Source organism: Diuraphis noxia, unplaced genomic scaffold (assembly GCF_037042655.1).
Source record: "Diuraphis noxia isolate RWA-SAM2 unplaced genomic scaffold, SU_Dnox_SAM2 contig0003, whole genome shotgun sequence".
Taxonomy (NCBI): Eukaryota; Metazoa; Arthropoda; class Insecta; order Hemiptera; family Aphididae; genus Diuraphis; species Diuraphis noxia.
In genome coordinates, this window is record NW_028301713.1 from 58,898,550 (window position 1) to 59,020,461 (window position 121,912).

The 121,912-nt window shown below is 28.6% G+C and overlaps 10 protein-coding genes, 1 long non-coding RNA gene and 1 pseudogene across 21 annotated transcripts; 6 read left to right on the forward strand and 6 right to left on the reverse strand.

Annotated features, from left to right (window-relative positions):
* Positions 1–4,645: 4,645 nt before the first annotated feature.
* On the reverse strand, positions 4,646–9,441 carry LOC149057598 (uncharacterized). Its single transcript, XR_016191070.1, has 2 exons — positions 8,551–9,441; positions 4,646–5,032 (listed from the first exon to the last, which is right to left on the reverse strand). It is a non-coding gene; the product is annotated as an uncharacterized LOC149057598 (long non-coding RNA).
* A 907-nt stretch (positions 9,442–10,348) lies between these two features.
* On the forward strand, positions 10,349–13,192 carry Non2 (upstream activation factor subunit spp27 homolog Non2). Its single transcript, XM_015517280.2, has 6 exons — positions 10,349–10,658; positions 11,738–11,828; positions 11,900–12,128; positions 12,205–12,360; positions 12,421–12,561; positions 12,629–13,192. Exons 1-6 carry the CDS (start codon positions 10,616–10,618, stop codon positions 12,743–12,745), a joined length of 777 nt encoding a protein of 258 aa, XP_015372766.2. The 5' UTR covers positions 10,349–10,615; the 3' UTR covers positions 12,746–13,192.
* LOC107162631 (cilia- and flagella-associated protein 206) lies at positions 12,774–19,737 on the reverse strand. Its single transcript, XM_015509655.2, has 11 exons — positions 19,612–19,737; positions 18,859–19,030; positions 18,595–18,783; positions 15,774–15,932; positions 14,819–15,059; positions 14,627–14,762; positions 14,405–14,512; positions 14,190–14,348; positions 13,984–14,132; positions 13,662–13,766; positions 12,774–13,602 (listed from the first exon to the last, which is right to left on the reverse strand). The coding sequence occupies exons 1-11, from the start codon at positions 19,699–19,701 to the stop codon at positions 13,203–13,205; spliced, it is 1,908 nt and encodes a 635-aa protein (XP_015365141.2). The 5' UTR covers positions 19,702–19,737; the 3' UTR covers positions 12,774–13,202.
* LOC107163003 (ADP-ribosylation factor-like protein 3) lies at positions 19,702–24,546 on the forward strand. Of its 2 annotated transcripts, none has more exons than XM_089225046.1 (4): positions 19,702–20,038; positions 21,868–22,190; positions 23,381–23,617; positions 24,087–24,546. In XM_089225046.1, exons 2-4 carry the CDS (start codon positions 21,921–21,923, stop codon positions 24,126–24,128), a joined length of 549 nt encoding a protein of 182 aa, XP_089081172.1. In that variant the 5' UTR covers positions 19,702–20,038; positions 21,868–21,920; the 3' UTR covers positions 24,129–24,546. The 2 variants fall into 2 exon arrangements, with proteins under 2 accessions (XP_089081172.1, XP_015365815.1); XM_015510329.2 differs by having other exon boundaries at positions 21,930–22,190.
* Positions 24,205–36,418, reverse strand: LOC107167029 (uncharacterized). Its single transcript, XM_015515945.2, has 6 exons — positions 35,819–36,418; positions 30,597–31,023; positions 27,431–27,620; positions 27,085–27,332; positions 25,761–25,848; positions 24,205–25,673 (listed from the first exon to the last, which is right to left on the reverse strand). The coding sequence occupies exons 1-6, from the start codon at positions 36,213–36,215 to the stop codon at positions 25,593–25,595; spliced, it is 1,431 nt and encodes a 476-aa protein (XP_015371431.2). The 5' UTR covers positions 36,216–36,418; the 3' UTR covers positions 24,205–25,592.
* Positions 36,419–50,396: 13,978 nt separating this feature from the next.
* Positions 50,397–53,830, forward strand: LOC107168574 (luciferin sulfotransferase-like). Its single transcript, XM_089224136.1, has 4 exons — positions 50,397–50,635; positions 52,156–52,265; positions 52,337–52,512; positions 53,501–53,830. Exons 1-3 carry the CDS (start codon positions 50,434–50,436, stop codon positions 52,400–52,402), a joined length of 378 nt encoding a protein of 125 aa, XP_089080262.1. The 5' UTR covers positions 50,397–50,433; the 3' UTR covers positions 52,403–52,512; positions 53,501–53,830.
* Positions 53,831–57,860: 4,030 nt separating this feature from the next.
* LOC107173744 (luciferin sulfotransferase-like) lies at positions 57,861–60,795 on the reverse strand. The gene is made up of 4 exons (XM_015524440.2): positions 60,313–60,795; positions 60,073–60,172; positions 58,924–59,293; positions 57,861–58,322 (listed from the first exon to the last, which is right to left on the reverse strand). Exons 1-4 carry the CDS (start codon positions 60,506–60,508, stop codon positions 58,014–58,016), a joined length of 975 nt encoding a protein of 324 aa, XP_015379926.1. The 5' UTR covers positions 60,509–60,795; the 3' UTR covers positions 57,861–58,013.
* Positions 60,796–60,852: 57 nt separating this feature from the next.
* Positions 60,853–71,078, reverse strand: FipoQ (F-box/LRR-repeat protein FipoQ). 7 transcript variants are annotated; one of them, XM_089224134.1, is made up of 11 exons: positions 70,930–71,077; positions 70,217–70,393; positions 66,215–66,593; positions 65,690–65,739; positions 65,519–65,605; positions 62,984–63,183; positions 62,383–62,657; positions 62,042–62,308; positions 61,590–61,959; positions 61,146–61,349; positions 60,853–61,041 (listed from the first exon to the last, which is right to left on the reverse strand). In XM_089224134.1, exons 4-11 carry the CDS (start codon positions 65,705–65,707, stop codon positions 60,906–60,908), a joined length of 1,557 nt encoding a protein of 518 aa, XP_089080260.1. In that variant the 5' UTR covers positions 65,708–65,739; positions 66,215–66,593; positions 70,217–70,393; positions 70,930–71,077; the 3' UTR covers positions 60,853–60,905. The 7 variants fall into 7 exon arrangements, with proteins under 7 accessions (XP_089080260.1, XP_089080261.1, XP_015363489.1 ...); XM_089224135.1 differs by lacking the exons at positions 65,519–65,605; positions 65,690–65,739 and having other exon boundaries at positions 66,215–66,371; positions 66,488–66,593; positions 70,930–71,078; XM_015508003.2 differs by lacking the exons at positions 65,519–65,605; positions 65,690–65,739 and having other exon boundaries at positions 66,215–66,414; positions 66,488–66,593.
* Positions 71,079–71,578: 500 nt separating this feature from the next.
* Positions 71,579–88,273, forward strand: Zip99C (Zinc transporter Zip99C). Of its 4 annotated transcripts, none has more exons than XM_015513398.2 (8): positions 71,582–71,733; positions 78,201–78,246; positions 82,344–82,769; positions 86,552–86,653; positions 86,722–86,948; positions 87,022–87,142; positions 87,227–87,382; positions 87,899–88,273. In XM_015513398.2, the coding sequence occupies exons 3-8, from the start codon at positions 82,526–82,528 to the stop codon at positions 88,072–88,074; spliced, it is 1,026 nt and encodes a 341-aa protein (XP_015368884.2). In that variant the 5' UTR covers positions 71,582–71,733; positions 78,201–78,246; positions 82,344–82,525; the 3' UTR covers positions 88,075–88,273. The 4 variants fall into 4 exon arrangements, with proteins under 4 accessions (XP_015368964.2, XP_015368884.2, XP_015368801.2 ...); XM_015513315.2 differs by lacking the exons at positions 71,582–71,733; positions 78,201–78,246 and adding exons at positions 81,346–81,921; positions 81,989–82,066; XM_015513478.2 differs by lacking the exon at positions 78,201–78,246 and having other exon boundaries at positions 71,579–71,733.
* Positions 88,274–88,575: 302 nt separating this feature from the next.
* eIF2Bepsilon (eukaryotic translation initiation factor 2B subunit epsilon) lies at positions 88,576–90,797 on the reverse strand. The gene has a single exon (XM_015513118.2). It carries the CDS (start codon positions 90,604–90,606, stop codon positions 88,672–88,674), a length of 1,935 nt encoding a protein of 644 aa, XP_015368604.2. The 5' UTR covers positions 90,607–90,797; the 3' UTR covers positions 88,576–88,671.
* Positions 90,798–94,184: 3,387 nt separating this feature from the next.
* alphaSnap (Alpha-soluble NSF attachment protein) lies at positions 94,185–99,304 on the forward strand. Its single transcript, XM_089224011.1, has 5 exons — positions 94,185–94,597; positions 96,257–96,453; positions 96,857–97,122; positions 97,209–97,382; positions 97,911–99,304. Exons 1-5 carry the CDS (start codon positions 94,506–94,508, stop codon positions 98,058–98,060), a joined length of 879 nt encoding a protein of 292 aa, XP_089080137.1. The 5' UTR covers positions 94,185–94,505; the 3' UTR covers positions 98,061–99,304.
* Positions 99,305–103,435: 4,131 nt separating this feature from the next.
* LOC149057599 (uncharacterized) lies at positions 103,436–105,130 on the forward strand (annotated as a pseudogene).
* Positions 105,131–121,912: the final 16,782 nt, after the last annotated feature.

The following is a 121,912-nucleotide window of genomic DNA, read 5'->3' on the forward strand; positions in this document are numbered from 1 at the left end:
CATTGAGTATATAACTTTTTTATTTTCATTTTACACATTTCATCTATAAGTATTTCATGGTCCGGACAGAGAAAAACAAATATTGCGCTGATATATTCTAAATTAAGGTTTTGTATTTTTTCATTTTAGAATGTAGAAGGTTACTACTGGAGGTGGTGTTACGAGTGGTGTAATGGTGCAGAATGATACACTTGACGTATAATCTCTGCATTCTTTACACCTAGGCCATCCAGTGGACGCGGCGCCGCCTGTCACGACCGCGGCCACAACCACGGCACTCATAACTGTAACGTCTACCTCGTGTTTCAGGATGTTATCGTTGCCATAAAGAAGGGCATATAGTCATTAATTGATTTAACTGATGGCGAGTGGGACTTGTTTAATTTTTAACATGTATGTATATAACACTGAAATTAAATAGGTAATATATCTATAAAGGTACAATAGGTACATATACCGAGGATTCGGGTCAGGATTTAAATTTTTTACTAAATAACATCTACAGCGTGTCGTACAAATGTGTACATTTCTACATGGGTAGGTACTATAGGTAACTGTTATTATAATACGGTGGAAAATTTTTCATAATAAACAAGTGTATGCAAATCAGAACCAAATGTTGTACCTATTATTTATTACTATTAGCAAGTATATAGATTGTAGAAACTAACCTACGATTATCGATTTCACTTAGATTACTATTTCGAATACGTATAAAAAAATATAATAAATAACTCAAACTCACAACCCACATACGTTTCGAATAATCAAACTTCTAAACAAACGACAAATGATACATCAAAACCCGTCCAAAAACAAATAGAAACCCTCTCTTCCAGCACATACATGACATACAATACAATTTGTACATTCATATGCTGTGTTTTGATAACTAGTACAACGTTTACACATGTACTGCAACATTTTAAGTAGGTATATGCACATAATATTATTAGGTATTCATTTTCGTATATTATATTTCTCAAAGCATTTTTATGTTTAAAAGTAAATATAAATAAATACAATTTAGTTCTGGATATTACATTTTGATCCCTAAAATCCTTCGCCAAGAAAATATAGGAATAATAAAAAAAATTAGTATAATATTAACTTGTAAAAAAAAATGGCCTCTTTAAATTGTATAGCATAATTATTTTTGTATACATTCTCATGTTACTACTTACTGAGTATACGTATTCATTTTCAAAAGGAATATGTCGAGTTCTAGTCAATTTTGCTTTATCGTAAAATATAATATAAAATCTTTTCAATAATAATAATATTTCATTCGACAGAAACTGCATTTTCTTAAAATGAAATACCTACCTAAAGTTTAAAATATTCTTTAATAACCATTTAAATTGGGTAGGTATGGAATAAATAAATTATATATATAGTAGTGCAATTATTATTATCATATTATGATATATTTCTTTTATCATTATTATTATATTTTATTCAGAAACTTTAATGTCATGTCTAGTGTTACATACACAAACGCATTATATCAAGTAGATCAAGTAAAATATAAATATTTAATATCAAATAATTTCACCATTATTATGTAAAAAGGATTTGAAAAAATACTCCTACCAGCTATTTTAATGATATATTGTTGTTCAATGGCTGGACGAAATTACCGATCACAATTGTGAGAAACTACAAGGGTCTCAACTGTCTAAGGAGGCTCAGCCACATTGAAATATTTTCTTTTAAGCATTGTATTTTTATTTTTTTTATGTACTTATACTTGTAAAATGTAAATAATTGAAACGTTGGACTATTGTGATTTGATTGACTTGTGATACCTAAGTTTTTTCCAATGTAAAAATGTTTTTACAAAATAATATGTTAGCCATGAATCATGATACTGGTAGGGAGTTTTATAGTACCATGGTAGGTACCATAGTACAATAATAACAACTACGCAAATTTTTTTTTATATTTCTTTATAGGTATGTATTAGGTTCATGCTACGTAGGGCTGAGATTGCATTTTATTATTGACATTTCAAAAACTACACACGATTTGTTTATAAAAAGCTATTAGCTGTAGCTATACATTGCATGGAAATGGATCAATAATTGAAAATATTTTTAAAATATTATAATCACTTGAATAGATCGTTTAATATATAGATAGTCTTAAGAAATGCTGCATTCAAAAACTTCTAGGAAAATATAATTTTATAAAAATGAATATTAGTTTTTACTGCGATAGTACTATTTATACCGAAAACACTTCATACACATAATATAATATATTATATGAAACATAAAGATTTTACAGATTTACAAGTTAATCGAGTGTACCTTCCTATTCCTAAACAGATTAAAATTCCACAGTAAATAAGCAATAAAAGTAAACATAATTTACGTTAATGTGCGCGTATATAATTACATTTTATTTTTTTTTTTATACACCAAAAAGGTTTAAAACCGTTTTAACGACCAATTGCCAAATTATATTTTCTAAAAAGTCGAAACAATGATGTATTCAAACGCATTTATCACAAAATTCATTACAGTTAATATTATATACCTATATAGGTATAATCGTATATAAAATCGTCTCACGTGTGATATTTTTGGACTTATGGTCTATTTGTCTTATTTAGGTAGCTATGGTGAATATAATTTCTATGGATGAAAATTCGCAATATCTATTATCGGAGAGCCCTGTGTTATAACTACTTATATCCTATAATATTTTTTGTTTAAGTATCAAATTTACATAGTTATTAGTTACCTAATAACGCAATAATTTCTTTAACAAATATTTCTAAGCTTCGAGAAGGCAGTAACTGTAATCTATAATAGAAAACGATAATATTCGTTTTTGTGGTTAATTGATCATTATATCAGCATGACATACTTCTTGGGTCTCATACTCCCATAATCCTATACTCTCGTCTAGTCGTCTCCCTTTTTTCTATGGGCAAGTGACATTTCCAAAGAAGGTATAATACAGAATATAACATAAACAAAATTACAGTCAGAGGTGAGAGGCGCCATTTTGAGAACCACAAAGTAGTATTCATTGGTCCTATTTTACTTTTAGCATTTCGACAATTGCAGATTGCAGTTATCATTTAAAAGAGGAATGCTTATATATAGGTATCTATTATTATTGTACGATAGGTACACTTTTGATAGGTGGAAAAATTGGCCCACCTAAAAATCGGCCAATCTTCTTTTAAATCTGAGATGATGGGCTCTGATTAATAAAAACAGTATTATATTTAATTGCATCCAGGTGGCAGGTAAACATTGAGTGAAATGTGAAAACCTACAATATCACTTACTTGAATATGCTAATAATAGAATCTAAAAGTAAGCATCTGTTAGCGTGCTTAATTGATCGAGAATGTACTTGAAATGGATTATTCTATAGAGTCTAGAACAGGAGTCGGCAAGTAATTTCTATTGGAGTCCTAAATATTAAAATAATAAATCAATGAGGTCCAGTGAAAAAAATCTTTTTCAAATCTTTATATATTAAAAATAGCAGTATAAAAATAAAAATAATTATTCAGTTATTACAATTAATTTCTATTAAAAATTACAATATTAAAAGTATGAAAAAAATAAAAATATATATTTATTACAGTAAATTATTTAACCGATTATTACCTGCCCGATAAAATATTTTTCAATGAATTATGATATAACTATAATCTGAGTTTGATAAATTAAATTAAATAAATGTCTGTATTAATAATATACTATTACAGAAAATAACATAATGAAGTACAATGTGTTGATAGGGTCCATAGTTTTGCCTTCCGCCAGTTGCCGATCCCTGGTCTAGAACGATGCAATCAAGAACACCGAAAAATAATCACTCCTGCATCTCACTCCACACTTTTTCATTAATTTTTAATGTGTTTCATTTCAAAATTGTAGAAAACAATTATATTTACTTGCGGTTAAAACTTAATTTGGGGGTCTTGGCAAAATAATTTTTGGTCTCTATAACCTCACCCCCCCCCCCATCAGTCCTATCTTGACTCTATTTACTCTAATGCAGCTAAAAGTAGCCTCAGGGTAGATAATATAAAAATATTATTATCATTATCTACCGAAAATATTATTATTAACCGTGTGACTACCTACTGAATGCGTACCGTCAGCGACATCTAGACGTTTGTCCGTGACCAGTAAGTTGTCGTGCATCAAGCCATCTAGAGTGAAAATTATATGCTCGACGTGCAAACCATAGAAAAGATAATATTGAAAGTGGCGGCGCAGACACACACAGTTATAGTGGTGACACGATATATATAATAAAATATAATCTATTCAGATTTTTATTTAGTGATTTTGTAAAGATTAAAACACCGTTTTAAACAGTCGTAAACTCGTTATTATCGAGTTCTAGCGCGTTTATACGACTCAAACGTGATTAATTCAGAGCGTACCTATATATAAGACATAATATTATTTTATCTTTTATTATATTTTTTAGTATTATATTCTCAACATTGCTGTTCTATTAAGCGTCAAATATTATTTTTTTTTTTTTTACGGAGAAAGAACTCCATTTCCAAAAATTGTATGTTATGCACAAAACAGCTGTACCTAAGTGCAACAATATAAATTAATATACACGAAAAGATTGTACTATGTAAGAATACATTGGTATATAAAATAAATGAGTAGGTTTATATTGAATACAAGAAAGTAATACAAATGACAGTAATAATATAGTTATACAAAATTTGATAACATTAATAAAATATTAATACCAAACTAATAATTTCAGTAGCGTTCATATTTTTTAACGCTCCTGTAAAACATACATACCTATAGGCTATAATAGATACAGGGCGTTTCTGAAGAATTGGACGATTCGTTGTTCGTTTGAATATTGCTTAATTTTTCGAACACGTCCTGTATAGCTGGCATACTGATTTTTGTGCGCCCCAAAACCACCTTACATCACTGTACATCTCAGAACATTAATTACGACGCGGCAGATCGTGGAAGTTCGACATGGGGTGAAAACAATACGAAAACGCATTCCCATTATACTGTAGAAAAAAGTAGAAAAAAAATATTTGTGTTTATATTGTTTATAATATTTAATTTACTCATATTTTTCTAAACATGATTGTATTTAATGGTTTAGATGAGTAAAGAACATACATCTATATACAACTACATAATATTATTATTACGATAATTGTTAAGGAACCCAATTCAAACATAATTTTATATGCCCGATCCAATCAAGACAAAATATTTTATTCACCCAATTTGTACACAATTTAGAGTTGTAATTATTTTCTTACCTAACTCCTATGCAAACGTTACACAACATTTATTAAATGTATAAAAATCTAAATATTTGAAAATAATATGATCCTTAAGTATACAAACTTAACCTAACTTGAAAATTCTAAAATCAGAATTTGAATAATTCATTATTAAAGACAAAATGGTGAAATGGTGAAATGAGTATATATCATGCTCGATGAATCACTCTGTATATGAACACATAATGATGTAATGATGTTATAAATAATATACTATAATATAACATATAATTCGATATATATATAATCTAAAATTTAGTTTATAGTTTTATACATTATATTGTACCTAATCTATGATCATAAACTAATACCGCTATTATAATATAATTTTACTTATTATATCAACTACCTATAAGTAAAGGCCTAAAGCCATAAAGGTAGGTACAACAGTTAATTTATCATCACACCACATCATTACGCACATTCATCACCTAATTACCTATCAGAATATAATATATTCTTAATTACTTGTAAGAGGTAAGTATTTAATAAATAATAACTTTTATCGTAAATAACTAACCTATTTTTATTTTTTTTCTAAATATGTTTAAATTCCAAAAGATATTGCAGTACGTTAATTAAACAGGCATGAGTACCTATGACTACGTATACTTGTTTATTTCAGTGTTATTACTAATTAATTAATCAGATAGAATGATTTTTTTTTTTTTGGTTTTAGACTGTGAAAGTTATAAATAAATCTATAATATTATTATAATTTATAATACACCTAAAATAATACATGTTTTTATTTCGCCATTTCGATAATATTGAACATGGATCTATGAATTAATAGTTTAGTTAATAGGTCCGTTATGGTATGAAATGGATTAACGATTTCTATTTTTCACTAAAATTCTAACACCTGTTGATCGATATCGATTCCTACAATGTGAGTATATTATGTCACATTGACGAATGACGAGCTATTCGTACAGTGACAGCAGACAGTAGTAGTGTAGTACATATTGTATATTATTATGCTCTTTTTTTTTTTAGCTCTTAGTATAAAACTATAACAGCTTGCAGTTATATGGTAATAATTATGCTCTTTATGCGGGTATTAAATTAGTTTTTTAGTATTTTTTTTGAAGTACACCTACCGCACGTCGCACGTGACGTGTATTATGATGCAGTTGATTTGTTGATTAGTTTCATTACGGCAGTGTTATCAGTATAAAGAAATGATATATAATATATATTATATTATAATGGTATAGGTAATAGATGCTACAACATTGTACATTTAAATATTTTGTATTCATTCACAATGTATTACTGTAGTAGGTACCTACTATAATAATCAAATACTTCATAATGCTCAAACGTTTTTTCATATTACGTTTAGTGTTAAGACAATAAATGTATAGATAATAAGTAGGTAAGTAAAATAAAACCATTAATACAGGGTGTTAATCACTACGATTTCCCGTTTTCCTATGTTAATGTTAAACGATAGAACATATTATTAGGTATTCCGTAGACTACTGCTGTAAGTATTATGAATAAATTGTTCTTAAATACGGAGCAGTGGCGCCGAATGAAATTGAAACTGGCAGTTCAAATAGTTAGATTGACCCACCCATTAGGCATTCCTTCAAACGACTGAGCAACAGACTCAACTAATAATATAAACATATAATTTAATGACATTCCTGGATTTAATAAAATTATAGTAGTAAGATTAGGAAGTATACTCTATTATTTTACCCACCCACTCAATTTTAAAGGTAGTACAATCGAACTACCTGAAATACGTGTTCGGCGACACTGATACGGAGTTCAGTAAAAAACTATCATGGTTGGTATTATGCTCCCTATATGGCTATATATTAATATTATTATATAATATATTTATGGAACACGATTTATGCATATATTTTTTTATAATATGAATCATTCATTATGAATGTATATTATTAGTATGTATTTTTGGAGTTTACCGATTGCGCTTAAAATGACCTTTTTATTTACCAATTGCGCTCAAAACATTTTAGGATCGATATACCAATTGCGCTCTAAAAATTTAAGGGCCGACATACCAATTGCGCTTAAAAAATTTTAAGGTCGATAGACCAATTGCGCTCTATACATTTTACATTACCTAAAAAAAACTTATTAGTTAGTTACTAACCGATTTTTTTGCGAGTATTAATGCATAATACTACATTGTGAGATTTCTAGTATTTTACTACCTTTGCACTAGTTACCACTCATGAATCAAGGAGCACTTACTCATGACCTATAACTTATAAGCCGCGTGTTAACCCTAAGCCTAAGTCGGTGGAACTTATAGCCATTATACAGTTTAATTAATGAAAACTAAAATAAAATAATATTAATAATAATAAGAGAATATAGGTGGTTAAATCATAAAGTAAAAAGATTTTGAGTTTAAGGTAATCCTGATGTTTATATTTTGCATGTCTTAAGAATAATAATAATTTTTTAAATATTAATTTGAGCATGGCATTATAATTTAAAATAATATAATTTGGTTAGTTTACAGAATAATATATTTGTTTACCACGGTCCACGAGGAAAAGAGAATATAATCATAAGTATAACCATGGCAATTACAATAAAATAATTAATTTAGTTACCACAAGGTATAATAACACGCTGATTCAAAAAAAAAATAAATTAATAGGTACACTAACCGGTCACAAGTTTGATCGTCAATTATTTAAAATTAAATCGTAATTATAAAAATAATAAAAATATATATAAACGCATAGATGATTTTTTGGGAGTATTAATAGGTAGGTACATAATAATATTATAATTCATATTTAAACATTTTTACAGTAATGATAACACACGATCTTTAAAAATTCTTTTCTGCTAATTTCCCCAGATTTGTATTTCTCGATATAAGAATTAATTGTTAATTTTTTGTTAAATGTGCTCTATTTGAAATATATTAAGTAAAACATAAAGAGCACAGGTACACTAACCGTAAAATATAAGAGGCCCTTTTGGTACAAATGGTACAATGACCCTAAAATATGTGCAGCGCAATTGGTCCATGTCCTGTATTTTGTGTGTCATGCGTGCAATAATTCCACATAATGTGCAAGGCGCGTAATCATCATTAATCGGTCTAATATATAATATATAAATATTATATTATACTATATAATAAGTCATACTACTCGTACCTATATATTTATATAGTTAACAAAACTTTTTGTTTAGAAATAAATAAATTAAACATGATAGCTGCAACTCACGTGTTATTACAAATTGTGAAAATGATGATGCGGGAAAATATCAAAATATGCAACGTTTGTTACTTTATATTTTGTTCTAAATACATCTCATATAGAATAATGGGACAATCGTATTTTATTTTCACGAAAAAATTAATCCACGTCCTAATGATTGTGATATTGACACGGACCAAGGGTCTTTCAAAATATCTTTATGACTTTGTTCCACCACAGATTATATAAAATATATAATCCGTGGTACCACGGTCTCGAAATTGTAATCGCACTGCGTTATTACTATCTACATTTTATTATTATCTATCACAGTCATCAAGGCTCAACTATATAGGTAATGGGATTTATAGGATATACAGCGATACGATTAACCATAAAGATAATAAAGCCATATCGGTAGATCGTAGATGGGTTGTAGTTTGTAGATTACCTATAATAGGTTGATATTGTTGATAACTATTTATTCTTATTGATCGGTGTCCACTCATAACTTCTTATAATTATAATGAATATCAATATTTTTAATATTTTTTATTTAATTCAAATGCAATATATTCTAGGTCGGACGGGATTTACATAAAAAAGTTTCGCGAAATATCTCATCGCGTTCGGTAATCGGTTATTCGGTGTTTAGATCGGCAAACCATATACTTAAAATGTATTCGGTGGGAACAGATAAGTATATAAAAATGTAAAATTGTAAACCGATCATCGAAAACATAAAACGTTCGACGGTTGCGCTGGATATTATGGATGAAGTCGAGAGGGGTAAGCGAGACCACGACGGTAAAAATTTTTTTTGAATGTACTAATAGGGAACCATAAAAAAAATAATATAACCAACGAGAGGGTTTAATGTTTAAACGACCGTTACCGTTACGCTTTTTCACCGGTGTAGAGTTACTGCGTTAGCGACGTTAGAGTGTGCCGGCCGGCGATTGCGCGCCTTGCCCGGTATATGGCGGCAAAACGAGATAGTACAGTGTGACCACTATGGCGAGCGTACACCAGGGTAACGTCACACTGGTGGTAACCGGCAAATTGCTGCCGCCGAAACGACCAATATTCAAAATCGTAGTTAAATCTAGAGTTGGGGCCTAACGAGATCCCCATCAACAATTGTTATATTTTACTGTGTTTTATATATTTAGTATTCATTATGTAAATATTCACGTAGAATTATTTTTAAAAAGTTACCTGATGAGAAATGTAAACAAACTATGGCTTTATAAAAATACACCATTGAAGTTCCCGCCATTTTCAAAAAATACTTGAAATATATACCGGAGACCATGGACTATTAGACTCGCGAATTTTTCTCTAATGTTTGTACGCGTAATACACATTTTTACCATACAAATAATTGCAGACAGCTAGGAGCAGACAATTTGTACGTATATATTTATTTTAATATGGCAAAATTCGATGATAGGTACTGTTTGTCGAAAATTAACAAAAAAAAAATATGTCTGTAATTGTTGTCCCACCGAAACGGACAGAGAGTTAAGCCGATATATACCCTTAAAGGTATTATTCAGGTTTAGCCCCCCAACGATCGGTGTGTGAATAAAAATTAAGAATCCAAAACGAAACGGTTGCCGCATTGACGGACTGTGCCGACTGTGGGCGTCCGCGGTGGAGCGCCGCATCCCGACGGCCGGTCGCACATGGCAACGTCGCGATTACCGTTTTGCCGTTCTGCACCCCGACAACCAGCGAGACAGCGCGCGCACGGTGGCGGCGGCGTCGTCGTTCGCCCGCCACCACCTCATCCACCGACCACCACAAACTCATCGCGCACACACACACACGTCACATACACACACAGACGAACGCTACTCACCGCCGCCGTCGTTCATTTCGTACATTATCCCGCTCGTTGGTACTTGGTTTTTCGTTCGCCGAAATTTTCGCGGTCGTTATTACTGAATCAATCAATTGACGAACAACTGCCGGTCAGACGTCCGACGCAATCGATTTTTTTTTACCAAAAAGCTTTTTACATTTTTTACACAGTCCCGCACGGGGCAACTGAAAACCAATAGCCGACGACGACGCCGATACAATCATCATGTCCGACGTGTCCAAAGAAACGCTGAAGAAAGAGATCGCCGGTAATTATTGTGCACCATTCTATTATTGTGTGTTATGTCCTGAGACGATTTTTCGCAATTATTGTTTGTTTAGTTTTTCGTTTTCTCGTCTCAGTTTGATGAAAACGCGCGATCGTGTGGGGGTGCCGCCGTGCGTTTAAATCGTCGATCTCTCGATAAATCTGTTTTTGTTTTTCTTCGGATGCTTTTTTTTACCGGCCGTCGATTACGTGCTTTGTTCGTTCGTTTGCGACGATTTTATAACGTCAATCTCGAACTCTGTGCGCCGGCGGCTCGCGTTTCGACAGCGTGCCAATGGCGTCGCCGGTGTTTTAGATTTTTAGACTTTCGGCCCGACTGCTAAGCCGTTTAAACGGCAGTTTCGTGAAAATACAATTTTTACAGCCGATAAAGTCTTGTCATTTTCCGCGCGGGGGAATAAATTATTGTTATAATAAATTGATGTCTGCCGTCTTGCACCGCCAATGTCCGCTAGATGGCGTCCCATCTGGTCGTGGTGTAAACAAAAGCAGCGTCCCAAAAATTAAACTGTCGGCAGCGACGCTACCGTTCCTATTCCACGGATGAATATCGTAATAATATTCACTTCCACGACTAAGCTGCCGCCGCCGCCGCCGTTTTTGTCTTTCGGTTATTCTTGTTAAAATGATTTTTATCCCCAAATTTCGTAAACGAAAAAAAATTGCCAATGTCACCCATTATTAATTATGTTTTATTCATATTAATTTTATAGTTTGTTGAAAAGCATACTATGAAGAAAAAAACACTGTGATTTGTTGAATATGTTCAGTATTAGAGTAGAATTTCTTTTAAATTTATTTCTAAAAAGATATTTCGTATTTCATAATTATGATTTTTGTATTCATTTCAATATTAGAAAATGAAACAAATTAGATACAATCTATGAATGGGAAAGTTATTCAATATAACTATTTACATTTGAATCATATCTTATACCTATACTGTTATTATTTATTAGGTATCGGAACGAAGTGGTTCTAAATTATGACTGTTATTCATTCTAGTGCTTATTTACAGTATTTATAATGATTCAATTTTAAAATGATTTTTATTTTTAGCTCTCCTAAAATCAGCAGATTTGACAAAAACCTCTGCAAAGAAAATTAGACAAGAACTTGAAAAAAAATTGGACACAGATCTTGATGATCGGTAATATATTTCCCTTTTGATTATTAACTCAACTTCTTTACCAATAGTTATATGATTGTTATTTTGTATAGGAAAAAAGAAATTGACACATTAGTAATGGAAGCTATTAAAAAAGCTAAAGCCACCAAGAAAAATGGTAAAGGGGATAGTGATGATGAGAATGATGACGATGATGATGATGTTGAAAATGATGAGGAAGATGAAGATGATGAAGAAGAAGAAGTGAAACCAGCTAAAAAGGTGGCTGCTCCTAAGCGTAAGAAGGCTGATAGTAGTGATGAAAGTGCTGGTTCTGACGATGTAAGTAGTAATTCATCATAGGCAATGAATAGTTTTAATCATTTTAAATAATTCCTACAAATTTAATTTCATGTAGGATGACGGAGATAAAAATGACGGTGACTATAGTCCTAAAAAAGGAACCCCATCCAAAAAGAAAACCCCTGTGGCTAAACGAGGACGTAAGAAGAAGGATGATAGTGATAGCGATGAAGACTGGAAAGGAGCTAAAAAAGGAGCAAAAAAAACTGGGGTAAAAACTAAGAAATCTTAAGTTTAAAATTTTTTCTAATTAACAATTTATTTATTCTAGGCAAAACGAGGAGGTAATAGTGGTTACACAAAATCAGTAGCACTTAGCCCAGAACTGGCTTCTCTCATGGGATCTGAAGCTTTACCTCGTCACGAAGTTGTTAAAAAAATGTGGGCAATCATTAAAGAGAGAAACCTTTATGTAAGTCTTACAGTAATTCTAAGATTATAAATAAAATTATATTCCTAATTTACATATGTATTTTTAGGATCCAACTAACAAACAATATGCTATTTGCGATGATGATTTGATGAAAGTAATTGGAGTTAAACGTTTCAGAACTTTTGGTATGATGAAGTTCTTAAAAAATCATTTTATATCATAACTGTTTTGCTACAATAAAATGTTATGTATCCTACCCCCCCCCCCCCAATATCTTCATTTTTCTTAAAATTATGTTTACCTTTTGTGTTTCTTCAATATAATTGTGGAAATTCATGAAAATTTTTTTATTGATGAGAAACTATTTCTCAAGTATTATAATTTTTCATTCCTAAAAAAAATTTTTAACTAAATGGTCATGGCAAGCAATTTAAGTTTATGTCATTTTTGAGTGAAATGTATTTTTTTTTTACTTTTTTTTCATACTTTGCACACTTGCTAGGTGTAAATATCTAGCTATAAATGTTTGAATGTATAAACGTATTTGTAAACAATTATAACAAGCATTTTTGTGTTTTTAGAATACTTTTACAATAATTTTAAGATATTAATCTAAATCATAATTTTATTATAATTAATTTATAATTGAATAATAATAATTTAATGCCTATGATGTTGTTTCAATTTTTGAATTTTGTTAGACAATTGTTAGTGGGCCTTACTGTTGTTGTTGAGCACAAAAACTGTATATCATCATACTCAACAGCTGCATAAGGCGTGTTTTTAAATCTTATGGAGGAATAAGAAATTGACTGGTTTGTGTTGGTAGCTTTTTCACTCATTGTGTTACTGCCAACATCACATAATTTAGTTTGCACTTGAACTGATTTGTAGACATCTATAGTTTGTGCACTTCGAGTTGCTACTTTTGACGTTTTATTGATAGTGTCAATTACTTTCTTATTCATACATTTTTTTATTTCATTTTTATTACAGATGTTTTTATTTATTGCACTTGTGTTGTGAGGATAAAATGCTGTTTGCACTTGTGCATCCTTATATTTGTCCTTTTCGCTCATTCTATACATGCATAAACTATAAATATAGCATTCAATGAAGTTACACAATGTACTACTTACAGTTCATTGGAATTGTGTTGCACTTCTGCCATTTGTTCATATAAGTGGAAAAATGATAATAAATGTGTTTTAGACTTCATTAAGTTTAAGAAGTGATTCAAATAGCTGTGGAAATGTTATGCCTGTATTAAATATGTAATTTATAATATATTAAATTATAATGAAATAAATATTGATTACAAATTCTATATAACTACCATTATGGTACTAAGAACTTCAAAAAATGTATAATAAAGTTCAACCAGGTTGTGTTAAGAATGGTTTTGGATAAATTTTAGAACAAATGTTTTTAACCTGTAATAATTGTTGCAACATTACTTACTATGTTGGTTTAGTACCAAAATGTAGTACTGCTTGAATATTCGCAAAGCCAAACCATTTATCCAAATATTGTATTGTACCAACATTTTTATCATGTTTTATTAATGTTCCTTCAGTTTCTACTATCATAACCACACAATATCCATCTGCCTAATTAAATAACTAATTGATTACTATATCATTTTGAATATAATACCTAACATTTACAAATAAGTCCCTTCTATCATCTGTGCTGATTGAAGGTGAATGCCATTCACACATTGGATGTAACGGATATGTTTCAATTATTTTATGCAGTTCTTCACTATCAGTTAGAGTTGTATCTATGATCGAAATATTATCAATATCCTCACTAATATTAATTATCTAAAAATAACATGTTAAGGTAATATATTTTTTTTAATCACTATAATAAAAAATACTTCATTTGTCCATTGTTTCATGGTCGATATCAAACTACATGTAATGGTCAGATGATTCATTATTCCTCTAATTTCACACCAAATAACTGTTACATTATTGAGTTTTGGCTAAAAAATAACAAATTTGATTTCAACTTAATTTGAATGGCACTTATTTATGTAAAAAAACTGAAATTTCATATCAATAATAAAAATGAAATATACTTGGAATCTAACACTTACAAAAATTGTATCATCTGAATCCTCACCAAAGATTTTGGTATTTTTCATTTTTTTTATTTCTTTCAATGTTATTTTGAAATTTATAAGTAATGCGGGCAATTCAATTTTTAATTTATTTAAATCTTTTTTGATTTTTCTAAAAATGTAATTATGTTAATATTTAATGTGGATAATATACTTGTGTTGACATACTCTAAATTTTTCTGGTACTGTAGATAAAATACCAATACAGTTTTATATTCGTTCAGTTTTTTTGTTGTAACAGTTGCAAAATTTATCCGTATAACAAATATTGGAGCTAAAATCTCAGTGTACAATTTATAACATTGAAGTATCCATGCAGTTGTCATCATCACTTTCTTAATACTATCTTTTATCTGTTGATCGATGTTTTGTAGAAGCAAGTCAACAGCATTGGGAAGTGTATCTATCACTAAAAAAGTAGGAGGTAATTATTAGTAGATAATAGATACAGAACATTAAAACCTATTATTTTATAGATTATGAGAGAAATCTAGGAATAAATTGTTTTAACAATTATGTGTTTTTCTTCAGAACATAAATTTGTTCTATTTCCGACGTGGATTCTGATATAAAATTTAGATCTAATTTATGGAAGGACAGATTAAGGGCTTTTCGCTTATTTATTTTAAGAGGACGCAACACACACACACACGTGTTGTCTCAGTCTTATAAGTGCATAACATGGTAAATTTTACGCTCAGCAGATCACGCTTACCTCCGTTAGTTTAAAACTTAAAGTGAATTTCCTTCTCATAAAAATTAAGGGTAACATTATTATCAAGGGCTACTCATAGGCTTTAAAATTAAAATATTATAAAAATCCTATGAGAACCCCTCAATTACAATTTTACCTTTAATTTTTATAAGATTTTTTTCTTATTATATTATATTAGATATCATTGAATTCAAATTTAAAATGTCCATTACAGGAGGACGCGCCTTCCTACATAATTCATATTATCTATACTCATTACGTTAACCGTTAACCGGTGTATGATGATAAATAATATGTGTTGGATAAGCACGATGAGTCGATGACGAGGTAGGTGCAATGTACACTCGAAAGTCGATACCTGGTACAGCGGAACAATTAACCAGAATTTTTCTTTATTGATTTACGTACTATCCAACGTTTCTTCTCTAACATCTTTACGATCCATATTGTATAGCCAAATGCCACATACCAAGTTTGATATTTCTTTCAATTGATTTAATTTTAAAGATGGTAATTGGTTTTCATATTCTGATGATCTTGTTCGATTCAAAACGTTATTTAATGCTTCTGAAAGACGAAAGGTATCCATAGGATTAATACAATTGTAAAATATGTACCTATGTAAAGATTGCAATATAATATTAATATTTTATAAGTTGTAATAGGTTTTTGGTACTGTGTACAGTCATATTATATCGGATAACATTGAACTGAGTCCCTCAAATATTTTTGGGTTATCGGAGATGAGTCCGACCAATATTTTTAGGTTGTTCGAGTTGAGTCCCTTCAGCCTATTAGCGTTACCCAGAAGACACCACGTGAAGATTGGCTAAATAGTTTCCCAAAAAATGTGTGTGATTGTATTTTTTTAATCATAATAATAATTATAAGTATAAAGAGTTAATTAATTAAAAAATATTAAAAATAATTATTATTATGTATAACTGTATATATGTTCATTATTTTTTTTTTAATCATATAGGTAATAAATAATAATAAGAAGGTATAAAGAGTCAATTAAAAATCATAATTATGTGTAATATAATAATGTTAATAATTAAATAGTTGTTTGTAAGAATTTAAATGATATTACAGATTTTAAAAAGTCAAATCTGCCAATTTACCAACTTGAGATATCTACTTTTCTCAGAATCAGACTTGTATTTTTTAGACAGACCTAACTTCTGAATTGTACGCCTCCAACTTTGACCCAAATAGAATCGACCACCTTTTAATTTAACATCGGTCCAGACTTGTTTAATTGAATTGTGGATTCCATTTTCAAAATCTACATAAATTTCTGAAGGGCTAAATGGTAAGCTTATAGCCTTGTACAATAGTTAATAATATGTTGAAATGCTTTTACATAAATATTCGACTCTTTCGTGGGCACCAAAAAAAAAAAACAAGAGGAACAAATGAATCTTTATAGTAATTAGTAACCATGAATATGAATCGTAAAAAATTGGGTAAAGTATTTAGGACAGCTCTTAAACGTCCCGTCAATATATATATATATATTTTACACCACACGAAATATACATATTAATTTTTGTTGAAAATCCTACAATCGAATTTTCGAAATCATTCAAAACATAAAGTTCTCGTCATTATTTGTTAAATATTCATTGATTTTAATGCATTTTAAGTCTCATGAGTACTTTTAGGTAATTTTGGATGAAGCTGCGAAAGAGCATGATGAATGTTTTGTTTGATTAAAATTTAAAATAACGTCGTTTGTCGTGAGAGTTGAAATGTCACAATTTTTAAACTCATTATGTAAATCTTCGATGGCCGGACAGCTTTCCTTTTAACAGCGTTACTGATTTTCTGTCCTGCAGTAAGTACATTTTCGTCACACTGATAATGTCTATGTTCATTGAAGATTTTTGACGTAACATTATCAGAGGTTAATTTTAAAATAAAACTTACACGAGTTTTTACATGTCTACCGTTGAACCTCGCCTTGCAACATTTTGTGGAATTGAAACTTAAAACCTTTAATAATTTTTATTGTTTTTTGCACTCCATTTTTCAGTTGTAATAACTTGAAAATTATTGTAAAAGTATTGACTAATTTTGTGTTGCCGAAGTATTAGGCACGACTGACTGATTTTGAACGAGTACCTTTATACCACCGGGCTGTTGATGAATATCCGGTATAATATGATGCGCAAGGTTCAAGGTCACCGGCTTAACAAATAGTTATGACATTTTATCTATACGGACTCAATTCAAAAATATTAAGATGATACCCTGGACTCAATTCAAACACATCATAAAAGTAGCATGGACTCAATTCAATATCGTCGATATGTATCTACACCATTGTGATCTATGACCATTACCCCATCATAGACGTGTGCACACTTTTTTAGCTGGATGGACCAAACCAATTAAGATTTAGACGCTTCAAATACTTAAATGGATACTTTAAAGTATTTTATCAAATACATTTTTTAATATATTTAATTAATTATTATCATTTAAAAATTGTAATTAGGTAGTAATTATAATATCTATTAAAAATTTCATTGTTCCCAATGGCCGATGTCGCCGAGGGCTTATTCTTAATAAAAAAAAAAATAAAAATAACTAATAAAGTTTCATAATAAACATTTATCAGGTCGCAATATGTATTACGAGTACGGTATGACTCGCAGGGTGGACCATGACACACCTGGCGGCTGTCATATAGTATGCGGTCTACCGGTGAATTTACGAGTATAGTATGCGGTCTACCGGCGATTTACAAGTATAGTATGCGGTCTACCGCGAATAAATAAATTAAAAATATCATAATATTATAGTATAATTATTGTAGTAGTAATGTCTAGTAAAAAATTTGTGGTTGATTCGTCACTACTAATTATTGAATAAAAATCTTTTGCCAACATATTGGGTGTATAAAATATAATATGGTGTCGCGCAATAAATGACATACTGAGCTATTGAGCCAATACTTTTACAAAATATTGAAGTATTGTTATCTGTGTATAATGTAATTAAGATAAAGTATACCTATACCTATCTAAAAGATAGAAAAAGATTAAAGTGTATCTATTAGAAATAAAACCGGTAAAAACCGCAGGTAGACCGCATCCTACAGCGGCTGGTAGAACGCATTTGCCGGTAGACCGCATACTATATGACAGCCCACCTAGCCCATCCCATGTGCACGCCTATGAATTACCCTCTGGACCAGATGATACACTTACTATTTACTAACCAGAAATTTCTTGAATGAGTATTGGTGAAGTCGGATCTCCCATATAGTTGGATAAAATGATATACTGTATTATTTTCTGATAGTGCGTGCTCGTTGTGTGGACCGTCTGGTCCACGTTATCTAAAATGTCATTCAATAATGGTCTCATTTTTTTATCATTTTCTTCATTAATTTTATTTATGATAAATTCTGTGAATGTAATATTGTCAAAAGTATAGATATATGCAATGGTATAGGCAGTTAATTAGCTTATTGTATGTATACCTCTGTTTTTATAGTCGTGCTCAATGAGCAATTGCATTTTAATGCATAATAAAGTTGGGTCCTTGGGAACAGATAATCGCTGAATACATTGGTCTACAATTCTGTCCATTGTATTATTTAATGACTTTTTTTGTGAGTTCCTCGCGTTGGGATTTAACAACCAGCATTTAAACTACATTGTAATTATTAGAAACAATATAAAAGTGTAATATATAGGCACACATTTTATTTCTTTACATTTTGAAACTTATAAACTTAAATAGGTAGGTGTACCTACTTAGTTTTAGGCAATAATGATATGGATTACCTACCTAATTTGTACCGATCGTTTACGAAAATTAATTTATATTTTATTACCATTCATTCACCATTTCACCAATTATATAGTTTTTATATAGTTTTTTAGACGATGATTGCCGAAATAAATATTTGTTATTGGATAACTAGTTGGAAATTAATTCTAAAAAACTATTTAAAAAATTTTAAGACGAAAATGATATAATAAAAAACGTAAATAGCCCGAAATTCAAAATGACACCGGTGCATCTTTCGTATAGTTAGATAATTTGTACACCTATACGGCTATACATAATATTTATCAGATCTTCGTCGCTATACACAACCGTTTTTATTGCTTACTAACGAATATAAATAAAATTACACTTATTGTATATACATTTGATTAAATCTACGAATCTTAAATTTGATTATTCTGGTCGATGCATGTAATAGTTGATCACAGCGAACACTTACAAATACTGATGCTAATTCTTCGGAGACTTGCACTCCCAGTTCGAAACATCCTTGGATCACTTTCCGAATATATTTTTCTTCGGGCAACATAATGTTCACTAAATTATGTTAATGGTGTTGCCGAACAACGCGCCGCACACACCAAAATACAACCAGGTGATGGAAATTTTAAATGTTATATTATTATTTCCATAGCAACACGAATGCTTCAAAGAACATAAACAAAAAACAAAAAGAAATAACCAATATACTCAACACAAATCAATAGAAAATGACATAGTTCTTTTTGGTTATTGTTAAGAACAAAGTATAGGTAAGTACTTGAAGTACTTCATATTCATTTTTTTCCAAAGTAAATTAAAAAATAATATGACGGAAACCGTAGACCAAGCACTGTGGTGATTGGACCAGTACCTATCGAAAAATGGTGAGTTATTATTTTTAATTGAAAAATAATAAAAACTAAAGTATTCAGTATTTTAAATATTATTTTTATATATATATATATATATTAATATTATTATAAACAGACAAACAGTAAGCTATATTATATGTATTTAAATATCTTATATGATATATATATATATAAACACTACCTACTTATACTATTTATTGCTAATACATGGTGGCACTGAGAATAAATTATTTAAAAATAATGCTCATTGAACACCGACGTAAAAAAAATACACAGATCGGTTAGGTTAAACTTCAAAATCACCGAAAAGATCCCCTCACGTTTTAAATATAAAATAGGTGTATTATTTTTTAAGATATTTATTTAAAATAATGTGTCATTATTAATCATAATGCTAAATTTTACATTATTCACAAGTATCTACGTTAATACATTATATTGTTTAATGCAGTGGCGGCCTGGGTTCATTTTTTTTAGTCGGCTAGAATTTAAAAAGGCCTCTGACCAATAAGACTAATGGCAAATGTGCAAATGCAAATGGCTATGGGCCTTTTTACAGTTTTACATTTTTAAAGATACCTAATCATTTTGAAGTTCTACTACCCCCCCCCCCCCTCTTCCAAAAAAATGTATAATATGTTACTATTTTTGTAAGTACCTTATTTAGGTTTCAATTAACTTTACCCCTTTGGCTTTGGCATTATAAAAACAAATAACAAAATATCTATAATGTTACCTATTCAACATTGCTGTTGATGCATATACTATAATATTAATATTATATTATAGTATTTATTGCATGGTATTCATTATTTTTAAAATAACACAATACGACTATCTAACACGATTTAAGATAATATCTACAAACTAAGTTATTTATGAACATTTAAAATAATATAATCTCAATCGGGTAATGGCTCTGGCTGTAAGTGCCCATTTAGCCAAAGGCCCAGTCGGCGATCGCCGACTCGCCGACCTGGCCAGGCCGCCACTGGTTTAATGTAAACTTCAATGAATTTAAGTGGGCCTATTTAATTATAAAATTAGGTAAGTGTAAAAACGATTATATATTATAGTTTAGATACGATATGTTACAATGATTAGGTTTTAATGTATTTTTATAATAAAAAGAGTGTAACCAGAATATCCTGTGCAATATAATATATATATCGATGTATTATATTATGATTCATTTAACGTAAGACAGTCACAATTTTTTTTTCATAATTTTATTTCATTAAAAAAAAAAACATTTTTTGAATAAAATATATTTTTAATTTTTTTTTAGTTATTATTTTTAATACCTTATTTAAAGTTATCATGAACGGAGTGGTACCTGTTACGCGTAACCCACAAAATGTTGGTAAACTAGCTATTTCACTCAAAAATACGTACTTAAATATGTATAAGTTATAAATATCAATCAATAAATTACTTGTCCGAAATCCTACTAATATTTTGATTCGAAACATGAAATTAAAAATGCATGTTGTCACTGAGAGTAGTAAAAAATATTTTATTTTTTTTTCAAAAATGTTTGCTTTTAATGACTATTCACATTTCGCGAAAGAAATATTTTCAATGACGTTCGTGTTTTCTGAAATAATGAGTGTCTTATGTTAAATGTAATATACACCCCGTATTAGGCGTATTAAATTATGTATTTTTAAGTTTATTAATCAAATTATGTTCGACATAATATAATGAGATCATATACTTATTATTACGAAATCGACTGCAGCGTCTATATAATAATAATGTTATTTCTTATTTGTCGCATGATTGTTATTGGCATTGTGATGTGATTTGATTCTTGTTGATTATTAATTATTGTTTATTAGTTTATATTTTAGTACCTACGTAATACACGATTACAATATTATCGAACAAAAAAATGCTGCAGGGGTTGTTGTCGATGCTGAAACGGTTGCGTTCGTCACCGGACAAGGAGCTTCGCATCCTGCTGCTGGGGCTGGACAATGCTGGGAAGACGACTCTGATGAAGAAACTCGCGTCAGAAGACGTATCGCACATAACGCCCACCCAGGGTTTCAACATAAAGTCTGTGCAGGCGGATGGCATGAAACTGAACGTGTGGGACATTGGCGGGCAGCGCAAGATAAGACCGTATTGGCGCAACTATTTCGAGTTCACTGACATACTTGTAAGTACCAATAATAAAAATAACACGTTTAGGTACTGTATCATCACGAGTTGGAAATCACTTAGGTGTAAGTATTGACGTGATGAGAGCTGTTTTTTGAAGTCCGCGTCTCAACTGAATTCGGTGGGTGGGTCCCGGCTGGCCAGAATTTCAAGACTGTAGGTATAGATCAGTGAGTTTGTTGTAATAAACTAATTAATAAGTACTTGATAACTTTTACAAATGCATTAAATTTAACTTAAGTATGGTACAAATGTACAATCAATACAAATGTAGTTTATAATATATTACTATAGGTAGATATTTTTAGTTATGACCCATAACAAAAATAATGACTAATGAGTTATATTAGTTATAACATTGATTTTATAATAGACTATTATAAAATCAATGGTTATAATATTATAATTCTAAGATCTATTCTATTAAACGGCCTTTATTATTATAGTAGGGCTCGGATTTCAATGCATTTGCATCTTTTTTTTGGGATATCTTACGCGATGCTTTCCAAGCTACAAATATGTTTGAAGTACTTCGCAATCTAACCACAATAATTTTTTGGGGCATTTTTTTGCTTTTTTTGAGTATTTTTTGACGTTTTTAATACATTTTTTAATTTTTTAGTACATTTTTGACCTATTTGTCGTATTATGACTAAAAAACTTGACCTCATTGAAATATAAGTACTACATATAGTAATATAGTACTACGTAATAAAAATTATTTTCATTTTGAACTATTTTAACTAATTTAACATCAGGTTTTCCGGTTTTTACAACCTTTATGTCACACCATCCAATTAGCCGATATTATTGCACACAACTAAACTTTTATCGGCTTATTTTCTTATCGAGCGATTATATTATATCGGTGATGTGCGTTTAATAAATAATGCATTTTTTGATATTTTTAGGGCATTTTTTAGAGTTTTTAGGTCATAAATGCATTTTTTTGATATTTTTAGGGCATTTAAATCCGAGCTCTAATTATTAGTATCTACTATTACATTTATATATTTAGTCCAAATTCGGCACATTTTAGCGAGCATAATAATTATGTTGATATTTGTATTATATTTAAGTTTTAGGTATGTAATTTTTAATTAATTAATTATACATAAAAAGTGATTCGAAATGTTATCATGTAATATAATACATTTCAATAAATATTTGTTTTGATTCGTGTTACAGATTTATGTAGTAGACAGCGCAGACAGAAAACGTGTAGACGAAACAGGATTCGAATTGAACGAACTGCTCAACGACGACAAACTACTCGGTGTTCCGGTGTTGGTATATGCCAACAAACAAGATTTGGCACTGGCGGCAAAAGCTTCAGAAATAGCCCAAGAACTAAACTTGCATCTAATTCGTGATCGGCCGTGGCAAATACAGGCATGTTCAGGTATACGCGGGGAAGGCATCAAAGTAAGTCATTGTGATGTATAGTATAGGTATAATTGTATTTTGGTGAGAAGGATGAGGTACCAAGAAGAGACGAATATTAAAATAAAAATTTAATAACACATAAAAATCAAATATCTTAATTTCATGCCTGCATATATTATTAAAAAACTACCATTACTATAATAATATTAAAATAATTTAATTTTCAATAGAAATATTTCATCCAGGTTTTTATTTTGTACCTATAAGTCGGAAAAATGTCTTTAGCGAGATGTTAATGATAATGTTAAAGCAATTTTGAATGCCGAAAAAATGGATACTTAAAAAGATACCACAAATTTAAGAGGCTAATTTAAAATGTTGAGAGGCTAAGCCCCTTCCTGATGTGTGTCTACGATTATAGATTAAAATTGATAACAATATAATTACCTACAATATAATATTATAATCTGTTATTATATTATGTGGATATGATTATTATTTTTTTTAGGAAGGATTGGAATGGATCAGTCAAAATGTAAAAAAGAAGTAATGATGTTAATTTAATGAATATTTTGTTCATACTCATTACTATAGTTTGTTTTATAGGTACATGAAATAATTACTAATAATTAGTGTAATATTTTATTATCATAATATTTTTTTAAACATGTAAAATATATAAAAAATAATAATATAATATATAACTAAAATATGCGCTTTCACTTATATATTATATAATTATATATACTTATATATTCTTAATAATATATACTTTACGTCTATACAATATAATAAGTTAATTAAATTATATAATAATCTATTACTATGTATGCCTAGTGCCTATAACCTAAGACTCTTGTAACTGAATATGTTACTGATGAAAGACGAATGTTTTAAAATTAAAATTAAATAATTATTTAACTTCTCTGAAGTCAATAAATCTTGGTAAAACGTCAAAACAATATTAATTACTATAATTTGATTTATTTTAACATTTCACAAAGATGATGCATCGGTATAGGTAGGTAGGTACCTGCTTATGTATCGCAAAATAACTACGCAATGAGGTCGTCATATTATATGTATTTTGGTATATACGTGCATTTATTTTGTATAGCATTTTATGTCAGCTAGTTCGTTTTTAAAACACATTCAAAATTTAAACGAAAGAGTTTTGACTGTGTATAATAGAATGATTCATTAATCGTTTATCGACATAATTAGTATTCATTTTATCTCTTGGTAAAATATTGTTATGAATATTATGATTGTCACTAACAATGAGTGTATCACTATATTAAATCGAAAACAATTTTGATTTAGTAACTACCTACCTATTATATTTATATCGTTGTGCTGTAGAAAAACATCAAAAAACAACTGTACCTACCTACACAAATAATTTAAGCATATATTGTAGAAAACTAATTACAATATTAAGTAGGTATTCTTTTTTTGAAACTTTATAAATTGATGTACCAATATACACTTAATCTATAATATATTATATGTTTTAGCTTTTTTGTCATTAGGACGGTGTATTATCAACAAACGTGCTTGCATCTAGTCCGATAGACATAATTATTTTATGAAACTGTATTATGAATGTATCATTTGAATCCATCTACACTTCCATAAGGTCCCCTATTAAAATATCTCGGGATGGTAAAATACCTATATAAAGTGAATAATTGCAGTTTTGTTCGGCGAAAAAACCTTATCTACCTATCAGTAAATTGTATGCTAAAAATAATTTAGTAAATGTAAACATATTACATACATATATATATATAAAAAGATTATAAAACAAAATTAAGGTAGTATATCAATGGTGGCTTAAACTAGGTTTAAATACCCGAGTACCTAGTGTACACCCCGTTTAGAGTTAAAATACATATTATATGAATTATAAAATGTTCAAAAACCGAAATTGATGAAACAGCCTTTGAAAATATGCATATTATGTATATCCGCAATTATTGATAGTTTTTTGTTGTTGTTTATTTTTACACTCTTAGAGTTCGTTGTGGAAATATTCAGTCGTGGCTTTCAAATCTTCTTCGTGGAATTCTTGGCAATTTGCCGAATATTTTGTCTAAACAATACATGAAATTATTAATCTTGGCGTTGGCGATGAAAACAAAAATCGTAATTTTATTGATAACAAAAAAAAACAACTTACCGAACAGTTGTGGTCTTCGGTTGCAGCGTTGTAAAGTTTCCAGAACGGCGTTCCCGTCTTTCCGGACAGGAACCACGAAGCGATTAAACTGTGGAACAAAATATAAGTCATAATCATAAACTAGCAATTTTGTAGTTATTAATTAATTTATGTTGATTATATTAATATCCCAGACAGAAAATGGAACAATGATAATAAATATTTTAAACTACATTTTAAAAATACTTTCTGTTTCAAATGCTGTCTGAAATTATACATTTTGTAACCTATAAATGAATCGTAAATTATGATATTATATTCAAAAACAGCCATAGTTAATTGTATATGTATCATATTTGATATGAGTTAACACTACATTGAATTAAACATCATATACTCGTACTTATATAAGTTATAACGTATTATATATTTGCTTAATAGACTGGGGAGAACCCGTTTGGGCGCAGTATAGTACATAATTTACCTGAAAATTGTTAACACGTTTGGGCGCATATAATGAAAACACTTTTGGGCACAATAGGTATTAACGGGTGGTGCAGCTTATGCCTCATCTGCGGAAACTTGAAAACTATTTTTTTATTCAAGTATGTTATTGCCTTATTGGCATGGTGGCAAAAATAGTAGTGAATACTAAATAGTGATAAATTGTAAAATAGGAATGCATAATCGAAAGTATATTAAAAATTAATCTAATCTAATAAGTACTTAATCGTTTGATTTGTAGACCAAAATATTATTGAAAAATACCACACCAAATAAAGCTATAGATATTTATCTACTAGTACAGATACCGAGGATGCCGTTTTTTTATTTTTGGAAGACTATTGAGCCAACCTCCTCGCGGTGTCTTCTGGGTAACGCTAATAGGCTCAGATTTAGTAAAATATGTTAATATATGAAAAGAAATAAATGCGCCCAAACGTACTTTTATAAAGGGAAATATTACGCCCAAACGTGTTATGGATTTACGCCTTAAAGTGTTCTGTTTTGAGTAAATGCACCCAAACGTATTTCCCCCAAAGGCTTATAGCCCAAATGGGTATCAAAAATAATACCTACCAAGGTACTTTGTCCATAGTTTATATTAACACTGTGTTTATGATCAATAATAATATATATAGTAGGTATAGTATATTAATACGAATAATATGTACGCAATTTGTTGCAGTATTCCTAACATATTTTTTAATTGTGATACGGGTGTAAAAATTATTTTTAATATTATGGTTAAATGTTTAATAACTCGAAAATAATATATTTATGGACTGTTTTATACGTTAACTATACGTGTTAAAAATATATATTTAGGTTAACCAACACATACCTGGACAGTTTTGTAACACCTGGTTTGAGTCCTGTTTTGCTGTCTGGATATTGGCCTTTGCGGTTGATGCTGCACACCAAGTAACGATCACATTCTGGTTTTTTGCCCACGAATCTGTACACTCTCCACACCCTGAGTATCGGGTCAATTAGCTCGTGATTCAACAGCTCTGATAGCTTCTCCTCAATTTCCTTGGAAGTTAAATGCTGCAAGCTCAATCCTTTGCTTTGGCCCAACCTAAACACATCCTACACGAACAAGCAAACATACACGTAAAGATACGTACTTATAATGACATCTCATAACGCCTGTCTGATTTCATACGACTAAAACGTATTGTACGTACTTGTAAATATGCTATCGCTGGTTTAATGTACGTAGCAGAATTGACTTTGAGTCCAAACTGTCGTTTAAACACCGCGTCGGCCAGGAAGCTCAGTGATTCTGCTGGCCGTGCTGAGTCAAACTGTGCTGCCTTAGAATAACCTTGAGACTTTAAGAATCCATTCATGATGAACTGTGTCGTCGACAAATATCTGTAAAACATGAGATTATATAGTTATTAGTTATACCTATATGAGTACTCTAACAAATAACTTAAACCACCTAATGCAGTTTTAAATAAAAACCATGTTTTGTTCATGTATATATAATATATTATATATAATTATATACATTTATCATTTTCTGATTTTATATTGTAAAATGTATTGTATGAAGTTAGGTGGGCTTAGGTAGGTAGACGCTATAAAATATTATCATCATCATATCGTCGTGTGGATCTGGACTGACGCCATTAATAAAAGGTAGGTATAGCTTCTATCTATATTTATGTCTGGAGACATCGTCACCGGCACACACATAACAAAATTGATTTTTGGTAGTGAATCCAAGATGCTAATCTTATTTTATTTACACTTAAGTATTAAAGTTACGCACGCATATTGACTAATTAAAATAAATATCGAGAAAAATATTTACTGCCACCGAGTATCATATATTAATATTTTATTCATAAAATATAGAACATTGTTGGTAAATGCATAATTAGTCACCTAAAATTAAATTAAATTTCCTATATTTCAGTTTCATGAACCAATATAATTATATTATGTGTAACGTATAGCGAGGTAAATATGCTTTCATCAAGTGAAAATAAAATTGGCCCAGAAAAAAGCTACGCTCTACTGCAGGCGACTTTAACATTTCTCCTGCAGAGCGTCGCATTTGTCAGCTAACTCAGCTAACTGTTAATAATATCGGGAAACGCAATCAATTCGAATCTATAATAACATAATAATGTTGCATTATATATCAAAATTTACAGCTATGCTTCACCTTGAAAAAAAAATCATACGTAGGGACATTGACATATATTATAGTGTCTACATGGGCGTATTTTACAATAAATTCCACAGCGTTATATTATTATTATTTTAAAACTACGTATTATAACACGATACTATAATATAATGTAATATAGGTCCAACGAAACGAGGAGGTGCAGCTTGTATGTTAGTAAAAAAAAAATAATAAAAAAAAATAAATAAACAAGCAGTTAGTTGTTATGGTTGTGTATATAATAATATGTAGAAGCATGTTCAGATGTACTGAAGTAAGTGGACATGTTGTTGATATTTATATTTTCTATATATAGGTATGAGATAATTTATGTTATTATTAAATTGTTTGGCCGCGACGTGAACATTAGATTATTTTTGGTCTCCATAAGTGTTCAATGAACTGTAATGCAGAATATAATATATTGTAGGTATATAATATATATTTTATATTCATGCACATTGCACGTAGACACTGCAGAAATCTCGCACGCATTCATAATTAAAACGGTGCGTTATAGAGTATAACTTAATTATTGCCCGGCTTAAACATTCGATAATTCAAAAAATCGTACTTAGATTGAATCGGAACGAGTAGGCATATTTGAAGCGAGTTGCAGTAGGTACTTAAATGTTTCAATCCATGGCATCATAGTATAATCAATGTTACGTTAAAATAATATGTTCCTATTATTCTGGAGGGTAGTGGCGTATATAGAAATAATTTTCGGGGTGGGCAACAATATTAGGTATAAAGCAACTAACAAATGATCTAGCATCTAGAGGTTTCTATATAATTAACAGTTAAAACTGTAATTTCTGGGGGGGGGGCTACAATTCACTAGTTAGGTGAACCCCATTATACATATACGCCACTGCTGGATGGGCGGATATCAGTGACCGAGGTAAGATATTAGCAATTATTATTTATTCACATGAATAAAATGGGCGGTATGTTTGAATCCCGGTAATACAGTTTTTAAGATAATTTTTTATTACACATCTGCGATTAAAATTAAAATTCAACGGTTCATTATAGCAACAATAGTTAAACATAAAAAGTTCAAATAATTGCTAGCGAAAATATCAATGCATAGAATGGTATATGGTATAAATTATAAGCATTACTACACATTTTGCATAATATATTGTTTTTCTGTTAAATGTTACTTGTGATGCAACAATGAAAATATATTATTGTAGGTACTACGAAAATATTATTTTTAAAACCATTTCCCGTATGACCTTGACCCAAGAATACTAAGTATTTTGCGTTGGTTAAGATCAGAACAACTGTTTATTTTACACGGATAACTGTAAACTTTCTACGAGCGGTTAACACACGCACCTATACCATATATTTGGAATAACATTGCGCAGTATTAATAAAATACAGTGTACAATATATATCAATGTTAAGGTCGTATACTAAACGATGAAGTTTTAGTGTTACATATTTTATTTTAAGAATGTAATTAAGTTGATTTTTATAAAATCTTTGAATGTAAATTTCATATTGATATTTGATAATGTGGTTTGTGAACTTGGATATTATAGTACAATAATGAGTAATGACTGACAAATAACTTACATTACATACTATTGTGTACTTACGATGTACTCACCTAAATAATTATGAGTAGGCATAAGATAATAAGATAGCACGAGAAACACTGAAGTGTACAATTTAGAAAATATGTAAGAAACATTACCATCCGACGTTACAGTAAAATTTCTTAGAATAGTCCATTACCTCTTATAGATGTACAATTTAAATTGCCAATATTTTAAGGATGTTATATAATTCCGTTTACATAATTAAATTCTACGCTATATTAATAATATACAAAGTATATTAATATATGTACTGGAACCGGCTACACGTGTAGTATAACGTACGTTATACCGTAAAACGATTTTTTTTTGTAAATAATTGTATATTATGTACCGCTGTAGTTGTATATTATTATTATAGATATAGCAGTGGGCAACGAACTCTACGAGCAAAACCAGTTACGTTCATTTGAAACAAGGCGTGTTCGTCGAGTTACGATGATATTATTATTATATACCCACGCTATGAGTTATTATATCTATATTTAAATGCATGTGCACAATTCCACAATGTACATACAAGTAGTTGGCCACGTGTACCGGGTATGAGGTTATTACCTGGCCTGTGTGTTCGGGTCTGATACGTGTTTCATCCATTCGGCGACGAAGCTGGTCAGACTTCTGACCCACCGCCGTCTGAACGTGGAGTTTTCCATGGACTCGAATATCTTGTCTACTTGGAAATGACCGTCCTTGTCGATGAACAGCTTCAGGATGCTGCCCAGGCCGCTGTTTTTCCACAGGGTCATGCCCAGCTCACTGTTTTTGAAATGTTCCCAGTACACGTACGCGCTGCTCAGAAACGGCGGCAAGAAGGTCGAAGCTCTGGCATGTCGCTCGTGCTCTTCAAAATCCTCAACTTCTGGATCATCGGAATGTTTGTGACCGCCACTGAAAGCGTTCACCAACACCGGAAGTACGTTCATGAAACCCTCGATGGACGAACCCTGGAGGCCGCCCGCGCCCGCCGTCGATGACATGAAACCTAAAAAAATAACCAGCAAAAAAATGTTTTTTTTTTATTTCATTCCAAATATTTAGGAATTTTAAATATTATTATCATGCACATTTATTGGTACCTATCCCCCAGCTTCAAGAAAATGCGCACGCGGAACCGTCAGAATATTGACATTATATATAACATTGTGCGTATATTACAAAGTTAAGTATCAAGTAAAAATTATTGGATTTAAATTTTTTTATTCATATTTTTCAAAACAAAATTACGTCGGTGTATAATATATTTTGATGATAGCCGCGAGAATTCAATACTCACATTCTATATCTATAATATACCTACCGATTATAATAGTCATGATTTGATATGATATAGTAAAAAAAATGTTATGATATGATTTAGTTTCTTTTGTTAATGATTTGAGTATGAAATCTTTTATAACTATTTTCAAAAAATAAAGGTACTTAATTCAATACATGGAATTGGAGAATAATACACCATCATACATATTAATAATATAATTACAAACCAATCGTAACTGATAAAAAAAAAATTACATTTAATAAACCGGATTAATATCGAGTTTTTGTTTTATTTTATAATAAGTAATAAGACTAAAATGATCGATAAAGTTCGTAAAAAATAAGATTAAACAAGCTGTTGCGTAGTTCCAAACAGGTTATTATATTATATCGATACGGTTAATTTACCGTTGAACCGTCCGACTAATGCGGAATTTTTTGCACGTAAACTATGGGTCGTGTGTTCATGTATATAGTTGTACAGCTTGCCAACTACGGTGGAATATAAATGCGTGGCCCCAACAACCGTTGGGACTAAACACCACATTGGTAAAATAGAAATAACGACATTATTCGCACACTTAAATACATCAAGTATAATTATATAGAATAATATTATATCATTCATCATAGAATCAATCATGAACTTTCTAGAAATGAGAAAAATATTATCAGTGGAACAAAATCATCTTTGCGGTTTTATGACCAGTACCGCTTGACGATACGGTATTATAGTCATCAATAGATACCTACTGTATGAGGGATCGGGCACCATTGAGTGATAAATAGGCCAATTAAAAAAAAAAAAGAGCCGCAAAGGTGAAGATAAAAAACTATGGCTGAACAATAATATCGTATTGGGCAGTTAATAAAGTCGATAAGTAGAGCTACAGACCTACAGTGATTGTCTCAATCGCATTAACATTAAATTGTATCTAGGTTTATAATATGATCGTAATTAACATCTTATGTTGGTAGTTATATATACTTTAATAATTTAGTGACGTTTTTGTTGTAGATTGAATGAATGTTTTCCCGAAAATGTCCATTAGACAATAGTATTCGATTTATAAAATGGACAGTCAATGGTAAATTATTTAAAAAACAATAGGTAGTTTGTTACCACAAAGTTTTTTAGTTTGTAAAGCAATACGTTGTAATGTTGTATACGAAAAATGATATAAAATAACATAGTTGATAAAAAACCAAAACTATTTTTTTTTACATTTATAGATATTAATGGCAGAAATAATGGTGAATTAAGCATTGTTCAAATTATAGTAGTATATAGTATATTTTCATTTGAAGCATTTCAACTTTCACACATCATGAAATTTACTGGTAGCTAAATGTATCCAAAGAAACAGCATGCGATTTAAAAAATGTATACAGCTATGTTCCAGAACAAGTATTTTTAAAAAACGAAAACTATTTGGAAAAATTGCTAAATGATATACATTTCTGAGTTGGTTAAGAAGTTTTTGAAAAAATAGTAAAGGAAAACTTCGATTTGACATTTTGACCGTGTTTAAACTTCTCGAGCATCCATAGAATAATGCTAAGATGCCAAACAATTTATATTATTATTGAAAACAAATTCAAGAAGTTCATTCTATGCAGTAGAAGGGGCACCCTCTGAATCAATGTTGTATAAAAAAAAAACGAATCTCTTCTGCCACCACTATTATAGTTCATGTTAGAATATACTATACGTTACACAAAATTATTGGCACTAATCATATATTAACAACCTACAAGTACTTAAATAATTTTGGATTAGTAAAAAAAAATGCAAGTGTTAATACGTAATGAGGTGAAATACTATCTAATTTAATGTGCATAACAAATGAGAAGAAACACCAGAGCGATCATCTACCGAAAGCTTTAAAATAAGTAACTATGTTTATATAATGTTCATTTTATTTTATTTTATTTACAAATCAGTGATTATTATAAGACCCATCGCAAGTTGCATAATATTTATTATAATCATAAAGTTAAAACCATAAAATATTAAAGAATAATATACTCGTATAATTGTATAAAATGTATCGGCTAAAATATAGCCCTCCACTTTATATTATAACATCTAACTCTTCGTGTAAGTTGCAATATCATTTTAAAGTTCAAAACGAGATGGAGGGCTATATTTTGCGACTTACACGAAGAATTAGATGTTATAATATAAAGTATTGTACATTTGTTTGTACCTATATCATAATAATATTTGTAATTGATTAACGTGTAGGTACTAGGTTTTTTAGTTTTTTTCAATAAGTGATATAAAAACGTCTATTCATACGTTAATCAATTATAAATATTATTATAATATAGGTACGAACAAATGTACAATACATTATATTATAACGTCTATCTCTATAAACTATCGGTTAACGCTGTTATAGAATGTGTGTCAAGTGTTCTAAAAATAACCGAGTAACCTAGTTGAAAAAAAATCTAAATGTAGTGTTAAAATAATAGCATAAATCACGGTTCCACGGTTCGTTGACATCTGCAGACTGCAGTCAGACCAAAAAATTATACGGAATACCAGACGATTAACTCAAGAATAGCTGCTTTTAGGTGTACTATTCACAGTTATAATTCATAGTGCCTCAGAGTATATTATCATTGTATCGTTTGGCATATTATACTCGACACAGTCTTAACTCCTAAGCATATAAAACAATTCTGAAGTTTCATTAACAAAATACTTTATATTTTCTCCACTGTATAGAAAAACAATGAACCACATATATTATGTTTTATAGTTTTATTTATTAAGATAAATTCTAATGTAGCAATGCAAGTACTATTTATAGAGCAAACAAAATTTGAACGATAAGTAAAATTAAATTATGTAATTAAAAAAATAAAAATGTATTAACGAAGTGGCTTTGATAACGTAGTTATATTATCGGTTGCTCGATGTGAAATCAGTAAAATAGTAGGCAGTTTACCTATAGTCGTTATTGGTTAACTCGTCGAGATTTCAAATAATTCAAGTATTAAACACATTAATTCTAATAATTTATTGATTTTTTACCGTGCGTTTCAATTGTACTGGTGAAATTGATCGTTTTAGTATTTTTGTGACTCACCTGTCACCACAAAGATTATACCTTTACGGTTATACACATACATTATGCGGAGTATATACATATCGTGTTATAAACGATTATTAATATAATTCATTGTAACTATACAACTGTTATATTATTATGTCAAGTCCGGTTTACAATTATTTTAAGCGATCTATTTGACAACTTGTATAGGTACGTCATATTGTTATTTCCGTTGCATTATAAATAAGAGGTCACCGTTCTCAATACGGGTGCTCATAATAAATTCACGTGATGAATGATCAAGAAATGCCTGCAGCAGTCGCCATCACCATTATAGTTAACAAAGTTTCAATCCTTTGGGCTAACATTTTGAAACGTGACGTGAAAATATAAAACCATGTATGAACTCAAGAATTGTCGACCAATGACTAAATACACGATTAAAAATGATATAATGCAGTAAAAGAGTGTGCTTATCTTTATTACTATTAAGTCACGATAAGAGCGCATATACGTCAAGATAGCCGTAGAGCATTGTGGATATCAAACTTTATTAACACTTATAATATTTTATGATAAAATAGGTATTCGTTTATTTTTTTATCATTAATCACGCGAAGTTTACCAGTTTACAAAAGTAATACACCATTATAGATTGCGCAAATAAGCGAACTTGATCATTAAATGCGTATAAATTACAAGGTGTTTTAAGATAATCACAGATGAACCAAATTGGTGGAGCTTGATTCACAGTTGTTTCTTTAAGTATTTCTTCTTATATTTATGTATAATGTTTATAAAATTATAACTGACTGATCTTATCCGTGACAAATTAAATATTATTAATGGATTTGCCCTGTTTTAAACTCCGTTAAATGTAAACTAAACAAATTATGTTTACCATTTGACCGAATACAAGTTACAGGTCTAAAATTGTATACAGTCATAATAACTGTAATTTTATTTCATGTATGTAACCAAAGGCAACCTTAAACAAACAAAAAAAATATTTGTTTTTCGTGAGCCAATAAATCCCCATGTAAAAAGTCTCTCTTTAAAATTAAAAAAATTGGCTCTGAGGTGCACTTTTCAGAACCAAAAGTGCGACACACACATGTTGCTTCTTATTAATACCTAATACAGATAATACAATTTATATAGTCATCATATCAGTTTAAATAAAATACAAAAAAAAAAATTAATTATTACTGAATAAAAAAAAGTTGTTAGTTGCTCAGTATCGGTCAAGTTTAAAATTCACCACTACAGACGTATGTATTTATACTTGAGACGATTGTGTGTAGGTTGATACGTAGGTTGGGAATATAATAATATAGTAATAGTGCAATGAGAAATTATGTGGTCGCCGTATTGCAACGCATAATATACAATGTTACACTAATACCATTGAGTTTATACTCAATGCTTATACCTATACACCAGAGACGGACTTACCGGAAGCCAAGTCGATCATTGAGCTCCAATCCACGCCGGGCCCGTTATCGTTGCCGGACGATGACTTGTCCGCAGCTGAACCACCGGCGAACATGCCGACGAGCTGTCCGATCACCTGTGGGTCGACGGAACCCTTAGCGGCCGCCAGACCGGATACGATTGATCCCAGCCCAGACTTGGCGCCCTCCGTCTGCATGAAGGACTGGAGCACGGATCCCAATCCGGCCCCGCCGCCCTGTCCGCTGGCCAGCGAGTCTTGCAGCAGCGACTTGGCCGCTTCCAAGAACGGGTTTTCTTCGCCATCGTCAACTCCGTTGCTGTCCACCGAAGACGTGACCGAGGGCCCGACCAGCAGCAGGACCAGCAACAGCGCGGCGTTGAACGGTAACCGGGTCATGACGATGGATGAAAATCGTACGCGATGAAGGATTGGAAAATGAAATGCAATACACTGCTTGACGGAATAATATTACGAATGCAAAATGGTGGTAATTCTATATAGACTTGTAAAGAACCGTTTTCACATAGTCGGCACGGAGGACATCTATGACGAGCTAAGCGATGCGGAAGACTGTGACGATGCGATGTGACCGAATGGCTGACGGACGAGTCCATCGGTGCCGGAACCAAATATTCAGCCCCCCTCCCACTTCCATCCCCAACGCCACCGATGACTGCAGTGGTTACCACCTCGGTAATGGTGACCGTCTGCGAAAAAAGAGAGGGGCGTATAGCGGTAAATCCGACCACGCGCGGTTACGGCTGCGGAACGCGTTTAAACCAGTTATGGTAGGGCCATTGACATACCGCCGAACTACAACAACAGACCGGGTTACTGGTTAACTATTATTATTATATTTTTTTTATGTTCGGCTCGTCATCTTCGTAGAAATGTGACGACCACGTAGGTACGTTGTTATATATTATATATTAATACTGTATTATTATGTTTTTCGTCCGAAATACCTTTTCATCGGAATTCGGTCAATTATTATTATACCATTATTACAATCACTTAATTACGTCTAAAGTGTTTAATTTATTCGTATTCAGCTACAGTCTACATTGCATTATCATAATGTTAGCACATTTGAATGCAAATGACAAGTGTCATAAGGGATTCCTTGAATCCAATAATAGTATACCTAGTTATTACTTACAATCCGAAACTTAATATTTTTATCATATAATAGCTACTGTTGGCATGGATCATTTTATTCATTTTCATTTATACTAGTTTTAATTTTGCAAATACATAATTATAATAACATGTTATGTAATAATAATTTTTATTATAATACGCCACAGGGAAATTCTTTTACGCTTTTACAGACATTTATAAGTTTTTATCTGTCGACTGTCATCCTTATAATATTAATAAATAATAATATGTTTGTCGATCGATCGACCAATAATTTGTATATTTGTATACATTTCATTTCAGTTGGAAACGAAACGCTTTTCTAAAACCTATAATGTATGCCATCGGGAAATTAGTCATAAGATTTTTTAAGGCGAGTCGACTAAAAGTTAAACTCTCGAGAGTGATTCACTTGTATGTTTGTATTTTTACATGGTAAATCGAAATTGTTGGATTGGATGTTAAATAGTTTTTTGTATTTGATTACTAAAAAAAAAAAAAATTATAATTGAAACAAAATAAATAATTAAATTCGAAAATATTACTCATAAATCGTATTTGTGAGTGCGTTTGGATGTCGGATGATGTGATAATGTCAAGGTCGTTCGTTGCCGTCTCTGAATGACCTTCTCGTTCTTATATTATACGTACCACATTACCACACGTAATATACGCACGCAGGCATGTATCTCAGACGATCGAAAGATACCCTGCACAAATGATATCGTAATGGGAAACTACAATAATATAATAAATCATTATGAATTTTGATACTAATTACTTTCTACCGAAAAACTTTCAATCAATAAAATTCATGTAAATAATTAGATTGACATGGAATATTGTACGTATCGTGAAATGAATTATATTCGCGTTTCGAGAATATTATAAGAATTGAAATATATACCAGTATACAACAGTCTGTTATACTGCAGCTGTCTTGTCCACACAATGTAAGGTGTACATTATAATTTATTTGCTACGTTTTAGTAATTGGTAATTATTTTTATGTAAAAAATCGTTAAAAACTTTGATTTTTTATTCTTTAAATGAGCGTGATTTAAATAAACCTATTCAAACCAATATGGCCATATACGGTCTGCAATTATGGGGTAATGTGAAAAAATCAAATATTAATAAAATTCAAGCATTTCAAAACATTGCTCTGAAGAAACTCACGGATGCCCGGGTGCACCTTTCTACGTCTCAAATTTTACTCTACATTCAGACCGGAAACTAAAAATAGTAAGTGATGGATCTAAATGTTTCTATAAAAGATTCCATAACCACCTAAGTACTTATTAGAATTTACTTATTGTAACCAACTTGAAAATGAAATACAATGTCCCTGATATATTGTTACCATAGCAGTTAAAAAATATTAAAAATACATATGCACAAATTTTTATTTATAAGTGTTTAAAGTTTGAATTTTCACTGGATTTATCAAGTTTAAAAATTTTAAATTATTTTGTAGATAAAAATGTATAAAATGTTCAACTTTTATAGCTAAGGATTCAAAATTTAAAACAATAATGTTCAAACATTAAAAGGTTATAATATTATATAAATTACATACTATCGCAATAAGATCATCAAATATACTTAATAATATCATAGGCTGAATTGATCAGAATCGTTTTTATTATACAATGATATATCATTGAATTCAAATTTAATTATTAAATAATATATTTATACCGATTCGCTGCATCTATTTTTGGCTTTACCTATAAATTATGTCATTTTCTTCTTCTAATTGGTACACTCAAATTATATGCGTATAAATACTTTAAAAAGTCAATTGTTACAACTTGCATAAAGTACATATAGGTACTTTGCATACAGACATCATGCTCCAGGTTTAAATTATTTAGTATGGAACTCACAAATAAAATTATTTTACAATATTTAAAATATCATATTTAACGTTTATGATTATTTTGTTTCGTATTGTGTAAATACAATATGTTTAACACTCTTATCTGTTTATTGTAAAATCATTGATATATCTGTATGACTGTATCTATTTTCAGCCATTGCTCATATTCAATCAAACATACAATAATACAATATACATATTATATTGTTTTTTTACATCATTATTTTAATTTTAATCGTTGTCAAAGTGTCATTTTATCATAATATTCATAATTTGTGCTTTGTGCTTCAATGAATGCTATGCAGTGAAATTATTGCAATTACACCACATATTTTCTTTAGTGGTAGACTCACTGGTACTGTACATATAATATGTCTCCAAAAAAGATAAGTTAAATATCATCAATTTTTAAAAACGATATATTTATTCATAGGCCCTAACTTTTAGATATTAGTGCGGTGGTAAACTGCTTTGTTAAGCAAAAAATTCTGTAGAATTCTTCAATTTGCTGAACGGGAGGGGACCATTAACTGATTGCCCCATAACCCCCTTTCATTATTAAACCGTAATCATTTTACCATTTTAGTAGACAGTTCCGAATCATAGGCGCAAATTGGGGGGGGCTTAGCTCTCCGAACTAAGCCCCCCCCCAATCTACAAATGTAATATGCTATATTATATTAGTGTACTTTACGACCCACGGGTCTGCTTGCCTTTAATATATTCAGCCCAGTCAAAAGTTGAAATTGCACCTATGTAAAGAAATACTTCAAGATGTTTTATACAAATATGGTAATACACTTTTTAATTTTTATTGGTAGTAGATTAAATTTCAAAAGTCCATCATGGAATGAATCATTCCGAATGATATCGAAAAAGAAATGGGATATATTATGAAATCAAAAAGCATTTATTTAGCTGCTTGTCAGGACCGCTTCAACTTGTTGACTAATCTAAGAATCAGATTAGGTATTAAAGTACCTGCTGAGATTCATAATAATACTCGTAGGTTAGTTTCTAGTTGTACTGAAGAGTCTGAAGATGAAGGAAATGAATTTGGTTTTGGATGATGATAAGAGCCTTAAAATTTTTTTTTTTTTTGATATTCTAAATGATGTGTATCAAAAAATGAAACCGATCGAATTTGAATATGGCAATGGAAAAAATAAAAGTATTGAAACCAGGCGTTTGGTCTAATATAATATTTGATAAATTTATAAAAATTCACAAGTTGCCATGATGTTACATATTTAAAAGGTGTAAAGTTTATATCACTGAATCTGCTAAACATTTTTTAGTTTTTAACGCAACATTTAAAAATGATAAATGTTATGTCCAGGGCTGTGAATTTAATGCACTAAAAAACCTTAAAAAATGCATTAAAAATGTCAAAAATATGCACTTAAAATGCAAAAAAAAGGAATATAAAATGTCAAAAATTATAGTATAAAATTTATTAAAAATGGTTTTTAATTTAATTTTTATATTTATATTAATATTGGATACAGGATATTAAACATTAGTACAAAAAAGTGTTTAAAAAGTATTTAAAAAAAAATAAACTTGTGTAAAATATTATTTAATAAAATATAAATTTGACATAATATATACAGCCCGTGTAAAATAAAAAAAAAATGTTTTCAAACAAGTCAATAATTGACCGAATTTGATTAAAAATACTAGAAAATGAACTAAAAAAGCAAAATATGACCTAAAAATGCGAAAAAATGACCTAAAAAATTAAAAACGTCAAAAAATGCAAAAATATGCAAAATAAAAGTTTCATAGATAGAATACATCTATGCGTTATTACATAATTCAAATTATGTACTCACAAAGCTATGTTTTACAATTACCAAAAAAAAATGCACTTTCCTATGAATTCACAGCCCTAGTTATGTCCAACTTAAAGGTGTAGCTTTTAAGCGCCCTCTTGAAGATCAACTTTTAAAACTTATATTAAAAACTATAAAGATACTAGAGGAATAATACATAATATACATTTAAAAAGAAACTTGAATGGAGAAAAAAAATATAGTGTAGGTGAAAATCTACAGCATGTGCGCGCAAATACTTGACGAAATGATCAAATAAGAAATAAAAATGTGATTTTGGAGATATAATTCCACCAAACATTTATCAGACAAATGTATTAAGAAAGGATAAACAAGAATTCTGAGATCAAAAATTAGGAATTGTAATTAGAAATCCAATTTTGTCCTTGGTGAAGATGAAGCATACAATTCCGTATGCTAGATCAATTCGTACCATAAGTATTGATCTAGTAATCGTCCATTTTTGGTCTCCATATCAGATGGTTGTTTATAAAGAGTCAAAAGTAAATTCGTTTCGTAAATGTATGCTGTGTATTGATGCAACAGGAAGTGTTGTAAAGAATGTATATAGAACCTCGCAGGAATTACAATCATCGCGTATTCAAGTACTAGTATGTTAAATGCTCTCGGAAGTACAAAATTTAGCAACGATAACTTATTGGTTAAGTCAATGGATTAGAGCTGATGCTACTCCGCCGTTTGAAGTTGTGGTTAATTATTTTAATGCACTTATAAGAGCTATTATACGTGCTTTCTGCTATGGTTTATTTAAGATTCAATACTGTGAAATAAGTTTAAAGATTCTTCAAGATGAAAAAGATGGAATGGTAGTATAAAATTCTAGACTAGATGTTTATGTGCGTTTGGATATTGCCCATTTAATTAAAATGATATCTAGGTAGATGTTTTAAGGTAAGTAGTCACGGAAAAATTAAAAACTTTTAAGTTAGAGCTATAGTTCTCCTTATAAAATCAAAAACACTTGATCAATTCAAAACAATTTCAACTGAAATTTTAGTCATTGCATCTTCAGAATATGATGGTAATGTAATAGGTATTACACTTCGTCGAAAAAATTTGGAAAAAATATTTTGAAACAAATCGAAAATGACTATTTTCTCCGCAGAAGAAAGCGGAGACACAGAAAATAATATTCAAAGTTCCAGTTATATTTCAAATAGTATGGATACATTTATTAAAAGTATTAAATAACGTGTAGCAGCTCTCTCAAATTTAATGTTCAAGGTGATCATATGAATGGATACTTTTTTCCTGATTTATGTGCTCTTCTTCTTCGAATTACGAAAGATTTTCCACTCTGGACAAAAATTATGACTAGATACTACAATATACAAATCAGAATATGAAACGGCCACTTCAGCATCAATCAAAGGATATTTTTCTCATGCTAAAAATGAATTGAGACAATCACTTAGCATCATAGACCGTTTTGTTAGTTCACATTTATTACGAATAGAAGAAGAATTGAAAATGGCCAGATCGCTACAAGTCAATAAAAGTCAGGAATCTACATCAACAAATTATAATGAAACAAACGACAACATTGATAATACGGTACATACAAGTAGTAACATAAACAATGAAAAGGAAACAAAAAACTATATCGACATTAATATTAGCGGACAAATTAATTGTAATGATATTGATCAAATAACAGTACTGATATGATATATCATAATGAAACAAATAGGGATATTGATAAAAACAGCAATACCTACCTATAAGTAATGATAGTGAATCGGTTTTTATGGTGATGATGATATAATAATAGTTAAATATAATAATTAAGTAACCATTCATAGGAAGTGTTATCATTAGGAGGCTCCTACCATAAAAATAATGTTCCTGTCGATTTTACTCTCAGCATATTTTTTTATTGTATAATGAAATTCTGTGATTTTCATTAATGTGACAATATTTTTAACAATATTTTATTTCATTGTATAAATTTGTTTATACATATATATATATATATATATATATATATATATATAAGATTAGGCCGCAATATTAATCATAATTACTAATCTCAGGATACTCAAGATATTTCTAAACACACTAAAATAAAATTACATAGGAGATATTATAATATTATAGCCAAAACATAGAGCTGTTATATAATAGTTCACAAATATTATATGGTATCATTGTTAAAATTTATCATTCGTATGTTATTTGGATAATTTCAAGATGAATAATTACTGTTTGGGGTGATGGATTTATTTTCGGAAAGATATCAAATCCAGGGCATTATGCTGGGAGTGTGAATAAAAAAATCATCTTACCTATTTAATTGTTTTCTAATTATCTAAGATAGGCATTTCAAACACTTGGCCCTCGGCTCATTTTTTTTTTATCACCCGCTGATAAAAAAAGCAATACTAATGAACAATCTAATAATTAATATTGAAAACAAAAATTATACAATTCCTTTCATGTTTACAACTATGTTAGTGAGAGGTATAAATTTTGATACCGTTCTATCTTATCTTCTGATAAACTTAAATTGAGTAAGTACCTATTGTATATTATTGTGAGTAGTGAATAAAATTAAAATTTTTTATAAAATGATTTTTCTAATACATTTTATGTTCGACTCACAATCAAACTATTCAATATATTTAACGCAGTTTGAGTTTGATATACCTACTATAATTTAATTTCATAAATAGTACCTATAAGTAATGAATATTATTAATAATTAATATCAAGTACCAACACCTATATAGCTATAAATGTGCCGTACCTACAAAGTATTGGCAAATTACAATTAATGTTACAAATAAAAATAATACGTATAAGAATTATACAAAAAAAAAAATGTAACTAAAAATAATAACCTTCACCCTAACAAAAATTCATTTTATTTACGACATTGTAATTCCAGGTCAATGAACGATTAAAATATCAAACAGAGAGTTTTAATGAAAAATGCGATAAACCGGTCAGATGCTCGGCTCATTATATAATACTTACTTGAGTGGGAAATCTGGAGTTTGAAGTATGGAGCTTGGAAATCTTTTATTTCCACACAAGTTAAGATGTACAGAATGATTCACCAGGCATGCTCACCCTAATATTTTCCTTAGATAATAATTGTTAATTATACTTAAAAGTAAAGGGCCATATTATTATATTAAAGTATTTACTTAGATTTTATATACCATTTGATAAATGTGCTGTGTTTTTACCAACTTAATTTTTTCAAATAAGTATCAGCCTTTTTTTCTATAAATTGTAGGTAATTCAATTTTTTTAATTTGTAACATCGAAATCAAAGTTAAATGAGTTGTTTTTGATTCATTTAATTTTGTGTATACGTATAATAATAGTTCCATAATAATAATATGTCCAAAAGAGTCTATGATTATTTGAAAATTATAGTAGTTAATATTTTAGTGCTCTATTATATTATATTTTATAATATTTTAGATAAGATTTATATTATATTCTTGCTTACCATTTTTAAGGGCTATTATTCTTAGAAATTTTAATAAATCAGAAACTGATTGTTCGAATTTTGATTTAGATATTAACTGCTGAATAATTATCAGCAAAAAAGTTGATTTTGATTTTATAAATAAAAGAAGTTTTTTCACCACAAGGCACTTATTAAATGACATATGCAAATAAGTATTTATAAGTAGGCATACTAAGAAATTCCAAATTCCAAAAATCAAAATTTGAATAAAACTATTATTAGAGAAACACCAGGATGAGCATATTCGGTGAATCACGCTGTACGTATAGCTATTATCTACATTGTTGCAGCTGTTACCTATTCCACTATTTTTTATGTTCCATTATTTTCTTAATGGTTTTTCTTACGGAAAACTTGGTTGTGTTATTTATTTTGATATTGACCTCATTTCAGCTGACAAATTAATAGGAACATCTATGAAACACGCTGCTAGTGTAATTGTGTGGAAAATTGTAAAGCGTTTTTTATGATGTACCATGACTATTTCAAAAAAAAAATGTAAATAGGTCTTGGGATCGATTATAGCATATATATATATATTTTGTAGTTTAGGCATTTAGTAAGACAGTAAGTAGTAGCTCTTTTATATAGTAGGTAGGTATCTATAGAAATGTAATTATTTGACTTTAACAGTGATATATAATTTTTAGGTATGTACTTAAAATTGATTACATCTTATTTTTCAAGATAAAAACACCAATAGTCATTCTTGTAAAATAGTTAATGTATAAAACGTATACCAATTTTCAATATTTTTAAATTGATAAATAATAATAATACATACCATATTATAATAATTATAAAATCAAAAATATTATGTTTTTTAGCTTTTAATAAAAAAAAAAAAATGTATAAATCCTAAAAGCGATGTATAAAAACTTTTCACTTATATTATTTTAAGTGATTATATTAATTTGATTTATGTAAAAAAATATGTTTTTTATTAATTATTATATATTATTTATAAAAATACCCGCGCTCCGCAGTAATCTATTGGGAAACACAACACTGCATATATTATTCTCGAGACAAAATTGATAAGTATAGATAAAATATGAAGGGAAATAATGGAAATTTTCACGTGCATATAAACTACACATATGGCGGTCAACTTGTTAACTAAAACATAACAATTTTTTAAAAATCTAACGTATCGATTCATGTGCTTTTTTAGATCCTCTGCAGCTGAATGATGAATATATTATTTTACAATTTTTTTTTTTTTTTTTTTGAGCGTATGTTTGTCATCACTTATCACCTTTTGGAACAGTAAATGCTCAAATGTTCTACTTCAGGATCTTTTTTGGTTGGAAAGTGGGTCTAGTTCTAGTTGGTACTTTGGACTTTGAAGGGTCAAAAATAATAACTTCTTCATAGTTATACCAAGATACTTGCCCGTTGGCTTCTAATGAATTAGTATATCGTTAAAATTGGGTGAGGTTAGAATAATTATAGTTATTACCACGTAGAATGAACAACTTGAGTACAATGGTCTATGAGCTTACTCTTTTTGAAGGGTTTATAGATATTATCCAATTATTTCACCAAGATTCTAAATTACATAATTTTGTAAAAACTGTTATTGTATGTACCTATACATTACATAACTTACTTATTTTGGTTAACTGTACTTATTATATACAATCTCTTGTGCGCTCGTGTAGTAACGAGTAATCGAGAACTTAAGTGTAAATAAAGTTTCAATTTAATATATTCAAAATTAGATACTTAAATGGCTTATATATTTATCGCAACTATTCAAATATTAGTTTATTGTAAATCTTACAATTTTTACCAATATACATGTAATTCAAAAACCCGAATTTCTACAGAAAACATAAAAGTGAAGTTCCTAATGATGAACTCGCATGTAATTTAAAACTTTATGATAATTAGTAGAAAAATGTAAAAGTACTGAAATAAACTGTTTAGATAGGTAAAAATTTCATTAGAGTTTGCGTTTAATAATTTAAATAATTATTCCTATGATATTTTCTATTGATTTAAAATGAAATCCACAAATTCGTCATATATAATCTCAAAAACTTGAGATGCAATTATTGAATTTCAGAATTTTTAATACGTTTATGGTCAGACTTAAACAAATTTTACCATTATCAATTTATTATTTTTCTAATTATTGCCAATAGTACCGATCCTTCGTCAAATTACATACCTAATAATACCATCCTATATATACATATATATTATATACATTAAATACAAAAAAATATTCATCATGGTTTATTAATAGTAATTTACTCTGATGAAAGTGTGGATAAAATTGTCGTTTTATTTGTATATATGTGGATTAGGCCTTAATGGGGAATACCATAATAAAAAAACGCGATATGTGTAATACCTCATGATTTTAACACGACGGACTTTATTATACCAATGTTGTTGTTTTTAAGCAAAGGTTGTGTGGAAATTTGCACAAAATTACTTATGTTTAATAAATAAATTACGAAGTATAGGTATTGTTATACTTATGTTTATATGTTTATTTAAATGCTTTAGGCTCGTAGCAAGAAATTTCAAAAGAGGGAAAGGGCGGTGTTGTTCAAAATTAATTGAAAAAATTATCATCTTTATGTAATAAAATCGAACATTATGTATAGTTTTATATGTTTTTTTTTTTTATTGAACATATTTGACATCAGCAGCAAAGAATATTAGTCACAATAAAATAAGTATACACAATTTTTTTTTTTATTATACTGATTGGTTTTTTAAGTTTTTTTTAAGAATTTGAAAACCCGTGTGTGATGGGTGGTAGCGTCTGGTCCGAGAGCTGCTTCCACTGATGTGTACGTTTGAATTTCTTCGTTTATTAGTATATATTGGTGGCATTCCGTGATTATGTAGCAGTTTTATATATTTTGTTATTGCTTGAAACTCGAAAATTATCGGAGCTAGAAAAATATACATGTAAAATATGAACGAAAATAAATATGGCATATTATACATGAAAACTTTTGAAATTTGCAAAAAGATTTAATAATATTCATAAAAATTCCGAATTCTAAAAAAACCATTTTATGCATGTTGTTACTGACTTTCACTAAAAGAAATGAAAAATATTGATAAATAAATGTATAACATTTCAAATGTGGCGGAAAACTGTTTGCCATTTTAACATTTTATACTAAACTAAAAAATAGTTTAAGATAGTATATACATCAGACTATTAATGCGATACGATCATTAAACTGACACGCATTGATTTAATTCAACTGTTTATTTCTTTAAGTAATTACTTAACACTTTACGTCTTTATACGTGAGAATCGTGAGATGCTTTTTTATATTTACAGTCTGATAGTCACACGCGTCATACACTGCGTGCACTAATACGCTTAACATATTAATGTATAATAATATCCAAACGCTCATAAAATGTATATGCCACCTGCAATCTGCATGTCACCTGTATCGTAGCGTAATAACTTATTAGACGTAATATTTTTCGGCGAATATTTATTTAAACTAGTGCATTATGGCGTGTAACATACATATTTTATGCGCATGACGTTTGTTATCGTTTACTACATTATTGTTATTTATTATTACTTTATTCAGTTTAATCTACTTACGAGTAAGTAGTATACTCTTAAACATAGTAGGTACCTACACTAATTAAATGTTATATGCTGCACGCGCAGATGGGTTGTAGGTTGGTACTTACACAGATCTTTAAACGTAATCTAACAGAAATAATTATAGTATAAGTAATAACACGAAAATTAGTGATTTACAATCACGTTAAAAAAATATATATATTATTTTCAACGCAATATGTTTATATATATATATATATATTTTTTTTTTATTGATCTAAATAAGAGATCGGCAACAACGGCCATTAGTAATTTTTTTATATTTTATAGTAGGTAACATAACAACATTATTATTTTTATAAATACTCATAACGCACGATATAGGCAACACAACATGTCGGATCTATATCATAATAATACGCAGTTTATATAATACATTGCAGCCGTGAATATATTTAAATATAAGTTACAGATTCATTTTTAATTTTTTCTTAGGAACTCGTTCAAATAATGGTACTGCGATGTCTTCACTAATATATATATATATATATTTAAAAAATACCGTTTAAACTTCATGGATATTATGCTGATTATAATATAGTTTTAGAGTTGAAGTGCGCTCGCTGCTATTAGATTGGCGAATTATTATTTACACAAGCGAATGCAAAAATATTAAATTTTTACGATATGGTAAATTGGTAAGTTACATTATGTAATTACGTAATAGTTATCAAATTAAATAATTATTGTCATTAAAATTTTAGTAAAGATACTTTCAAGATTTTTACACGGTAGCAATAGTTATAACTTATAAATGGGTACTCACCTATTTTCTCGAATAGAAATCTTCGAATGCATTTTTTTCCGAATGGTATTTTGCTCGAAAATCCCAAAATCCGAAACATCTTCTCCCGACGGTTATTGTTCCCGAAATAAAATATTTCAAATTTGAATTAATTGCATATTGTCACGGCCCACGGGCGACGTGTGAAGCGATAAAGATAGTGTTTATGAAAAGGTACTACCTCTTGCCTTTATCGCACTTCACCGCCGTTACATAAATAACCTAACCTAACCGCATTCAACTAATTTGTATTTTACACTATTTTACACCGATATCATAATTATTAATAATATTGAATTATGTAATTATTACATTGTAATCGTAGTCGCGTAGTCGCGTTATTCGCGTATTACCGGCAGTCGTTCTACTTCCATCTTCGAACTAGTGTGTTTTAAGGTCCCCACACACTGCAGCGGTAGCGGTAAAATTCTTTTATCTTGGAGGTGCCACCGCAGTGGCGGTAAATATTGTGACCGGAGACATTTATTGTAAAATTGTTTTATTTTTACTTTACCAATTACCATCATGGCCGAAAATAAAATTTTGGGCGAAACAAAATTAATTTACGGTGGTTTTATTTACGTGCGTTCTAAATTACCAGTAAATGGAAAAACATATTGGAATGTCAAAAATTGCATACGAAAGAGTGCAGAGCAAGAATTATTATTATACAAAGATTGAGGTATTCGGACTTTCGGAAAAATACGATTCGGGAATTTCGATTCGGAAAAAATACCGGTAACCTCACAGAAGGTTCCATCGCTGGATATGATTTCCCTCGTCTTTTGCTTCGTGTGTTGTTTTATATTTTTATATTCTTATGCATATATTCATGTCATTGTGTCATTGTGATAGCAAATACAGATTGTAAACTTTCTAAATAATAAAATAATAACTCCTAGTAGTATCTATAGGCATTAAGCTTTTTATTTGTAAAATTATTTAAGTTTAATGGTGTGGCCATATAGGTATTTACAAATTTACAATACTTTTAATATTCAACATAATTATTTATTAAGTTTTCTATTAAACAGTTGTCACATATTGCAGCGTAAATTTGTGAACACAAAAAAATTTAAAGTGACATACTGTTGTACTTCTCGTATATAATCACTTCGAAAAATGAAGCGTGCCAAGATTGAGGTAACTCAAAACATAAAAAAGAATGTCTCCGACCGTGGATCATGCATCAAAAGTTATTAAATATTTTTCTTTAAATATTCTTCTCCCCTTATTTCTAATGTATTATAGCGAGTCTTAATGTCTTTAACAATTACTCAGCCACTCAGGTATGGACACCCACCCCCTACAAAATCGTTAAAGGTTAGCTATCGTTACGCCTGGTATAATGGGTTGGGCGCCACTGCTTATACATTATATTCAATATCGTTAATGCGGTTTGATTCTTGTGTAATTTTTTTTCATCTACGCCGCAACTTTATCAATCTGTAGGTACAATCATCACCTGCAGAGATGATTGACTATTATATTTTGAACTTTCTATACAGCTAGCAAAGTTTTGTATTACCACCAGTATATGTACCTTCTACGGTCACTTTAAATTTAAATTGTATTTGCTTACGATGACTATAAACAATTTAAATAAATTACTATTCTATAAAATGAAATGATCATAAGGATTTAATATACCATAAACACCACAAGCCAGGCATTTATGAAACTCATTCAATGCCAAAGCAATAGTTGTTAATACATAATATAATGGAATACCCTCTCCATAACACAGCACGCCTCTATAGAAATGTATAAAAACAGCTAGCTATCATCGCATGTTTTAGAGTTTCTATTGAACAAGTCTCCGAGGATAATCATACCAGCTTTACGTGTAAACATGGCTAACATAGCGTATTCGAGTGTGGACAACGAAGCATCCGACATTCTCAATAAGTATTTCGTTACCAGCTTTCGAAAAGGATACATTAAAGTTAATGATGTCGTGTTTCCCGTGTACTTCAAGAAGTTTGGACAACGCAGGATATGGACATCAGGCATCAGGGACGATGACATTTGGGTCTGCAGTTATCTAAAAACCGGTTTCAATTTATTTAAATATCCAGCTAAAAACGTATAATCTATATAGTTGAAAAATATCGAACAAGATTTTTTATGAAAAATTTAATTGACATCACATTCCAAACAGTTTAAAAATCATCGTTAAAATGTAGACATATTGACATGCGATTATAGCACTGCATAATAATAATTATAAATCCAAGTATTTTTTGTTTTATATAAATGTACTTATACCAGTTGTTAATAATAGTACCTATTGTTACAGACAACAGTCTGATAACAATGATTCTTTTCACAAAACTATAATAATTTACAAAAGATAATGAAAACAAGTTTAAAACTAAATAAACGAACTTGATTTTGATTAGTTTATTACAATACAATCACGATTCGAACATGCAACCTCTAAACATATTTTTAACATATATATAACCTATATTTCGTATGATTTATTTTTTCTATTGTCTGTGTCTATCTTAATAATGCGTTCTTTTATTATTATTAAATAGAATTTAAGCCCTTAGGTTTTTATTTAAAAAATATCACAAAAACTATTTTGTTACGATTCTAAAATACAAAATAAGGTCAATCTATTGAAATAGCATGAGAAATGTTAACTTTAATGTTTAAATACTATACGGCTATTGGTAAAATGTAGTGTAAAAGTTATTATAGATATTCAAAAAGAAATAATATTTTCAGAAATATTCTTCAGAACCAAGTTATATTGGTTATAAATTGCTTATAAAAAATAATTGAATAATAATAAAATATTAAATAATATTAATGTTATTTAGATGCCTGAATTTAAAATGCACTGCGTTTTTGAAACGTGCGATAAATAATAGTTTTTAATTTTTTTATAAACAAAAACGACTAACATACAGTATGTACTATACATGTACTATACATAATACAGTATAAATTAAATATAATATTTGACCTGTTCAAAAATTATTTTTTTAAACATTTTGTTTGAGATGATCGAAGCGAGACGAATACTTGACATCGGCATTATATCTTCACATTTTAATAGATATTGTAACAGAAACAAATTGCAAAGTACCCAAGAAATATTTAAAATAAGCCAATTACATTTAAATTTTAAGGTCCATTCATTATAGCAATGGACACGTTTTCCGGAAAAAAATCAAATAAGAATGCATAGATACACGATACCTGCCGTCCGTCACGATAACGTATTATTGGTTTGAAAAACATTGTTTTTTATGTATTTAAAATCTAACATAGTAATTATTAGAGATAATGAATAACAATATTTTACCTACGCCATTCTATTATGTATCATATTATTACTTTAGTATATATTTTATATGTATACAAGTATAGAAGTGTTGAATAGGAAATCATAGATATAGCGAGGCGATGATTGACATGCGAATATAATGTCATACCGTTAATCAATAATAATAAAAGAAAGTAGTGTTCTTCTTTTGTTGTCATATAATATTGCTCAGAGGCGTTTGTTTTTAGTGACTTTAACCAAAAGTATAAAAAATTTAAACCTATTATGTTTTAGGAACCACGTGGTGTCAGGAGATGACGTGGTGTATTGCAAACGATTTAGACCTCGAAGGTGCCAAACAATTTTTGCCCGAAAGATTTCCATTTTTAGAGAAACTATTCTACGTATCTTTCACTATACATATAAAATAACGTATATTTTTATTTAACAATTTTTACTATTGATTCAATTTTAGTCGGACGCCATTAAAATGAAAAAGTGCTGCCAGAAAAACCAAACCTCAAGCTACCGTTGTATGTGACCGATTCGATCAAGTTCATAAATTAATTAAAATCTCCGAGATTTATCAAGACTCATTTACCTTACAAGCTTCTATCAAAAAAACTTAGAGATCAAAGTACCAAAGCAAAAGTAAGATCTAAATTCTAAGTGATTAAGCTAAGTATTAGGTACCAAATTACTGCTGCGAAGATATTCTTATAAATACGTTTATCCGTTTTGAAGGTTTGATTCTGTAATTTTTTTCTATCCATTCAATATGAAATATTATACATTACACAATATTTTTTAGTCAATATTAAAATCAAAGGATTCCTTTTAAAGCTTCAACGCGAATGACCATAGTCACCCACAGTATTAAGATAATGTTTTTTTCGATAGTACCTACCACTTATTTAATCACGATGTTAAAATATCAAAAATAAATTTGAAATGTCATATGTTGAGAACCATACGAATATTTCAATTTATAAGTACATAAATTTAATATTTCCTTATATTAAAAATATAATAACAAACAATCTGTATACAATTTAGTACAGTAATATCTATTGTTATACGTATATAATTGAAAAAGAAATGAGTGGTGTAATGAGAACTAACCTCAACCACTAGTAAGACATTTTTATATTCACACATCGCATTTGGCGTACCCACCTATTTCACCGATTTACTAAGGAAGAAACTAGTTAATTTTGGAGTTAATAATGGAGTTACATTAAAATTGTTGCTATAGTCTTTAATAAAAAGGGTTATGATAATATGTTTATGTCACGCTAAATTCTCCGTCCTTATTGTACATTTCAGATTTTTAAATAGTAGGTAGGTACGCTCTTAACGATCGTACCATAAAATTATATTGTGAGTACTTTATTGATACAATAGTATTGTACACGTCAGTTTAGCTGGTAAATATTGTCGGCCTGAATGTCTCCACAAAAGTGTATTTAATATTTAATTTGGAAATTATAATCAACTTAGTTTTACTAACCGTTTAAAAATTATCATACTCTAATGTATAACTTATATGGAACACATTATAATCATTATATTTGTATAATTATTTAACCATTTCATTATCATAAATAATAATCAAACAATATTATGTGTGAACTTTCAGATCATTTACGTGGCCAGAAATCCAAAAGATACTTGTCTTGTCTTTCATATTTTCACCATTGTTGTTCGTTAGAGGGATATACAGGAAATTTTGAAGATTTTTGTAAATTGTATACTTTCGATTTCCGTGAGCAAATTCACCATTTATAAAAAAAAAAAAAAAGTAAAATGTAAAACAACGTACACTAACAACTTATGCAATTAAGTCTGCTTTAGCCGATTTTTTGATCACATTCTTGGCTACTATAGGATCGAAGAGACGATTTTCGATAACTCTTTTTAAAATACGAAGAAATGAAACAGGCAATTACATATTATTTTGATTTGCTAATTTTTTATTTGCTAATATTTGTTATCGATAATATCCGACGCTTTGCTAATTTTAATATTAACCTGTTAACATGGTTAAATTCTAATAACAAAATTTCCGTATAATTTTTTTTGGTCACATTTTAAACATTTTTAATTCACTATTTTGTCATATATTTACTTTTTAATTTACGACGACACGATAAGTTAATAATAATAAGTGTTAATTTTATTTTATTTTATTACAACATCAATAAGAAATAGATACTATAGTAATACAGCAATAAAGAAAAGTTGTAATTCAATCAAGAAAGCAGTCTTGAATGTGAATGAGTTAATTGACAGTTATAATTTAAATAAACAAGAATCCATACACAAAATTGCACCTGCTAATATTATTTATTACGAGAAGAAATAAAAGACAACTTATTAAAATTAAAAAGAAATAATATTAGAATTAATAAGTAAATGTATTACATTCAAAAGATTTAAAAAAAATATAATTAATATAATATTTGAGTACCTAATAATATTGAACCTTCAAAAATTGAACTTTTGGGTACAGTTGAAAAATAACAATAAGGGAAAAATGTTGCTTAAGTCTTATATTATAAATTATAATAAATTATGTTTAGGCTAATTATTATCAGTTAGACAAATTCTAAATACACATAATAATATTTTACATTCATAGATATATACACAATGTTATATATTAACATTTCGATGTAATAAATTTAAGTTTTGCGGGGGTGGAATAGCTGAGCGGCCTAAGGCGTCGGTTGCGACGCACGCAGTCGCCGGTTCGAATTTCGGTCACGGGCGGCATCCGCGCTCTTTGGGCATTTCGCGGTGTCTGGAGAGATAGCTAGGCCAAGACTGAAAATTGATTACGAGTGTATAATTGATTTATTACACCCTCCTTTGTGCCCAGTGAGTAAAATTCATTATCGACTGCTACGACAACTGCTAATATGTTCTGTGGATCCTGTAGTAAACCCGACATTATTTCTTACCTATCTTTCTCAACCACAGCATTTCCAGACTGACCAAGACGTGCTACGTCGTTTAAATAATTAATTGTATTGTGCTCAACGTGTCCTGCACGACGATCACTACAATCCATACGCCTTCGGTCAACATCAGGGACTCGAATACAAACAGTATCACCAGGTTTGGGTGGAGTGAACTTTTGTCTTGATGAACGTATTATTCTTTCAGTTTGTAATTCAAGTCCCATTCTTGCTGCCGCTCTATTTTGAATCACGTTTTTTTTTTTTTTAAATTCATGCGATCTAATTCACTTTGCTCAACATTATGTTCCACCATCTCAATGTTATTATATTGGATGTCCTGAATGAATTACCCGATTAAGTACCTAAAAGCTTCGTGTGAGAGAGAGAGATAGGTAGTGGATACAGGCAAACAGACAGATACCGTAATGTTAAATGCATCTCTGATAATATTATATAGATCATTAAACACCGTTGATTAAATTACTATACGCGCGTTTCTACTCAAACATAATTTTCCCTTCAGCTATTGTGTGAACAATATCATATCTTTAAACATTCACAATCATTACGTATGACATTATACACCACACACCAATCGTTGAACGTCTATACTCCAATTTTAACTAAAAATTTCTAACATTCATCAAAACTCAATATTGTGAATTACCGGTGACTGTGGGTAAACTTTTAATATTCATTCAAAATGTTGACATTCACCAAAAACAGCAGTGAGTGTCAACATTCACCTTAACATAATATAATATAACAGATAGTATACTACTGCATGCTGTTGCTACACTATTGTTAGATACTACTTACTAGTTCCTATTATGATATTATTTTAACAACATTTTTAATTTGTTTGAATAGGATTTACGTGCGGTAATTCGTCGAATAGCTAAATTTTTGATTTAGAATTATTTAAAATAAGAACCAAATATTAATATGACAGTATGTAGTTGTTTATAATTATTAGATAAATACCTATATTTTTTATAAACTTCAATTGATTATATAGTATATTATCATATTTTATCAGAGGCGTACTCAGGAGTCAGGATTTTTTAATGGGGGGGGGGGGGGTTTGAACATTTTGTTTTTATCACTGGGACTTTGTCATCTTCTTTTTAAAAATGTTGATAGATTATCAACATTGATGTTTGATAGAGATCTAATCTTACTTATCTTACTTACTTATCTAATATTACAGTTTTTAACAGATAATGCATGCAATCGTTGTATATTCCATGTTGACATACAATTTAAAATAGATATATTTTGTTTACTTTTTCCCTTAAAAAATTTTTTTTCAGAAAATTGCTCCTGTGAGTTATATTATATATAAGCACGAACGCACAAGACTACATAGGTTAGTGAGGTCATGGGGGAGGTTCAACCCCCCCCCCTCCCCTTGAGTACGCCACTGTATTTTATTAAAAATGTATTCCTAGTATAAAATCTTTTTACGTAATATAATATGTCTACAAGGCCGTAGGTAATACAATAAATACATCAATATTTGAATACATCATTTAAAATAATTTATTATTTAAAAACTATGAGTCTAAATATTTGAAGTAAGCAGCCAGTTATTCATTAAAGACACTCATAGGTTAACTACAAATTTTAATATTATGTGATAATTATTAACGGGTCATTTAATTACTTTAAAATGTTGACAGGAAATATTAAAATAATGGCAAATTATTTCTAGTTTAAGGTTTTGGCGTCTAAATTACAGGGTGTCTCGTGAAGATTTACCCATTGCGATATCTCACGAAATAATGGAGATATCAAAATTCTGGTTTTGTTATAAGACTCACAGGGATAAAAACTACAATTTTTTAATTTATTTAAATGTTTTGGTGAACAATTAAAAAATGTTTTTTTTCATTTAATTATTTCCAAAAAAATTATTTTCAAAACATTAAAATAAATTAAAATATTTAATAAGTGTAGTTATTATCCTTGTGAGTCTTATTACAAAACCAAAATATTTATATCTCCATTATTTCGGGAGATATCACAATAAGTAAATCCTCGTGGGACATTCTGTATAAGTCATTAAATGTTTCTCTTTTAAACTGCATATTTTTTTTATGTAAAATCAATGTGGCATATTTTGATCTGTTTGATATTTAATTTTATGTAACATAGATAATTTAGTTAAGACTTTTCTAATAATTTAGAACTGATTCCAATCTATGAAAAAAAGTTAGCACGTTGATAAGACTGTGACTTAAATTTTCGATTTATTTAGTTCATTTTCTTTAAGTCAGTATATACAGGATGATTCTTTTAAGTGGGTACACTAATTATTATCTCGAAAAGTATTTACATTTTTCAAAATATTTTTATACATGGTTTCAAGTTGTTAAAAAACCAACGTTTTCATTAAAAAATTATATTTTTAAATATTTTTTTTCCTTATATTTTTTTAAGTTTTTACTTTTTTGAATGACAACATAGAGTTTTAATTTCATATTCTAAAGCAGAATATTTTTCTAAGTATTTTGATTTATAAAAATCGAAATTTATAGGGCTAGTAGTTTTTAAGTTATAAGTATTTAAAGTTTAGATTGGCAGAGCGGAGTGGTACGGGGTTACCCCGCAAAATGTTTGTCCACTACTCCGCTTGTCTAAACTTTAAATACATATAACTCGTAAACTACTCGTCCTAAATTCGATTTTTATGAATCAAAATACTTAGAAAAATATTCTGCTTTGGAATATGAAATTAAAACTCAATGTTGTCATTCAAAAAAGTAAAAAACTTAAAAAATGATAAGGATAAAAAATATTTAAAAATATAATTTTTTAATAAAAACGTTGATTTTTTAACAACTTGAAACCATGTAAAAAATATTTTGAAAAAAGTAAATACTTTTCGAGATAATTAGTGTACCCACTTAAAAGAATCACCCTGTATACATTCAGGAAAACTTTATTCTATTGGATTTTAGATTCTAAATGGAGAGATGATAATTTGTTTTTGGAATAATACAATTTATAAAAATAGTGAAGAAGAATTTAAAATTTTCATTAAAACTTTAAAATGTTATTTAATAATATAATTTGTACATACAACGTTTTTCACATGTTTATACGAAGATTTTTATATGGATACTTATAAACTAAGAGTGATATAAAAATATTATTTATATATATATAAATATAGTGTCAATGATATCAATTCGTTTCAAAAACGAGGCCAGTTCCCTTCAAATTTTCTTCTGTGAATTTGTCAAATTTAGCTGATAGCTCTTCTGACATGTAGTTTTTCCAGTCTCCAACTTTTCCTTTCCTAATAAATGTTTCGTCAGGATTCGTCTCGTTTAATGGTTGTTTTTCCATCATAGCAAGTATTGGTTCTAAATTCAGTGCAGGGTTCTTTTTCATGCTGTTGAAGCTCAAGTGATCTTCGAGAGCGGAGACCTGTTCATCAGTCAAATCTTTGTCGAGAAAATCTGATACTTGTCTGATGGCTCGTTTTAGGTCCTATAATATTGTTCAACCAAGACAAAAATATTTTAATATATTTTTTAGGGGATAAAAAAAATAAAATGTTCAAAATATAAATCTAAGATATATGCACCTAAAGAGGTGATACTATGCAACTAAACATGCACTACTCATTATAAATGCAAACCTAATAAGCAGTCCTAGACTCCTAGTAAGCAAGATTACGTATTAAATTTTACTATATTTAAGAAATCTAAAAACATATTTTTTGTTAAAAATTTAAAAAATTTAATAATTTTTTTTGTCAAACTATACATTTATAATATTTGTATAAAAATATTGATGTTGACTATTTTATTTAAAATTATTAAAATATTAAATTTTTTTGCAATAAAACCAATCTTTTAACGAATCTTTATAGTAAACCCTTGAAAATAAAACCTCCCAAAAACTATACATTAGTATTTCTAAATTTTAAATCTAGAAGTCTTTAGAGACGAGCACGCATTTTTATTAGATCAAATATCTCATATTTACATTCCGAACATATAGTTTATGTAAATACATAGCCCCGCTTGAGACATATCCTAAGCATAATAGGTATAGTTATTTTATCATAACCACGACCCTTGCTCACCTTTTTCATGTCCTCGTACTTGATGAACAACACGTTGGATTTGTCTTTTTGTTCCCAGAAGCCTAGTATGTGATCCCAAATGGGTCCGATCGGTGTCTTTCCTTGTATGAAGAGATCACAAAACTCTTCGAACGACCCATGTAAGCCGTGTACTAGTTTGCAATAGTGATAATAAGATACGCACATGTCCTTTGGGTTGCGTGTCACGTAGATGATTTTCGGCTTCACGTTTTCCAACTGTTCGGGCAACAATGGGACTGGCAAATGTGTTTTTATGAATCTAGGCGACGGCATGTTCTCCACTTGTTCTACTGAGTTTCCAAGTTCGTCTTTTAATTTGCTAGTGTCATTGCCCATAATAGCTGTTAGTCTAAACAATATATTCCATCAATATATGATAGTATAAATTATTTCATACTTGTAATAAGTACGACAGATCTAGATGGCGTATACCTATATTTGATTATACTACGTTCTTAAAGTCAGATAGAGCAGATTGCGGCAACTTACATAGGAATGTGACCAACAACTGCGTTATTCGATTTTGTGTCATTAATCATTTTAACGTAAAAATAAAGAGGCATATTTTATTACTTGGTCGATTGCATTTATCCATTATTTTCGATTGAACAGATTATGTAGGAATATAAATATAAATATATTTAATTATCTGTTTATCTATTTACATATTTATTTATCTCTACAAAAAGAATTAAAACATTATAATTTTTTTAATTCATAATTTAATTTGAATTGTTAAAATATACTTGTTATATATTTTATTTCAATTCAATATTTTAACTCGAGTCTTAATATTTACTATACATTTTTATTATTTTAATGATTAATCTACAACAATGTTTAACTATATTTATAGACATAGTTGATAAGTATAGGTAGTGTTTTAATTAAATCGTTGTTATGTACTGTAGATAACTGTAGCATATATCTTATATGATACATTCATTAATAAATGAATGAATAAAAAAATGATTGATATTATTCCAGTATTTATCATTGGATAAGTATATTTAAATATATGTCAGAGAAAAATTTATTTTCATTACAAGTATTATAAGCATAGTGTGCTAGAAATATATAAATATAATAGGTAGTAAATACATAGAATTTGTTGAAGGTGTATCTTACTCTAATAACGGTGTCCTTAGTTGTCCAATTATGCTCTTGGCTTTAACGAAATCCAAGTCATTGCAAATACACCAAACCATTTCTTGAGCCCAAGTACTTCCTAAAGTAGATTTAACAGAGACAAAAAAGTTTTAGTCAATATTAACGTATTAGTCATGTCGCACTATTGTTTGAAAACGCAGTGTCGTTGTTCATATCTCATTAAGAACCCGCGCGGAAGTAAATTACTAAAATTATTACCTGTTCTTGGATACGACACAAGCCATACATCATCAGGTCTGACCTCCATGTTTTTAATTCTCTGGCCCAAATCCTTGTACTTGGGCGGAAGTATACATTTGCCTGGGTTTACTTCGATCAGACAGTCTTTAACACCGAACAAATCGTCCAGCCTCTTAGCGAATTTATCCTCGAGATTTTCGTATTTAATATACATCTTTGAAAATGTGTATTATATTATGTGAAATAAGCGTTAAATTTTGTTTTTTTATGAAGTAAGCAAACAACGGTGTAGTCTAGTTATGCTGACCCACACGACTCAATTGAATTTGATCAGAATGTACCCAATCGTTTTCTTCTTTTAAACTATATACTTTCTCCTAAACTTGTTTCTTGGGGGGAAGTGAAAGTAATAAGTGTGTACTCACTTTCTCTTGCGTAATTACGAAGGTCAATACGTTATGAAAAATGTATATTTTATTATTGTTTTAGGTGCTCAGACTATGTTATATATTTATATGATTATTTCTATAATAATATTATACATCGTCGGAAACATAATTATTTACATTTTAATAATTTAATTAATTTTATAAATTATAAATGATCTGGATTTAATTAAATATTAAATCTCTGTAATTTTGTAGTAGGTAATAATTGGAGACACTACAACATGTAGTGGTTCTAACCACCGTTAGTCTATCTGCTCGTTCGAAGTTTGCTTTCACTATTTCGTAATACCTTCCATCACTGAAAAAGAAAACAAACATGAATACATAAAATGTACATTCGTGTTAGAAAAAAATAAATAATTTGTTTTGATTGCATAATATTATATTTTTACTACGTATTACCTTAAAACCAAGCATTTGAGTTTCAAACATTTTACTCGAAAAATATCAATCGCTTTTTGGCTTTTATCCGAAAATCTTAAATTATCTGGATCCCATTTCAATTCGAGTCTTTCTAATTTTGGGCAATTTGTAGCTATACCATCCATAAGTTGATCTACTAGTACGTTACCAGATAATCTCTCTTGAGTTCCCATAACCATAATTCTGTAAAAGATAATCATTACGAACTTATTGATTTCTAGTATTTCGAGTTTTTGTATTTTTGTGATTTTCTTTATTTTTGAAATATTTTTATCAAGAATTATTACTTATAAGTTATTAATCATTATATTGATAGTTTATAAGATATTTTATTAAAATGTATTACATTTTATTTTATTATGACATTTGATCAACCATTTAGGTAAATATAAGTGAATGATATTGCTTTATAAATATATTTACATGACATTGTTGAGAACTGGTAGGACCGTGTTCCACAGTTGATCGGTAATATGTGGCATGCCGGCCAAAGAAAGGCCCTGTAGTTGATGTCCATAACGGGACAAAAATTTATAAAGTCCCTCGTCCGACAAATTGTCCGAATAGTCTAAGTTTAGCGCGATCAGGTTCCTGACGTTACCCTGTTCCATGAACGTACTTAACACAGTGTCATTGAATCCATTTAATTGGCCAGCGCTCAAAAACTTCAAATTCGGTATCCGAACTAACATATCGATTAGGCATTCGGTAGAGAGATCGGTCCCAGATACGTCTAATTCTTGAATCGAAGATTTTTCCCATTCTACTTGCATTAAATACTCGCTGATGAGATCTAGTAAATTAAATTGCATTCGTCAATCGATTTATAATTATTTGTCATTATGCCGTACAAGTGCATATAATATTTTAATTACTCGTTTGATTCATCAAAAGGCACCTGAGCCTTTTGCTTCTCTGAAATAACGTTTTCAGTGTAGATCCCGTGACCTTGGAGCAATAGTTCACGGCCAGACACTCCAGTTGTATACAATTGGAGCTGAACGCGTCAATGTGACTGTCGTCGATGAAGTTAATCCCATATAAGTTTATGACTCTTAAGTTAGGCGTCGCCGATTTAAGCTTGTGCACGTTTATCACTTCGTAGATCTCTTCCTCTTCCTCTTCGACTTTTTCATACGTACCTGCGGGCCGTGAATTTATAAATAATATTAATGCACACATAATATTGCGGTACGAGCAGTGACACCCGACTTGCCTATCAGGTGGATTATTTCCAGCCCGTTGATGAAGTTGTAAATCTTTCTCATGAACCCTTCCATGAAGATCACTTCCGATAGGCACACGCAGAGATATTTCAACTTGGTGGGGAACGCTTGGAGCTCGCTAAAATCGTGTAACTGCATAGCGGTCGAGAAGTCGAGTAGCATATGTGTGAGATTTGGACACCTATTGGCCAGTTCGTGCAAGACTGTGTGCGTTATAAGCTCGATTGGCAGCTCGATGTAGCGCAAAGAAGAGCCGAATCGCACACTAAATAAAATTATTATACACATGTCGGCAGGGTTAGGTGAAAATCGCAAGCACAATATTTGTAGGTACGTGAACACCTACCACTATATACATATTCAGGTTATAACGGAAAGAACTGAAAATGTGGATGCCACTAACGCTCAATATATGCAATACATTTTTTTCTCATTAAAATTTTAAAAAAAATTTTGTTTTAAAATACTGGTTATTAGTAGGTACAAAATATGTTTTTACATACATAGGATAGTCACTATATTATTCTTTCGGTTACACCTGTATTATAATAGAGAGATAGAACATGTATTTATTTTTAGCAATTTAGTCACCTGATTAGAGACAACAGAAAGTCCAGAGACGTGACGTGGAGTCCCGATATTTCTGGTCTCAGAGATACACTGTACCACAGAGACGTGTTGTATGCAATTGTGCGCCACTTTCTACACACTCTTGACATACTACATATTTCTTTGTGGCTCAGGTATGAAAATATGTTCAGCAAAACTTTATCCGGCAATTTTTCGATCGTCTAAATAAAATAGATAAATCAAGTATAGGTAATAATTATACTAAATATTCGGCAACGATGCAACACATTATATTATTCTCACATACATTCACGTAAGCACGACTATAATACTAAAATTGTTAAACTTTCGACCAGCAGAATTGTAAATAACGATCATTGTATTCTTGTCAAGACATCACGCTTTTAAATTAATGTTTACGTGAGGCCATACAACTATAGTTGAATTTTATTTCAGTATGATTTTACTTTTTACATGGGTAAAACATAAAATTTAATAATAAACAATTGTATCATACTATGGATTGCATATAATTCGTAATTACTATGATAATTATATATTATGGTCATTGGCCATAAATTTTTATAATTTTAGAAAGGGGAAAAATCTGTATACTCTATGAATATATTTTAGAACTCATCTGTTTATATTCAATAGGTAGTAATAATCTTGTTCACCTTCGAAAATTAAATTTAAAAAAATTATACATCCTTATAGTTTATATAATATATTTAACTGAACATTCAATATTACTTCTTTGTTTATGTTTTCTTTTCAGTTTAATACCAAGTTATTTATTATAATGTGTAAATTAATTTTTTATTCATAAATTCAATTTTGTAGAAATAAAATGTTTATGAAATTGGATATTTTTAAATAAGTAAGCATACTAACATTTGTTATTAAGTTATTATTATTATTATTATTATCATCAATTTTTGTAAATAAGAAAACCATTTTAGGGATTTGGTACTTTTACATATATATTGTAAATTATGTAATATATTTCTACATGATCACGTTTTCAAAATATTTAGATTAATAATAATAAGCTATTGATTATTTATTTTATGGCACAAAGTTATTCACACCGTTTAACGGCAAGTCTTTAGTGACTCAAAAGTTATTAACAATAATATATATAATAAATTATAATAATTTGCAATTTAATAAATATAATGATTTTTGGAAAAAATTAATTGAAAGTTCCAATATTAAAAATTTAAAATAAATTACTAATAGCATATAATAATAATAATAATATATACATTGTATTTATACATAATAATATAGTCTGACATACCAGAGTCGTTTTTCAGTCATTATTATTTGTTTCATTTATAATTGAACTCAAATTGAACACATCAATTACATTGTGGTCGGTGACCTACTCAATGACGGTGTTCACTCGACATCTATTACAAAGCAGTCCTAGTTTCCTGATTTGCTATCTTAGAATTAGAATACATATATTTGGAATTCATATAAATATAATAAATACCTAATAATCATGAAGTTTTTAAGAAATTGTTCTCTTACAAAAAGTGTAGTATTTGTTGAATTTTTTCAATTTCGTAGATTAATAACTCTATTTTAATATAGGGCACTTGCAGAGCTGCAGCTATCTACCATACGACATACACTAACAATAACGTTAAAATGTTTTTGTAAAAATCGTCATCGTCAAAAAAACCAATGCGTAGACCTCACTAAAAGCTGGATAAAGCTGGGTATCATGTATATAATACAATAAAATAGCACGGCGTTTAATTTTCAATAAAGTCTATTATATACTCGTATTATATAAATTAAATACTATTGGTCAGACCGACAAAAATTAATATACACACTTGACAATAATTGGCTCTTTCTAAATTAGTATAATATTGTTATTTAAACGACACATTACAGTTAGATTGACATTCACCATCAACACGAGCGAATTCAAAGGAACATATTATTATTATTATTGTATTTACAATCATTTTCAGATCATACTGTAAGGTACTGATTATAGGTAAATAATAACAGTTTTAAACCAACGTTTCTTCCTAATGATAAAATCTCTTGCAATAGGAATAAACCCCCCCCCCCCCCCCGGTTATGAAAAACTTAATCATAAGGAATAGAAACCCTATCGGTGATATTAGATAACTATATAGTATTGTACAAACATATAGACATAATATGATGTTAAATTGTCAACATATAAATAATAATGTTAAATGTACACAGTACACACTTTTAAGAATTAGTACCCCATAAAATAGAAAAATTGTTATTATATTTTTTGTTTTTAAAAAACGTAACTGTAATGGACCATTATTTATTTATTTTTTTTTATTTTGTACATTATGACAGATTTTTTACTTAATATTATGATAAATTAAAATAGTTTCGACGTGTGTACAACCGTATTCAATGTTATTTTTTTAAATTTTAATATGTTCTCCCTTTATTAATTTATTTACAACACTAAAGACATTACAGTTAATAATATACAATTATCTATTATGATATGATCCGCGCGATGCAGACACCTTATCATCGCCTTACCGTTCCGGCGTAAGGGCTCTTGGCGGGTCCTCCTGTACCGTCATCGATATACACCTGAGAAGCCTCTAATGCTAACTGCCCCCATACCTATATAATATGTATATAATAGGATACGATGGTTATAATATCATTGTCGTTATTGTTATAGTTGATAAAATGTTTAATACTGACGTCTGACGATATATCCATTGTCTGCGGTCAAGTCGAAGAAAATATATACGCTAGTGAATTAAAAACAAAAAATAATATTATGATATTATATTGTTGTATACCTGGTATTATGAAATATAACGCACATCTACGAACAACAAGAAATATGGCAAACGGATCGGATAGACGAGAAGCCGAATGCCGGTCGCATAGTACCTACGTCGTATACGTACGTAATGGCGCGGTGAACGCGGGCTAAGTTATTTTTAAAAACCTATCGAACCCGCAGCCGCCGACGCAGCCGCCACTGCTTTCTAAGAGGAAAAATCTCGTTTTATTCGTGCTACACACTATAAATACACGCAAACCGGGTACCCACGCCAATGATCCCCCCCGTTCATCAAAACCCATAAAACGCACCGAGTGTGCGACGATTATAAATTGTTGGCATTTTTATTTTTTGTATAAAACCACGAAAAACGGAGAGAAAACTCTCGAAACTCCACCGGTCTGCATATAGGTGTGTTTTATTATTTATGATTTTACCGTCTTGACTCCTCGGACGGATCCTCGATTGTCTCTGGACAGGACATTGGCCGTTGTCACGTCCACCGACAGCCACGAATCCATTACAATAAGTAGACTATTACGTTTGCCTGCAGTCGATACTTGACACGGTTATATAGGATGTGCACGATTTGTCCTTAAATAGTTATAATATGATATAGCAACTGTTGGTCACCGTGCTTTATAACATAAAAATTATTATATTTTCATTATTTTTATGTCATTGGTCATGTCCGATCAATGTGCCTGTACCGGAAACACTGATCGCCGATTTTCGGGTGTCGTGATGAATGGGCCCGCGGGAACCGAACGGAATCGAACAATCGAATCCCATCGACTGTGACCGCCCAGGAGACGTCTGAAAATAGATTAACAGATGAACGTGAGCACCGGTAGAATACTATAAATACGACTACGTGTAATTGGATGATAAATCGTGGCTCCTCATGCCGATTATTATGACGTACAGGACACATCGGAGAATATAGTATAATATATAATTAATGTGCATATACGCATAGCCCTATATAATTAGTTAAAGGTTAGGTTAGGTTAGGTTAAGTTTGATCTTAACTTTATTAAATTTCTACGAGTGAAATGTACCGATCTCGGACAACAGCGCCAAATACAATTACGCTTTAATTGATCAATTCATCGACCTATTACTCTTCAGTTGTTAATGCTGAAACGTATATTGAGTGCAAATTTGTCGCATTCGCTATTTGGTCTGTTAAATATCCAACCGTACAGGGTCTTACTGCCTCGAAAATACAGACCGTACGAATGTTGTCATCTATAACGAAATCCTTAACAACTGCCGGGCTTAAAACTTTTATAGTAGAACAAAGCCACATTCAGTTTTTTTAAGTACGTTAAGCCAGCCCCCCCCCAAGGGAAAATCTATAAACAAACTATACACATATTTAGCACGTGATTCGCACGAATTCGCACAACCCTCCTTCCACCCGAAAAAAAAAATTCGCAAGGGTACATACACATATGTAACTATTCAGTCTTGTAAAGTTTTCGAAGTATTTAAACACTTGTAATAAAATACGTGTTAAAGTTAATAATTAATAATTCATTGTTTTATTGTTATTTAAATAAAGGAATAATACTCCATAATATTATAGTGTATTCGTATGTATTATGTATAGGTTTCATAGAATATAATTCATATAATTAAACTAAATAAGTAATTAGGTAATAGGACAATTTATATTATAATATTTGAATAGAAAAGAATAAAAAAAAAATCGATTATGAAAAAACAATTGGAATAGAAATAAAAAACCTAAATAGAATAAAAAAATCAAATATTAAAAACCTAAATAGAATAAAAAATTATAAAAAACCCTAAAAAAAATAGAAACCAAAAAAGAATAAAACAAAATGATTTTGAAAATACAATTAGAATAGAAATAAAAAAACGAAATAGAATAAAAAAATTAAAAATTAAAAACCTAAATAGAATAAAACACAAAAGAGAATAAAACAAAATGATTTTAAAAATACAATTAAAAAAGAAATAAAAACGAAATAGAATAAAAAAATTAAAAACCGAAATAGAATAAAAAAAATCTAATGGACCCCCCATCTTATTTTTTTTACCGGGCGGGGTTTTTTTTCGCAAATTCTGTAAACCGATTTGCAAAATGTTGGGAGCAATTTGAAGTTTGTGGCTCAAAAGGGAGGGCTGCGTGAAGTTGTCTCCCGCATCTTATTTTTTTTATTCTGGGTGGGAAATTTATTTGCGAATTCTGAAATCCAATTTACGTGGGTGGCCAACGTCACGCACTTTAAGAATACATGGTATAACCGTATACATTCTACCTATGTGAAGTTAGCATTACATTTTTATTGAAACCGTTCAAAAACCTTCCAACAAAGTCCATTTGAACATTGTTGGACATTTGTTGGAGCCTACCCTCCTCCCACCATTTAGTTATTCAATGTCATAAAAAATACATTTATAAAAATCAATTTCTTAATAAATAATGCAAATTCAAAAAATATATACAATAAAAAATTTAAATATATTTTAAAAAGTTGATTTTTTTTAATATATATATTTTTTTTAATTCTTTATTTAGTTTCATTTTTTATTATATTAGTGTTTTTTACAAGGTTAAAGATGAATAAAAATATTCTATTTTTATAAAAAATATGTATTAAATAAAAAAATTATATTTATAAAAATTAATTTTTTAATAAACAATGCAAATTATAAAAAATATATTTCATAAAAAATTTAAATTATATTTTAAATAATTGATTTTTATAAATAAATTTTTTTATAATTTTTTTTTAAATTCTTTATTATTTTTACTTTAATTTTTTATTCTATTTAGGTTTTTTATTTCTATTCCAATTGTTTTTTCATAATCGATTTTTTTTATTCTTTTCTATTCAAATATTATATTATAAATTGTCCTATTACCTAATTACTTATTTAGTTTAATTATATGAATTATATTCTATGAAACCTATACATAATACATACGAATACACTATAATATTATGGAGTATTATTCCTTTATTTAAATAACAATAAAACAATGAATTATTAATTATTAACTTTAACACGTATTTTATTACAAGTGTTTAAATACTTCGAAAACTTTACAAGACTGAATAGTTACATAAGTGTATGTACCTTTGCGAATTTTTTTTTTCGGGTGGAAGGAGGGTCGTGCGAATTTTCAAATTAGGCGTGCGAATTCGTGCGAATCACATGCTAAATATGAGTATAGTTTGTTTATAGATTTTCCCTTGGGGGGGGGGGGGGGCTGGCTGGCCAAACGTACGTAGTTTTTTTTTTGTTTCAGTAAACTTTTACTAACAGTTTTTAGGTACCTATAATTCAAAGTTTCAAAATCACTATATTGAATTTTGTACACGATACCACTGCGCCAATGCTATTTATTTACGTTGATTTTTGCACACGTTTGAAGGATATACATATAATATAGGTAACAAGTTCAGACTACAATATCTACAGATATTTCAGAAATTATTTATACCTATATAAAACGTGTGAAGATAATATTAACAAATGCGGCTCAATAATTTTTAAATTTACTTTAGAGGCATAAATTTAAATAAAATAAAAAATGTAATCGATATATCTGGTAAAGATATTCCATTATGTGGCCATTCAGTATACATACTACATACCTAGCTGCAGATTTGATCTTATAATAGGAGTAGAAATTACAGTTAAATTAAAGTATATAATGTATATAAAGTGGCATACTAATGTAATTGAAAAGCTATTATATTTTTGAAGACTGACTATTTGTTAACTATGTATTAAATTAAATTTTAATCATTATAACCAACCCAACTACCGTAGTTACATATATACATATAGTACGTATATATATATATATATATATAAACGTCTTACGTAAAAATTTACTGTGTTTTATATATATTCATTTAGCGTATATGATGCATATGCAATACTATTAATAAATAATTTCGTCTGTTTAACATCTAATAATGATATAAAATAATTGATAATGAAAATACTTATATAAACAATATTTATACATCGACATATTGTTATTATTTGAAATTAGCATTTACGAGATGACTGTTACACGAACGTGTTAAGTGAAAGATAAGTATTATATGTTATATATAGGTTCCTATTTGGCCATATGGCTATATTATAATATGGCAATATGTTGTAACATTTATTAATTCGTAGTTTAGAACTGTTTATAGGTATAAAACAAATATTAGTCATTTTAAATGTATAGGTTTAAGCGTATACGTCATAATAAAATATGTTTATACAATAATTTTATTGTTATAAAAGATTATTAATACTATTTTTATGATGAAATATTGATAGATTATTAATTTATTACTCAGATGTTTAAAAAAATTACAGTATCACGCGTAATAGCAGTGGTGACAAGGTTCATACTAAGCTAAATATTGCAAATTTATAAATTTAATATAAATACTTACCGCCAATTTTTTTCTATTGAGACAGAAATTCTTAGTACTTATGAAACAAACTACAATTTTTTTTTATCTTGGTTACGTGACTATAAGGAAAAAAAGAACTTTTAGCGTTATATGATCAAACAATGCATACATCATGACGCAGACCATCTCCAAATAATCCAAATAAATACATTCTACCTGCACAAGAATGCTTATTATTATAGTGCATATTCAACAACTTGGTTGATAGTAGGGGGAAATTTGCCTTCGTACCCTCCTTCCAGTACTACCAAATATTTTATAGCGAAGACAAAGGAATGATCGTTTAAAAATAGATTCAAATAATATTCACCTAATTTCGCTGCATTCCTTTACCACATAGAAATGTATTGCAAGTTATTAATTATTGAAGACCAAATAACTTCCGAATTAAGTATAAAAGTATTTAAGTTTACATATTATAATTTTATTTTTAGATAAATATTTTTTTTCGTTTAGATTAGACGGTGATCGGATAGAGGCTTGACCCACTTAAATTACCTAAATTGGTGAATGAATAACCTAATACCCGTATTTAAAAAGTATAATGAGAGTGATATGAAGGGTACAAAAACCTTTATTCTTGCACTTTAAAAAAACTGTAACTATTTTAATAAGTTAATTTTAAAAAAATCCGACGAAGTTCCTTCTTAATTATTGTTCTCTATAAATTGCATGATAGATGTATTACTTACTCTTAAACCACTTTGTATTGCCGTTTCTTTTGTTTTTCATAGAAATAATTTTCAGCTGAAAATGGCAGGTATAGCGTATCTTTAACAACTATCACAGCGCCTGACACAAGTTACATTATGGCAATTACACATACAAATAAGTAAATGCTATGCGTATAGAATACTAGAACGCATCGTGTATCGACTATAATAATATCAATACTCACTAAAACATAAACAAATTTAATAGTACTTATACATAATACTGTCGTTCGTTTTAAAATGATAACATTACTAATTTATGCAATTAAGTACCTAATTTATTATTATATTATATTAATTGTTATACTTAAATATTATAAATTATAATATAATGTACCTACTTAAACAGTAAACACGTAATAAGGCTTAATAATTTACTAATATTGACATTCATCATAATATTAATAATCAATGATTTAATTGATCATTAACACGTACAAAAAAAAAATTAATATATTTGATATTTTAATCAGCGGCGTACACTCGTTTGGTTTGGGTGGGGGTGTTCAAACATCTCCCACCATGGCTTTGACATCATATAGTCAGCAAATATTAATATATAATAATACAATTTTAGATATAGAGAATTCGTACAATCTGTGACAATAACGGTATGTAACATTGTGATGACTGATGAATGATAACCGAGTTTTATATTGACAGAAGTCATGGCATTACTGCTGTGTTATTATCTTTTATTCACTTAGAAGATTTAGTTTGAAAAAACGACACCATTTCCATGTAATACATCATCAAGGGTAGTTTGAAAAAATGTGATGGATAGTAAGTTAAAAAAAATTATAAACAATTCAATTAACTATTAAGACACTAACTAACAGCAAATATATGTGGTAGATTATCTTGTAGGTGAGTGCGAAGGTGCATCGCAATCCTTACATAAATATGAAAAAATAAGTATAAGATGTACAGAAAAAGTAAAATAAATTACGATAAAAATTTTCATTTTATTATTCATAATAACAATATTCAATGTATAAGGTAGAAATTAAATTAAATTACCAAGGGTTTTATAATTGTTATGTGTACTTATGTAATGTTATTTGATTAAACAATTTTGGCTACAGTTTATTCTTTATAATATAAATTATAGTATTATGAGTTATGACTATTGTATTATATAGATAGTATCTTATTTTTATCTATAAGGTACCTAAGAATAAAATATAATAGGTAGATGTAAATGTTTTGTTAAAAACTGGTGTGAATACTTACACAGTGTAGGTATCCCACAGTGAGCTGTGGAGTAAGTATAATAAGATTTATACTTGTGACTTATAACTGTAATTTCATAATTGTTTTCCTAAATTTTCTCAAAAATTAAAAACTAAAAAATAATTGAGGCATTTCATATTCATTTGAATTGAAACGGTGGTCTGTTTCCAATTTGTTAAGAGAACAAATAATTAAACTGTTACCAACATAAAATTATTACTTATACATATTTTACAATCGCAATTAATTATTGTGTACACTTATCATATATTATAATATTATATAATAATATTATTATTTTTAATAAACCTGCTGAGAAGTAATTGAAATTACCAGATTATGTTATTATTTAAAAAGTTTTTATAAAATCTTATTGAATATAGTTTTTTACTTGCAAGTACATAACGAAAACATGAAAATTATGCTAGATCATATATCAATATTAGAATATCGTATTATATTCAATGCCTACTTAACATACTCGCGATTGTACCTAATGGTCCTAATGACTATTTATAGTAAGTAATTAAATTAAAAACAATAATAATTCTCACGTTACCTTCATTCTTTGTACAATTATAGTATTAAAGTATTAATTTACCGTATGTTATTCACATCATCAACCATTAAAATAATATAATAATAAATAAATCATTGAGTGAGGAGGAAAATATTAACTGTGAACGTTTTCATTGTGTGTTTGCTCTTTACATTTCAAGTTTGAATTCTATATAAACAATTGGTTACATTATTTAATATTTGAACAGTATAGGTAAATACAATTTTATATTATACCATTAAAATACGATTGATCTCTTGCTGTTTAATCATTTAAACATAATAATATTAATTATTTCAGATAATATTTTTTTAATCGTTTTTTATAGTTTATCTTGCTTTATGTTCTCATATAGAAGTATTATTTTATATTTTTAACCACACTATGTCTGCATGGTACTACTTATATAGTTATATCAAATTATCAAGTTCTTAAAATGTTTTGTTAAATTCTTTGGAACTAAGCCATTTTCAAACACAAAAACTTCAACTAGGATTTTTTTTCATGCATATTAAATAATTTACATCTACGTTACAAGTACCCACATTCATTATATTAATATAGTACCTAATGTGCTTGGCTGTTAAAGGTTATACAATTTTATATACCACAAATGTTTAAACAGTTACTTAAGAAATATTGAATAAAGGTATCTAATGAGTTTTTAATGTGATTCGATTTTATATTATTGAATTATAATATAAATACATTTTTATCCAGAATTAATTTTATCAGCTATATCAATAGTTTATTTTTTATCATATAAGATATTATAACAGTATTTATTTTTATGATTTGTATTGTAATAGGTAATTTTGGACATAGGTGTCACATAATTTAGTGTCATAGGTTATCACCTAGGCGATAACTGTGATTCTTGTGAATGGAAATATGATTTAAATTATCAACTTATTGCATGATTGTACATATTATAGTTTTAAGTTAAAAATTCTAAATTTGTCATCAAAATAAATCTTATTCAAATACTAAATTATAAATGTGTAATCAATGATCATTTTATTTAAGAGGACGTCACTTCCGTATTCCGTTCACGATTTTAATAGTTTTCTGTTTTGATAATATTAGAGGGAATTAAAATACCATACAATTTAAAAGTAGTATTACTATCTTGGACTGTTGGACCCCGCCAAGGCTTTTATTGATATTATTGTTTTTAAGTAAGATAATATGACCTTTTCGAAACTGTACATTTTAAAATAATTATAACTTACTTAAAAATAATAATATCAATTAGTTGTAAAATAACATATAATAATATAAAAATTACAATACTTTTGTTAAAGCTTATAACCTATGTGGTTAATGTTTAACTAATAAAAAAAAAAAATAATAATAATAATATCAATGAAAACCTGTGTAAGGCTGTAGATAATAATCTTACCTTTTAATTTTATAAGTCAATTCAGTCTAATATCAAAACTAACAGGGCACTATTGAAATTATTGGTGAACAAAAAATTGACATATTGCTAGTGTCGGAGAAAAAACATACGATGCGAGTGCGACGTCCTCTCAAGTACCTATAATCGGTATATTGGTAACAAGTTTATTGTAATAAATACCTAATAATATAATTATTAATGTAAAATAGCATTTTAATAAGCAATCGCTTAATAAATTAGGTATTATATTTAGGTAATGAGTTATGAGAATTGTAGGACTTTGAATTGAAATCTACAAAATATTTATTTTTTTAAATAGGAAGAACGAAGGTACATTCTTATTACTGATTACTTAAATTTATGTAAATAAAGTGGCCTGGCATGAATTTATCACAATTAATTTATCAAGTAAAAATAAAATTTTAATACATATATAAAATATAGTATAAAATATTAAATGTATAAAACTATAATGTGTATGGTGTAAATATATGTTTAATTTATTATTACTATTAAGTGTAAACGTTTTTTTTTAATCATTTATATAAGGTTTTTTTATAACAAATCGAATATAAATATATCTTACAAATTACAAATTACAAATTATAATTTGCAATCAATTTAAGATATGCCGTTTGTATATTTATACTTAGAATATTATAAGCTATAAGTACCTATTATTTTGCTTATCATCGCTCATTCTTTTCTTAAGACAATGAATGAAAATACCAACTATAAAATAAAAATATTATATTAATAAATAGGTGTTTGTACACGGTATCGCGGTCAATATCTATATTTAGGTACCTACAAAAATTAAATTAACATGTAATAATTTTCGTTTTTGTGGATTTGCTTTTTTTATGCATCAAAACATTTTTTTTTTAACTAGTAAGAATCAAAGTGAACAGGTACATCGTACATAGGTTGGTAATGAGTTAATTACATCCAACAGTTCTTTTTGTTACATTCTGTATATAATTGTATATACTAGGTATCTCATTTTAAATAAATTACGGCTTAACTATTTTGCAGATTTTTAACTGAAAAATGTACATACCTACTTATGATTTATTTTATTTTATCAATAATATAATTATGTTGAATTCATTACATTGTTTTTATAGTGTGTTCAATGTATGTACACAGTAATAATACCTAATAACTAACACTTAAAACTTAATACAATAATTTGGTGAGCAACACTGTTTGAAATATGAATATATCAACCAGAGAAAAAGAGAGTTGGTATATTTACAAATAGGAACTATGATAAGTGACGTTGAACGGAAGTAATTTAATTCGGTTATTATAGTTATCGTTTCAATGTGTCACGCACCGTAATAAAACTAATAACTCTTGTTTTAAAATACTAAATAATTGACAATTTACAAAGTAATTTAACCATGCTTATTGTGTATCTATAATATGTAGGCAGTAACGTACGCAGGAGTATGATGGTATCTAGGGCTCTAACCCCCCCCCCCCCCCTAAAATTTTTTCCTTCTCAAATTTCAATAGAATCTCATTAACCATCATAATAAATACTGCACATATTAGATTAATAATTGTTAGTCATTTTTTATAGTTATAAAATAAATTGTAAAATGGCAATAACATCGATAACCTACATAGTTTAATTTCATTTCGGCTTATTAAGGACATTTTTAATTTAAACTCTACCATAATCGTTATATCATGTATCATCGATTATAACCACGTGTATTACGACTTGAAGAGGTTTTGTAAACGGTCATCAGGTTAAATTTTCTAAATGTAAACTAAAATACTAAATTTGTGACTAATTCTATAATTTGTTTTAACCAATCATTTAAATACTGTTTATCAAAAAATCATGTAAATAGGGATTAATCACCAGTCTACTTAATATTAATTAGGTATAAATCCATCTATAATTCTGCAAAAGATATCTCTTAAAAATAATAAAATTAGAAAAAATCTATTTCAGTTAGAATAGTTTTGAATAATACTATAGAAAATCATACTTCTTATGTAGGTATATATTAATGACTATAATCTCTAATGATTTCAGAAGAAAATTAATGTAATTGAAAAATTTCTCAAGAAATAGTTTTAAATCACTAATCAAAATAATTTAATTTAATTATTTTTACCCTAAAATGTGTGTTATTTAAAATATAGTGTTTACATTTTACAATAATTTTAAATAAGGTACTGCAATTACTTTGATTGAGGGCAGTCACGCTGATCTATTCATATACATATATGTTACGAGTAAAATAGAAAGTCAAATATTGTATAAAAATGTTTCAGGCAGGGTCACTATGACCGATTTTCGAGGGAAAATTAAAAACAAGTTAACATTGTCAGGGCATTGTATACGGTGTGTCGGTTCCCAAATATACCTTAAAGGGCACTGTAGATTAAATATCGAAAATCAAAAAAAAACATCCCATTGCATATTTTAATTTTTTTTAAATTTCATATAGCTGGTATTATAACAAACATAAAAAACTTGAAAATACATGGATTCCTCAAATATGTATTAGTTACTTGCCTATTTATAGTTCTTAAATATATTATCCGTTGATTCATAATTAGGTACCTTTTATAGTACCGTTCAAAACTGAAGAAACACTTTTATTAGGCACTATATAAAGCCTAAACGTAGTTTTATTAGTTATATTTAGTTATATATATAGTATTATTTACTATTATACCCATTAAATTATAGTTATTTTAGTTAATTATTAATATAATGTTACATAATAATATTAATGCAAGTATAGGTATTTGTTCTTAAATAAGATAAGTATTTTGTAAGTCGTGGTATCAAACAAATAAAGTTTGTACTCGTAGCTGTAGGTTCTATAGTTTCGTATGAATATCATTTGTAGTGTGTGCTGCTCAGTGCGACAGTGCCTGTATTCAATTAACTTTGCCTCTATTCTAGAATCCGAGTACTCTTTGCCCGGGGCTCTCTCATATAATGTCCACCGTCCGGTCAATATAAAAAAAAGTATTGAAATAGTCATTCTTACTTTGCCAAAATGTTCGGGCATTGTAATACGATTCCCGAATTTTATACTTCACTATTAACATTTATTATATATATAGGTACATATAATATTATGAACAGTGGAACGCACACGTTTTCATGAACACCTAAACTTACATGTTACATCGGCCATCACTCAAAAGTAAAATTACACTATACAGCTATCTAATTCACATGATGTACATCATATCACTACTTCTATTATCGATTATCCTCACACTATACTTATTATACTTATTCTTAGCGTAGCTCTCACTCTACATAATATGGTCATATAATTAAATAAATTTTAAAAATATTAACGGAAATTTGTAAATATATATCTTATCATACAATTTAATACTTTTCATTTTAAAATAATATAAATACTTAACACCGCGCGTGAGTACAACATTACAATGATACTCAAGACTTACGCAAACAAAAATAAATTCGTAAAAATGTAGATTCTTATAGGTAGGTAATTTGTTTTTGCGTGTTACGACATTTTGTGAGTCAAAATTTAATGCAAATGCGATATTATAAATTATAATTTAAATAGAATATCTGTATTTATAGCATATATAGGTATACAATATATGTCTTCAGTGTAGGTATGCAAATTTCGTCGATAAAATTGAAAATTAGAATAAAGTGTATTGAAATAGAGATAACAGTATAAATTATGTATATTATTTAAGTCAAGAATTTGAAACTTTTAATGTGGTTAGTATTCCCCTATTATTGCGATTAATGGATATTATATAGAGTGTATATTGTTGTCAATTGTCACATTATAATAAAATTGTAGGTACATAATTGATAATACTGTATAATCTACTATGGTACCCAAGGAAAAAAATCAGGTCTCTTGGTTAGTTCGATTATTGAACTAAATGTGTAACTAGATCTATCATGCTTTGTAAACTATTGTTGGAACTTACTCGTAAGTTTAAAAAATATTACAAAAATGTACACAGATTTAAATGATTTATAATTTACCAAATGTCAATTTTAATTTGTGAATTATTTTTTAGTTTTATTGTGCACCATGTATGAAAAGAAAAGGGAATATCGAAAATGGTAAGAAATAATTAATAAAATATAAAAGTCTTTGATGAATACCAAAAATATGTATACATGTACAATATATTAATTTTAATATATATTTATACGAATAAATTTTCAATATATTAAATATGTTATTATGTTATTACGTATAAATATTGCTTAAAAGTTTAAGTTGAATCTCAAATAAAAAATTGTTCATTTTTGGTAACGACTATACCTACTTTAAAAGTTTAAAATTTAAATGTACCTATATTAAATGTTTTGTATGTCTATACATTATACATAATATAAAGGTATAAAGCCACATAGATTTAGAATGATATAACCTTTATTAGCTTATACAATTTTCAACTCGCTAACGTATTTACCAAAATTAAAAAAACTATTCAAATCCACTTTTTATAATGTCCACATACATGTTGTGTTGAAGTGTAGTGCATCGTTATATGTAATATGTATAGGAAGTAGGAACGTCCTGCACTAGGTGCATATGAATATATTATGTGCATAGGAATGCTTGTAAATTCTTTTAAGTTTTCGGTGACTGAGTATATACACCGACTTTGTAACTATATTTTATAGGTAGGTTCACGCACATGTTACGAAATATTTCGGATTACAAAACCGGGTTTGAACCCACCGGACACCGGTTTCCATCTGTTGATCTTGAAACTAAACATATTATATTTTAATTTTGGAGACTATTATATTATTATATACCTGCAGGCTGCAACGTTATAAATTATAATATATTATCCAGCAGACTGCGATGATCATTTTCACTTTATAGATTTTAAGCGGCAAGAGTTCTCGATAAGCCACCATATATACCAAAATAACAGTTTGGTTTATGTACAAGCATTATATTATACTAATATTAAATAAATTTTGAACTATAGTGTTTCTAATGAAGATAATAGTAATTTTTTTCAGTTAAATGATATAATATCACTATCTTTAATATCCATTATGTACCTATTTTATATATACTATATTAAGTCAATTAAAATGAGTTCTCGAGATTATAATGAGCATATTATAATAATAATTAATAATAAACATAATTTAATATTAATGTAATAATGTAATATACCTCTATACATTATGTATTGGCGTATCGCCTATCGGTAGTTATATAATAGGTATACTAAACTAAATAATTAGCTGTGCGACATTATATCACTATAAAGTCGCTATAGGTAATAAGTGTCATTTCATGCGTTATCTCACCATATAATTACATTTTTTTAGACTCATATCTATTCTTTTTTATTGATCAAATACGCTTAAAAAATTGTTATTAGCTATAAAACGTATATCTACATATTATGTAGTTTTTTTTTTTTGTTAATTCGTTAATTTGTTTACTATTTCTAAATGAGCTTATATAAATTTGTTTGATTTAAAAATTATATTATTTTACTTTTAATTGTGGCCCTCTATATGATTTCGTATAGTTGGTCGAGAATATAGTTCTAATTTCTTCGTATTTCATATTATTGGTGACATTCGGTTACCGATATGTTTTTTTAGTAGGTACCTACTTATACGAAAAACGATTCTAAACGAAGATGGTGAATAAACTATAAAGATTAATTTATTTAGTAAAGCTGTAACCTAACCGTAGATCGGTGTTTATAGGTTCTTGGTAAATGAAAAGTAATATTTTGAAAACTACCTACGTCAGTGTTAACAAAAAAAAAAAAGTTCTAAGTAAATGTAGCATTGTTCAAATGTTCATAGTTCACATTATTATTAGAATAATAATAAAAATTGTTTGAAGATAAATCGTTATGTCTTATATACTTTGAATATCTTACAATAAGTAATAACTTAAAAATTATAGCCATCAAATGCTTATGAATTATGATAAATAAATAGAACTACGCTAAACCTATTTTTTAATTAAAGTATCTAAGAACAAAGTATTAGGAACCATGAAAAATATTTTCAATCTTTTTGTCAATAGACAATATCTATAGGAAAAAAAGGTAGGTACCTATAAAGAAACTGAAAATTTCAAATGCCTATAAATATTTTTAGGTATTTATTTCTAAGAGTTATTCGTTTTTATTTACGACCAAATAACAAAATCGATTTAATGAAAATATTGTTGTTTGGTAAATATTTCAGTTTTCTATAATTTCTTTTTAATCTTCAATTTGTAATTTTATACCTTTGACTATAATTACACGAGATCCAATTAGTTAGGTAGCAAAAAGCCAAAAAAAAACATCAAAGTGATGATTATTGAAGCATTTTTTTACTAGGTATGTAAAAAAAGTACACATAATTTGTTTAACCAACACTATTAAGGGTTAAGAGGCCATTATTATAGCCAAAAAAGTTGATTACATTTTTATACCATATTGTCTTCATGCAAATGTTTATGAGTAGCCTGAGTATAGGTATATGTTATTAGTATTGAGACAGTAAAAACAACATATCTAAATATCTTGTGATTTATTTTTATTTAATAGTTAAGAAAAACATACAATTTATTGTTATTTATTGATATCAATTATTTCATTGAAAAAATAATTATTACAAATTAGAATGTTATACCTAAGTGTATAGCTATATAGGTAGACAATACTCATTGGTGTATAACGTAATGAATTTTTGTGGGGAGACTTTAGCCTAAAATTTTTCGGATATCTATATTCTATATAACATGTATTCTAAAAATGGTAACTAAAAAATGTATGCAGAGGCTAAACGAATTTCCAGAGGAGCTATAACCCCCTCAGTCTCACTCCAATTCAATACCTATGACGATACTACAAACATAGGCGTACAATCTGCCTTCTGCAGTAATATATTTTGTTTCTAAAACCTGTTAAGTAAATAAATGTGAACCTCTCAGAACTTTTTACCAAGACATAATCTAGATAAAATAATCGTCATGAATCATCATGATTAATATTCTATTAGGGTCATCGATTCACGTATATAGGGGACAGTGTGCACGAGATCAGATCGACGACCGCTAGATAGAGCGATCGGGACCGACGACGGTCCGAACTACAGATCATTTTCAAAACATAATTTACAATAATTTATAATAGATAATATTAATATTTTCGCAGTAATAATAATGACAGATTGTAATAGCAAGTAAGTCGCGGTCCGGACGAAAGAGGAAGGGCCGTCTCACTATTGTCCGTTCATTTCCTGTAGCTCTGCTCGTCGCGGTTGGTCGATCGTCGTCGCGACCTTGGCTCCTATCACCACCCCACCATCCCCGCCGCCGATGGTACAACAACAACAACAACAATAATAATAATAATTAATAAGTAATAAACTAATAGCATTGCTGCAGTCTGCAGCAGCCGCGCCGTGTGTACCGTACTACCGTGTACTGATGTGCCAATACTGATTGTACGCCGTTTGTCTAATTCCGTCGTGACGTTCGCGAATTGCTTAGTATTAATTGTCGTCATTGTTATTGGTTTAACGAAACGGTTGTCGTAGCATATTTAATTGCATAAAACCACAATATTCCCAACTCATCTCGAAGAACCTGGACCCGAACGTTAAGGACGTTATCGTATCCGAAACAGTTTCGAGCGAACACAACAATAATAACAACATGGGAATCGGCTGCGGCGAACGTGCCGGCATCGACGACAAATCGGCCGCCTAGTCGGCGGACGAGTGCTGTGCGGCGTGATAACCCGGCCATTGGTAATATTATTATTAATAATAATAATATGCCTGTAATAGGTATTATAATTAGCCGGTTTAATCACAGATTAAGACAATCATCAATCATCGGCCGAACGCGAAGTGCGAATGAGTAGGTCGTAGGTGCAAGACAAAAACTGACTAGGTAGTAATAATATCAATAACTATTCCAATTAATATCTACTTATGCTTATTTATGTAAATACAGCGTATTGTCGTATTGAGTAGTAAACATGGCGGTTAGAAAAGATACCTACAGAAATGTTGAGCGAGATAATTATCTATATAAATATAGTGTGCGAGAGAGAGAAGAGATGGCATGTGTGAGAGTCTATTTGAGACGATTATAAATCATTTATTTGCGTTTTAGATTAATGTTGCTGCTCTCCTCATGTTATTATTATTGGGTACTTTTTTTTCAGGTGAAGTGAGCTGATAACAATAAAAAACAACTCGACAACCTATTCTCTGTTGTTGAGATTGCTGTGCGGTGTCAGAAGCATTCATAGCAGTCTTGGACTTCCACCTCCCCGTACAACACGGACCTAGACGTGGATTTTCTTTTATTTGAAAATCATCCATCTCAAAGTAGTATTCTTGCGCTATGATTACGTATCACATGAATACCGCTCCCGTTGTATACGACGTCCAAAATTCTACGGTGTTTGGTCACGGATTGTTTGGCGATTGTTACTCAAATATCATAGGAACCGCTGCAACAATGTTCCTGTCCACCCAGTATCAACCGGTCCTTATGTCTGTAATTGGGTCCATTGTCGTGGGCCTAAGCGGACTTTTCCCCTTACTCATATTGCCAGTCAATGATTCAATTTCTTTAAAAACTGGATGTAAGTATCGTATTCAATGATTCAAACTTATTTTCAATGAATTCATACAATCATACTGAAACTCGAGGTGAAATGATTACTGTTATTAAATCATAACTATCTAGAATTCTAATCAAACTGAATACTTTTGGTGTTAATCAATGTTTTCATTCTAAGCTATTCACTTGATAGTGATTGTTTAGTTGTTCTAACATTTACATAATATATTAACTATTATCTTAAAAGTAATAATAAGATAAAGGTGCTTTTAGTTTACCAATTTAGTTTTGTTATAAATGTTTGAATAGGTATAATAAATTTAAATAATTTATAATTATTAGTATAATATAGTGTACCCTACTTTACTGTTGATGTGATTATGCACTTAATAATATGACAATGCATTAACTTGGTAGATAGGTTTCAGATATAAACAAAAATAAAAAAAAATAATTATTTTCATAAAAATTAGTTTTTAGGTACCTAGTAATTATTTTATCATTTTATTTGTATAGATTTGATATGGTTGTTGTTTGATTTATTGAATGCCTGACGTAGATATTAAAATAGCCACATGAATTTACTAAATACTAATACAAATTACTTTTAGAATGTCCATTGTGCAAGTCGTGTTTTTTTTTCTATAGGCAAATTGTTATTTTTCTAGGCCAGTCTTTGTCTTCAAGTCTTGTACAATTATTGTGCTATGCATATTGTTGATACAAATTATACATTTCAAAATAATTATCAGCTATTTTACTTCAAATAATGTGTATAAACTTCTATAACTTGCTATATTAATATATTATGGTAGTTTATACATTTGATACAAAATAAATGTTATGAATTAACCATTAACAACACAGTTTTGTGAGAAGAAATATATATATGTATTTTAAAAACTAATAACCAAAGGTACCTAAATATGATATTTTCAAAGACATTATTAAAAAGTCATTTTATTTCATATAAAGTATTAAAATTGAGACAGATATTTTATATAAGTCAAGTTATATTTTTTAAGGTGTTTTACAAAACAAATATGACAACAAAGAAATCTATAATGGCCTTACAACCTTACAAATAAATGTCCAAGATCCTCTAGATGGCCTTGAAAATGATTGACAGTTATGCATGTCTACAGATTAGATACACTTTCAATTAAATATATGCTGTCCGAGGTATAGACTTTTAGATAAATTAATTGTTCATTATTATTAATAAACAGCATATTTAACAGACACTTTCACATTGATTATACTATAAAACATTGCATACCTACAAATTCAGTAAAAAAATTTGTTATTTGTGGTAAATAACACAGAAGAACAATAAATTTAGCATTGAATAACTAAATAATATTAGTCAATAATGTGTGCAATGTGCATTCAGCCTTACAATTAAAGCAGTGGTTTTGAGTATAAGCAAGGAATTGAAATGTAATTGAGTCTGTGTCTCTGTGAGTACTATGTTGTAATCTATTTTATAGTGCATTGTAATTATTTACATGATAATGTTAGTAATGATCATTAAACTAGCTCAAAGAAAAAAAACAATTTGTTCATGTGCTTATTAATTACTTAGACAGCTGTATTTGAAATATTTTCCAAATACACGTGCATGGTTTTATAATATTATGTCTTATATTGTTAAAAGGTATATCGGAGTTTTAGTTAGGTACACAAAAACTTAGTATAGAAAATAACAGAGATGTGCAGTAAAGTACATATTTACACTTTTTTCTGTTGAGATTTTTTGGTTTGTTACAATGATAAAAGTAAAACTTAATAATGATATGCATTTTTTTGGGACTTTTGGAGTGAATAATTAGGTTGACCAAAATTACTATAACATTTTGTTTTTGCATTTTTGAGGATGCTCCATGGTTAGAGAATTGAGAATATTTAGTTTCTTTAAAATATTATTTAGGAATGTTTTTTGTAAATTGTGAAAAAAAAGTATTAATTATTTATTTCCAATTAAAAACCTAACTTATACAATATTACCTTTACAATATTTATTATTTATCAATAATCAATAATTATTGAGTTGTGATTTTATTTGAAAATTGTTACAGTTGTTTATGTTAATTGAAGGTACATCCAAAAAAATTATTTGTCCTCAATGATAATAATGATAATAATTTCATATATTCTGTGTACAACTATCAAGTAACTATGCTGTTTTTATAATTTTTTTTTTTTTTATTTTAAAAATTTTTATTTTATAGTACATTGAATATTTATCCATAAAAACCATATTTTTTTTTATTTTTAAGAGAATATAATGATAATGTTTATAGGGTTTAGAGCATTTTGTATTATTAGCACCATACTTCGACTTTTTCTGAACATAAAACTTCGGATCTTAGTTATATGGATAAACTACTAAGTAATTACAGTACTAAACACTACAATAATATTTAATACAATATAAGTTTTTTTTTATGGCTTTATATAAATTAATAATACATTTACTAAGTCTTCAAATTTTGTTTGAATAGATTAGTTGTTATTTTTCTTTTTAGAAAACGGAAGTATTAATTTAATTTTACTGAACTATTTATGTAATTTACGTTGTCTAAATTTTTACAAGGTTATTCGAATAACAAGATCATTTTACTATTACTATTACAAATGTCTGGCATGTTTCAACTATTGAAATCAATTTTTGGATTCAAAATTAGTTACTAATTACTATTCAAACTATTTTAATTTTCAACTTAAATATTGCTTTTGTATTAACGCAAGTACCTATTAGTTAATAAATTTAGTAGATTACAGCTGTTGTTGAACATGTGTTACATTTTGTGTTTATTTAAAGGTAATTAATTGAAATTAAAATTGTAAAATAATATTACACATGTTAAAGTAGGTACTTTAAATGATTAAGTACATACTAAACTGATTTTATTTCATAGTCTTTCTAAGTTTCATTACACATGGATGCGACCAAAAGACATTCATTAATCAAATATATTGTTAGAATAAGTATCTTAAATAGCTTTGTATATTTGAATATAATTATTTGGCATACTGGTTTTTATGTCGAAAGTTTTGACATGTGGCTTTATTAATAGTTTTGAATGACTCATTTATTTATGAAAATATTATTGCTATTATTATTTGAAATTCAGTAGTAAACAAATAAATAAATTACAGTAGAATTTTTAAATTATATTAACTATTTTCAATTTTTAAATCAGCGGTTCCCAAACTTTTTTTCTCCGATGTCCATTTTAAGACCAAATATAGCCTTGGTGTCCTGATGTGAATACCATGAAAGACAGAACAAAAAAATACTCATTAATAACAAATTTTTAAGGAAAAATCTATATATTTTAAATTATTTATTATTATGAACCGTGGACTGTAGTACTGTTAGAAAGTGCTCGTGATGCACAGGGCACAGCTTGGGTACCGCTACCTTAAATAATTTTATTAATTTTATATATTATACATTGCTCATTGCCAGATAAAATGCTCTGCGTATTTGCCTCTATAATTTACTGCAGTCAGGAATAACTATAAAGTACCCTTATTATAAATATAATTAATGATCATATCATGATTTTGCATACTGAAGGTTACATTGAAATATCAATATTGCATGAATAGCTGTTGTTAAAATATGATAATTAAGTAGATAAAGCTGCAATTAACTGTTTCATAAAAATAAAATTTGATTAATGGTTTTACCTAAAATGTTAAGTTTTGTGAATTTTTGTTAAAATGTATTTAAAAATAAATATGTTTATAATTACCTTAAGGCTTAAATAAGGATATACTTTAATTTTATTTTAGCTGGCAGTAAACATTTACGTCTGTTGTTGAGTTTTTCCGTTGGTGGAATGCTGGGTGATGTGTTTTTACACGTTTTACCTGAAGTATGGATTTCTTCTAAAGGTATGTTTCATAATAAATGTCTGCTTTTATTATTTGGTAATCACATTTTATTTATTTATTTTTTAAAGATAGACACGGAGACTGGATACGGGATGGCTGGTGGGTTTTGGCAGGCTTATTAGTATTCATCATAGTTGAGAAATTGTTTTCTTTATCAGATGATAAAGAAATTACTGAAACAATTCATAACAAATTGTCTACTGACATAAACTTAGTCAACAACAATCATAAGGATTTAGGAAAAACAACTAGATGTAATAGTGATGTGATGACCAAAGCAAAAAATCACATACAAGTGAGTTTTAATTAATATTTAAGTTGAATCAAGATATCAAGATGGAAATATAACTGTTAATGTTTTGTTTTAGATAAGTGGTTATTTAAATTTGTTAGCCAATTGCATCGACAATTTCACTCATGGTTTGGCATTAGGAGGCAGTTTTCTCATATCCCCAAGAGTTGGTATGTTCACCACATTGGCAATATTAGGTAATATTTATTAACCGTCTTATCAATAACTATTAAAAACAGTAAATAAATAGTATTGACATAAAGATATTCTTTGTTGAATAGTTCATGAAATTCCGCATGAAGTTGGTGATTTTGCTATTCTTTTAAAGTCTGGGTTCAGTCGTTGGGAAGCTGCATGTGCTCAAGTTTATACAGCTTCTGCTGGCATATTTGGAGCCCTTACTGCCATCTACTGTAGTGGAGTTTCTGGTGATGTTGGTAAGTAAATTGCGTTTTTCTTGTTTCATTTTAATTTAAAAATGTCAATTATTGCCTATTAGATATTTTTATAAGCTAATAGAAGTACTTGTATAGGTTAAAATATATCAAAATAATTCAAATTAATTTATGAAACTTTAGATTATCCTGTATTCTAAGACAAACAATTTTTTTTTCATCTTTATCATTTTTCTGTAGATTAAGAAAAATTTAATTATAAAGCAATAAAAATATTTATTTACCTGTGCTGCATTACTTAAAAAATGTTTTAAAATTGTTTGATATAAATGTAATTATCACCTTGTAGGTACCATTATTTCTATGTCTACTCTTTTTTAAGTTTGACTGTTTATACTTGGATGCTTACATTATGTTGCTCAATTATATAAACATTAAATTAATTCTTATGAAAACTATCAATTTACTACTTGGATGTATGATTGAAAAAACTTTTTATTGTACTAATTGTATTATACATAATTAGAATTTAAAAATAATGACTATTTTAATTTTCAGAGACAAAGACATCATGGATAATGCCATTTACAGCTGGTGGTTTCCTTCACATTTCTCTGGTTACTGTATTGCCTGAGCTTTTACTCGAAGAGAATCCAAGAGAATCAATCAAACAGTTTACATTAATAATTGCTGGAATAACAGTTATGTTTGTCATGTCTAATCTGTTTGAATGATAAAGCATCTATTTTTTCCCTATCCTACTCTCCCACCATGTATCCCATTTACAAAAGACTATAATTTAATATTATTATTATATGACATTTTTACTGTATAATCACATTATTAAGTACCACCTTACTATTATTTGTTTAGTCAATTTAAGTTAATTATGTATTGTTTTTGTATTATTCATAAAAACTTCTGATTTCTGAATCGATTTATCAATTTCTTTATAATGTTACCATAAGACTTAGACCAACACATTACTATTTATAATTTTAAAAAATCACTTCTTCAAAGATTAATTGGTTTCATTATGGTTGTGCATTGTTGATTTTTTTTTGTCAATACTGCATTGTTTTGATATATATATATTTTTAAGTTTAACACAATTTATTTTCATTATAAAGCCATATTATATATAAGTTATTTGTGTAAATATTTATATGTTATCAAAAATTATGTTCAACTAACCTTAACTATTTATTTTACTACTTAAAAATGTATTCTGTCAGTTTCTTGCTTTAAGAACAAAAAAGATTGTATTTATTTTTGTAAATATACATATATTTATGTGTATGCCATGTTAAACAAATGTTTTATAAACAATATTACGAACTATCATCTTCATCAGAATCTGTTTCTTCTTCTGCGTCTTTTAACCATTCAATTAGTTTGTTTGCTTTTTCTCTTATGTTTCTAGCAAACTGAGTGTCCTCTTCCTTTTCATGCCACTTAAGAATTGATTCTTCGCTCAGTATGTTCATGTTATACAAATGATGTATTACTTTGACTATAACTGTGTTGAGCATCTCTTCACCTTTGGCAATGTCTTCGATTGCAGACAGGCAGTCTTCACATGAATCCATAGTTTTGATGTAATTCTTCAATACTGGCAAAAAGTAGTCTAACTTAGACTGCAATTGTGCATAATACCGTACTTGATTTAGAGCCTCAAGCTCGGCTTTGGTGTTCAGCGTCAACATTGCTCGAATCACCTGAAAGTTGGCTTCTCTATAATTGATATTGTATGCGTACCGTGATGAATTAATTTCTAGTATTAGGTTATCACAGTGCACGTGATCTTCAAAACCTCTGATCAACGAATCCACGACCTCGGAGTAGAACATACACGTGTCATCAGGAATGGATGCTGCAACTGATGCAGTGTCATCGTTGTCTGACGAAGAGCAACTATTGTTTGACCAAGTTCTTTTCCGAAAGGTCAGGCCTCTCACATCTTGATCGTCATCGGAATCAGAATCGTTTTCTGTATCGTAAGCATACGCTTTAGCACTTAACTTTTTTGACTTGTTAGTTAAGTCAGAACTGAGTATGCGCATTAGCTTCAAATTTGTGTTTGGTTCGATCACGACTCCACTGCCAAGAATACAGCTGTCTGAGATGTTGCTGCTCTCTTTGATTGTACAATTTTCTCCAATGACCGAGAAACTTATGACGGATCTGTCGTTGACGGTGACACCATTAAAAAGGTAAGAGTTTTCTATAGTGACATTATTGCCGATTGTACAATTTTTTCCAATGACCGTGTTGGATATGTGAGTACCGCTACCAAATCTCGAGTCAGATCCCACGACTGTGTTGTTACCCAAGTTACAGGTCAGAGCTAGCTTCAAGTTTTCACCTATATAGACGTTTCCGTACCTGAGACTGTATTTGTCAACCACTTCCGGAACCTGAGGGTAAGTCCACCGGTGCAACACGTCCCGGGTGACCCGTTGGTACGACGGCCAGTCAAATACCTCGCCGGCGTATCCATCGCCGTCCACTACATGAGCATAAAGTGTGCTGTTCAATATCTCCTCGTTGATGAGCAACCCCTTGACGAAATCATCCTTGGTCTGAAAGTCAAAATTGTCGGCGAACAGCGGCGGAACGGCCGTCGAACAGATGACCACGTTCGTGTCGATCAGGTCACGCCTGATGTTCACCGTGCTGTCGAGCACCAGCTCCAGTGGCAGGCTGATCTTACCTCGGGCCCTGTTGTGAAACAGTACCCTGCCCGTGTCGGCAGCCAACACGATCGTCTGGTCCGCGGCCGAGGAAGTGTTCGGGTCACCGGACTGTTGGTAAACAATGGTCATGACGGCACCTCTGTCACTACTTTGTCGCAGGCTCTTGAAACGTTTTACGAGTGGCAAGAGTGGCAGCTGGCCCACGACGTTGCCCCACAGCAGCACGAAGTCGTTTCGGATAAGCGCACACGCGTCCAAGTGTCGGAGCACGTCGCCAAACGACCGACAGGTGTCCGAAGTGGTATAGACGACGTTCAGCCGCTGAGCGCCGGCCGCGCGCTGTACGGAGGCTTTGATGCGGTCTGCACTTCCACTGGAGCAGAACACGATAACGTCCACGATACCCGAAGACTCGAGCATGTCCAGCGTGTAGTGGAGCAGCGGCCGGTTGACGAGCGGCATCAGGCACGCGCTGTCCCCGTCTGCGGCTGGCCAAAAATTTTTGTGGAAGAAGCTGGCCACAACCACGGCCTGCAGCACGTCCTGCTTTTGCACCTTGCTGGCGCTCATGGTGGACGGCGACCAGGGTACACTCGCTGCTCCAGATCACCGAATGAAGACGTCGACGGAGTGGATAACGTCGTCGAAGAATCCGGATCCTGAAGTGTTTCAGCGTTCGTCTTCGTTTCTCCGCGTACTTTTTTTTTTTGATCCTTTGACGTGATACGCAGATAACGCGCCAGAACTACAAGTCTACAACTGATACTGTGGCGCGATATACCAGCAGCTGCTGATTACCAGACAGTGATAACCGTGGACAATAATAATAATAACATAAGCAAAATGAGCGACCAATCAGAAGCGTTCACATTTGTTATCAGTATTTGTGAGAATCACATTTCTTATTTTCAATTATTCTTAAATCGTACACTAATATCATAGATTATGCATTTATGATAATCCGTGCTAATATACTAGGTATGCATATTGGAGCTACAGAGCCTTGATAATCAAGGTCTATAATTGATGGAAATACAGCGTATTATTTTAAAGCCCATATTAGCGACGAGTCACTGATTTAGGTCTTCGATATGCGCATGCGCATATTTATTAATATATTTATTTCGTCGCATAATTATCCATAGGCCGTACTCAAGGACCAAGGTCAAAATATATCAAATTAACATGTGGATAAATAAGCGACGAATTACATCGCGCATACGCATATTAAACACTAATTAATTCGATAACTCCTTGCTAATATCGGCTTCATTTTTTATCTTTTGCATTGGTATAATACGCTGTGGCTCTAACCATAGGATATTATCTGAGCATTTATTAAAATCATTATGGGATAGGTAAAATCTTTAATCATACAAATGTATTCTTAATAAGTTTTAACTGTGATTTTTAAAATATATAATAATATGGAAAAGCAAATAACGAAACTGTAAATAATAATATTTCATCTTTTATTATATCTCCATCATAAACACAAAGCATAAGATCTTTTCATAATAATACCTATCAATATTTGATACCTATTAAAATATCAATACATAATTTACCTTCTTTTTTAAATTTTTTTCCACTTTTCTTTCCACAGTTGTATTGATTTTAATTGGGATTCTTCCAATAGTTCCAATTAGTCATCATCAAATTTGTAGCTTGTTTTTATTGTTGCTGCTATTGTGTCAATCTTTTCATCATTTACGTCAATAATAACGGTAAAATACAATTGCGCGCATTTTTCCTTTTTCATAATATGATTGCGCACGTTTTAATGGGACAATAAAACATACATTTTGGGTAAGATATATGTACGATTGCTCGTAAAACTTCATGCGATGTTGCCAAACTAGGCATAATTTAATTTAGTGGTAGTATCCAAAAAAAAAATTGAAGGTAATTTAATTTTGCTTGATCTAAAAGTTTTTAATAATAATTTAGTCAAAATTCATACAGATTCAATGCAATTAAGAATAAAATAGACGGACAAATCATAAAATGCATATAAAAAATATCCTAATATGTTAATTAATGTATACCATCAATGCATCAACAGTCAAAAAATAAAACGAGATTATAATATTATTTTTACAATTTTATTAGGTTTATAAAGCTGGTTAAGTTCACTTAAATAAATAATTAATTCATCAGGGGTCTTGTTATTTTTATAATTATTATACAAACTAATAGTTTTATTATTGAGTAGCTTATCTTTTTTTGGCATTTTATTAATAGAACCTTTTTGGACGATCGAATACAGGGAAATTCCAGTACCCCCCCTCCCCCCAAAAAAATCTAATTTCGGTTCCAGACAAATTTTAATCGATTTTCATAATAATATGTACACGGCGCATTGTATAGGCAATAGTCATACATTACCATAAATTACATTTAACTGTATGCGTAAATGTATCTGTATTGACTATACAATGCGCCGTGTTACATATTATAAAAACCGAGCGTGCCAGATCTCGCGCGATACTCAGTTTCACTTCTATCGCGAAGTAATAAAAAAATTACTCGGAGGAATTAAAAAAAACAATATAAATGTATCAAACTGATTCATTTGACATGTTTTATTAATAAAGTGAAATAATTATTATTTAGGTATTTGTGTAAAATATCCTTTTTGCAACCATCAATGTTTTTCGATGAAATAGACGATTTGTGGATTTAACATAATATCGGTTAGTGTTATTAAATTTAATCTAGAATGTAACAGTATACCTTTAGGCTTTATGTGTAGTCCATATTGAACATTTGGGTATATTATACAGTCACAATAATCTTTCAAATGATGCTTGGCGTACGTTAAAAAGGTCTAAATACAACCATTCTAACCTGCAGTAACCACGTAGCACCCATGATAAGGTGATTTAAATGCGGAGGAACGTCTGGTTAGTTTCCATTATACCAATATACAACTCGTATATACAATGTGTGTTGGGTATGTTATGGTATTTATTCGTTCCTGTATGTATACGATGTATTGGTAATTTAATTCAATCATTATGGTTTGAATTAAATATGTTTTTTTTTAACGGTGCCATTAATTAAAATTTATAAATGACTGTCAATATATATTAGATATAATTAAATATAATATTAGATATTATTAAATATAGTACTCGTAGACGTCTGTATCTACAAGCATATACATTTAATTTATAAAATACTAAAAGTATATTTCAAACGACTACAGAAGAATCTTTATCTGTATCATTTCGTCGAAAATTATTTATTTTTTTTACTAAGAAACTTGATGAGAACCATTAGTTTCGACTTAAAACTGATTTATACATCGTATTTTGACGAAATTATCTGTGACAAAGATATACCAATATCAAGTAAAATATTTCTCGAGTACATTACTACGGAATCGGATAAAAACATTCGAAAAACATTTATGGATCTATTGAATAATAGTCAGAAAGAAAATGTGACCGCTGAAGATAATATGGTATATCGGTATATGCATAAGATATAAATTTATTTAAAAAATTAAAAACGCGTGAACCATTTCATTTATGCGATGACGACGATGACGGCATTTATATTACAGTGGCCCGTAATTAAAATCGAAGAATTCGAAAAAATATTCAACGGTATTCTGAATAAATATCAATAGCATCATCGAATGCGTTTACACCAAATTAATAGTGTCTTGTAAAGGTACCTACCCGATGTTGTTGTATATACATTTAAAATATTAATGGCAGTTTACTTCTGATTAATTTTTACTCCAAACATGTTTTGTATAATAAATTCTGTGATACAAATAAACTTAAAACCCTATCTTAACCAACGTGCATTGGAACAAAGCCTCAAACGACGTATAATTTTAAATAATTGGAACATAATATTATTATATTTTATGAAAAAAACGTCCATCAGAATACATTTCTTTTGACAAATATGCATTAAAAATTTTAAACGTAATTTAAATATGTAAATACAATACTAAATAGGAACAAAAGTAAAATTCGTAAATTAATATTGGTGGACTAAGTTGACTTGGGAAAAAAATGTGTGGAACAAAAGGTCCGTTTGGCTGTGTATTCGTCGTATCAGTAGTAGCGCTCTCTTGTGACGTTGCAATACAATCATTTTATCAATATTTTCGCGGATAATCGACGACAGTCAGCAGTCAGCACTGAGTTTGAGTACAGACTACTGAGTCAGTGTTTGTTCGGTGAATTATAGTGGGCTTTATTTTGTCTTTTCACTTTTCATTACAACTAGCCACTAGGTAATATCTACAAAGTACAAAGCGATCGATCTGTTATCTTGGTTGGCTGTGCATAGTGTGCATTACTACGATCACAATCATTTACCCTGTCGTGCAGAAACGTACGATTAACTAAATAATAACCAATAATTGACTGCCTGCGTGCATTAGACAACAGACAGTTAATATAACAAAAAGGTTGTTGGTTTACTGTTTGAGTTACGAAGTCGAAATGTCGAGCAACGAAGAAAAAGCCATGGCCCTGTTAACCGAAGCGGACAAGAAGCTCAACTCGTCAAAAGGACTCTTTTCCTCGTTATTTGGGTGAGTGTTGAGTACTCTTGTAAAATATAAACGAGGGTGGTCGTAGATTGCAAAACTCGATTTCTGAACTAGTATTAGAGGTGGGGTGGGGGTTTCAGGTGTCGAAGTTTTCGAGTAGTGATCGATTTGGAAAGTTGGCGTGGCTTAAAAGCAAGTATGCATTGGTTTTCTTTCTGTATCTGGTGAAAGGTAGGTGGGAACCATCAAAATTGTCATTTTTCGTGTTTCTCAATTAGTATAGACAATAACAATGCTGCTAACCTGTTTTTAATCTTCTTGATTGTTAGGTAATCGATTTCGGTTGCTTATTTTTGAGAAATTCTGTCTTAAACAACTTCACTAATGTAAAATCACACACTGTGCTGGTTTCTCTAGAAGCCGACACATCATAGAGTTAATACCAAGGATAATTTGTTATCAGAAAATTCTTATGTATTTAGACTTCATTCCATCTTGTTCACTTCTTGTACCTATGTATTTATTAATGTAAGCAATTGTTTGCTTTGAGGATAAATAATTTAAATATATAAGCCATATAGCAGTCGTACAAGTATTTGTTTTAATCATGTGTTACATTTAAATCATTTGAATACTGAATGCCATTATACGCTATTTATTCCTTTTACACTACTTATAATACAAAATAATGTTGATTTTAGAATATTTAATTATTTTTATGAATTTAAATATTAATGATTTTCATCCTCCTTTTCTCCATGCTTATATTTACATTAAACACAATTTTGATTTACCTATTAGTGTGGAATATTGAAAATGTATGTATTTTGTGTGTCAAATAAAATTCTGTAGCTATTTTGAATTAGGGATTTTGTTAGTTATTTAATTACAAAAGAACCTCAATTAACCATGCTTACTCTTCCAAATATTTAAAAATAATACTACACATTACATATGTAAGGGACAGACAAATATTTTAAATTGGAATATATTATACGCTATCGTCAAATGCTACTGACATTTTTGATGACATTAATAGTAACAAAGACTGATTACTACATATTTTAAGCCCCGATTGATTTGTTATATATACATGTATAGATGTATAAAAAGTCTATTAACTGTGGTTTTCATTTATCTATGTGAGCCCTCCCTGCCATTACTCTGAATAATCAAGGTTCTACTGTATAGTTATTTAAACATTAAAAATATATCTGATATAGGTTACGTAACCTAACCTGATGCTTTATTAGAAGTTGAAATAGGTGACCTAACCTTCCCCAGCCTGTCTACCTATCTATCTACCTAAAAATAATCAGGAAATCATATTTGTCCGCAGTTTTTTTTCCAATATATTTCTTGTAATCTTTAGTATCTTTAGTAGTATTCTTTTCTACTTATACCAAAATGCATATAACGTAATATATTATATTTTAAATATCAGTGGTCTAGATTGTGTAGGTATCTAATATAATTTAGTATAAGAAATTTAATATATTTTATTTAATATAATTTTTTTAATGACTCTTAGAAAAATGAAAAATAATTTTGGACAGTATGTACTTAACAATCTTTTTATGTTTTTAGTAACTAACTATTCTTAATTTACATAGAAATTAGTTTTATACTAAATATGTATTTTTTATATGTACCTACTATGATTAGGCAAGTATAAAGTGCAATTTAATTGTTATTTTTTAGGAATGTTTCTAAGGTAGAAGATGCAATTGATTGCTATCAACGTGCAGCAAATTTATTTAAGATGGCAAAAAAATGGTCACAAGCTGGTAGAGCATTTATTTTGGCTGCTGATCTCAACTCTAAATCGGGCCGTAAACATGATGCTGCTACAAATTATGTAGACTCTGCAAACTGTTTTAAAAAAACTGATCCAAATGGTATGATTGAATATTTAATATATAGTATTTTATTTTTTAAGTATTTTCAATTACATGAACAAAAATCAGAGTGTTATGCTTATGAGTTATGACTTTGTATTTTTATATTATGCTTGTTTTTCAGTATAAACTATTCAAATATTTTATAAGCTTACTATTAATTTTTGTTGTAAATAAAAGTCTTTAAAAAAACAGTATCTAAGCAAGCTATCACATATACAATTTCTTTATGAAGTTATTACTCATATATTTTATTTTATTTAAGCACTAAAATTTTATTTTAATCCTTTTATATAGATATTAATATTAAAAGTATTAGTTTTCATTGTCTTAAATATCTTTATTTTGTATTCATCTGCTATAATTATATGACATAAAATTGTTTGTTATTTTTTTATTATAGAAGCAGCAATATGTCTGGAAAAAGCTATCGACATCTATACAGATATGGGTCGTTTTACAATGGCTGCGAAACAACATCAAAATATAGCGGAAATGTATGAGACTGAAGCTGTTGATCTAGAACGTGCTATAACCAACTATGAAAAGGCTGCAGATTATTTTATGGCTGAAGAAAGTAAGAGTTCAGCTAACAAATGCAAACTTAAGGTGGCACAGTATGCTGCACAACTGGAAGACTATGACCGAGCCATTCAGATATATGAAGAGGTATAATTGTAGCTGATGTGTAACATTGGTTTCAATCGGTAAATTAATAGTTTATTATTTTTTATCGTTGTGCTTTTTTATCATAGGTTGCTGGGACATCATTAGACAGTTCTTTGTTGAAGTACAGCGCAAAAGAATATTACTTCCGAGCAGCTTTATGTCATTTGTGTGTTGATGTGCTTAATGCTCAACTGGCCATGAATCAATACACTGAACGATATCCCGCATTCCAAGATAGTAGAGAATACAAATTATTACAGGTGAATAATAATATTTAAAAAAATATTTTGTTTTTGTAATAGTTACTTTAGATTAATTAACTGATGCAAAATACAACATAAATTCATATGTATATACATTTTTTATGAAAAATGTAGGTATTACATATTTTTACAACTTTATGTTGGTTGTCAACTATTGATTTTAATTAAAATAATAGATATATTTTTATTTGGTATTTTATTTAAGGCAATCATGAAACTCATAACACTGGTTTTTATTTACAAAAACTATTATTATTTTAAATGTATAAGCATTCTATAAACAGTCGAAAAACTTATTTTATCTATATCATACTGTTTGAACTATGAAAATTGTTTAGTATTTTGAATAATAATCTTCTATTGCTATTTTCATAGTCTAATTTTATCATATGATTTTATATAGAACAATTTAATACATGTATATTGTGTATAATAAGTTGCAAAAAAAAAAAAAAAATGTTAAACTTAGCTTGTGTTATAAAACATTTCAAGATTTATTTTTAAATTAATTATTTTTTTCTTTAGGTGTTGTTAAACCACATTCAAGAACAGAATGCTGATGGTTTTACTGAAGCTGTTAAAGATTATGATTCCATATCACGGTTGGACCAATGGTACACAACAATACTATTGCGCATTAAGAAACTGGTAAACGACACTCCAGATTTACGTTAATTTGTTTATAAATAAGTACATATTTTTAAATTCCTTAATTTATAAAGTTACTCTCATAGAAAGCAAAAAAAAAAAAGTGTACAATAATTGTATATATTTTCATTCTTTGCATAATACTTAAATGTCAGGAAGTGAAACTTATATAATATAATGTTACATTTTTTTTTTTTTTGCACAACATGTTTGCAAGTTTGTGGTTTTATTTAAACGATATTCAACTATTCAATTATTGAAAATCATTTAAAAAGAACTTAGATTTGACAGGTGACAATTTTTTTGGTGTTTATAGATTTGTTATAAAATGTCCTAACCTAGTATCTTATAATATTTTTAAAAAATAGCCTACATTCCTTTATGTATGTTAAATGTCGATTTGCAATGTCGCTTGTTATTCTATTTGGTGCAGCTACCTATAATGTTTGACTAAAAGCACTTGTGTTTGTTTGCTGAAACGTTTTGCACAAAAAAATAAAAAAAATTTTCCAAAAAAAAAAGAATTAGTAATGAAATCAATCATCCTAATTATTATAATTTTTTTTTTTTACAAATTATATTGTATTTACGTCAAGTATGAATTAAGTATACATGTATTAAAAATCGAACAGCAAAAAAATATATTAATAATTAAATTATTGTAATATAGAAGTCTAGATGAGCTACGTTGTATAGAAAAAAATCGTAGGCTTATTATGTGTTGCTGTAGAGAATTATAATACATTTACATGACTAATTACATAGTATATTATATTATATTCATATTATTAACCAATATTGTTAATGTTTATTATTATTGATTTTTTTTTTTATTGTAAATAGAATATTGTTACAGAATTTTTTTTCTAATCTAAAATTTACTTTGAAATTTGATTTAATACTATTTTATGACTGTCAACTTTATTAGTTATTTACCAATGGTGTTGATTATGTTGTTTAAATTTATAAAGATATTATTATTATTATCATCATTATTATTGAATTTTGTACATACATGTTTTTTAAGTTTAGTATAATAGAATTTGGAACCGAAAATAGATATTTCAAACATTATTATGGTAATGCACTTATTGTTTTATTTATTACCTATTGGCTATTTGTTATGTGTTGATAAGTTTGTACGATCAAATTGTACAGGAGGTAGAACAAGTGTTGTCTTAGGTGTAGGTATTATTTTAATAATTATGAAGTTACTGTAAAAATCAAAATGTATGACTTGTTACATAATAAATTGTGTATACATCCAAAAATACTTTTGTTTAGTATCTATGTTATAATTTGTTGCATGAGTTCTATCTATCAAATGTTCTAATAAGTTTTAGTAATATAAATTAGATAACTTATTAACTGATTTTCTCATATTAATTCAAAATTATTGTAGTACTTCAAACAAAGTAGTGATATTTTTTTAGGCGGAGACTCCTAGTATTTTTTAAAGATAATTCTTTTGCTGTTGGAAAGATCATATTTACTTAGATACAAAAAGAGTGGAATTGCAAATTTTATATTAATCATTCATTCATTCATTCAAAAAATTCAATAGTATAATAGTTATTTACGAAAAAATTGGTTTTTCATATAGTTAAATTAGTATGACGTTTGTCATTTTTAAAAATAATTTATAAATAAATAATTAATGTGATGTTAAACCTTTTTAATAATGACTTTTATGATTTTAAATTTGACATGACTATTTATTTTGTGAGCTGGGAAGTTAAAATTGTTTACTTCATGGTGCTATTAACCTTTATCCAGATTCCAGAGTCACCTTGAAATATGAATGCAGGGAATTACAATATATATAGTAATTTAGTGGATACTGTGGATTTTTTTTTAAATCACTGGAGAATATCAACTTATACTAAATTAAACGAGCTGAGTCCACGTGCTAACTATAACATCACAGTGCTCAAATAAAATAGAATAATTGTTGTATAAAAAAGATTAAATGCTCTGCTGTAACAAGCCAAGATGAAAACTTGTTAAGTTAAAATAAATATACCATAATGTAATAATAAACCATATTTATTTATTAACTATATAGATAAAATATTGAACTATAGATCTGTCATAATCCTATATTAATAGCTAATAAAAAAACAAATAAAAACATTTATACATCAAAACTGTTTGTTTTTAATTTGATTTGAGATTTATATCTTATGTCATTGCAATGGAATTCTCATTGTTTATCTGTATGTTCGTTCAGCACAATTTTTATGCTAGATATGCAGTCAGAATGAAAATAAACTAAACATGTACATTTATCTTGTACCTATATCGCAACCTATTAATTGTAATCTTTGACTTCAGACTTCCGGGCAAATAATGGCATCTAAAAAAATCATTACCTCAATATTAATAATCTATAGATAACAGTGTAGTAAGAGTAAATTTATTAAGTAGCCAGTAGTTATGATAATCTATGCAAAATAAACAATTCATATTATAAATTAATATCATGTACCTATAATCTATGATCTATCATATTATTCAAATAGTTAATAGTTAATATCCTAGGCATTAGGTAACAATCAAATTTGACTGAATGCATGAATTTTCATTAAGTATGCAGCTAGTGGGTAATGCTCTGCTGTATATTAAGTGTCTAGAGAGTATAGTCATGGTAATGGACGTGTTATATTTGAATTCAATAATCATTGTATACAAAAAATGATTCTGAACGATTATGGTTTGTCAGGCTATAATATTGCTAATATTACATGTATAATATTTTATTATTTAAAATTAATTTTCGCCAATAAAATTATGTTTGAAAAAATGATTGTGTGTATACTGTATGCAATATATTACATAATAATGTTCTCTAATAGTTTTAAGTAGGTACTCACGAATAATATTTTTAAATTACAAAACAATAATTACAATTGTATTACTCTTGGTTTTAATATGTAATTTTGCCCAAATTTTAGCTTAAAATGTCTACAAAATTAATGTGTTTGTAATTTGTATAACTTTTAGATTATTTGGTAACAATATAACCTGCTTACGAGGATATTTTTTCTTAATGTTCAATTCTGTGTCAAACAAATAGAACATATAATTTTATTATTTGTTGTTAATTAAATATTCATTTGATAATTCAAGTTTAGAAAAAGTTAGTTTAAAAAAAAAACTCGTAATTTTCTTATGCCTATAACTTTTTCAATAAAATTGCAATATTTTGAAATATTATTAATTTAACACTTGGTGAAAATCTCACGTATCTACGGGGTTTTTTTTGAGTTACACTAAAAATGTAAATTTATTTTTTCACAAATTGGTCTTGTATAGAATTCTGACTTTTTCCTTGAACCTGCAAGAAGCTTTGTTAAGAGTCAACTTGGGTGGACTATTTGAATCACTTTCATGACTTCGACGGCTTAAAATATTTGAAATTAGAGTTAATCAAATCATAGGTATAATATTGAAAAATAGCGAGTATGGACAGTAAATTATTACGCAACGTTCAAGTGCAATGTTATTTGTTGACAATTTTTAGCGTTCTTATTTTTAATAATTATTTGTAAAATACTAATATGTATTAATTGTGTTTAAAATTAGGTAGATATATAGTAAGTATGACGATAAACGACAGCTGAAAGGAAAAAATGTTTTACGGAATCAACCAGTCAATAGAACTAAAAATCAATCGACTTGCATTGATTGCTATGGATAGGTAAATATGATTAGCATTTGTTGGGGACGTTTGGATCCTGGCCTCCTGCGCCACTGAGTTATTTATTTTTATGGATGAGGCTATGTGGGAGGAATGAGCTTCATACATTTTTTCCACTTATGCACAGAATGGCTGTTTCTTGATGGTCCAAGAATAATAGGTGTAACATCCGATGAGTACCTAATCATTTTTCTGGGAATTATTTGTGTATTTGTATTAAAAATTCATTTGGTATTTTATTATTCGCGTATGTCCAATAAATTATGTTGTTGGTAAGTTATTTCTACGTCGCTTTCCCAAGTAAGTAGGTACCTATACAGGGTGATTCTTTTATCAAACAACACTCATTATTTCAAAAACTATTGAATTTTTTCAAATTTTTTTTTTTTCAAAATTTTGGAACCATCTTGTTCTAGAACTATATATTTTTTTAAATATTTTCACCCTTATATTTATCAGGCTAACTATTATCAACTTTTGATTTTCAAATGACAACCTATACTTAAAATTTGATAAACTAAAAAGGCTATTTTTTCAATGAATTTTCACGTTTAAATTTTCATTTTTCGTCAATTCGTTTACAAGATATAGCCTCCCAAAGTTGGGTGGTTTTGGGTGGTGTTTGTGTGTTATAGGTGTATGTTAGGTGGTATTTACACACAAACACCATATAAGTGTTGTTTGATAAAAGAATCACCCTGTATTATAATAGGTATTAGGAGGTACCTACTATAGTGTACTACAGCAGAAGAGGCCGTCTAGTATAATGGACTGTTTAAAAACAGATCGCCTTAAATTAAAGTAGGTACCTATACCTATGTCTTATATATAAATAAATAAATATATATATAATGTACTATGTACCCACTACCCACATATGAGTTTAGCCTTAAATAAAACATCGTCTCCGACATGAAATTACTTTGAATTTATTATTAATTATTATATTATAATACTGTACGCCTAAACTCTTTAGATGAACTAAGATAAAGTTTCAGCTACCTATAATAGCACATCGTTATAATATCATATAGATACCTAGTTAGATATATATAAAGTGCCTACTAAGCCTCACCTATAAAGTAATATTTTAATATAAAGTCACGCAAAAGTACGCCTATAAAATATATTACCACTAAACTTGTCTTATGCTCATAGTTTAACGACAATATAATAACTAGGGCCCAGAAGTTCATGCATTTGCATGTTTTTTTTTTGAACCATTAGATTTATTGCTAAGTGAGCTACAAATGCATTTCAAGACACTACGAAAAACATATCAAAAGTTTAAAGTGCATATTTTATAATTTATATAGATACAGTATGAAAGTTCGTAAATAAAAAAATAAATACATTTATATTAAGTGAACTTACTACCTAGATATTAATATATTATATTTTTTAAATTTCCATTTGACATTAAAAACAATATTTTTCTTCAATTTGTTTTCAAACATATATTTATACATTTTAACTACAGCTAGCTTTATTGGCTTTATCTTATTACGTCGATCGACGGGCGTGTCCGTGCCGAATTTAATGTGTTTAACCTGCTCAATATAATACCTATTCCATTACGGTAATAGTTATCGAATATTGTAATATTGGTAGTTATCTTTATCGCCGATAACGATTCTTTCGTCTTTTTGTAAAATTATAGAATGTAGTCAGTTTTTGATTTCTCATTTATATTGTTTGACGTGTTCCGTGAAGTAATATCGAGTGTCCGTCTTTTTTGATTAAATTGTTTTAAAATGCCGAAAGTAAAAACTACGTTAGTGAGTTCGGTGAACATATTTTCGCGTTCGACGGGAGTGTATTATTTTTTAAGATATGCGAGGTAATGGTAAAAAGTACGAAAAACGTTTCAGTGTCACTCAGCATTTGAGTACTGAAAAACATATAAGAGCCTTTAATCGTCAAAATAAAAATACAACTCAACAGCTAATTACTACTACACCAACATGAAAATCCGAGTTTTCTAAGGATTTATGTGAAGCATTCTTAAAATGAATCATTCCTTTAGAAAACATATGTCAATGACTGATATTACGACGAATGAGATGAGAAATGAAATACTTAATAAAAAATCTTGGTGTCTATAGATGAGACAACAGATATGGAAGGACGATATGTTGCCAATGTGGTAATTGGAACATTAATAATTGACGGACCAGGTAAAATTTTTTTACTTGCATCGGAAGTATTGGAAAAAGCAAACCACATGACAATTAGTATGTTATTTGCTAAAACTCTTTTTTCTTTGTGGCCAAATGGAATCAAGCATGACGATGCTCTTTTATTTGTAACCGATGCAGCACCATATATGGCGAAAGCGGCAAAATCCATTCAAACATTCTATTATAAAATGGTTCATATAACCTGCCTCGCGCCCTCGCCCATGGTTTGCATCGTGTATGCGAGAAAATCCGTGAAGAATTTCCAAAAATTGATGAACTTTATTTCGAATATGAAAAAAGTGTTTTTAAAGGCGCCAGCTCGCGTTGAACTGTTCAGAAGAGAAGCCCCAGAAGTGACATTGCTTCCTACTCCTATCATTACGCGTTGGAGAACCTAGTTAAAAGTCGCATTGTACTATTGTGAGAATTTAAAAAAAATACGTTAATTTATTAAATTCTGATGATGCCCTAGCCATTGGAAAAGTTAAAAAAAATATGTCAGAAACAAATTTAGAATCAGATTTAGTTTTTATATATTAAACAAATAATGGATTTCTGGCTACGGCTATTACAAGTTTAGAAACTCAGTTAACTTTTTTAACTGACGTAATTATAAACGTGGAGAGTGCTGAAAATAAATCAACTACATTAAAATGTTCCAAAGGCATTACAATTTATAAAAAATTTGAAAAAGTCATTGAAAAGAATCTGGGCTTTAAAATACTATCCAAAATTTCCAAAATTATGCTGGGAGAAGAAATGGCAGTGGATAATTTACCTGAAGATTTTTCATGTGATCATTTAATATATTTTAAATACGCGCCAATTTCTTCGGTTGACCTAGAGCGGAGCTTTTCGGTGTACAACAATATGTTGGCAGATAACAGGCAGTCGTTTATATTTGAGAATTTATCAAAATCGTTGATTGTAAATGCAATGATTAAAAATGTTTATAAATCAATGAAATAATTTTAGATTCTGAACGAAGTGATGAATGTATTGATTTTACAATGATGTCTGTTTTTTAGATTCTGAACGAAGTGATGAATGTATTGATTTTACAATGATGTGGTTTTTTTTTTGTGTCTGTGTACAGCATAACTAGTCGAAATAATGCTTCAATTTCAAACTTTGGGGGTGGTTTCCGATGTAAAAGTGAATATCCTTGGTGCATTATAGAGGTAAAAAGCAAACATTTTCCAACAGTTTTCAAAAAAATCGAGAAAAACAAAAAAAAAAATGACAGAAAAACGGGAATTTTTACACTAAACCAGTTTTCGACTAAATACATTTTTTTATATGGTTGTAATTCAAAAACTAATCACTGTAAATACTTGAAATTTTCACCAAATGTTTATGTTAGTGTTATCTATATACAGTTTAATTTAAAAAAAAATTTTGATTTTTTTTTGAGTTATTTATAGACCACTGAAATTTTCGATTTTTTTGAGATCTCTAAAAAATCTTGAAAATTTGCAAGTAATTTTGAAGATGAAGAATAATAAAATTTTTTGTGTTTATAACTAAGGATTAAAAATACAACACTGAGTTTTCCGTAAGTTTTCCTCAAGTAGCCATAGAGAAAACTCGAAGCATCATTATGGGAAAAATTTTAAGTGCGTTTGAATTTTAAATTTTTACGAAATAGCGTAACGATATTTTATCCTCAAACGATTTTAAATATTTGTTATTATTCAAAAAGTATAAGTCGTAGATACATGAAAATTTTACCAGTTATTTAGATTGGCATTTTCTTTACATGATTTATATTTCAAAATATTTTGACTTTTTTTGAGATATATTTATAGACGACTGAAATTTTCAATTTTTCTGAAAATTTTTTTTTTGAAGTGTCAATAGAATTATTTTAGTCCTATCAAAATACTTGAAAATTTAATACAAAGTTCTTCATAAGTTATTCTTATAGTGATTAAAAAATTATAAAAATACATATGCACGATTTTTTTGTATTAGCATTTGAAGTTCAAATACTGACTTAATACATAAAAATTACGGCAATGTTCAAATTATCTTAGATAGAAATTCATAAAAGTTTTTCTTTTTAAATCTAAGATTTGAGAATTTAATACAAGCCTCATAATAGTCATAATATATTTTTACAATAGCAGTTAAAAAATAAAAGAAATATATAGCCACAAGTTTTTTTTACATGCATTAAAATTTTAATTTTGACAACACGTAAAAATCACGAAAATTCGCAAATTATTTTAAGCTAGAAATTCATAAAAAAATTTCTTTTTAAATCTAAGATTTGAAAATTTTTAATAACCTATAATATACCCTTGACAGATAAACTATCTCCGTTTATAATCGTTTTTCGTATACAATGATACCTCATCGCATTCAAATTTAACCTACCCTAGTCAGAGGTCCACCCCACCCCCTAATGTACAGCAGAGTGATACCCACTTACCCGCTTTTTTTTGTAAATTAATTAATGAAATAATGGTTTATTTTGTAAATTTTAAATTTTGTAATTGAAATAAAAATGTTTTTTCCCTCATATTTATAAATTAAAAAAAAAAAAATTTAAGTATATTTAAGCGCATAAGTGCATATACAGGGTGATTCGTTTATCAAACAACACTCATTATTTATAAAAGTATTGACTTTTTTCAAAATATTGTTTTACATAGTTTCAAGTTGTTAAAAAACCAACGCTTTTATTAAAAAATTATATTTTTAAATATTTTTTATCCTTATCATTTTTTAAGTTTTTTACTTTTTTGAATGGCAACATAGTTTTTTAATTTCATATTCCAAAGCAGAATATTTTTCTAAAAATTTTGATACATAAAAATCGAATTTAGGACTAGTAGTTTATGAGTTATAAGTATTTAAAGTTTAGACAAGCGGAGTAGTGGACAAACATTTTGCGGGGTAACCCCGTACCACTCCACTCTGCCAATCTAAACTTTAAATACCTATAACTCATAAACTACTAGCGCTAAATTCAAAATTTTAACGTAATAATTAATTAAAAAAATAGCTTTATTAAATTATGAAATTTGAAGTATAGGTTACCATTTGAAAATCAAAAGTTGATGGTGGTGTATATAATAAATATAAGGGTGAAAAATATAAAAATAATAAACAATTCAAGAAGAGTGTAAATCTACAATTTTGAAAAAAAAAAATTGAAAAAAGTCAATACTTTTTTAAATAATGAGTGTTGTTTGATAAAAGAATCACCCTGTATATTTTGGTAGTTTTTAGGGCATAAACTTCCGGCATTACAATATAATTGTATTTAGAAATCATTTATGAACTAATACTGCAAATATTTGAAATACTTGGAATATTGTAATTAAATAGGTGCCATTTATTTATTTGTAAAAGTTTGTAAAAATGCTAATTTTGTAATAAGTAATTATTAATTTAAAATTGTATTATTAGATCTTAAAAATATAGTTATACAGCTACTACTTTTATACATAAAAATAAAAATAAATGAAATTTTTTTATATTTTAAAGAGATATTAATTGAATAATAAATGGTCGCTATTGAAATATAAAATAAATAAAAGTTTAAAAATTTAATTATAATTTTAAATAAAATTATACCATGATTTTTAAAACACAAATTTGTTCAAGGTAGAACATTAAAAATACTTTCCAATCACTTAATTTATTAAGTATTTGATAAGACCGTTCAGTATTTTTAAACTATAAAAACATTGAAATACATTTACTCAAATACTTTAGAAGACCGCATAATAATACTATAATACTATCTGATGTTTATAATGTTGTGTAGCCTAATTTTTAACGTGGCGTAACAGTTATGCTCAACCCGTGACCCTTAAAATTTATGAATGGGACCTATAAATCATTTTTGAGCTTAAATTAAAATAAATAATTTTTTTTTAAAAGAATTAAGACTATAAATTAATAAATAATTATTTGTATAGATGTTAAGTATAGGAATATATATTTTTTAAATAATACTGACTTTAATAATATTTATGATACAAACATTTTATTCAATTATTTTTAACTTAGTACCTAGGTAATATTTATATGTATCTACTTTCTAAATACATAGATGTTTATAGCGATTATATCATGTATTATATCCAATTTATAGGTAAGTAGATAATAAATTTCATATTTGTATTGACGGAACGTGCAAACATATATTTAATATAATCAGTTGATGAATATGGGCGAGGTTAGGTATCACTGTCTTAATAATATTATGCAAGACGTGTACCAAAATACTCAGTAGGTACACTTTTTTGCACTCGATGACGTCACGTATTTGAACTAAATATAATATATTGTGGCAGCTGGTTATCATTTTCTGGCGCCTTGGCATAATATTTCAATTCTTACTTGGCTTCAGTTATAATTTTCGTGTAAATGATCATGAAATATATTAGTTTTATTACTGTAGCTAAATATTTTTATGATGACTTCGAGATGCTTTTGTAAGCATATATAATATTATATATATATATATATATATATATATATATATATATATATAATAATATTATTATTAAGCAAACGGCTAACGAAATGTGTCCTCGATGGACTCAGGCCAATATCGACGACTTGAATCTAGATTTTTTTATCGTATGTTATTATATTTTATTATTTATATGCATACAAACGCTGAAGTTTACGGATTCGAGACAAGTTGAGTGGCAACAGCTGGTACCCTAAAGGCATATAAATAATAAACTAAATACCCATATCAGTTCAATATTTTATATGTTATTAATTATTAATTATTATACCTATAATATATATATAGGTTATACATAAACGTTTTGATTAATCTATTTTACTTCAGAATATGGGGTTAAAAATATAAGTTATTAGTAAGGATAAAAAAAACTTTTAAAATCACTGTTATAAAATAAAGTAATCATTTTACTAAAAATAATATATAGCACCGCATTATAAATTATATGAACATTATATCTTGTTAAAATACGTGATACTTGCAGTCAGAAAATCACAATACCATAGTCACCATTTACCGGCTATGTTGTGATTTAAATGAAAAATGAAAAATTGTTTAATATTTTTAAATATTTATACAATTTATATTGAAAAACATCTCTCCGTTCTTTTGAACCAAATGGCTGTCAATATTTGTAACTATCCTATTCAAGTATGAAGTAAGAAAAATAAATTTGGCCATGTCACACTACATGCACCTAGTTGTAGGGTTGATACCAATAGTTATATTTTGTACAGGTCTGAATTGTAGTCCTATAGAAACTTCAAACTTATGACTTATGGACAATCTACACAAACATAACATAGCAGTTTATACATCGATTTATTTAATGTTTAATATAGTAATGCAATAATGTGGTACATAATCACTACTATTACTTGCATAGTAACTGCTAGTAAGAGTATTGCTTAATATTTGTATATAATTAAAGTTTTATATTCACCCCTCTCCCCACAAAAAAATTTTTTTAAGCACGTCCCTGAACGGGATAGGTGGTACTACTGTAGGTATTAGTTGAACAATTCCATTTATTAGTATAATATAATGGTAATATTTATTATTTCTCAGTGCAACGTCGGTTATTAAACTTAAAGTAGATTTATAAATATATAAATATATTATAACTGAAGAGCTGACAATGTTAGTCTATTTCGCCATCCAAACATGACTAGGTAATGTATAATACTTGTTATTATGTGAATAATATATAGGAACGATCGTACTCAACGTTTCTGTAAACCTGAGAAAATTCACTAGGTGTGGCATAAAAAACGATTTAGTATTCTGAAAACTATTACAGTATTATACATTCTTGTAATTTATTTTTTTTAACGGTTTATATGTCAAAATAAACACATGTCAAAAGCACTTATACTAAGTTTTATAATATGCCTACCTTTGTTGTGACATAGACATGCTATCAGAGTTTCATTTTCAGGATGCAATGATGTAGATTTTCATCCCTTAGATGTTCTTTATGTTTTTGGAATTTATAAATTACTTGCTGTATTGCCTGACTGGGTTAAAATTAGTATACCTTTCGATAGTTTACCGGTTTGCGTCAGTTGGAATTTATTGTATAATACAGAAAATAGCAATAGGTAATTTTAAGAGATACATATTATATGCTACATATGTGGATTGAAAAACAAAGCTACAAACGTTCACCAAGTCTCAAGAAATACATTGATAAAACTTTTATTGAAATCAGTATTATAATTTCTGAATAAATTAGGCTACTGCGGACAAACGAACAAGCAAACAAACATTTATAACATCATGTATAAAAATCGATATATTTATGATTATGAATGGGTATAATATTTTATATCTGTTATATATTATATTTCATTGAAAAAAAAAAGGTGTTAAGAATCTGTGCAGAATTCAAATTATATTTAATACAATTGAAGAAGGTGTAAATCAACAAACACTTAACGCCACTGGTATTGGCATAATATATGATCAGTTAGTTATACATATATAATATGAAAATATGAATAATGTACATAACCGGAATTCATAAATAGGCACAATTAGACTTACATTTTAGGGGGTGATAAATTGTGGTATACCTATGTGACTTAACTCATTATTTCGTTAGATGCTTCATCCACCCCTAAAGTTAAATTTCAAAGCCATTAATAACAAATTTTCGTAACAAAACTTCAATATTGTTATTTAATTGTATACTAACTAATACATTATTAAAATTACTAAACTTAGGATTCTCTTATATTATTACAACGTAATATAAGATATAAGATATAACCAGTGTAAATAACCAGTGTAAATAACAAGTACTAATCTAACACTGAGTTTGCTTTAATATGTTATTGACAACATCTCTCTTAATATTTAAAATGGGCTGTAAACTGCAGCTGTAACAATCAACTAATTTTTAATTTATTGCATAATTGAAAAACTTCGTTCATATGTTGCAGAACTTATTGGAATTGTAACTGCGATTTAAAATAAATTGCTTAAGTTAAAAAAGCCTCTTTTTGTATTGTTGTTTTTTTTTTTAAATAAAAGTGTCAAATAAAATAAAAAAAAACCCTACATAAAATAAAGAAACCGTATTTTACCTACACATATTTCAGGTGGCCATGGGTTGTTCAGAGATGAATAAACCAAAAAATAAAAAAAATGAAAAAATTTTACAGTATAAAATAGGATATAAGATTTTTTTTCAATAAGATATATATATATTTTTTTTTATTGATCAAATAAAACTCGGCAGCTACATGGACATTAGTTAAAATAAATTATGGTAGGTTTACAAGATTTAAGATTTTAACAATTTTTTTTTTTTAAGAGGTATTTGGCGTAAAAGTATAGTTTCTTAGTATTTATATAAAAAGGAAAGAAACAAAAACAAAACAAGGAGGAAAACAATTGCAAATAATTAAATTGAGTTATAGAGGCCTGTTGACTTTAAAAGAAAAATCATTTTGTTGTTCTCACAGCATTGGGTCCCAATGCGATGTCGAGGGTCGTATCCAATCTGGTGTTTTGTCGTTCTTGCTGATATTTTAGGCATTCAAATAAAATGTTAAAAAGAATTAAACATTCTTAAAACACAACGTAAAAATCTATTTTTAATTTTATTTATTATTAAAAGTCCACTCAATTTTACTATAGACAAAATTATATCTTATACGTTAAGACATTTTATTTTAATAAATGTTTATTATTGAAATATATATATATTTATTTTATTTTATTTTAATTAATCCTCAACAACAAAGGTTATTGGCTATAGACATTAATATTTTTTAACACAAGTATGAAGCAGTAACAATAATATATACATAACAATAATAATAGTATAAAAAAAAGAGATTGAAATATATCTAGATTATATTAGTTGGTATAGTTAAGTTAGTTTTAAGTAATTAATTAATTTTTCTACGTTGATTGGCTGTGGACTAATGAAATATATTATATATAATAATCATTTTAAACAAATTTTTTAACGTAAAAACTTTTTAATAATATTAAAATAAACTTTAATGTATCAAAATGCTCAGAAATATATTATCCTGTTTTAAAATGAGAAATTAAAATTATATGTTTCATTCAGTAAGTGAAAACTTAAAAAATAATAACAATAATCCAAATTAAGTTAAAAAAATTCTTAAACTTTAATATCGTTTGAGATAAATTGGGTATAGTTTTTATTAGAATCAACTACTAACGATTATCTAGTTTATAATATAATATTATCATATTGTGTTGTATTAATTTATTATTATTAACGCGACCGTCGTAAAATAAATAATTATCAAGATGTCTGCAGACCAGTCATCCAGCCGAGGACTCTACAGCATCACTCTCGTAAAAACACGCTATAATATAATATATCTTGTTGCGTTTCTGTCCGCGGGCTTGCCTCGTCCAAAGGTCAAAATTCAATTAAAACGCAATTAGAACGACAAAAATAGGGTGCACAACTCAATAACTGTAATTATTATAGGAAGGTATGCGCCGATGACGACGATGATGACGAAAATGGCTAAAACAGTATGGTTCACGAGAAAAAACAATAAGACTCGATTAAAACAGTCGACTATTAATTTTATGTTGTTTCACAATTTTTGCAATATTTTCGAGCTCTCTAGAAATAATGAAATTTATTGTTATTAATGTTAAATGATCTATAACAGCAGCTATTTTTTGTGATAATTATTTTTCAATGATATTTTTATAATCGCTATCAGTTTTGAGATTTACAAGCTGAAATCTACCAAGACTGCGAAAGATACATATTATAGTGAACGATAGGAGACAAGAAATAAACATAAAACACGACTTGGGAGCCTATTTTTGTGAGTACAATTACACATTGTGCGTAATATGTAGGTATTGTGTAATATTAACTTTGTTATGGCTAGTCTGGAATTATAAATATCATGAAATAATTTCTTTGTGGGACATCTTAATGAATAATAAATCTAAATTTGATAACATTTTTTTTAAATCTGATAACATAGTTAAAATTTTAATAAGTTTTGATGTTTTTTCGATGGCTGCAGCGAGTCTATCCAAAAATACTTGTCAGTTATAGACTTTGAATATTTTTTGACAAACATGTACACATGTAATCACTAATTATATTTACATTATTTAAGAATATAAGCACGGCTATGTGCATTGTTCAGGTTAAAATAAAAATATTATGTATGATCATTTTTCTTTTTAAACAAAAAAAGCCCTTCTATGTGGTTTTTTTTATGATTTACAAAAATATCAATAATATGTAAAAAAAAAACCCCCAAAAAAACCTTGAGACATGATAAATGATATTGGTATTTGATATTGTTACTATCATAGTTACTAATTAATTATTGATATCCAACAGTGTCTGTTGATAAATTAATACGATATTATAATATAATGTATTATAAAAATATTGTTGAAAATATTTTATACTGAAATGGTTTTAGATTTATCATTATTTCTCAATATATAGAACTCGGACTTATCAAAAGCGCCTGCGTTATACAGATTTCAAGAAGTGATGTTATCCTATGAACGCACAACTTTGATTTGTGTACAAATTGAATTCATACTACTGTTGAAATGAATCTAGAGAACCCTGAGGGGACTAACAATGATGATGTTGACAAAGATAAAATGAAACAAATCGAAAATAGATTCAGCTTTTATTATTTTTACGAAATATGGAACATTTTTTTAATATTACATCTATATATAATATACATTTGAAACGATGTCCGTTGGCTATAATTATATTGTAACATTACAAATTTGAGCAGCGTAGTTGAAATTAGCTTTAGTTGTTTAGGTATATATTATTAACAGTAGATATCACTACGCTATTATATATGACATACCATATAAATATTATTAAATATTATTTTAATACATTTTTGTAAATAATGATTTTGTTGTTTATTATAAGAACGTTATATCACATATTTTTCAAGTCTTATAGGTATGCCAATATGGATTAAATAAATATTATTTACAATATAGTAAATCCAATGCATTCATCGTTCCACTGAGTCACTCAGAACCTAAAATCACTTAATTAAGAATACGATTTATTACTTATGAGTGATAAGTAAGAAGTATTATAAGTATACATACCTATGAGATTCCATACTTCAACTCACGACGTTATTGAGTACAAATAACATTTATTCGTGGTACATGATAATTATTTTATCGAAAATGTACAAGACCTGAAATTAAACTTTATTAGATACCGTAAAATGTACCATGTACATAGGTGTAGTCAAATTGCCTAACCAAGACGCCGTGACACCAACATTTTATCATTGCATAGACATAATTCGTCAAAGCATTGGTAGGTATTTGGCTTTAAAATATAAATACATTTTTTTATAGGACTGCCTAAATTATAAATATTAAATATTTATATTATGATGATGACACTATTAGTACTATGCAGCGTTTTAGGTTTATGTATATTGCAGGTTTTTCGTAGCTTCAGTTAGTGTGTAATGAAATATAGTTATTTTCTTTTCTTTTTTAGTTTTACAACACTTATAACGAACCACCTATTATTATTGTATAACACGTCACCAACTGACAATGTATTTATGTAATAAATAACCATTTACACAATAACGTTAAAACGGTTTTAAATCCACTGAGAATAATCGTATTTTTACGGTTAATAAAATAAGTAAGAAAGAGAGTATCCGTCCGTTTAAAATGGTTTAAACATCACCAAGTAAACGTAGCAAATAGTAATTATTATCATCTATTCAGTTACATACAGTATTAACCAGCTGTATATAGGGTGATCCAAGTGCTGTTTTTCTATAATACTGTAAATTGTGGAGTGTAACGTTAATTAATTTAGTGGTTCACATGTACAATATAATGTGTGTTAACCCCTCTCTCTTCCAAAAAATAACAGATTCAGACATATGATTATGATTTTAAAGTATATATCATGTACTAGTTGATATTTCTCAAAAACTAGTTTTTTTTAAGTTCAAAAGTATACTAAAACAAAAAACTACGTTGTTCATGAAATACCCTAAACAATGAGTCATTCATTAAACATGGCCAAAATTCAAAAATAAAAAATAATGGCTTTAGCAGAGACCGGTTTTCGATGTTTAATGTCATGTGTCAACCTTTCAACATTTTAAATATATAGTCAAGGTTAATTTAATAATAGGCACACACTGTTTGCGCGTAAACTTAAGAAGGAATTCATATGATGAAAAATTTGATGTTTATATAGTTATGTCACTATAGGTGTGCATATAATTGTACGTATCAATATAGCTGAACACTGTTACCCTGAATAATAACGGGCCAGTACAGTTAATACACTATGAAATATATAGCAGAAAACTATTGCCAAGTAATATAATAACGTGTAATTATTATAGAAACATAAAATAATCAAATTTGTCTTATGATGGTATTTTATAACAATGATTTTTTTTTTAGGTTTCTATCAAACTTTCTTTAGACCTTCACTGCTGTTCTTAATTTCATATTCCGGAAAAAGAGTAGTCATAAAAACTTCAATATATCGAACTGACAGTTTATTATTTATATGCATTTAAAGTTTAGGGTATCAGTTATTGTAGCCATTTTACTCAACTTATCTCTAAACTTTAAATGCTTATAAATAATAGGGCATCGTCGAGGGTTTAACATTCAATATTTATGTATAAACATTTTGAAAAAAATTATTTCAATTTAAAAATAAAATATAAAGTCTGCGGTTTAAGGAAAAAAGTACCAAAATTGCACTATACAGTACAAAACCGAAATGTTTCAAAATAAAATCATATCTATTTTATATCGTCAGACATACGATCATACGTTTTATGTATATACAATTATTTTAAGTGACATAGCCAAAAGGGCTGTACCAACCTCCTTCCACCCCAAAATATTGAGAATTTTTTAATTTAAAAGACCCTAGTTAAGCCAACTTTGTGTAAACGTATTATCAGCCTCCCTCCTCCCCAGAAAAGATTATCCTGGCTACGCTATTTTTAATAATTACATTAATGTATGAGTTATATAAAGATGCCTGCAATGGTGAAGATTTTTGAAGAGCAGTAAACTCGTATCTTGCATTGGTACCTATAAAAATGTTATTGTTACTTCTGTTTTCATATTTAATGTAATTTGGTCACTATTTGCGACGTATTTTCGTCACTTTGTTCGCTTATTGATAGAGTTCAGTTGATTTTTTTGAGCTGAGGACTTTAAACATTAAAATATAAATCCAAACAGCCAACAACGTCCAAAGCTTCCCTCCTACCTTACCCAGACTCTGTTCGAAAATAGATTGAAAAGTACTCTGAGTTCCCTGTGGCGTTTACCAAATCTTGGCTTGCAGAAGCAACGGCTGACCCGCCGAGTGGGTAACACGCTATTAAATAAATTATATTGAAAATCGATTAGACGTTAGTTTTTTTTTTCAATTACATCGAGTAAGGTTTTGTTTAAGACAATATAATGAGCAAATAGCGTGTACTCTACCTTACACGCATATGTAAACTTATGTTCGCTCATTGCCCATAATACATGCATGTAGTTTACAGGGTGATTATAATCTGATATGTTCACTCTTTTTTACTTTTTACCCTTTGACAATAAATTAGTATATTCAAATGATGAGTTTTGGAATTATTAAATATGATTTAACAACATATTTTCTGATCATCAAATTTTTTATATAATTTTAGGAGTGTATTATTGTTCTTCTGTGGCATTATGAATTTCTATTTTTTTTTTTTTTGTCAAATAGTAAGCATCCTTTTTACTCTAAATTATTAATAATCTAGTTACGTTTTCAACATTTATGCACCTAAATTAAAATGCAAACCATTAGGTTTTGGGTAATTAAACTTTGTACACCAAGGATAATAACCCTTAATATTCCTCAAATATAAATAATGTTATATTGAGTCTAGTATTTAATATATCCTCGGTAAAATGTTTTCTAACCATTGCTGTTCTCATACCTTTAAATCTATTATCACGAGTCACCTTAAGAACATACATTTGATAATTCAAAACTTATACAATTAATCATCTGTTAAAAAATTTATTTTAAAAAAGAGTGAGGCTCATTTGAAAAAAACGAAGTTTGTGTCTCACAGGATTATTCTTTAAATGATATAAAAATCTGATTATTTCAAAATTGGTTCTTAAATGTTGTAGATATAATATCTACTTAAAAATCTAAAAACTTTTTTCACTTGAATAAATGTATTGTTCGACGATAGAATGGGAGGCGAACACGCATGGTAAATTAACCTGTATAAATATATATATTCAGAGTGATGTTTTTATCCACGTTCACTCCCATATTTATATTCATTCATGCATTTATTCGAATTATGATTGATGATACTATGTAAGACGCATTGACCTTTATTAATTTTTATCATGAAAAATATCATAAGTAAAAATTGTATGTTGTATCATTATTACTTATTTATAACACATTCAAATATTCGATGGACAAATTTAATGTATCTTAAATATTCTTATCTATATATATACATTTTAACATTGTTTAAGAATATGGTTAAAGCATCTGACTATTGATAAATGTATGATTTAGGGCCATTCTTACAATGCTCGGTTAGTGCCTGATAACACTAACCGGAAGAATTTATCATGAGTTAACCGATAGAATTCTACCGGTTAGTCTTAACAGACACTTAACCGGACATTGTAAGAACGGCCTTTAATCGTATAATAAAATTGGTTGATATTTGTACAATAATCGTCCTATATTATAGCCTTTTAATTATCTGTATACGTATGGTACTACACAAGTATTGAGCTTGACAGATAAAACTTCAAAAATATTAAAAACGTATAATTTAAAATATTAATTTTATTGCTGTGACACGTGGTGACAATATTTTCATATCAGCTTAACGCGTTTCCTTCTTAAATGTATAATATAACCAATAACTTGAGGTGACAATGAAGTATATGAATATATGTAATGTATTTATAATATATATGCTGCTTAATATATTACAGAAACTAGCTTTTTCGTCAATATATTTTGATCCAATCTCCTTTCATCGACCAATTCGTGGTTTTCCTTGTCTTGTGGTGTAGTCTTGTATATAACATATTTCAATATACTATATAGTATATACTGAGAGACGTTGTGGTTTCTTATTTTCAGCTGGTTTTTAAATTTTGCTGATCTGCAAACATACAAATAATTTATCTTGTCGTTATTTGACTGAAAATTGTGTAACCTTTCTCGTAAAAATGATAAAATAAAAAAATAAAGATAACTACGACATTTGAAGTCTATATCATTTTGATACATATAGGTACATCATAACATAACATATTTACGATTGTAAAGGGACCAATGGTTGTACGTGTATATAAATTAAGACCTAACTATCCTAATTTCATCGTAATTATAACAAACAACACACAGAATAATATTTTTTTTGTAAAAGATAAAAGTGTTAACCCATTTGACCCTTATTTCTAATCCGTAAACACTCTTATGGCTATAAATTTTGAATATTACAAGGTAATAATCTTCCACCAAGTGGTTATATCGCGAACCAATTTATAAATACATAGAATACCATAATATGTTAGCTTGCTTACTTTAAACGAGACATAATTCATAAACAATAATTTTAAAACTATACGTACCTATAAGATAATATTTATACAACAAGATATGATTGCAATTTGAGCAAATATGTAATTAATTATTTTTGCTGTAAGCTCAATGACCCATGTAGCCGAGAGTATATATGTACTATATACAATAAAAAAAAAAAAAAAATGCAGTTTGGCTTGCATAAAAAATTATTATCATTATTAATTAAAATTTAATTAAATTTTCACATAACATAGATTGAGCTTTTATTCTTAGTAGTATTACAAATACATACATATACTTAATATACTTGCACATCGGTTAATATTTTAAAATAATTGAATATTTTAAATAAATTATAATTTTAGTCCTACGTCCAACGTCATAAAATCTATCCACAATGTGGATAAATTGGACAAATTGATGAAATGATTAGGGAACGAATAATATTTGAGAATTATTTTGAATTATATCGAAACGTTATAGGTTAGGTTACAAATAGTCATTAGAAGTAAATATTATTTTTTAACAATCGCAATTGCATCGTCGACTAGGCTGCGGTTCATAGGTCATGCCAATAAGCTATTGCAGGTATTTTAGTGGTATTTCAATAATATGTACAGATTCCGTTACTATCGATTAATGCAGATAACATTTAGAGAATGTAATTCGACGACGGATAATATTATACAGACAACTACAATAGTATAACGGACCATATGCATCGTTATTGATACAATATATATAACATGTGTTTGAATTTCATATTCCTGATGTGACGAATATATGATATTATTGCAAACTTCGATGTTCACATGACTTATGTACAATAATATTATTATTTATTATTGCATATTTGATTATTATGAAGAGTTTATTTATATACATATAATACGACTTTATTTGCGTTCGTACATTATCTTTATATATAACTTCCATGTCACGAAAAACAAAACAAATTCATATTAGAGAGAAATTTGATAAATATAATTAAATAAATTGGGTTCTAATTAAAATTTCTGATTTGTTAAATTGAAGTTTGTTGTATAATATATATAGAATTACTATATTACTATATTGATATATTATATATTTGATTTACTTACGAGTAGCTTATAATTTTGTCTATCGGCGAATCACAAAAAATATATCCTAAATGCTGAAACAATTTCAATTTGATGTTTTAAATTGAAATAAAAAAAATCAATAATTTCAAACATAGTTTTTATAGATCATCCTTATAAATTAATAGCTATAACATATCATACAACACACAAAATAAAATGTTATAAAAGTATTTACCACTACCTGTGAATGTGTTATCTTACTAGACTAGGTCTTTGTTTTTTATTTGATTCGTTGATTTTCCTCTTCCAAATATATTGTAGAATACACGTCAATAATTGTATATGTACAAAATACATGAGATTAGTAACGTCTGAACCTATGAAATGTACATAATATATTTAATATTATAAATATTTATGGCTTGGAGAAAACCAGCCACATAAAAATTTAAATATAATATAGTTTTCAAACAGAAATAATATCGTAATTCCATACCATTAGCACAAATATATTGTAGCATTATTGTAAATTTTTTTTGCATTTAGAAGTAGAACGATCATGTCGATTGATGATGATTATGACAATCACAATCAAAAAGTATGAATATAATTTTATATTCATATGTATATATATATATATATATGTATATTTGGTAATTTTGTGATTACAAAATAAATTATTTATGCATAAAAATCTAAAATTTAAAAAATTGATAAATTACGAGTTTTAAATGACTGTTCAGTGATAAGTTAAATTTACATATTGTGACATATATATTATTATTATTGTCATCAATATTAAATACAGAGTGGATTATTAGATTTTAGATAATATTTACAATAATGTTGAAGTAGCTATAGTGAATATATAATTTGCAGTGGATATCTCGTTCTACATCATCATTCATTATTGTTTTTAAATGGTAGGTAAATAATTATATTTTATGTAAAATAAAATGTTGCAGATGTATGTCGTACACAGAAATTATAATATACGCTATAATACTGTATACGACTACGATGTAATTCGTAAATTGGATTTTATTTTTTAATAAAACCGACGACAGGAAATGAAAGCTACTGGATGGAAAGCAAAGCCCGCAAATACTAATATTATATATATATATATATTTTTTTAATAACGATTCATTGAGTTAAAGAAATACTTTTATACACGATGCATTATGATTGAATTCGTTCGATTAAAAAGATAAACAATAAATGTTTTGCCATCAATATGCGTCTGAAACGAGTATATGTATGATGTATATTATATCATTATAAATAATAGTTATTTGCAATAAATCGTGCATTTTAATCACCTTTTTTTAAATATGTCACGTTGAAAGAGTCCTGATGAGTTCTGTGATTCTCTAATTTTCATTAATTTCAATGTAAATTTCATTAATCTCAATCGATTATTTTGGATTATTCTTCTTTAATTATCTTTGGGTATAATATGAGCAGAGATCTAAATTAACTTAAGGTGAAACTGTTTGAATGGGGTAAAATTCAGCCCCAACTAGAGTTTTATATATCAACAAATCGGTATGTTATTTTCTCATGAATATGTTTTTTGCCTGGGCGTCTATCTAAAATTTGTTTGAGTCACTATGATGGATGAAAAGTAAACAGCATGATTTTAATACTATGATTTTGTTTAATTTTATAATATTACCTATTTGTTGCTTTATGGTGATATATTTGATAATATTATAAAATTGTGTAATATGTATACTGTGTAGTATATAATTATTTATGATTATAAATTAGAATTATTTTCTCACAATTCAAAAAACATTTTCATAATCCAATGTCTTTAAAAATGAAGGTTATTTCTCTACTCTACACCCTGAAATATAGGATAATGATAATAGAATTTACAAGGAACTATAACAATTATAATACTCGTGTGACCCAGTCACATAAATTAATTATTATGTATATTTCTTATAGTAATTATAGTTATGAGAGATGTTCATTGTGCCCTTTGGAACTTTGAGTTTATGTTTAATCTTTTGACAAAAACTAGTAATTATTTTAAATGTACAATATGTATTCTCAAAATATCACCAGTTGTGTTAACATCTAAACAGTTCAGCAAGTTAGTGGTTTAATTTAAAAACCGTTTCCATTTTATTTAAATATATAAATGTGGCAAATAATTTAAACAAATTGAGTTTAAAATACTTAAAAATATCAATATTTAACAATTAACAACTGCGATTATTTTGAATTTTCAATATACATAATATATTATATTAAACGATAAAATATTTACGAATCTATTTAGAAATGAATACTATAAATAATC

Bases quoted from the DNA above. Each gene is read 5' to 3' on its own strand.
- Non2 (XM_015517280.2), top strand. From the start codon at position 10,616: ATGTCCGACGTGTCCAAAGAAACGCTGAAGAAAGAGATCGCCG. The intron at 12,361-12,420 runs GTAAAAACTAAG...TATTTATTCTAG, and splicing joins AAGGAGCAAAAAAAACTGGG to GCAAAACGAGGAGGTAATAG. The intron at 12,562-12,628 runs GTAAGTCTTACA...ATGTATTTTTAG, and splicing joins TTAAAGAGAGAAACCTTTAT to GATCCAACTAACAAACAATA.
- LOC107162631 (XM_015509655.2), bottom strand. From the start codon at position 19,701: ATGTTGCCCGAAGAAAAATATATTCGGAAAGTGATCCAAGGATGTTTC. The intron at 18,784-18,858 runs GTATACATACAA...TTACATTCACAG, and splicing joins GCACGACTATAAAAACAGAG to AATTTATCATAAATAAAATT. The intron at 13,767-13,983 runs GTAAGTAATGTT...ACATTTCCACAG, and splicing joins TTTGGTACTAAACCAACATA to CTATTTGAATCACTTCTTAA.
- LOC107163003 (XM_089225046.1), top strand. From the start codon at position 21,921: ATGCTGCAGGGGTTGTTGTCGATGCTGAAACGGTTGCGTTCGTCACCG. The intron at 22,191-23,380 runs GTAAGTACCAAT...TTCGTGTTACAG, and splicing joins TCGAGTTCACTGACATACTT to ATTTATGTAGTAGACAGCGC. The intron at 23,618-24,086 runs GTAAGTCATTGT...TATTTTTTTTAG, and splicing joins TACGCGGGGAAGGCATCAAA to GAAGGATTGGAATGGATCAG.
- LOC107167029 (XM_015515945.2), bottom strand. From the start codon at position 36,215: ATGACCCGGTTACCGTTCAACGCCGCGCTGTTGCTGGTCCTGCTGCTG. The intron at 31,024-35,818 runs GTAAGTCCGTCT...TTATTTTTTTAG, and splicing joins AATGATCGACTTGGCTTCCG to GTTTCATGTCATCGACGGCG. The intron at 25,849-27,084 runs GTATGTGTTGGT...TTTGTTCCACAG, and splicing joins GGTGTTACAAAACTGTCCAG to TTTAATCGCTTCGTGGTTCC.
- LOC107168574 (XM_089224136.1), top strand. From the start codon at position 50,434: ATGGCTAACATAGCGTATTCGAGTGTGGACAACGAAGCATCCGACATT. The intron at 50,636-52,155 runs GTTTCAATTTAT...ATTATGTTTTAG, and splicing joins CTGCAGTTATCTAAAAACCG to GAACCACGTGGTGTCAGGAG. The intron at 52,266-52,336 runs GTATCTTTCACT...ATTCAATTTTAG, and splicing joins TTTTAGAGAAACTATTCTAC to TCGGACGCCATTAAAATGAA.
- LOC107173744 (XM_015524440.2), bottom strand. From the start codon at position 60,508: ATGTATATTAAATACGAAAATCTCGAGGATAAATTCGCTAAGAGGCTG. The intron at 60,173-60,312 runs GTAATAATTTTA...AATCTACTTTAG, and splicing joins TGTGTCGTATCCAAGAACAG to GAAGTACTTGGGCTCAAGAA. The intron at 58,323-58,923 runs GTGAGCAAGGGT...ACAATATTATAG, and splicing joins AGTACGAGGACATGAAAAAG to GACCTAAAACGAGCCATCAG.
- FipoQ (XM_089224134.1), bottom strand. The intron at 63,184-65,518 runs GTAAGGCGATGA...TATTTTATTTAG, and splicing joins AGAGCCCTTACGCCGGAACG to ACGATCGAAAAATTGCCGGA. The intron at 61,960-62,041 runs GTAATTAAAATA...TTAATTTACTAG, and splicing joins CCTTTTGATGAATCAAACGA to ATCTCATCAGCGAGTATTTA.
- Zip99C (XM_015513478.2), top strand. From the start codon at position 82,526: ATGATTACGTATCACATGAATACCGCTCCCGTTGTATACGACGTCCAA. The intron at 86,654-86,721 runs GTATGTTTCATA...TATTTTTTAAAG, and splicing joins AGTATGGATTTCTTCTAAAG to ATAGACACGGAGACTGGATA. The intron at 87,143-87,226 runs GTAATATTTATT...TTTGTTGAATAG, and splicing joins CACCACATTGGCAATATTAG to TTCATGAAATTCCGCATGAA.
- eIF2Bepsilon (XM_015513118.2), bottom strand. From the start codon at position 90,606: ATGAGCGCCAGCAAGGTGCAAAAGCAGGACGTGCTGCAGGCCGTGGTT.
- alphaSnap (XM_089224011.1), top strand. From the start codon at position 94,506: ATGTCGAGCAACGAAGAAAAAGCCATGGCCCTGTTAACCGAAGCGGAC. The intron at 97,123-97,208 runs GTATAATTGTAG...TTTTTATCATAG, and splicing joins CCATTCAGATATATGAAGAG to GTTGCTGGGACATCATTAGA. The intron at 97,383-97,910 runs GTGAATAATAAT...TTTTTTCTTTAG, and splicing joins GAGAATACAAATTATTACAG to GTGTTGTTAAACCACATTCA.